This window comes from Vombatus ursinus, unplaced genomic scaffold, assembly GCF_900497805.2.
Source record: "Vombatus ursinus unplaced genomic scaffold, bare-nosed wombat genome assembly UNPS02014812.1, whole genome shotgun sequence".
Classification (NCBI taxonomy): domain Eukaryota; kingdom Metazoa; phylum Chordata; class Mammalia; order Diprotodontia; family Vombatidae; genus Vombatus; species Vombatus ursinus.
In genome coordinates this window covers 92900512-93044690 of record NW_020954590.1, presented here as the reverse complement: position 1 = coordinate 93044690, position 144179 = coordinate 92900512, and the positions used below count along the sequence as shown (strand labels likewise).

Here is a 144179-nt window from a genome sequence, read left to right as displayed (position 1 = left end):
AAGGTGCAGAAGGAGGAATATATTTTTGGACATGGCCAACATGAGAGTTCATTTTGCTTGACCGTGTACTTATTACAAGGGTTTTTTTTTTGTTTTTGTTTTTTCTAATGGGGTTGCCAAAAAGAAAAGAAAGAAAAGAAGGTCATTGAAATCCATTTTTAATGCACAAAAGAGAACAAAAGTAGGTCCCAAAGGAAACACAAGCAAGAAAGATAGCTTTGGAAGTCACATGTTGAATTTATCATATTCTTTAAAGGAAATGGTATTTAGTATAGTTCATGTACAATCTTTATCTCTATTCTACTTTATTACAGAAATGCTCCTTAGAATTAATATTTGTTAAGCTGAGATAAAGAAAAACAAACAACACAATGTTTTCATATCTCATTTGTTTGACATTCATGACACTCTGTGAGGTAGACAGGACAGGTATTGCTCTCTCCATCTGACATATGGTGAAACTGAGGCTCATTGTAGTAAAAATGAATTGCACAGGGACTCACACCTAATTAGGTATCAGACCTAATTCTAGACCCCAGCCTCTTAACTCCTAATAATTGATGTATTCAATCCACCACACCATACTGCATATATGTATAAAATACATTTTATAGAATGAGACACCCTGGCCACAATCTTAGGGCTAGGCTAGTCAGGCTACATTTGTTCTTCAGGTTTTCATGGAGTAATTTTAAAGAGTTATGTACTCTCTCCTCCCTGCCATCATCAACTTGAGCATCTTTCTCATGGGGTAGCCCTGAAGAGTGGTAATGTCTCTCTTTTCTGCCACCATCCATTTGAGCCTGCACCAGCTCTGTTTTCTCAGTTATTGGGGACTAGTAACTAGCTCCTTGTATCCATTTAAAAACTTAACATCGGGATAGCTAGGTGGCACAGTGGATAGAGAACTGGCCCTGGATTCAGGAGGACCTGAGTTCAAATCTGGCCTCAAACACATAATACTTACTAGCTGTGTGACCCTGGGCAAGTCGCTTAACCCCATTGCCTAAAAAAAAAAAAAAAAAAAAACTTAACATCAATTAGTTTTACAAATGGACATACCAAAAACAAACATAAACATTTTCCCTCCCCAACACCTCAAGAGGTGTACTCTCCTCTACAATTTGTTCTATGGCAGAGTAGGCTCAAAACTTGGTTAAATTCCTACATAGCATTAGTCCCACCAAGTTCGTGTCCAGAGGCAACACGATATCTCAGCTTGTCTCAACTTCAACTGACTTGGGTCCAGAGGTCCTTCTTTGCTCTCAGAGGCGTGGGTGCTAGGCTGATTGTAACACCCGGCCTGGAACCCAGGTTCCGGAGTGCCAGGATGCTGTAGCACCCTCATGACTACATTTCAAACTCACTATGTTTTGAGACTCTACTCCTGTCACTTTAAAAAGAAAAGGAGAAACAGAGACCAAAGACCAAGTCTTGTTTCTTGAGGCCTTTTCCCTTTACAACATAGTCTCTCACTGAACAGTACAAGGTAAAGGAGTAATGGAAATCCCCCAAGATGGGAGGTAAAAGAGGACATAGCTGATACTGAATTCAACTGAAGAGTCTCCCTTTTGCCACGTGGTTACCTGAGTAGATCCAATTACAGAATGTCTACTATACTTCACAGTCTCTCAAAAGCCCTTTCCTGACTGGTTATCAAGATTTTCAGGGGCAGCTAGGTGGCACAGTGGATAAAGCACCAGCCCTGGAGTCAGGAGGACCTGAGTTCAAATCCTACCTCAGACACATAACACTTACTAGCTGTGTGGCCCCAGGCAACTAGTTTAACATTAATTGCCTCGCAAAAATAATAATAAATATCAAGATTTTCCTGGAAGCAAACTCCCTAACATCATCCACCTGGAGAGGTTACATCAGTTGAGCACACTGATGAGTTCTGTCTACACATACACCAGACACTCATTGCTTCTAGAAAAGAATTATCGCTTCCTTGAGCTGTAATTTTAAAGTAATGTAATCCAAGTTCCAAAGCCCTTTGGCGTGGGACTCTCTCCTCATCGGTAGAGATCAAGGCCCCAGGAACTGCATGAGGGACAGAATGGAGTTAGTGAGAGCAGGAGAGAGGAGAACTCTAGCAATATGCAGTCTCTTGATCTTAATAACATCTAATAATGATAGCTAGCATTTATAATAATAGCCAACATTTACATAGCACTTACTATGCAGCAAGCACTGTGCTAAGCACTTTACAATTATTGTCTCATCTGATCCTCACAAGAACCCTGCAAAGTAAATGCTATTATTATCCTCATTTTACAGAAGAAGAAATTGAGGCAAACAACGGTTAAGTTTCCTGCCTGGGGTCCCTCCACTATGAAGTACCTAAGGCTAGGTTTGAACTCAGATCTTCTGGACTCCAAGCCCAGTCCACTATCCACTAGGCCACCTGGTTGTGAATTTCTTCACTCTCTCAAAGACTTTTCAAGCTCTTTGGCCTCAGCAGTTGCTTCTGGCATGTCTGTCTTCCAGCTTTGAGGGAAAAGTAAATAATTCCAACCCCATTTCAGGTTGCTGAAGGGAGAATAACACCCTGGGATGAAGAAGGCATGGGAGGAGCTAGCAGTTTCCATCGTGTCTGTATGCCCAGCTTGCTGTACTAGAGACTTTTTCCACTTGTGAGATCTAAGACACTCTATTGTGCTGAGCTATCTTACTCTCAATGGGAAAGCTTTTTCACTCTATATTGTCTGCTGTTTGGCTATCGACTTGGAAAAATGGGTTTCTTTGCTACTTACTATGTGTGTTCATTGCAGAACCAGTATTTGGTGGGAAGTCAAGCCTTGAATACAGAGCTTGGGGTCCTCCTTTCCCCATTAAAGAAGGGCAATCAGAAGTTTACCTTGAACCTGAAAACTACATCCCCTGGACTAATAATATATGCACATGTCTATATAGCGATATGTATCTCTCTAGATCTATATTTATATGTGAAAGACAGAGAGAGAGGAATGGGGCAGAGGGAGAAGGAGAGGGAGAGAGATTCTAGCCCAGTATTCCTCTCTTTGAAGACAGCAGAGTGGCCAAACTTCTGGCCCCAACCAACTGCTTCACCTCCTGGCGGGCATTAAAGTCCTCCTTGGAGAAGGGTAGAGGAGAGGAGGCTAGAGATGTCTATTCTGCCTCCCTTCAAGCCACAGAAAGACATCCCTGCACTACACGTGAGGGACAGCTTCACTATAGTATTCTTATTCTTGTTTCTACTATTTTATCCCTAAAGAGGCAACTTGTTAGAGTGTGTGCCTTTATGACCTTGAACAAGTAATTAACCTGTCTGGACTTCAGTCTCCTCATCTCTAAAATGATGAGGTTGGACTAGATGACCTCCAAGTTCCTTTCCAGCTCTAAATCTATGAAACCAAACTAGAAATATGCTTGATAGTACTGGGGAAATGGCAAATCTGATGAAATTCCACATAATGCTAATAGTAATTAGATCAATAAGTTCTATCTTCCCTTGGAAATTATCTATAAATACTAATAAAACACTATAAGAGACAGAAAGGTACAAATAATTCCACAAATATAATCCATAAGAAAGAAATCACTCAACAATGCAACACTTAGCTTTAAAGATGTTTCAAATTCAAGGCCCCATAGAGTATAAAGACCTGGCTAGATATGACAACATGCCTACAGCTCCATCTTTTGGGGGGAGGGGTTGTTACTTCTCAGAGTGCCAGAGTGATAAACCTAATTGAACAGAATTACAGATTTCCTTTATTTTGTGCACTTGGAAAACAATTTGAACACTAAAAATAGTGTGGCACTTAGCATGCTCTAAGGACCATTTGAACATTACTTCCACAAAATACATCGTTTCTGACAGTGGTAAATATTGGGAGGAAATGTCAATGTTCTGAAATATTGGGTGCCACTTAATAAGTCTCAGGGCTCTTATAAAAAATTATGTATATATATGTATGTATATGTGTGTATATATATGTATGTGGTTTGTATATAGGATATGCATGTGTGCGTATATATGTGTGTGTACATATATATATATTTCTCTTCCATTGTCCTCACCCTGTCCCATTTAATAAAACCTAAAAATATAGGTTAATCTCATTGATTATTGAGTAAATACCCCAATTTCCTATGTAGCAGGCCAATCCTGCAATTAAAGAAGTGAGGGGCAGATGTGGTTAGAGCTAAATCTCCTGTGCCCCTTTGTCCATCCACCAGTCACAGTAGGGAAACTTCAGTTCAATGCCTAATGTGATGGTATAATGAGATGTTGGTTCAAATGCCCCTGTTACTACCTGTGTGACCTGTGGCAAGTTACCTAATCTCCCTTTGCCTCAGTTTCCTCATCTGTAAGTTGCAAAGGTTGAACCAGATGGCTTCTGAGCTCCCTTCCACCTCTAGCTTTGTGATCCTGCACTGAGTTGGGTCCAATCACACTAACTGAGAAATAGCATGTTTGCATACTACTGGCCCCATCACCCCATTTGGCAGTTCTGCTTAACTGTTTTCAGGGAATGTATTCTTGTGCAGGATTTGGATATTTGTTGGGAAATGTCTGTTGCATCGAAATTAAATTTATCATTTAAAAAAAGGAAATGCTCTATTTGTTTTTAGTATTCTGAATCTTTAAAAATAATGGTACTGGCAGCTAATAACATTAACCTGGGATAATGCAAAACAGCATCTCCTGGGTCCAGTCTTTGTGGTTCTATTGCCCCCATGTGGCTGTTCTGAAACTAGATCACTGTGACTAACCCCTCAGTAAGCCCAGGAAATTGAATTTTATTTCAGCTTCTTATGAATGTGTGTTCTGGTTGTTGGTTACAATTATCCCTCTGCTTTTCCAAGGAGCCAAAAGTATACTCAACTGTATAGAATAATACTGAAAAGAAATCATAATAAGACAAACAAAATTTTATTTTAAAAAATTAAAGAGATGTGTAGCTCATTTTAACATTGTACATTGTACTTTTTAACTGTAATCAAGGCACCAAATCAACCAATCTATGTGTCTTTTTGCTTAATCCAGAATATAAAGTCACTGGTAAGGAATGTGTTCATTGAGGTTTTAGTACAGGACTTTCAGTATTCAGACTCCTCCGTTCTTGCTAATTATACTGAGACAAATTTCCCCAATGCATTAATTGCAACAAGGGAGTGAATGGGTGAGTGAGGCCAATCATGCAAAGTAGCACTAACCCACAGGCCCCAGGCCAAAATAAACAGGTCAAACATCAAAGAATTATGGTATGAGCAGGGTGTTGTTGTTTTTTTTTTTAATTAGTAAAAATGGAAACTATCCTAGAAAAATTAGTACTATATTTCTGTAGGCTTCATTTCTGACACTAGTAAATATTAGAAAAGAGTATTGGAAATGTTAGATTGAAAGCGGAAAGATTTTTTTCCCCTGCTTGTTTGGCTATCAACATCCATAGATATATCTGTTTATCCCAGCCAAAGGCTTGGGGTTAAAATGCACAAATTCCTGCCATGCTCACTGCTGATCTAACTTTGTTCCCTAGTTCCAAATTCCCAGGCATGGGAGACTCTGAGAACATATAGGATTAAGCATATTGAACCATTACAGTGGATTCATTTACACCTATCACCAAATTATTTAGCAGATTGGTTATTAGATAAGAAGTACCTGAAGAAATGGTAGGAAGGTGATTGGGAAGTTTAGAGAACAGGACACTGTCAGTGAAAGCAAGCTCATTAACGTACCTTAGTCAGAAGCCTTGGAACAGCACAGGTCTGCCCAGGGCATTGTTGTTGTCCAGTCATTCCCAACTCTTCATGACCCCATTTGGGTCAGTATCTTGGCAAAGATACTGGAGTGGTTTGCCATTTCCTTCTCCAGCTCATTTTACAGATGAGGAAACTGAGGCAACAGAGTTAAGTGACTTGCCCAGGGTTACACAGCTAGTAAGTGTCTGAGTCCACTGCCATGCCTAGTTGACCAGGTTACTCCCCTGCCTGCTAAAGAAGCTTCCACATTCAGAGAAAGAACCGATGGAGTGTGAATGCATATTAAAGCATACTGTTTTTCACTTACTGTATTTTTTTCGTGTTTTTTTTTCTTTAGATCTACATCTTCTTTCACATGACTAATATGGAAAAATGTTTTTCATGCTTGCACATACATAACCAGTATCAAATTGCTTATCATCTTAGGGAAGGGGGAGGGAAGGGAGGAAGGGAGAAAATTTAGAACTCAAAAAAAAATTTAATGAATGTTAAAAATTGTCTTCACATGTAATTGGAAAAAATAAAATACTGTAAAAAAAAAGACTTGAGGTAAGAAGGCCAATTAGTAGGCCATTATAACAGTTTAGGCAAGAAAGCAAGAGGACCTGAGCTAAAATGGAGGATGTGTGAGAAGAGAGAAAACGTCCAATTTGAGAGATGTTGTAGAGGCAGAGACAACCGGGTTTGGCAATGAATGAAATACGCAGCGAAAGAAAGTGAGGGGTCAAGGTGAGCAGTGAGAATATGAAGCTGGGTACCTGGAAGAATTGTGGTCTTTTTGAAGAAAATAGTGAATTTTGGAAGATAGATTGGGAGGAAGTTATGGGGAGTAGAAAGATAATGCATTTTGCTTTGGATAATAATAATAACTAGCATTAATATAAAGCTTTCAGATTTGTAAAATGCTTACAATACAAATATTATATCACTTTATCCTCACAACAACCCTGGGAGGTCAACGTTATTATCATCCCCACTTTACAGATGAGGAAACTGGAGCAGATAGAGGTTAAGTGATTTGCCCAGAGTCACAAAACTAGCAAGGAGGTGAGAGAAAATTTGAACTCGGGTCCTCCAGATTCCAAGTCCAGCACTTTATCCACTATACCACTTAGCTGCCTGTGTCTCCTGGCAGCCAGGTGGTACAGTGGATAGAGTGCCAGACTTGGAGTCAGGAAGACTCATCCTTCTGAGTTAAAATCTGGTCTCAGACACTTAGTAGCTGTGTGACCCTGAGCAAGTCATTTAACCTTGTTTGCTTCAGTTTCCTCATATGCAAAATGAGCTGGAGAAAGAATGATAAACCACTCCAGTATCTCTGCCATGTGTCATGAAGAGTCAGACACGACTGAATAGCAACAACAAAGTCTCCTAGACATCCCCTTTGAAATGTCCACTAAGCAGCTGGTGATGCAGAACTTCTGAGAAGCTCAGGGGATAGACTGGGGCATACTCTAAATATCACTTGTATTTTATTTATCTGTGTTCATACTGTGTATCCCCAGTAGAAGAGATCCCTGTGGGATGAGACTATCTTCTTTCTGTCTTTGCATCCCCAATAAATGCTTGTTGAATTTTGAGTTAAATTGAATGGAGACAATATGACAGCATTAGATCAGGACATGACATGAAACAGAGGAAAGAAGACTGGACCTAGGCTCAGGAGAAACCCCTATTTGAATCTCACATCTGATATTTACTAGCTATGAGAGTGAGGCTGATGACTTGGTGTATCTCTGCCTCACTTAAATCCAATTCACGCACAAGTCATCACTCTATGATGTCATTGGTCCTCTTCAAAAATGAAGGACAAAGGGCAGCTAGGTGGTGCAGTGGATAAAGCACTGGTCCTGAAGTCAGGAGGACCTGAGTTCAAATCCGGCCTCAGACCAAACATTTGACACTTACTAGCTGTGTGACCCTGGGCAAGTCACTTAACCCCAATTGTCTTTAAAAAAAAAAAAAGGACAAACAACAATGGACCTACAAATCATTTAAACTCTCTGAGCCGTCCTCATTTATAAAATGTACCTAACAATTCTGGTGTGCCTACTTCACAAAATTGTCACGAGGCTCAAATGTAAAGTACTTTACAAATCTTCAAATTTACATAAATGCTACATCTTATTATTATTGAGGCAGGGCATAAAGTGCCGAAATGTGGGAGGTCACTGAAAGGAAAGGGATCTAACTCAACTACCACTAACTATCACATCAGCTGTTCAGTTCACAGTTCAGCCCAGAGATGACCCGACATGAGTTAATGTCACTGGTGGACTTGCCACAGTTGATCCTTCCTGGGAATTTTAAGATTAGTAAAAGATTGACCCTGACAAAAGCTCAAGCTGGACAAATCTGAAAAGCTGTTTCAGGGCTTCTTAATTCTTCTCAATAACGCTTACTGACCCCCCCCAAAAAACACACACAACATGCCTACCCAGGACAAATACACAAATAGGGATACAGTTATTTGTATATTTGTTTATTGCCTAATAAGCCAATAGGTACACTTATTATTATTGGCACCATTTCCTGAAAATTGATCTTTTCTCTGCCTCACCCTTTTTGACCTTTCTGCAGCACAAAGGGTTGACATTATAGCCCTAGTCCCAGTTAGATTGTACTGGAGGGTGGTTCAAAGCCAGAGGCTTGTTGCCAAGCATATAAATATAGTAAAGGGAGAAATTTAATACAAAGGCTTAAGGTAGAGAAGCAAAGCCTCCAGGAGCTAGGTGTTTTGGGGGGGTTTTGTGCTGTCTTCCTCCCAACCTACTCCTTTTCATTTGCATAGGAGACCAAAGGATTTTGAAGGTATTGAAAAAACTGGAGACCTGGGACCCAATTTTCCCTTGGAGGTTTGTTGGAAGGGTAGCACCTAAAAATGGTTTGAAATGGATACCTATCAGTAATTAGGAAATGATAAAAGTTACAAGGCCTTTCTTACCCTAAATCAGGTAGCTACTTGGGAAAATGGACTAAGAATTAGCCCCAGACATCATGAGGTTCAATACTAAATTAAATGCCTACTGGCTACACTTAGCTGGTTAGCTGGTCATTCTTTGTTCTAAAAAAAAAACACACACACAACATGCCCACCCAGGACAAATATACAAATAGGGACACAGTTATTTGTACATTTGTTTATTGCCTAATAAGCAAATAGGTACACTTATCGTTATTGGCATCATTTCCTGAAAATCGATCTTTTTTTGACCTTTCTGCAGCACAAAGGGGTTGACATCCTCCCAATTCTCCCACTTGTCTTGGTTACTCCTTCTTGGTCTCCTTCCATCCTTCTTCATCTTCAGGTCATCAGCCTAAGTGTGAGTATTCTGCAAAATTCTCTCCTTGGCCCTCTCATTTCTACACTCTCTCCCCTCTCAATTTCACTCCCATAATTTATCACTCTGAGGAAAATGACTCCTAAATCTATATATACTGCTCTTAAGTTCCAGTCTTGGATTCCATAGATTTATAAATTATTAGGTCTGATTGGACTCTTAGAGATTGTCTAGTCATAGATTCATAGGGTCATACGATTAGTAGGCAATCTAATCCAACATCCCCATTTCACAGAAGATGAAAGTGAGGCCCAAAGAACTTTAGTGATTTGTCTAATGTTACACAGATGCTAAATGGAGGAAAGTCTGATTGTCCCATGGGCACCTCAAATTTAACATGTGCAAAACTGAATTCAGACTCCATCAGTTCTTTCCCGGGAGGTGAATAGTATCTTTCAGCATAAGTCCTTTGGAACTGTCTTGGATCATTGTATTGCTGAGAATAGCTAATCATCACATAATATAGCTGTTACTATGTATAATGTTCTCCTCATTCTGCTTGTTTCACTTTTCATCAATTCATATAAGTCTTTCCAGGATTTTCTGAAACCCTACTGCTCATCATTCCTTATAACACAACAGCATTCCTTGACAATCATATACCACAACTTATTTGGCCATTCCTCAATTGATGAACATCCCATCAATTTCCAATTCTTTGCCACCACAAAAAGTGCTTCTACAAAGAACTGGTTTTGTACATATAGGTCCTTTTCCTTTTTTTTTTTTAATCTCTTTGGGCTACAGACCCAGTAGTTCTATTGCTGGGTCAAAGGGTATGCATGGTTTTATAGCCCTTTGTGCTTAGTTCCAAATTGCTGTCCAAAATAGTTGAATCAGTTTACAACTCCGCCAATAGTGCTTTAGTATCTCAATTTTCCCATGTCTCCTCCAACATTTGTTGTTTTCCCTTTCTGTTATATTAACCAATCTGATAGATGTGAGGTGGTACTTCAGAGTTGTTTTAATTTGCATTTCTCTGATCAACAATGATTTCGACTTTTTTTTCACATGACTATAGGTAGCTTTGATTTCTTCATCTGAAAATTAGTTGTTCATATCCTTTGACCATTTATCAACTGGGGAATGACTTGCATTCTTAGAAATGACTTAGTTCTCTGAGAAATGAGGCCTCATTTCTCAGAGAAACTTCAGATAAAAAATTTTCTAGTTATGATTACTATGTATTTCCTTCCATCCTATTTTCCCTGTTTTTCCTTCCTTCTCCTTTTACCCAGTCCCTCCTCAAAAATGTTTTGCTTCCCACCACCACCTCCCCCGATCTGCCCTCCCTTCTATCAGTCCCCAGCCCCTTCTCTTATCTGCTTTCCCTCCTACCTCCTGGGTGAGGAAAGCAGGGTAAGATAGATTTCTCTACCAAATTGAGTGTGTATGTTATTCCCTCTTTGAGTTGATTCCAATGAAAGTTGTTGTTTGTTTGTCCTCCATTCTCAATTCCAATGAAAGTTGTTGTTGTTGTTGTTTGTCCCTCATTCTCGAAGAACACCATGACATCAGGGAGGTGATGCCACAACTTACAAGTGAATTGGATTTTAAGTGAAGAAGGGCAGTGCATAGTCACCAGACTCACTCTCTCTTCCTGAGCCATCTGGATGCAGTGGCTAGATGTCATCAGGATGGCTGGAGATGGCCCCGATGCAGTGGGAGATCTCAGCCTTTTTAAGCTAAAGTCTTTCCCACATCTCAGTCTGACCCAGGCAATGCCCATTCAGTGAGTAAGGCTAGGTAAGAAATGAGGCAAAGAGTGACCTCTTTTACCTAGTCAAAAAAAAAATCAATCTGGGAGAGGAAGACTCTCAGGGTTTCTGGACAAAACAGAATTGCTATTTACACTCACTCTGAACCATCAGAGCCCAAACAATGACCAAATGAGGCTTGGGCTGGGACCTACTGTTGGCCAATCAATAAGAGCCAGAGTGCTTTGGGTTTAAAGCTTGATCCTTAAAAAAGAAATCTAGCCCATAAACCCCAAGATATCTTTTGAGGTTTCAGTGATCAAAATTTACATTCCTTTGGCCAGACCATCCACAAGTAAGGGTATGATTTCCTACATGGATGGTGGGGAGAGAAGGAGAAAAAGAGGGAAAGGGGAAAGGAGGAAACTAAGGAAACAAGTAAAGGAAGAAGGAAGAAAGGAGGGAAGGAAGGAAGAAAGGAGGGAAGGAGTAAAGGAAGGAAGGAAGCAAGGGAGGGAGGAACAGAGGGAGGGAAGGAGGGAGGAGCAAGCTGTGTTGCCCAACAGGAACCGGCCAGTTGGGTCCCCAGTTGGGCACTTACTAATACAGATTGTTGACTGTGGTTTGTCCTTCATTCTTGAAGAGGATCATTGTCCACCACACCCCACCCCCATCTTCCCCTCCACTGTAAAAGCTCTTTCTGGCCTGTTTTATATGAGATAATTTACCCCATTCTACTTCTTCCTTCCCCCTTCTCCCAATGCATACCTCTTTCTCACCCTTTATTTTTTTAGATATCATCCCATCATAGTCAACTCACAACTGTACCCCCTGTCTGTGTATACCATTTCTAACAACCCAAATAATATTGTAAATCAATCTTTACCTCCCAGGCCACACTCAGGTGCCACCTCCCCCAAGAAGCTGTTCCCATTCTCCCAAACAGAATGTGACCTTTAAGTCTTACTTTGCGTGGACCTCTCCTTTGCACTTGTCACATTCTATGCTGTCACACTGATTTATGACCATCTCTTATATCCCCCTTCCTTCAATAGCCCTAGTCCCAGTTAGATTGTATTGGAGGGTGGTTCAAAGCCAGAGGCTTGTTGCCAAGCATATAAATATAGTAAAGGGAGAAATTTAATACAAAGGCTTAAGGTAGAGAAGCAAAGCCTCCAGGAGTTTTGGGGGGGTTTTATGCTGTCTTCCTCCCAACCTGCTCCTTTTCATTGGCATAGGAGACCAAAGGATTTTGAAGGTATTGAAAAAACTGGAGACCTGGGACCCAATTTTCCCTTGGAGGTTTGTTGGAAGGGTAGCACCTAAAAATGGTTTGAAATGGATACCTATCAGTAATTAGGAAATGATAAAAGTTACAAGGACTTTCTTACCCTAAATCAGGTAGCTACTTGGGAAAATGGACTGAGAATCAACCCCAGACATCATGATGTTCAATACTAAATTTAATGCCTACAGGCTACACTTAGCTGGTTAGCTGGTCATTCTTTGTTCCAAAAGAACTTGGCTACTGGAGGTAAAGACTCTCCTTCTAGACATGAAAAGCCTCCCACAAGCAACTCCAGGAAAGGACAGATTTCTCTCTTAATGAATAAAAGAATCAGCAAAAGGTTTCATTTAGTCTGATTCCAGGTTCAGGTATGTGAAGGCCTTGCCTCTAAGAGACAAAGCTAAAGCCTCCGGGCTTTAAGCTAAAAGAGAGATGACTGATAGTACTCTTCCCATTTAGGGAATTCTTCAGGTGAGAAATTCAGCTAAAGCAAAAAAGACAGAAGTCGAGATAATACACTTCAATTTCTGTACATCTCTTAGATACTACATACTTAGTGGAATCATGCCAACCTAGCACATGTGAGATCAGAAAGGAGCAATACCGAGCAGAAACTATACACTTATTAGAGACTACAGACCAGTGGGAAGCAAGACCAATTGGAACAAGTATGATGACCCCATGAGGCAGCAGGGAAACAGCAGGGATCCCAGTTACATAAATTCCCTACTCACAGGTAGGGAGTACCCCCATGTACTACAATTATAAGTTATTAGAGGAGAGCACGCTGGGTCATGTATATACCTCAAACTCATATAACATAGGGAATGGGGCATGTAATGGGCATTCAATAAGCATTTGTTGAACTGATTCAATTTTCAGGGTAAATGGGACCTCAGTAATCTGCAAAAGTTAATACTCCATTAAAATGCTCAGGTAGGTGGCTCAGTGGATAGAAAGCTGGGCTTAGAGTCAGGAAGACCTGAGCTCAAATATGACCTCAGTCACTTACTAGCTGTGTGACCCTGGGCAAGTCACTTAATCCTGTTTGCCTCAGTCTCCTCAACTATAAAATGAGCTGCAGAAGGAAATGGCAAACCACTCCAGTATCTTTGCCAAGAAATGGGGTCACAAAGAGTTGGACACAACTGAAACGACTGTCCACAAAAATAAAAGTGCTCAAAATTCCCAGGAAGTAGTTTGTGTGCTGGGAAAATGTAGTGGAATTTTATTTGTTGTATAAAATTATAAAGATACAAATATTTTCATTGCTTCACATTTATTAGCTTCATTTACTATGAAATGCAAATTCTTATAGTAAACAATTCTAAAGATAATGTGCCAGTTTCTGTAAACACTTCTGTTGGAAAGTCCTTCCAGGATAAGACCAACAGGGTTGACCAAGCAGTAGGTACCTGATGATGACTAGGCCTTGGATAGACAATTAAGTTGTTTCATACTTCCTGGTGATAAGCCCCTCCTAAGTACTGTTTATACTAGGACATTACTATTACTTCCTCATAACTTTCAAAGTGAAACAAAGCATGGTTAATTCCTCTCCCTGGGAACTCCTGAAAACCCTGAAATACAAACTATTCAAACACATCCCAGAAATGGATAACTGAATATAATCACTGCATTAGGAAATGTCTTATTCTACAGGCTCTTGGAGGTGTCCTTCCATCTAATTCATCAAATATTTTCTTTTCTTCACTTCTGTTGGGGTGAAATGAAGTGTAATAAACAATAAGAAAAAGAATTCCAAGTAGAAGAGCCCCAACTATGATGAGGGTGACAGCTCTGAAGAAGTCTTGATGTTCATCAGGTGGCGTGCAGAACCAAAACACAGCCAAGATCCCCAATGTGACCAGCAGCCTCATGATATAATAAGCAGACATAGGGAATTTTGTATTTTCTCCTTTAACGTTAAAAAAAGTAAAAATCAGAATGAATCCAACAACTACTCTATATAAAATTTCCATACCTTTGGAGGTACAAAATGTAGTTTGCTGTTTACAAGCCCATGTTATGCCTGACAACCAAAAGATAAATAGCAGAATTAAGCCCAAATTAACATTTAGCACAGTTAAAAGAGAGACACTGAGTACCCAAGATACAAATGTTAATAGCTTATAGAGGAGGTACATTAATCTGGGGCGTGCTCCACTGAGGAGTTTTTTATCAGGTAAAGATTTTCTTAGGGTGATGTGATAATCAACGGTTGACCAGGAAATAGAACAGCAAGAGATCACAATAGCAGCAACTAAAAGATAAAAACAAAACAAAATAAATTCTCACCATGGAAATGTCATAATGTTCATTCATTCAACTAATATCATATTGAGTCCCTCCTATGTGCAAGACACTATGCTAGGCACTGCAAAGGATACAAGAATAAATATGGCAGACAGTTCCTGTTCCTTGTGGCAGTTAGAAGAGCATTGGGCCTGGAGTCAGAAAGATCTGAGCTCAAAACTGGCCTCAGTCACTTACTACCTGTACAACCCTGGACAAGACACGTCTGCCTCAGTTTCTTCAACTGTAAAATGGAAAGAATAATAATATCATCTACCTCCCATGGTAGTTGTGAGGATCAAATGAGATAATATTTGTAAAGAACTTAGCACAGTGCATGGCATAGTAAACACTTAATAAAATGCATGTTCCTTCCCTTGTAAACTACATGGAGATACCTGAATTATATGGCTTTTTCTTGAAGCATTTAGTATTACTAAGTTGTTCCCATTTCATTACAAAAAAAATTTTTGGCAGCATAATACTTGTAATTACTTATCCAGATTCCAGTAATTTCCATTGGATATGATTTTCCTGAATACACAGTCATACAAATGAAGGCTTTTTTTGAGTGTCATGGACCCCCTCTGGCAGTAAGTCAAACCTACAGACTCCCTTCTCAGAGTCATGTTTTAATCCCATAAAACAAAATACATAGGATTATTAAGGAAACTAATTATATCAAAATACAGTTATCAAAATATTTTTAAAACAAGGTGATGGACCTCAGGTTAAGAACCACTGATTTAGAATTACTATCTTTAATTTCAGTATCACCTTTGATCGTTTCCTCCCCCCACACTTCAAATCAGTTGCTAGACCCTGGGTTCTTCCTCAGTGCTCTCTCACACACATTCATCTCCTCATTTAGACCCTTATTTTCTCACCTAGACTATTAAAAAGTATCCTTTGACACCCGATAGATCCATAATTTCATCAGTGGGGGGATTCCCACCCCTCTGTTAATCCATGTTGAAATCGCTCCATTCTTTCTCATTGTATACAATTCTTATTCATGTCTTTCCATCCAACTGTGCCGAGGCACTGCTTTGGTTCTTTTAATAATATGGGTGTGTATCAATGTACTACTTATGCTATTCATCTGCTCTGTCTAAATCTCACTACATGAACTGAACAGCCCACTTCCTCTAATGATTATATATATTTTATATATATATATATATATATATATATCCTTTGTTTTTCCTCACTTGTGAAATGAGACTGTTGTATTGGCCAACCTCTACAAGGCTCTACATCTATAATTAATAATTTTTCATGTCACTCATATTCAAGTCATCATTAGGAAGATACTGCAACCTATTTAATACAACCATGTAGCTTCCCACTGTCCTTCAGTTACATGTAATTTTGATTCCTTTAAGATCTGGGTGGTTCCAGGACTCACAGCCATGTGGCACCACTGGAAGAATACTAGTATGAACTTTTGCAAGACCAAGGAATTTGGAATCACTGGAAGCATGGTATAATTCACAAATGTAATGTCCCTTCCCATTCATCTGCGTGTCTTCTCGAGGGCAGTATTAGTTCTTAAGCTGCTTTCTTTTTCCACTGCAGGTGGTTAGACTAATCTAATGTGGTTTTCACTAAGAGGTTTTGTAATATTCCAGTACATTGTTATCTCTCCATCACAAGAAATGGAAACTCTTGCTGCCTAAACAAAATTCTTCTTTTATTTGGGGAGAATTTCCCATGACAATGGCAAACACTTTTGGTGAGCAATATGCCTCTCCCCTCATTTCACCTCTTCAGTACTCAGCAGATTCCTGAACAGAGTTAATTTCATAGTCCAAACAATAATAACAAGAATAACAACAACAACTCACATTTATCCATACAGCATTTTTAGGTTCACAAAGTGCTTTCCTCTCACCAGTCCTGTGAGATGGGAAGTACAAGCATTAGGATGTCCATTTTATATACAAGGCAAAATCTTATGGGACAAAGAAGGATGAAAGGGGGAACAAAAGGGCTAGAGAAAGCTTGGTATGAAGATAAATTATACCAGATCATCCTCAAAGCATCTATAGATGAAACCGGGAGAAAAACAATGGGCAAACACAAAGGAAAAAAGGAACAGATCCATCAGCATTTTTATAAGAGAATTTACTGTGAGATTCTTAAAGAAGAGGTTTGTTTTTGCCTTTCTTTGTATCCCCAGTTCTTAGCCCAATGCCTACAAGTTGTAAGTGCTAAATAAACACTTGCTGCCAACTTAAATAGGAAGAAGGCAGCACACCATTAGTTCCATGTGACTAAAATTGATGGAACTCTTCATTATCCACAAAATCAAAATTACAAGTGACTCAAAGGGAAAGGAAAGATATGGAATAGATATAAGAAGACCATAGATGGTGCCTTGAACACAAGTGACATTGAAGAAGACACTCAGAAAACATACGATGGAAAAGTAGATGGGCTGAGCACATGCACATAGCAAAAAAAAAAAAAATTACATGCACCCATCGGAGCATTATTGCCCTGGTACTTATAAAAGGCCTCCAGACATCAGAGAGATCACAATACCATAGGTAAGGCCTTCTGTGAATGATACGTAGAGGATAGACAAGAATTTTATAGGGTGAGATGGCATGGGTGGCTTATGATTCGTCCCACCGGAGGGCAGGCCCATTTCAACGATTCACTGAAGCATTTCAATATTAAAGATGAGGAAACAGGTTCAGAAAGTTTCACTGAGTTGCCCAATGTTATATACCAAAGCAAGTGTCTGGGACTCAAGTGGGACTCAAACACAAGCTTCCTGACTCATCACCTAGTGCTATTTTCACTACACTTAAAGTACTATAACACCCTCTTAACTGGTATTCCCCTTTCTGCACTTTAACCCCTTTAATATAACCCTCAAACTATTGCACAATATAGAATACTGCTCTTATCACGTCATTCCCCTGCTCAAAAATCCTGAGTAGCTCCTCTTGGTATGTAAAGCCCTTCATCAACAAACCCTGACCTACCTTTCCAGCTTCATTCCACACTACTCCTTTCCATAGACTCAACGCTCTGCCCAAAATAGATTGTCCTCTGTCTCCCATTCTAGGGCTGCCTCCTCCCCATTTTGCTTCTGCCTTGGTCTACGTCATTCCACATGCATCAAGGACACATAACTATTGGCTGCAGGGTCCTGGGACCCCTCATGCAGGCACACTGGAGAGAATCAGAAAGCATTTGTAAGTTGTCAAGGATGTAGTTGTCACTGACCTGATACTATGTGGTCATCACCACTCTCCCCTCTGACACATGCTGGTGCCTAAGGCCTCAAGAGGCTAAAAGGATATTCCAATGAATAAGGCCTTCACAGAGCAACACAAACAATCGGGGTACCCAGAGAAAGCTGCTAGCTAACTAGAATCCAAAGAGATGCACAGCACTGCCAAAAAAAAAAAAAAGATATTGCCTGGTTCTTTTTCTTCTCCTCTACAACCACAGTTTAAGGGTGGGTTTAGGAATGCTAGTCCAGAAATCACAGCCCCCCCCCCGCTTTTTTTTTTCTCTTTTAATACTGTCTATAAAAAGTGGGAAAGAGGCTGATGCCTCATAAAGGTTATTTCCAAAATCTAATGGCTTCCTAATCCTACAGCTCAATTGTCCCGCCTCTTCCTGTCAATAGGCAATCACAACTTCACAATGACAAGTTTAGGGGACCCCTTAAAACTCCCTCATTAAGGCCTAGAACGCCCCCTCCTCATCTTTACATGCTGAAGTCCCTCCCTTCTTTGAAGGTCCAACTCCAATTAAACTTCTTCCATGAAGCCTTCCCTGACACTCCACTAAGCTAAAATTGATCTTTTCCACTTTAAATTTCTTAGACCACTTTGCCTGGATCTCTCTTTTGTACTTAACACATTCTCTCCTAAAGTAAAGTTATTTAGGCGCATTATATTGCAAATTTCTTGAGAGTAAAATGGGTATTATAACCTAACTGTGTATCTCTAACACTTAGCATACTGCTTAAACATCAGCACTAAATAAATGTTTGTTGAATTAAAGTGGATTGAACTGAAATGAAATGAATTAGGTTTTTTTTTTTAATTGAAAGAACAGTAGATATTAGGGCTTCAGAGTTATTTTCCCAGCTCTATTTTAATTTGTTCTTTCACGAAGTCTTACTCTAATGCTTCATCACTGAGTGGAGGAAACCCTAGGTTCTGGAAGATTATGTTAATGGAGCACAAGCTTTGCCAGGTTTGACCATACTGGAATGGCTTCAAGTACAGTCTCAACAACAAACTGAATCTGTTTTCTGAGGTTAAGTACAGAAGAGATAATCACTATATTTCATCTACTATTTCTGTGTTTCTCTAATATAGCCTTCAAACCACCACCTGCATGACCTAGAGGACTGTTTTGAGCTAAAAAATAACCTTCAGTATTGTCCCATTTCTACTTCTTTACCAAGCAGAAACATGGTACCCAAGACCAACACTGGCTTAGTCTGTAAAGTCATTTGTAAAATCTTAAAGAATTCTCTAACAGATTAATGTTCAAAGAATATAGGTAGTCTTCAAAAGATTTGCAAAGTATAAATAATCATGGGGAAGAATGCTATAAATCACTAATAGTAAAAAATATGCAAATTAGAACATCCTTTAAAACTTTCACCTCACACGATGCAAACTGTCAAAGAAGAAATAAGAAAAGCACCCGTGCCTTGGTGCAATGGGAAGATGCACACCTAGCTAGTAGAGCTATGGAGTGGTCTGACTATTTGGATTTCAATTTATAATTTTACAAGGGTCTATCTATACCCTTTAACCCATTAATATCACTACTGAAAACACACCCCAAAAAAGACAAAGACAGAGAAAAGGTTCAATACATAACCAAATATTCACAGCAACATTCCTTGTGATAGCAGATAACTGGAAACAAAATGGGTACCCATCAATTGGGGAATAGCTAGTATTTAAATGTATTTTAGTACATATGAATGTAATTGAATATTATTGGGAAATCTGAAAATACAACTCCTAGTAATTCTAAGAAATATGGAAATGTTTATATGAACTAATTTTATTAAATAAGCAGCACCAAGAAAATAATATATAAAAATGTAAATTAAAAGATCATCAGAATATAATGGAACTCGGAGTACTGGGGAGGAGGGATAGCTCGAGGAATGAAGATCTTGGAAAAAAATAATAAAACAAACTTCCTTCCTCATGGCAGAGAGGGTGTAGAACACTAAGACAGAATATTGTATATACTATCAGACAAGGTACCTATGTAAAATGTTTTTGATTGTTTTTCATTATCACAAAGTAGGGTTCAATTTTAGGGTGGGGTAGGAAATGACTTCAATATAAATAAACAGCGAAAAGCAACAATGAAAAAGGAGACATAAAATGAAAACTTTTTACAGAGAATAGTGAAAGATTATGCACAGTTAGTTATCACCTCATAAAATAGAAAAACAGTGAAGAGTAAAACTAGTTTAAAGAACAATTAAAGTATACAAATCCATTTTACAGACACTTAAGGATGAAATTAGAAGGACAACAAATAGAGGGGAAAAGATGGAAAAGATCTGCAAATGAACCCTTTTCCAACAAACTCTTTTGACCATCAAAGCAGTGGAGGCATCATACTTAGACTCTAACATCACATTACCAAAATGTGCTTATAAAGGAGATAGAAATGACATTAAAGGGAACAAAGATGGAAAAAGAAGCTAGATTAAGACCCATGTGGGAAGCATCTAACAAAGTAGAATACGCCAAAAGACTAGGAAAATTCTCAGATCTTACAACTATCAAAAAAAATGACCTGGGCAGCTAGATAGCACAGTGGATAGAGCACCAGCACTGGAGTCAGGAGGACCTGAGTTCAAATCCGGCCTCAAACACTTGACACTTACTAGCTGTGTGACCCTGGGCAAGTCACTTAACCCCATTGCCTAGCCAAAAAAAAAAAATGACCAAAAGAACATCAATAACTATTAACCTCAAGTCTACTTTCCCATACATACAAAATCTTTGTGAGAATATACACACATGGGGGACATCCTTTACAAGAAAATTAGAAAGGAACAGACAACTTTTATATTCTGCAATATTCTGTAACAAACCACATCTTTATCATTATATAACTAAAAGATATCTATATATTTATTCTCTAGAATAAAGATCTCACTGTACATGTTATTTATTTGTTCAATCTAAAAAAAAAAAAAACCCCTTTTGACTCAGTAGACCAAAACACAACCTTAAAGGTTCTCTTCCAATAAAGTGTCTCCTGAGCATAAATTCCTTGAAAGGACAACAACAAAGGAAACATGTTTGACAACAGATCTGATCATTGATACCAGGTGGGGTACAAAACTGAAGAATATTTGCTTGCCAAAAGTGTTTGCCACTGCCATGGAGAAAATCCAGCACAGAATACAGGTTGAAGAGGCATTTCTGATATATGGTAAGGTCCTCTAGATGCTTTTGGGTGTATATGATCTTGTACTGGTTGTATCAAACATGCAAAATCACAAAGGCTCCTGGAATAGATGTATAACAACTCAAAAAATTTGATCTAACTACCCACATAGGAAAAAAAGGAGATTAAGAATGCCTATTGCCCGGCCTCAGACACTTGACACTTACTAGCTGTGTGACCCTGGGCAAGTCACTTAACCCCAATTGCCTCTCCAAAAAAAAAAAAAAAAAAAGATGCCTACGGCCAAGTCCAAGGGAATGACTTTTACTATATGGTCAACCTATACAGCTTATCTATCAATGAAGATATCTTAGCCGGTCACTAGAAGTGAACAGGTTGGGCCAGGAGTTAAGTAGGAGGTAGAGAGCAAGTTGGAATGCCTTGGGCAAATTACAAGACTTCTTTAATGATCCCAAATTTCTTCCTGAAACTAAGATTCATGTTTTCATATAGTCTCTCAGTGTTGTTGTGTGGTTCTGAGTCATGGAACATTACAAGTCAGTTAAGAATTAAAAGCCAATCCACTCAGAGATCAATGGAGAGGTTCATGGTGGGTGTGAGTTGAATACACAAAACAAAAAAGAAATCACGAAGAACGGGAGTCATCAAAAATGTATGATAAAAAAGAGTAATATATAGCAACAGCAAGGAATCACAAATGTACTGCTCAAATGCTCCATCAGTATTCACAGAAGGCAAAGTGGGAGGACCCCTTGTCCAGACTTAAAGGAGGACACAGACAAGTACTGAATATAATGAACAGGTTTGAGAAGTTGTGATCACCATCACTGAAGAAAATGTCCATATTGATGAGATCACAGATCCATCTAAGCTCCGAGTTCATACAATCACTAGGTGATAAATACCTATATTATCTAGCTCATAGTAATTCTGAAAAGCTTTAAGAGAAATATCTGTAAAAGAGTGAATACCTCACAGAAGATGAGTATGACGTAGTGAGTTCAATTGTGCTATTTTTTTAAAGTTTGGGGCAGATCACATGAATCTAAGACATTATAAACATATTTTAAACTGCATTTTAAGTTATGACCACATTTACTCCAAGTACCTGAACATTTTTGCCCTTTATGTTATGGGAAAATCCATTCATTAATTAATTCCTTTGTCTCAGACATAACACCCTACTAGCTCCCTCAGTCAAGCTGATTTACTGTTCTAGATTAGAAGCTTCAATTACCTTCTTTCAAGGCTCAATTCAGATGCCACCTCCTACATGAAGCCTTTCCTGATCTCCCTAACTGTTAACACTCTCTCCTCAATTACCCTTGCACTATTAGGCCCAAATGAGATAACATATGTAAGGCACTTTGCAAACGTTAAAGTGCTATATAAATGCTAGCTACAGCTAATTAAGTAATTAATATCTGCATATACATTATATCCTCCCAGGAGAAAGTAAACTTATTGGGGGTCTATAGAGGAAATGTTTCATTTCTGTTTTTTGAGCCCCAAGAATAAGCAAAATGCCCCAGACCTAGTAAGCACTTAATAAATGTTTGCTGAATTAATGAGGACACAACCCAGAAGAAAGCCACAGATATCACTAGATTCCTAGCAATTAAATAAAAGTTGATCCAGATACTTTTGGAACATTTGGAAACTTCCTTAGGTTTTCATCTATTCCAAGAGTTCTTGACTCTTTTGGTGTTACGGACCCCTTTGGAAGTATGCTGAAGTCTATGGACCCCTTCTCAGCATAATGATTTTAAATGTGCAAAATAAAATACATGGTTCTGCAAAGGAAACTAATTATATTGAAATGTAATTATAAAAATATTTTTAAAACAAGCACACAGACTCCAAGTTAAGAACCCCTGATAAAGCCCGTAAGCCCTAGATTTTCGATCCCTGATTTACAAAACTGGCAATTGGAGCAAAACAGTCCAGTCTTAGGTCATGGGTACAAAGCACCATGGGGAAGGAATAGTTGTAGATACCAGGTAGGTCCGCTTCATTTCCTACAACAGTCCCAGCTGGGACTTAAGGAACCCACTACTAAAACAGATTTGGAAACCAAGCCTCTTGCTCCCATAGATGATGGTCCACATCAAAGACGTTGGTAGAATACAACTGAATTCAATTTAACAAACATCAGCGAATGAGAACAGCTAGCACTTACACAGTGCTGTAAGGTTTGCCAAGAGCTTTATGCATGTTGTCTTCTATGAGACTGGTTACTACTGACTTGCCTGTGTCTCAGGCAGGATTCAAACCAGGCCTTCCTCATTCCCAGTCCAGCACTTTGTCCACTGCGCCATCCAGCTGCCTTCACTTACGCTGTTTCATATTCAGTGCCCCTACCACTGTTGCACTAACTACATTTCTTTAAAATCACACATTTTGGAAATTTGTACAAATATGACAAAGAAAATACTGTAGGCAGTCGGGGAATTTTGTAATGGGCACACATCCTCTAGAGTGTCCCGAAAGGCTTACCCTGAGTGAAGCCAGCTGGACCAAATTCCATCAGGACATAGAGCTGAATCATGAGCTGTGGGGAGGCCTCCAGGTATGTTTCAAATAGCCTGAGCATACTCAAGTCAGCCGCTTCATTTATTACTTTTTGGTGTAAGTCAGTTGGTTCTTCTCTACTGGGAGTGGAGAAGTTTGTGGGGTCTTGTCTCAAGGTAGGCACACTAGAGGGGTCATCTGAGCTGCCGCATTGGAAAGCCGAACAGTATCCCTTTCTCAAAGCAAACCAATACCTGGAAATATACAAATATTATTATTATATCATCAGTAATTAACATATGAAGTATTTGGACTATAGACTAAGAGAAGCCCTAAAGGTAAAAAGCCAAAATAAGAGATTAATCCAACTACTCCAAGAAGAGCCCTAGAGAAAATGTGGTTTCTCCACACATACTGTAAGAGTGGGTAGAAGAAATAAAGCAAGAGATTTAAAAAATGGAACTATAGAATCTGGGAGGAAAAAAAAAACAAATGAAAATAAACATCTTAAAAGAGATGGTAGAAAAATCTCCCCAAGTGGTGGATTCCCTGAAAAAACAAAATGGCACACTATTTGGCTTGAGAAGTATGTCTACAATCAATGTTTCCACTTCCTTTCCTCTCACTCTCTTCTTAACTCTCTACAGTCTGGTTTCCACCCTCACCATTAAACCAAAACTGCTCTCTCCAAAGTTACCAGGAATTTCTTAAGTGCCAAATCTAATGGCTTTTTCTCAATCCTTATCCTTCTTGACTTCTCTGAAGCCTTTGATATTGGTGATCACTCTCTTCTTGACACTCTTCTCTCTAGGTTTTTAGGACATCATTCTCTCCTGGTTCTCCTCCCACCTATTAAATCACTTCTTCCTTCTCAGTCTCCTTTGCTGGATCATTATATATGTCACTCCCACTAACCAGAAGTATCCCACAAAGTCTTTCCAGGTCTGTCTTCTCTTCTCCCTCTATATTCTTTCACTTGATGATCTCATCAGTTCTCATTAATTCAATTATCACCTCTATGCTAATGATTCTCAGATCTATTTATCCAGTCCTAACCTCTCTGCTGACCTCCAGTCTATTAGACATCTCAAACCAGATGACATCTTAAATTCAACATATCCAAAATTTAACCCATTATTTTTTCCCTAAAATTCTCCCCTCTTCCAAACCGGGGCACCACCATCCTCCTAGTCAATCAGACTCACAACTTAAATGTCATGTTTAAAACATCTCTTCTATATGCTCCCTTCTCTCCTCTGACACTGCTACCATCCTGGTGTTGCCCTCCATCACCTCACACTTAGACTACTGTAATAGCCCACTGGTTGGTCTCCCTGCCACAAGTCTCTCCCACTCCAGTCCATCTTCCTCTCAGCTATCAAAGTTTTAAAGCACAAGTCTGACCAGATCACCCCCTACTTGGTAAATTCCAGTGGCTCCAGGATCAAATATAAAATCCTCTGTTATTCAAAGCCCTTCATAATCTGCCCCCTCCCCACCTTTCAAGTCCTCTTATACCTCATACCCTAACGCAATACTTTGCAATCCAGCAATGCTGGCTTCCTTGAAGCCAGCATTGTTCCATGAACGAGACATTCCACCTTATGACTATAAGCATTTTCACCCCATGCCTAGAAGGCTCTCTCCCCTCATCTCTGCCTCCTAGCTTCCTTCAAAATCCAGCTAAAACCCCATGTGCTACGGAAGCCTTTCCCAATCCCTCTTAATTCTAGTTCCTTCTCTCTGTTAATTATATTTCCGATTTATCCTGTATATAACTTGTCTGTAAATAGTTTTTGAATGTTGTCTCCCTCATTAGAGTCTAAACTCCTTGAGAGCAGTGACTGTCTTTTACTTCTCTTTGTATCACTAGTGCTCAGCACAGTGCCTGATACATAGCAGGTATTTAATAAATATTTAATGACTGGCTGTGAATCAGTGCTAATGCCTAAGCTGCTGCTAGACTGTGAATCAATCCAGCAATTATGTAAGCAGTTTGAAACTATACCCAAAGTCACTTAAACGGTGTGTATTTTTTGACATAGAAATACCACTACTAGACTTATACCCCAAAAAGATCAAGGAAAGAAGGAAAAGATATACAATACATGTACAAAAAAGTATTTATAGCAGCACTTTTTGTTCTAACAAAGAACTGGAAATTGGCGCCAATTGGGGAATGGCTGAACAAATTATGGCATTTAATGGAATATTACTGTGCCATAAAAAAATGATGAAAGGGACAGATTCCAGGAAACCTGGGAAGTCTTGTATAAACTGATACAGAGTGAAATGAGCAGAACCAGGAGAAATATTTATATATTAGTTACACAACAGACTACAAGATTATAGAGGAAAACAACTTTGAAAGATTTAAGAACTCTGATCCAAGAAATAATCAATCATAACTTCAGAAGACTGATGATGCAGTATGTCTTCTACCTCTGGTAAATTGGTGATGGTTAATAGGTACAGGAGAAGACATATATTCTCACACTTTACCTACAAAACATACATTTGCTTTGCTCAACTTATCTGTTTGACTTGTTTTTTCCACATTCAATTGTTACAAGGATGGGCTTTTATTTGAGAGGGAGGGAAAGTTATGGGATTAGGTAGTAATGATGATACAAAAACAAAGAAAAACAGAATTGACAAAACATCTAAAATACACAGAAAAGAAAGCAGTTCATAAGGAGACAGACAAGTAGGGTAATAATATTCGTACTACCACATTAAAAAACAAGCTTATAGTAAATGCACAGTTTCATATGTGGCCTTCTTTGTATTTGTGAATGTTTCAATTTGTTGGTGATTTTCTAGTTCACAGTAATTTTTTCTTCTTAAGAGGCAGTAAGATTTCATGGAGAATAGGCTATGCCAAGCTGTCAGGACCCTTGTAGTAAACTAGCAAATCACTGCAATGCTCTAGCAGCAGCTTACACATTAGCAAAATATTTGATAAGGCATTTCAGGAGCTGGAGAGATGAGAGGTAGGCAAGAGTAGGATTAGATGGATTCAGGACTGGTTAAATAGCTAGAGACTTACAGAGTGCTTATTAATGACTCAATGTCAATTTGTTTGGTTCAGTGGAGTGAATACTTCAGCAGTCTGTGCTAGGCTCTGGACTGTTTGACATTCATGACTGAGAGAAAGGAAAACATGGCATGCTTGTCTTATGTGCAGATGATGTGTGTTAGGGGTAGATCTGATTCAGGCTGGTACTCTGTTGGGACAGTCTGAACATTAGTCCAGGTTTATTGTTTGAATGAAAGGAGGTACTTGTAATCCATTCAATGGTTAATAAAAGGAAGCTTTCTTAGTAATAACTTTCAAAGGCTATTTGTTTAACAAGGCCAGTCTTAACACTTAGCTTGAATAGATATCTCCACTCACCTCCCTGTGGTTAGCAGAGCAGGGTATAATAACTCTTATGGTCTTGGAATATCTGCCAAGTATAAAAGGTTCCAACTACACGTTGAGGGAAACCCAACTTGAGCCTTAGCCCCCTGGGCTGATCAGAGACGGCTTTGTGGGCTTTCAGAGAAAAACTAGCTTAATATTCTTAGGAGAAGGGGTTAGAATATTGTTCTCACTACAACATGAAAGTAGGAAGGACAATCAATCAACCAATCAATAAACATTTATTAAGTCCCTACTATGTGCCAGATACTATGCTAAGTGCTAGAGATATCCAAAAAAATAAAAAAAGGGCAAGTCCCTGCCTTCAAGGAGCCTACAATCTAATGGGGTAGACAACATGCAAAAAAATATACACAAAGCAAGCTATATACAGAATAAATAGAAAATAATTAACAAACAGAAGGAAATGCTAAAATTAATAGGGGTACCAAGACACTGGATTAAAGGGTAAGGATCTAAAAAGATTTTGACGTGTTAGAGTCTAATAAGGTGAAATTCACTAGGGAACAATGCAAAGTGTTATACTTGGGTACAAGAAATCAGTCTCACAAGTACAAGATAAGAGAAACGTGGGCTGGTAGCAGATTGCATGAAAAAGACCTGGGAACTTTAGTGAGTTGTTCTACATGAACTAAGGGTGTGATACGGCAATTAGAAACTGCTAATATAATCTTGTACTCCAATAAGAAATGCACAGAATGCAAGAATAAAAGGATTACAGTCCCTAAATACTCTGCCCTAGTCAGACCATATTTAAGTATTATATTCAGTTCTGCATGTCATAGTTTAAGAAAGCTATTGATAACCAGTTGATTATACAGGGGAGAGTAATCATGGTGGTGATGGGCCTTGAATCCAAGCCAAATGAGCATCAGTAGAAGGAAGTGGGAATACTAGAGAAGAAAAGGTTCAGGGGGGCATGAAAGCTATGACAAAAGTATTAGACTTATCTTGTTTGACCCTGGAGGATAGGAAAGAAGGAAACAAGCATTTATTAGGCACCACTATATGCCAAGCACTATGCTAAGAGCTTTACAAATAATGGATGCAAACTGGAAAGAGAGAAATTTGGTTATGATATCAGGAAAAACTTGTGAACAATTAGAGCTGCTAATAGAACCATGAGATTGTGACAAGCAAGAAAGAAAGGTCAGGATCACATCCCCTTCTATTTTAAACAGCAGAGAGACAAGATTGGATTTGTGGAAAAGTGGCCTCCACAAGAGGGAGGAAATAAACATTTATTAAGTTCTGGGCACTGTGCTAAGGTCTTTACAAATATTATGTCATTTCATCCTCACAACAACCATGGGAGGCAGGTGCTATTATTATCCTCATTTTACAGTTAAGGAAACTGAAGCAGGTAGAGGTTAAGTGACCTGCCCAGAGTCACACAGCTAAGAGTGCGAGGTCATATTTGAACTCAGGTCTTTCTGACTCCAGGCCCAGCAGTCTATCCACTGCACCACCTAGCTGCCTTTCATACTGCAAGTATGGAGTGTTCTTGTACTGCCAGCAACACTGGAAATTTATATACCTTTTATGTAATCTATATAAAATTATATATATAATTATATATTATATTATTTATTATATTATATTATTTATATTTTATATAAATATATTTATAATTGTATTATATATAATTATGTATAATTAAACATAAATATAACTTTATATTAAATTAAATATATAATATAAATTAATATTTAATAATGAATATAAATAAAGTAAATCTGATGTTAAAATTAAAAATAAAATTATATAAAATTTATATATATTTTACATTTATATGTCTTATACCTTTGGAACTAATGGCTGCTTATTCATGATTTGTATCTCATTTTCCTTCTTTTAATAAAACTTTCCTTTGAAATATTGTGAATTTCATGGTTTTAAAAAGAAAGTTAATCTCAGTATAGTAATGGGCATGCACATATGTTTATAAGTGTCTTGTGTAGCATTTATAAGTCAAGAGAATGAGAAAATCTTCCAAAATATATTTGGGACATTGTAGCATGGGGAGAGTCTCTGAGACAGGGGTTACATGAATATTTCCTTTGTCCAGCTGTGTTTGAACTCCAGGCTGTGGACTTTTCTCTTTAATCTATTCCTTTGTGACCTCCAGTTAACTGAATAAGCTGTAATATACTTGGGCTATATTTGGAGATCATCTGGAATCATCAGAGCACAAAGCGGCATTGAGAACAGAACATTACACCTCTTTTCCCCAGTCTGCATTGGCTCCAATTAATTTGTAATTTCAACTAAAAGTGGTGTTTCTAAACAAAGCACTACTTAATGTAGGCTAAGATGCCCTAGAAGAAATCATCTATTCCATTAGCCATATGGAATTGGCTCCAATTATCTTGGAAATTTTTCCCATAAGCAAGACATAGAAAGGATATTTTGGATTGAGATAGCATTTTTAAATGATATTTTTTAGCTCAGTGCTCTCTCCATTGCACTTTCCTATTGTGGTATAAATATGTAAAGGAAAACAACACTGAAAGACTTCAGATTTCTGATCAATACAGTGATCACAATCATAATTTTAGAGGATTGTCAGTGAAGCATGCCTCCTGCCACTCTGATGAGAGGTGCTGGAATATAGGTGGAGAATCTTCCTAAAATGCAGGTCTGTTCATACACCCTATGCCACCTCACATTCAACAGACTTCAGTGGTTTCCTATTATCTCCAATATCACAAAAGGGCTTTTCAAGCCCTTCATAGCCAGGTCCCTTCCTACCATTCAGTCTTCTTATACCTTACTCCCTTCCACAAACTCTATAGTCCAGTGACACTGGCCTCCTTGCTTCTCCTCAAACACAACACTCCATCACCCAACTCCATGAATTTTCACCCGGCTATCTTCATCTCCACCTCATGGCTTCCCAGGGTTCCTTCAAATCTCTGCTAAAATTCTACCTTCTACAAGAAGTCTTCCTTCATCCTCCTTAAACTTAGTGCCTTCTATAGATGTTTTTGATCCAAGAAAAAAAATTTTTGGTAAGCCCCTTAGAAGATTGATGCTTTTGGATAGAGTAAAAATTCTGTGGTTTCGTTTCCCTTGCTTATTAGATTTAACCTGAAAAAGCCACAAAGGTGCAGACAGCTTCAGTCTTTGTCATAGTACACTGAAAATTCTGACTTCAGAGGGAGGCTGAAATTGAAGTTGCTTTTTAAGGAAAAAAAAAAAAGAAGAAAAATCTCCTGATTATTCCCCTGAAATTTCTGCCCTTTGGTCCCTGGCACCTGGAACCACAATCAAATCAACTCTGCCATCGATCCTGAAAGGAGTATGTCGGTCTACGCCCCTGTGCCCCAATCACCATCTTTCCTAAGCAAAGTGCTCCTCCTTGACCATCACTCTCCTACGTGTGTTGTCTCCCCCTGTTAAAATGTAAGCTCCATGAGGGCAGAATGTCTTTGCTTTTATTTCTCTCCACAATGCTTAGCACAGTGCTTGGCAAATAGCATGCACTGTTTTTTTTTTTCTTCCAAGTCATTCAATATAAAAATAAAATATTCAGGGGGCAGCTTGGTGGTGCAGTGGATACAGCACCAGCCCTGGATTCAGGAGGACCTGAGTTCAAATCCAGCCTCAGACACATAACACTTACTAGCTATGTACCCTGGGCAAGTCACTTAACCCCATTGCCTACCAAAAAAAAAATAGTCTAAAATAGTAAAATATTCTCAAAGACACATCTATACTTATTGGTGCAAATGAAACACTTCTATGCTACAGATGATCCCATTTTCTATTAAATGTTTACTGTCTCCTTTTTAACACTGGTGTTATATTAGATGCTCCTTTCTCCCTTATCTCTTATATTAAAGTTGTCACTTATTTATGTTGGTTCTGCCTTTGAAACACGTCTCACATCTGTCCCCTCTTCTATTTCCATCACCCTAAAACAGACTATTATTACTGCTTGCATGGACTATTGCAATAGGACATCCATCCCTTCCTCACCCCAAACATTCCTCCCTACCTCTGCCAGAATAAACCCAAATCATGCCCTTACTCCAAATTCTTTAGCTGCTCTGTTATTGCCTATTGAGGATATTTCAGACTTCTTGACTGGCATCCAAGGACCACTAGAGCCTGGGACTACCCTACCATTCTAGCTTTATTTCTTACTCTTCTCCTAAATTTTATGCTGCAGACAAACTGGCTCAATACGTACCCTCAACATGCCCTGCACCTTCCCACCTCTATACCTTGGTTCACATGATTGACTACACCAGAGATGATCTCCCTTCTCTGCCTCTTACCAACCCTTTAAAAATCAATTTAAGTATCATCTGCAACATAACGCCTTCCCTAATTTCCAATCCTTCTCCAATAAATACCAGAACAAAAACACAAAGAAACAAGGCCTACTCACAAAAAGTTCTCCTTATTAGAGGCAGCTAGGTGGCTATGTAAATAGGGCACAGGACCTAGAGTCAGGAAGGCCCAAGTTCAAAGTCTCAGACACTTACTGCTGTGTTACCCTGGGCCAGTCACTGACCTCTGCTTCTGTTTCTTCATCTGTAAAACAGGGATAACAATAGCACTTATGTCCCAGGAGTATTGTGAGGATCTTAATTGATAATACTTGTAAAATACTTTACAATCCTCAAAGCAGCTATTATTATTCTATTGAGGGAAACAGCATGTATATATACAAATAAATAAAGGATAAATATATGCAGTTAGTCAACAAGCAGTTATTAAGTGCTTCCTATATGCATAGGGCAGCTAGGTGGTACAGTGGATAGAAAGCCAGGCCTGGAGTCAGGAAGACTCATCTTCCTGAGTTCAAATCTGGCCTCAAGACACTTACTAGCTATGTGACCCTGGGCAAGTCACTTAACCCTGTTTGCCTCCCTTTCCTCATCTGTAAAATGAGCTAGAGAAAGAAATGGCAAAGTGCTCTAGTATCTTTGCCAAGAAAAACCCAAATGGGGTCACAGAGAGTCAGACATTATTGAAAAATGACTGAACAACAACAATATGCCATGCAATGTGCCAAGCACTGAGGATACAAAAAAAAAAAAAGGTAAAACAGTTCCTTCCCTCAAGGAATTCACATTCTAATAGAGGAGACAATATGCAAACTATGTGCATACCAGATATATGCAGGATAAATTGGAGGTAATCTCAGAGGGAAAGCACTAACAGCACAGCAGACTGGGAAAAACCTTTTCAAGGTGAGATTTCAGCTGTATCTTAAATGAAAATGGAACCCAAAATGCAATCAATCAATCAATGCTAAAAAGTTAAATGCAAGGTAGTTAGGAAGGGAGGGCACCAGGGACTGGGGAGACTGGTAGAAGCTTCAAGAAGATGGTGTTTGAGTTACATCTTGAAGGAAGAAAGGAATTCTATTAGGCAGAGATGAGAAGGGAGTGTATTTCAACCATGGAGGGTGACCAGCACAAAGGTTCAGGTATGGGAAGGTGGAATTCCACATCTGAGGAAGAGAGAAGACAGTCTGGCTAGATTGTAGTGTGTAGGAAGATGAAATGGGAATGACAAGGCCGGAAGGCTAGGTTGAGGCCAGGTGGTAAAAGGCTTTAAAAGCCAAACTGAAGAATTAAAATTTTATCCTTAAGAAAATAGGGAGTCACTGCAATTAAATAGGGGAGTGACCTGATCAGATCTGCTCTTAAAGAAAACCATTTTGGCAGTTATGGCCACTCTTTTGTTCTTCCTCAAACTCCACTACTGATTGTCAGAACTTCCTTCTTTACAAAAAAAGTTCATTCCATCCCAGAATTCCCTCCCTCTGATTAGTCAGTTTCTCCCTCCATTTTAAGGAAAGTGCCCAGCCCGGTCATGTTCATTCCTTAATTCCTCTCTAGGCACTGCTCCAGACTCAGGATTTCTCTTTCCACCATGCCTCCTTGAGGACGCCTCTTCCCAACCTTCTTTCATCTTCTTTTTATGTGGTTTTTTTTCCCCTTGTTAGAAAGTGTAAGCTCCTTGAGGTCATGGACATTTCTTTTTGCTTGTTTTTGTATTCTCAGCACTTAGTACAAGGCCTGGCACATAGCAGAAACTTCAAAATTGCTCACTGACTTAACTAACTTGACAATTCGTGGAGGGTGGGTTGGAGTAGTAAGAGACTTGAAAAAGAGAAACCAGTCAGGAAACTACTACAATAGTTCAAGTGAGTTATGAAGAGGGCCTGACATAAGATGGTTACTAAGAGGGGAAAACAGAAGAGATGTTGTAGAGGTCTGGCAATTAATTAATATGTGGGACAAGAGAGTGAGGAGTCGAGAATAACAGTAAGGTTACAAATCTGAGAGACTGAAAGAACAGGGGTACCTTGACAGAAATGGGCAGGTTTGGTGGGGAAATATAACAAGTTCTATTTTAGACATGTTGAGTTTGAAATGTCTTCAGGACAAGCAGACTGAAATGTCCAATAGGCAGCAAGAGGCACAGGAGTGAAGTTCAGGGGAGAGCCTGGAACCAGACATCTAGATGTGAGTCATCTGCACAGCAATGATTATTAAAGCCAAGGGAGCTGAGCAAGTAACCAAGAGACAGAATGTAGAGAGAGAAGAAGGCCCAGGACAGAACCTTGAGCATGATACAGGTGATGAGTCAGAAGGAGCCTGAGACAGGCTGGAGAACCAGGAGAGTGGTGACAGGAGAACCCAGAGAGGAAACAATCTACGAGGAGAGGATGGTCAAACACTAACTACTATAGTCTACTCATCTTCTCAGATTTTGAATTTATTTTAACAGAATAAAATCCTTAGTAAACAATGTCATAGTCATGCCTGGAACAAACCTTAAAAATCATCTAGTTAAACTTCCTTGTTTTATAGGTGAGAAAACTGTCCTCAAAATGGTGGCCTATTTAGTAGATTAATACTAAAAGCAGACAATATTTACAGCTCAGGTGAAAGATGTTATAATTTCATGCCAGTAAGAAGCTCCAGAACAGGAATGACATTTTAACTTATCACACTATGAAATTACCTATATCCAAATATAAACTGAAATGTTTTATAAATACACCTTGAAAATTCTGTAGATACCCCACTGTGTTAAGTCAGCATTGGTTGCACAGAATGAATGACCTTTGCACATCATGCAAATAGTGAACACATTTGAATGTTTGTCAACATTAGTTAAAATATAAGTCAAAAACTCCAATAAGGATGAACAAAAGGGGGAAAAAGGTTTTATTAATGATCAAAAGTTTAAACTTACCTTGTAAAAATTCCTCCCTGAAAGCAATGAATTAGAAGACTACAACTCAGCCTTTTCTGACCTGTTTTCTGAAAATCTTCCTTGTACCACATAAAACTAAAACACTGGACCACCCCTGCTGCAATGAGCACAAAGCTCACTGCTAAAATACCAAAAATATGCTGTCCTTCATAGAAAAAATTTACAGACACCCAGATATCCACTATTAAATCAGCCATATAGATTAGATTACCAAGAACTAACATCACAAAATTCCATTTTGTAAATCGCATTATGAGACACTATAGTTCTTGGCTGCCTGCTTCCTATTATTTCATATATTTAAAAAAATGTGGGCAATTAATATTAATGCATTCTTCACCGTAGTACTGAATTTTAACATCTATTGACTCAAGTCATAAGAAAATTAATGAGACTATAATCTTTTCTAGAGAACCAGTTAGGACACTAGATGCTGAGACGGAGCATTCAATTGTCTGTTTCAAAATAAAGATGATATCTGCCCTTGTCCCAAATGACTGCACCTAAAGAAAAAAAAGAAGGGAAAGCTCATGAGAATCTTGAACATGATATTCAAAATACTAAAAACTAAGAAAGCAAACATCCATGGAAACATAGCTCCAGAGCTAGAAAAGATCTCAGAAGTCAGAGGCATCAATGCTCACTTCACTCCCTGGTATGGCCTGAACCTGATTAAAATGTGGAAATACTTAATAAAATAAATAAAATAAAATAAAATAGAATATACAGAACAGTAATATGTGGTTTTCTAAGTTAATATGCAGCCACAAGGATCCTTATATAAGGTTTGTCATGTTGTTTCAGTCGTGTCTATCTATGATCCCATTTGGGGTTTTCTTGACAAAGATAGTGGAGTGGTTTGCTATTTCCTTCTCCAGCTCATTTTTACAGATGAGGAAACTGAGGCAAACAGGATTAAGTGACTTGCCCAAGGTCACACAGCTCGTGTCTGAGGCCAGATTTGAACTCAGGAAGGTGAGTCTTCCTGAATCCAGGCCTGACACTCTATTTACCTCCACCGAGATGCCCTATGTAAGGTTTATTGGCCTCCATCTCTATTTGAGTTTGACATCACTGATCTAGACCAATGACCTCATTTCACAGATGAGGAATCACAGAGGTTGAGCGACTGATGTGAACCTCTTACTCTTGCCCAACTAATATATTGAGTTAATCAATTAATTAACAAACACACAGTAAACGCCTACTATGTGCCAGAGATTGTACTATTTCATAAACTTTTTCTGCCTGTATTTACCTTTTAATAACACAAATTAATATACCCATTTTTTAAATGATTTTTTTCTTGTTGCTCACAGTACTTCACTTCTGGGTCCTTTTGCAGAATTTTACAAGGAGGTCTCACTGCTCCTAGAGAGATACTGTTAAACCTGAACTTTCAAAAGTACGAATCTTCCTGACAGCAGGTTACAGTGGTTAGAATGATGAAATTCCACATGTACAAAAATATTTATAGCAGCTCTTTTTGTGGTAGCAAAGAATTGGAAATTGAGGGGATGCCCATCAATTGGGGAATGGCTGAACAAGTTGTGGTATATGAATGTGATGGAATACTATTGTGCTAATAATGAGCAGTAGGGTTTCAGAAAAACCTGAAAAGACTTATATAGACTGATGCTGAGTGAAGTGAGCAGAACCAAGAGAACGTTGTACACAATAACAGCCACCATTGTGAGATGACTAACTTTGCTAGACTTAACAATGCAAGGATCTAAGACATCTCCAAATGTCTCATGATGGAAAATGCTATCCACATCCAGAGAAAGAACTACGGAGTTTGAATGTAGATCGAAGCATACTATTTGCTCTTTTTTTTCTTCTGGTTTGTTTTGTTTCCTGTTTCTGGTGGTTCCTCCTATTGGTTCTAATTCTTCCTTACAACATGACTGTGAAACTACGTTTAATAGAGGAATATATATATATATATATGTAAAGCCTATATCAGATTGCGGGCCATCTTGGGGAGGGGGGAGGGAGGGGGAGAAAAATTTAAAACTCAAAAGCTTATGGAAATGATTGTTGATAAATCAAAATAAATTAATAAAAGTTTTTAAAAAATGATGAGGCTCTGAAATCTTAAAACTCAAAGCTTCTCCAGGGTTGCCTTTGCCAAGACTACTGGTTCGGTGACCTTTTTGTGTAGCAGCTTCCTCATCTACAAAGCAGGAAGAGTCATACTCAATATAATACAACTCACCAGGAGGTTAGAAAGATTGAACAGAATGAGAGAGTTCACAAATTATTATATATATTGAAACTGTGTCCCATAAAAAACTAGGTTCCACAAGATACGACCAGAAGCTCCTTGAAAAACCAAAGTATAGTCTCATAATCTCAGGGTTATCTTGGACTTCTCACTCTCACTCCAGCTGGCTCTGGAGGAGAAGGTGAGGCTGGTGACTTTGTGTAGCTCTGCCTCACTTAAATCCAATCCACCTACACGTCACGGCATTACCTCCCTGAAGTCATGGTCCTCTTCGAGAATGAAGGACAAACAACCACCAGTATCTACTCAGGCACCAACTCATGTTGTTTCTACGTCCACAATGCTTCTTGGACCCAACCCCTCTGGACCACTAACATGCCACCACCCCAGTTGAGGTCCTCACTGTTTTTAGTCTAGACTATTAAAATGGTCTCCCTGTCTCAAGTCTCTCCCCTCTCTGATCCACACTCCATACAGCTACCTAAGTGATTTTCCTTACCAACTCCACTAGCTCCTTATAACCTCTAGAACAAAATGTAAAAAACTCTTTTGTTTGGCTTTTAAAGCCCTTAATAAATTGACCCTGGCTTATATTTTTTTTCTTTTTTTTTGGTTAGGCAATGGGGTCAAGTGACTTGCCCAGGGTCACACAGCTAGTAAGTGTTATGTGTCTGAGGTCACATTTGAACTCAGGTCCTCCTGAATCCAGGGCTGGTGCTCTGTCCACTGAGATACCTAACTGCCCCTGACTTATATTTTTGGCCTCCTTTGCTCCCCTTCCTGGAATCTATGGACAAGTCAAATTGTCCTCTCTGTTCCTAAAGCTTGACATCCATCTCCCATCTCTGTAAGCTTTACACCAGCTATCCCCTATGCCTAGAATGCATTTGCTCCTCTGAGAACTGCTAACTTCCTTTAAGAGATAGCTCTAACAATAATTATTTTTTTAAAGAGGTAGCTCAAGTCTCTTACTCTACCTGATGCCTTTCCTGATTCCAGCAAGGTTGCTGGGGCCCTCCCTTACCAACTATCTTATATTTAACTACCTTTTAATTTATATTTATTCTTCATATCCCTTATGTATATACTTATATACATATCCTAGGCCATCTCCAGTTATCTTGACTTTGCCACTGGACTCTGATGGCTCTGGAGACGACAGTGAGTCTGATGACTTTGCACAGGCCTGCCTCACTTAAATCCAATTCACTCGCAATTCAAGGCATCACCCTTATGATATCATTGGTCCTCTTCGAGAACAAAGGACGAACAACAGCAAAGTCATATATGTACATGTTGTTTCCCTAGATAGGCTGTAAGGCTCTTGAGAGCAGGAACTGTTTCAATTATGTCTCTGTATCCCGGTGCTGAACACATAGAAGGTACTGAATAAAAGCCTGTTGATTAAATGTTTGGGGTGTAGCATGGAAGCCGTCTCTACCATTATATCCAGGATGTGCCCTAATGTTAGAGCTAGAATGTGACTCCTTTTGTGCACTAGAAAGATAAAATTGCCTATCTAATGGGAAAGGAGCACATCTTCTAAAAATTTTAAGGTAGAAACAAGTAATTATAATAGCAGTTTCCAGAGTTTAAGAAATGAGCAGAATATATCAGTTTATAGATCCCAAAATGAGGAAGAGAGTATGGGTTGTTTTTTCTACCTTTAGGGAAGGAAAATATAGGGGAAATATCTTTTCAGAGGGAAATAGCTACTCAAACCATTCAATATGACAACAGCCAAAAAAATTCATTTACCTCCAGTTTATTCTCTCATCTAAATGTTATAATCTGAATCAAATCTGGAAGAGCCACAGTTTAAAGAAACTGCAAGAAATGTAAAGCTAATCTTTCCATATATACTTGAATTCAAGTATATTACATATATATTGTATATTACATAACTATAATTTTTTTTTTATCCAGTGGGAGACTGAAGCCTGCCAAGTATATTTCTTTTAACTTCTGTATCCATAAAAAGACTTTCCATTGTCTGACCCTGACAGGGAAGCCAGCAGCCACTCTGGATAAGAATAGCTTTTAAGAAAGTGAAAAGTAATTTCTTAGAAACTATAGGGGAAATTGCAGCATTGGCAGAATACCAGACGAAGTAGACTGATCTAATATGATGACTCCTAGGTTTCTAATTCAGTTTCGAAGAAAGCAATTACCTGATTAGAAATAAACTAATACACAAAGTGAATATGGCTGCTCTTGCTGGAAATGCCACCGGAACATGGGATGATCACACAGTTATATAACTTGTGTGAGGGGCACTACCAATGAGCTCTAATCATTACACTAACGTACAATTCCAATATGTAGTCAGGAAAACTACAATCAATAATAAAGTTCTGTAGCGTAAAGTCCTTCTGAGATTCTTACAACGTGTCACTTCTACTATGAACCAATATTGAGAGATGATGGAATCAGTCAGGCTATGTGAATCCCCAGCCAAAGTAAATAACCTTTGCACTCCGAACACAGTCCCTCTGAGATAACACAACTCCTGCTTTGAAAAAAAAAAAATCTAAACAGGATCTTCACTAGTTCAACAAATTTTTTAAATCATACAAAAAGTAGACTTACCTATCACAAATGTAAATGTTCTTTATCATTATAAATCTTCCTTTAACTCAGATTCTTCAGAAAAAAATTATCCTTGGCCACATTTGATTTCCTTCAAATTTAAACCAATTGTAATTAAAGAGGATATAAGTCTTTAAGATGAAATACCAAAATGAAACTCAAATCACCTGTTAGTCACATGTTCTACTATCCAATCTGCTGATGACATAATATCTATGATAAGCCACATTAAGAATACACCCCCTTTGTAACAACAGCTGGGGGCAGCACTAACATACACATAAGTTTATACCAAGTTTTTCCTTTACGTTCCAGTCCTCTTCCAGAGAACATTATTTTGTGTACATTTTAACCTATCTGATGAAATCATAATAAAGGACATTTATTTAGCATTTTGAAGTTTTCAGAGCACTTTATACCAATTATCTCAGTTCAACTTCTCAACAACCCTGTCAGAGAAGTACTGAAGACATTATTATTGAGGCTCAGAAGGTTTCAGTGACTTGCCCAAAGTATAAGAGGTGGTATTTGAACTCAGGTCTTCCTGACTCCCTGATCCAGCATTCTAGGCATACCATGCCGTCAAATTCTAATAAATCTTATTCTAACAGAATTCTACTGCATTTGAAAAATAGTAAGAAAATTTAGAAAGTTCGGAGTATGACTTCTTGGGAGGGGATTTTATTTAAACTTTTAATTTGTCATAGGATCATGGCATCATATAATTTAGAGCTAGAAAGGAATTTAGAGATCATCTAGTCCAACGCAAAGAAGTTAAGTGACTTGCCCAGGGCAATGAATAAATCCTAGGCATGAATAAGTTTTACCATATTAACAATGAACACTTATTCACAAGAAGCTGTATTAAAAATACCATCAAAGATATTTGTGAACAGAAGAAGAGGTAGGCTGATCTATTAGCAAAGATGAGAGTTCACTAATTGTTATATCCTATCAAAAGAACCAGAGGGAAGGTATGTAAATATTTTATGGGGGGATGGGGCAGCTAGGTGATGCAGTGGATAGAGCACTGGCCCTGAAGTGAGGAGGACCTGAGTTCAAATCCAGCCTCTGACCAAACACTTGACACTCACTAGCTGTGTGACCCTGGGCAAGTCACTTAACCCCAATTGCCTAAAAAGAAAAAAAAAATTTCATGGGGGGGCTGGTGACCTCCTTAAGGATTGGAATTGTTTTTGTCCTCTGTATACCCAGTGCTTAGTACAGGGCTTGGCACATAGAAATCTATTAATAAATGCTTGTTAACTGGTTGACTAACATGAATAGGTGTTGAATGAAATGAACAGGTGTGGATGGGTTGTGATCTGTACCACTAAGGGGGCACTCACACCAATGAAATCAACAGTCTGATGAGACCATATATGCATTGAAGAATTTTAAAATTCTCTCTCTGAAGAATTTAAAAGAAGGCATGCAGAAAAAAAACTCTTACCATACCTCCCCGCTCCCTTGCTAAATGGGAGCACTGAAAGGCACTCCTTATCAGGACATAAGAGAGGTAGAATCAGAGGTCATATACAAGTGATAATTTTGCTCTTTGCATGGTAAGTCATAGATCATGGAATTTTTGAGTTGTAAAGAGCCTTATACTATGACCACCACCACCCCATCCCTCCCAGGACCTTGCAAATTCTTCAAAATCTTCCAAACAGCTCAGTAATCATATGTTGGTTGTGTCGAACTAATTTTTTTAATTAAAATACAAACTGCTAGTCTTCCCATATGCAAAGAGGAAACTTGATCCCATCAGTTCAACAAAAGTCCTTAAAATATTTTTCCAAGAAAGGAATATATTTAAAAGGGGAGGTGTGGTATAATGGATAGAAAGCTGACCTTGAAGTTAGGAAGATGTGAACTCCACTCTTGCTTCTGAAACACTCTAGCTATGTGACCCTGGAGCAAATAACTGAAACTCTCACTGGTTGAGATAATTCTCTATATAGACTGCAGAGAAGATGCCAACCTTCATGTATAGAGGGAGTTTCCACAACAGCAGTCCCTTATGCTAATGAAATCGTAGGTCTGCTCCCCCCTCAAAGGTACATATTTTAGACAAGAGTCAAGAAATTACATATCCCACCAATAACTGTCATTCTATTTAAACAAACTCAGTATAGGAATACTAGATTTATAAAGAAGATAAATTAGGATCAGATTATATACTTTACATGCTTTTTTAATCAAGAGATTTCTTCTAAATAGCAAGCTACAAGTAATAACAAAATAATTCAGTTAATAAAAATTTCATAATCCTGGGAGATCATATAAACTAATCTTCTCCTTTGTATATACTTAAATCAGGTCTCAAAGGGATTAAGTGATTTGCTCAGAATCACAACGACAAAGCTGAAATTGGAACCCAGTTCTTCCAGTCCTGTGGGGCATTCACTATGGTCACCACAAGTAAACACATCCCTTGCTTAAAACAAATATACTAAATAAATATACATATATATAAATATATATATAATATACACACATTCCTAAAATGATACCCTCTCTGTACTTTTCCTGCATCAAGAAATGATAGGATGGTTATCCAACTGGAAACCTTATTTTAAACCTGAACAGATGCCTTTTCCTCATCTACATATGGAGGGGGGCAGTGCTAAATTCACATGATTCTGCAAAGTTCTTCGGACTAAAGTCTGAGGTTTCACCCACAGTAAAAAGAACAGAACTGGGTGAGTCATTAACAGCAAGGGCAGAACCTTCTTGGCACGTAGGAAAAGGCCTGCTTAACATTCCACATCTATAACACACATACACTCTCTGGAGATGAGAGTTCCTCAGCACCAGACCATCTCTACAATGCCGGCTACCAGGACACCAGAGGAGTAACCAGTTAGTCAATCAACATGTAACATGTGCCTGTCAAAGTGCAGAGGAGTAGGAAGGTGTAAGGGAGAGGCGCATTTAAATTCTAGGACTCTATGCAATTCTGTTCCCCGAGTGGTTGGAGGTGGGTTTGAAACATGCACCAAGTTATAATTCCCAAACGGGAAATTAAGTTGACTATTGTAAAATTATTACGTCTATCTTTTGTCCTTGCTGCAGATTTTCCATCTCAAAAAACCCCAAATAACCAGAGAGGTAGAGCAAACCCCCTTCCCCAAGATCACTTGCAGCTGTGATTTTATTATTCCGTGATAATCAGTAAAATGAAATACCCACCACCAAAACCCAAAGTGAAAACGATGAAAATCAGGAGAGCTAGCCTCGAGCTCCCTTTAAGTGCACGTGGCCACACCCAGCCCGGCCCCCTCCACTCCCTCCTCCCGGGCGAGGGCGGGGAAGGAGGAGCTTGCCAGACGGGGATCACGTGGTAGTCCTAGCCCAACCAATCGCTGCCCGCTCTGTGCGGCGGCGCGGGAGGAGTCCGGCCTACTCACCGCTCTGGGCCGGGCCTTCCCGCCCCCGCCGCAGGGCGGCGCCCCACTCCGAGGCGTCTTCTGCTGGGCTCGGTCACCGGAGCTGGATCAGGGGACAAGATGACGGCGGTCCTGCCGCGCATCGAGCAGCTGTCCTCCCGGGTGGTGCGGGTCCTGGGCTGTAACCCCGGACCCATGACGCTCCAGGGCACCAACACTTATTTGGTGGGGACCGGCCCCAGGTAACGGCCTCCCGGGCCAGGCTGCTGCGTGAGCTGCGGGGCCGGGGCCTGCTCCCTGCTCCTGCCCCCACGGGGGAAGGGGTCAGGCCGGGCCGGGGAGCGGGCACCCCCCCAGGTCGCAGTTACTGCTCAGATGAGACGCAGGGAGCCCCCCCCAACCCTCAAGTACTTTTAAAGAGCGTTGTGTTTTAGTTGGGGGGGGCAGAGGACCCCTCCCCGCTTCCGGCTACTGAGAGGGGGCAAAGGACACCCCTTTCCAGCTGCTGAGGGAGGCAGAGGACACCCCTTTCCAGCTGCTGAGGGGGGGCAGAAGACACCCCTTTCCAGCTGCTGAGAAGGGGCACACTTTCCCCCCCTCCTCCAACCGCTGAGCGGGGTGCCCGGGACACTAATGCCGCCGGAGCCGTGCCCCACTTTCTGTTTCTATGCGCACTTGGCTTGACCTCCAACTTCTCGGGGTGCGATCGTGGTGGATCCTTCCTAGGGGGTCCTTCTCTACACCTCCCACCGGAGGGCACTATCCTCCGCCTTCCCTAAGATCGGCTCGGTTGTAAACCCCGAAGGTCCCGCGTCAGCCCCGAGGGAGGAGTTGCAGAATCTCCTATTGTTTTCCTTTGCAAATATCCCTTGTTTCTGAGGATGTTCTCCTTTGTTATTTGTAGGCAATGCCATAGGTTCATATTTTGGTTGTGTTGCATTTTTAACTGTGCTTCAAATAAAAGGAGTAAATGAAGGTTGAAATTACGGGTCATATGGGGCTTACTTTCGTCAGCATAAAGCCTGATGTTAGAGCAGGTGGTGAGCTCTATCCGTGTTAGTTAGAATACAAGAAAAATTAGGCTTTAGACGAAAAGGTAAGCCGTTGTTCTCACCACCTTAACAAAGGATCAAAATAACATGAGAAAAGTTCACCAAATTTCCTTGAACTGTTCTGTCTTGTTACTGTGGAATCCTGGTGTCCTGGTGACAAGTAAATTTCTGGCATTTTAATGGATCATTTATTGAAATGACTTACTGTGTACTTTAGTACTGAGCTAAGCACCCTGAGGGAATGCAATGAAATAATTAAATAGAGGCCCTATTCTTAAAAAAGTTTAAAATCTTAATAGTGTGGGAGCAGTGCCCATACAATCTAAATTATGTGCTTTTCACACAGTAAACCCTTACGGTAGGGTGTGATTAAAGTTAGTGAACAGTAAAAATCAGCGGATGATTCTGAGCACCTATAAGTCCTCAATGTCTCTTTGATTTTCCCCTTCTTGTCACAATTAGAGTTGTGTGACAAATGGAAGGAACTAAAAGAAGGCTAGCTAGGGGGCAGGTAGGTTGCGCAGAGGATGGAGCACCGGCCCTGGAGTCAGGAGGACCTGAGTCCAAATTTGGTTTTAGACACATAATACTCACTAGCTGTGTGACCCTAGGGAAGTCACCTAACCCTAACCCTGATTACATCCCCCCCCCCCAAAAAAAAAAGTCTAGCTAGAGGAGAGGAGTCCAAAAGGTATAGTGTGATCAAGCAAGCCTTTACTTGATTCAAGGATACCAAGCAGGTACTAGATCTGAGGGTAGTAGTGTGTGTAATCTGGAAGATGTGTTTTTATGCTCATTGCTGTAGGTCAGCATTCTTACTGCTTCATTCCTAGTGTAGCCTCATCATTTCACACCTGCACTGTCTCTTAGCTGGTCTCATTATACCATCTTTCAGCACAGCAGTTATTCCATCCTGTATACTACTGTCAGATATTAATTTTCCTAGAGCACAGCTTTTACATGTAAAAGGAACTTTTATCTGTTTAAAAAAAAAAAGGTTGCTCAGGAATCTCTGATGGTTTGCTGCAATCTTATGCTCTTCTGAAGCACTGATTATATAACAGACACTCAATAAATACTTACTGATTATGGTAAGAGTTGAATTTTGAAGAGTGAGAATTTGGAATTTGCAGAAAGGAGTAAGTTCAATAAATCTTAATGTGCCTCTGAGTGGAAAGCTGTTACTGCTGCCTCACCCTGACCAGAGTGGGTTGAGGTTTTTTTGGTTTTCTTTTGTTTTTAAGCAATGATGAATTTTATTCATTTACAAAACAGGTGTTCATAAAACTTTTGCCATGTGCAATGAACATTGCATTTGGGGAGCTTTTCTTTATTTGTCTAAACCTTCAATTTCATCCTGTAGAGATTTCCCTGTGAGGCAATTCCCTTTACAATGCAGATCAGGAATGAGTGCCACAATTTTGAATTAGAGTCTTATTGTTCACTGAGAGTTTAAGTGTTTGCTATTATGTGAGGGAAGAGACTCAGTGCAAGGAGATACAGAAAGGACTATTAAGATGTCCACCTCCCACAGAACCAATCACAACATTTGCAAGAAGGCTACTTAGGTTAGGAGTATAGTTTAACCAGTGGAATAAAGCAAATCGAACAACTATGGCACAGAACCTTGTTCTTTTTATTTTTAGCTTCTTATCATTAATACTAACCAATCAGACTTTGTAGAATAGTTATTTCTTTTTCCTACGGAAATGACATACTTCCTCTAGATTTTTAAAAAATCCATTGATATAAGTTAACCCCTTATAAAGGATAATTCTAGTTGATATTATGATCTCTTTCCTCCTGTAAGTGTGGGGAAATTAGAAAAAAAAATTTTTTAAGCAAAGGAGGTTTAATTTTTTTTTCCCTAAAAGCCATCCTTTGTAACTAGATAATTATTCTTGGAATCCTGACAACAGTGTTTCCTTAGGCATTTTGGCCATATGCAGTTTTATAAGTTTGAAGTTTCAGGTGATTCCCATTACCAAAAGGCCTCAAAAGCAACCAAGGGTGTTGACACTGTTAAAAGAGCAACAAGAACCTCTATTGTTTATACAAATAAAATTACTATCCTCCCCTTCAGGTTTCCTTTTTCAGAAGCTACTCAGTCCTAAATACAGAGAGACAGCAAAAATCTGGAATGCTGAATTTAGGGATCCCAAAATATAGGAATGTCCATAGGAGGAATAGATCTTAAAATTACCTATCATACTTGATGCTATGTGCAGAGAAGTAACTGTACAAAGTAAATTAAAAACATAAACACCTAGATGTTTACTCTATGTCCTAGCACTGGAGCAAATGTGATAGGAAGAAAAAAGCAATTGGAAGAGTATGTCCAATATACATACTGTACACCAGAGGGTTCACACATGCAGCTGACAAAAGTCTCACATGAAACCAGAAAAAGATTAAATGTAACAGGAAAATATTTAACTAAATAAATAAAACAGTTAACATACATTTTAAAACCAAGTCAATATGTGGCTCACAGGGATTCTTCTGTACCAATTAGTAGACCCCATTTCTATTGATACCACTGATGTAGATGACAGTATAGCATGATGATACAACAGCATGAGCAAGTCCTGTTTATATTAAAGCTTCACTAATTTGAATTTCACTATTTGACGTTTGAGATTATTCCAACAAACTGTTGGAATTTATTTGCTTAGAAAACCTTTTCAAAATTCAGGTAATATAAACAGGATTGTAGAGAATTATTTAAAATTCGAATGTAAAGGAGAGAAGCTGGTAAGGATACAAACCTCCTTTAGGAGCTTTCATTTATATGTAAAAAGCTTATATTCTAATAAAGGATTTTTAATATCTTCATTAAATTGATTTTTTAAGAACTCTACTAGTCAGCACTGTTAGACTTTATATTTATAAAGTTATATTCCTGTAATTGACATTTTACTAATTTTAATTTCCTTCAAATTAATATGAATTTAGTTTTATTATGTAATCAAGAAAGAATCAAACAGAATGTGAAATGATAATTGAGAAGGGAACTATAAACCTAAAATTACATAATGTTAGAACTAGAGGTTTGAGAAATTAACATAATTCTACCATTTTAGAAATGGGTGAACTGAGGCCTAAAAAGAGATGTTTCCCTTAATTTGTGGTAGAAAAGGAGATTTTAAAGTAGGACTTACTCTTAAGAATGTTCAGAAACATAAGTGGAAATATCAGAGAGAAAAATTAACTTTAGTTTAAGTGGGGAAATTTTACCTATCCTATTTCCCATTTCATGCCTGAAAATGAAGTTATGGTTCATAACAAGCCTATGTAACTTAGTCACTATACCTAGTGTAGAAGAACAAACTTGTTTAGAGAAGCTATTCAGTCAAATCCTTTGGCTTCTGTTGGACACAAGACTATTGTAAGAGGTCTCTGAGTTCTTTGGTGTTTGCTTTGAGGATTGTAAGGCACTTTTCTTGTTATCTCACTTGATACAACAACATTATGAGGTGTGTGCTGTTGTCCTCATTTTACAGCTAAGGGAAGCTGAACAGAGGTTAAGTGACTTGCCCAGGGACACACAGGTAGATGTTTTGAGGCAGAATTTAAGGTTTCCAGAAGCTTAATAATAGTAGCTAGCTTTTATGTAGCATTTTAAAGCTTGCAAAGCACTTTACAAATACCATCTAATAGCTACCATTTATATAATGCTTACTATGTGCCAGACACTGTGAATGAGGAAATGGGTTAAGAGAGGTGAAGTCACTTGCCAGGGTCACACAGCAGCCAAGTGTCTGAGGCTGTATTTGAGCTCAGATCTTCCTGACTCTAGGCCATGTGCTCTATCTACTGGGCCACCTAGCTACCTCACTACTTATTTACCTCTCTTATAGCCTTCAAGAACTCAGGGTTACCTGTATGCCATGATAAGTTACTAGAATAGGATTTTAGTAGAATTTTCCTAAAATTTAGCTTAATTATCTGAAGGGCCAACATGCTACTATTATCTCATACTTCATAATTTTATGTCTATTTCTATCGTTTGATTCCATTGTTTAATTTGTTTTTTTAGGAGAATTCTTATTGATACTGGTGAACCATCAATTCCAGATTATATCAGCTGTTTAAAACAAGCACTGACTGAATTTAACACATCAATCCAAGAAATTGTAGTGACTCACTGGCACAGAGATCATACTGGAGGAATATTAGACATATGTAATAGTATCAATACAGGTAAGCAGAAATGTTCATTAATCCTATTAAGAAAACTGGTTTTAAAAGTCTTGTTTTAGTAAGCTGTTAAAGTGTTTACTGAGCTTTTCCTGTGTACATACTACTTCTGGGTATTATTTAATATTTATATGCCTGTTAAGTATTATTCTTGTTTTAATATAAAAGGAAGAGAAAAAATACAGTTTACTACTTTAGATGCCCTGCCCCTGTCCCCTTGCAGAAGAGGAAAAGATACCTTTCCACTTGGCGTAGGCTAAAGATTTATCACTCTGCTAAGCCTCTCCAAACTTGTTAGGCTGCTCCTTGGACTACAGGAATACAGGCCTCTTGCACCAGGCCTCTGCTCTTAAGTCTTTCCTTCAAGGTAGAACCTTCCAGAGCTTATATTCCACTAACATAGACTTCAACTCAATGTCACCTTCATGGCATAATGAGACATCAGAATAGCACATATGTGAAAAAGGTATACTATTCCAAGAATAATCTTGGAGTTTGAACTGAGCTTTAAAGGGAACTAGAGATATTAAGAAGCCAGTAATTAACACTCTTTGGGTGGTCATTCAATCAGCTACAAATTCATCTGGCTTTATTACCGTTTGAACCCATTTGTCCATCTTATCCACAAAGATATCATGAAAAATCTTGTCATATGTTTTACTGACATCAAAACTTATTACATCTGGAGCATTTCCCTGATCTACTAATTTATCAAACTGTGACATGAATATAGTTTGGCATGTCTTCATAATGAGCCTATGCAGATTCTTCATGATCATCACTTTATTTTGTATTTACTTACAAGCTATCCGTTAAATAATATATTCTGGAATGTATCCAGGAATAAATGTTAAATTCCATGTCTATAGTTTTTGGCTTTCCTATTCCCTATTTTAAAAAAGCAGAATGCTGGACTGTCTCTAGCCTTCTAGAACTACTCCAGTTCTCTAGAGTTCCTCAAAGATTATAGGCAGGAGGCAGCTAGATGGCCCAGTGGATAGAACACCGGCCCTGGAGTAAGGAGGACCTGAGTTCAAATGCGGTCTCAGACCAGACACTTGACACTTGCTAGATGTGTGACCCTTAACTGTCACTTAATCCCAATTGCCTTGCCAAAAAAAGGAAAGAAAGAAAGAAAACAAAACCTATTTTAAAAAAAAAGATTATAGGCAGCAGTTCTATAATCACTTCTTCAGCTTTTTTCATTTCGCTAACATATATTCATCTGGGCTATGACCAGTTCTCATGTAATGTAGCCATGTCAGTCAACAAGCACTTACTAAGTCCTTACTCTCTGCCAGACATTGTGCCAAGCATTGTGGATACAAAGAAAAGCACAAAACAGCCCTGGCCTAAAGGAGCATGCATTCTAAAAGGGGAAATCACATACATATGTCAATATACATGCAAAATATATACAGTTAGATGGAAAGTGATCTGAAAGGAATTGCATAGTAGTTGGAGGAACTGGGAAAGGCCTCCTTCAGAAGGCAGGCTTTGAACTCAGTCTTGAAGGAAGCCAGAGAAAACAAGAGGGAAGGAGAAGGGGCAGAGCATTCCAGGCATGGATGATATTCAGTAAAAAGGCACAGAGACAAGAGATAAGAGCGTCATGTTCAGCTGCAAGTAGGGCAGTGTGGTTGGATCAGTGGAGAGTAATAAAGTGTTAGAACACTAGAAAGGTAGGAAGGGGTTAGGTAAAGAATATGATTAAATATGATCCTGGAAAAAATAAGGAGCTTGTTACTAGACTACATTGAGCAGGGAGTGACTTGGTCAAACGAACATTTTAGAAAAATCACATTGGCAGCTAAAAAAAGGATGGATTGAGAGACTTGAAGCAGGTAGACCAGTTAAAAGTTTATTGAAGTAGTCCAGGTAAGAAGTAATAAGAGCCCAAACTAGGGCTTTATGACTGAAAGAGATACTGTGAAGGCAGAAACAATGTGTGGCCGCAGATTGGATATGTGTGGTGAGTAAGGAGGACAGTGAAGAGTAAAAGATGACAATGAGATTTCAAGTGGGTGACTGGGAAGATGGTGCCCTCAACAGTAAGGAAAGTTTGGAAAGGGGAAATTTTGGGGAAGGAGGAGAAAAAACAAGTTATGTTTCAGACCTGTTGTCTTAGAGACACCTGTTGTAGGATATCCAAAATGAGACATCTAAGAGGCAATTGGAGATGTAAGCCTGGTTCACAGGAGACTGGGTTTATGTGTATAGATCTGGAATCATCTACATAAAAATGAAAATTGAATGAGATCACCGAGTAATATAGTAATAATATTTTTTGTATCCTCAAGGATGAGTGTTTCTCATCGTGCCTGGACATATTTCTTCTATAGAATTTTCATCTATTGATGTTGTCTATCTTTCCTCTGAACACTTTGAAATCTGCTGTCCTTAAAAATAGTGCATCTCAAACGATGCCTAGCTTTTTCTCCTCTTTGACAAATTGAGGTATTGTAGCCATTTTCCCCAAAAGTTTCTATCATTTCCACCTCAGCAATTAGCTCCTCATTATTATTAAGAATTCAGAGTAAAATTTCCCTTTGTTGGTTTCTACATTTTTTTTTAACAAAGAATGAAATTATCAAGTTATTAGCTGCTCTACTTGTGGCATAGAAAGGAAGTTCCAGTGGATGTCTGGATAATTGAAGAATTCCATCCCTTTGATATCATGCCTGTTGTCAGGCTTATGATTTGTTTTCCAAACTCATCTATTTTCTCTTTCTGTTCAAGTTGTCTGTATGTACTCTAATGACAAAGTTACTAATACTTCTCCCCTTACTAATCCCACCCCAGGATTCGCTATCATGTTTTCCTTTTCTGTTTCCTGATTTTCTCACATGAGTCTACCTTCTTAATATATTACTGTTCCCTCCTTATGCTTTCTTGTTTGTTTTGAATAAGGTTATATCCACTGAGGGCCATATTCTAATCATACTTCAGTGATGCCTATGAAGGCACTTCTGCCTCCTGGCATTAGGATCTCTAGCTCTCTTACTTGTCACCTAAATTTTGTGGGTTTGTGTACAGATTTTGGAGCCTTGTGTTTTACTAATGGCTCATTTCTTAGATTCTTGTCTTCTGTGACCTTTCGGGTATCTGAACTGTTATTCTTCCTGCACTGTCGCTGTTATGTTTGGTATCTACTTTGTTGGAGATGCAAAGGTAGTTTTCTTCCTCTTCCATTTTAATTAAAATCCTTTTGATTGTATTCGAAAAACATCAGAAAAATACATTCTTACCAGCTTTTATTCGGTACATTCTGGCCAGGAGACCCATTATTCCTATGTACTATAAATCCAACTCCCAGTCTCAACACCATCTTCTTAGCCATCTATTTGTTTCCTAATTTAGCTTTTTTTCTGTATCCATTGTCTTCCATGGACAGCAGTGAGGGGGAAAAAACAAACTTGTGTCTCTCTAACCTTTACTTTCTTGCCTAAAACTTAATAATCTTTGTCATTGCTTTCTAGATTCCTTCTGGTACTTTGGTTTATGCCCACGTTAATCACCATAAGTGGTTAGTAGCCATGTGTTTAACAAGTCTGGGGGGAGGGATTCTTTATTTTGCCTGGGGCCGGGGCATACACCCCAGAAAGATTGTAGCCTATTTATTGTTATTAAGTCAGTAAGTGCTCCCTTAGCAAGGAACCACCTATCACTATTACAGTGCTCTTTTTCCTCTAACCCTTACTGGATAACCTATTCCTGAAGCCTTCCGTGACTCTTACTTTATCATTTATTTGGTGGAGCACAAGAAACTATTTCTTCCTCAGCCATCTAGTTCCCTTCTCTTCAGGAAAAAGTTCACATTGTTTTTAGCATCTACTGTGTGACAGTCACTCACTCTCCAACCTCATAGCACAGGTCAGGTTTACTTTTGCCACTTAAATCCCTCCATCTATTGCTTCTCCCTCCACCTTCCCCCACTGAAGTCTTTCAGAGTATCTTCTTGACCTGCACTTTATTCCCATTGCTACTGCTTTAGACCAGAAGAGCATCATCTCATACCTTCATTTCTATATTAGTCACCTTTCTGGTCTCCCTGCCTCCAATTTTTCCCTTCTTTGATCCATTCTGTATTCTGCAGCCAGATTAAGCTTCCTAAAATACAGCTTTCTACATTTTATTCTCTTATTCAGGAATCATGATACGGTGGAAAGAGCACTGAACTTGGAGTCATGGAACCAAGTTTCAAAACCCAGCTTTGCCACCTACTTACTACTGACTGTTGGACCTTAGACAAGTCATTTCACATCTCTAGGCTTCAGCTTCCTCACCCATAAAATTAGGTATGAACTAGATGGCCTCTTAAGATTCTTCTACATTTAGATCTCTGATCCTATGATCACAATTATCTATAAAATCAGTTTTTAAAAAATCAATTTCAAATGCTTCTGCCATTCAGGGATCTCCAATAGCAGCTCAATTTTATATATCTAATCTTATATTCTGCTACTCCCCAACACAAAATTTCTGCTTTGAACAAGCTAATCTCTTTAGTGTTTTCTACATATTCCATGCTTATTCTTCAATTAATCAGATATTTATTGAGCACTTACTATATGCTGTGCATTGTACTAGACACTAGTGTTAAAATGGTGAAACAAGCTAGTCTTGGGGCAGCCAGGTGGCACAATGGATAGAGCTCTGGTCTCGGAGTCAGGAGGATGTGAGTTCGAATCCAGTCTCAGACACATGACACTTACTAGCTGTGTGACCCTGATTGCCTCACCAAAAAAAAAAAAGATAGTCTTTACTTTAAAAGCATTCACAGTAGGATAAGACCAAGTACATATGCAAGAGAGGTTCAAAAAGACTGAAGAGGAAGAGGTCATTTGCTGCTAGGGGGATCAGGGAAGGTTTTTTCTTCTTTTTTAAATTTTATTTTATTTTCAATTTCATATGCTCTTCATTCTATCCCCTCCTCCCCTACCCACTGAGAAGTTAAGAAAAATAAAACTCATTACAAATATGTATAGTTATGCAAAATAAATTCTTGTGTTATCCATGTCCAAAAAAGGAGGGGAGGGGATTATGCTTCACTTTGTATTCTTGAGTCCATCAGCTCTCCATCTGGAAGCAGATAAGCATGTTTCATCATGGGTCCTTTGGAATTGTGATTGATCATCGTGATGATTAATTCCTAAGTCTTTCAAAACTTATTATCTTTACAATATTACTGTTATTGTATAAATTGTTCTCCTGTTTGTGTTTACTTCACAATATTTCATACAAGACTTTTCTGAAATCATCCCCTTCATCATTCATACAGCATAATTCCATCACATTCATATTCATATGCCATAACTTGTTCAGCCATTTCCCAGTTGATGGACCTTCCCTCAGTTTCCAACTCTTTGCCACTACAAAAGAACTAATAGAAATATTTTTGTATTTATGGATTCTTTCCCTCTTTCTTTGGTCTCTTCTTTGGGATACAGACGTAGTAGCAGAATCACTGGGTCAAAGGGTATACACAATTTTTAATTTTGGGGGCATAATTCTAAATTGCTTTCCAGAATGATAGGACTAGTTCACAGCTCTACCAACAGTGCATTAGTATATGTTTTCCTACAACCCCTCCTTCATATCATTTTTCTTTTTTTGTCATCATAGCCACTCTGATGGATGTAAGGTAGAACCTGAGAGTTGTTGTAATTTGATATCTCTGTTAGTGATTTAAAGCATTTTCTCACATGACTATTGATAGCTTGGCTTTCTTCCTCTGAAAATTGCTTGTTCATATCCTTTGGCCATTTATCATTTGGGAAATGGCTTTTTTTCTTGTAAACTTGATTCACTTCCCTATATATCTCAGAAATAAGAGCTTTATCTGAGAGTCTTGCTGCAAAGATTTTCCCCCCGGTTTTCTGTTTTTCTTATAATTTTGGCTGCATTGGTTTTGATTGTGCAAGATCTTTTCAATTTTTATCTAATCAAAATTATATTTTATCTCCTGTGAACCTCTCTATTTTTTGTTTAGTTAAGAACTCTTTGCCTCTCCATAGTTTTAACAGGTAATTTATTCTGTGTTCCACTGATTTTCTTATAATACCACCATTTATGTCTAAATCATGTACCCATTTTGAGCTTATCATGGTAGATGATGTGAGATGTTGACCTTTACCTAGTTTCTGTCAGACTTCTTTCCAGTTTTCCCTTCAGTTTTTGTTGAATAGTGGGCTCTTGCCCCAGTAGTTGGTGATCTTTGGGTTTATCAAAAACTAGGTTACTATGCTCATTTTCTTCTATATATTATGTACTATTTGTTCTACTGATCAACCTTTCTATTTCTTACCAGTATCAAATTGTTTTGATTATTATAGATTTGTAGTATAATTCAAGATCTGATGCTGATAACCCTACCTGTTCTTTTTTTCCCATTGTTTCCCTTGCTATTCTTGATCTTTTGTTCCTCCACATGAATTTTGTTATTTTTTTCTATAAAGTAATTCTTTTGTAGTTTGGAATGGCACTGAATACATAAGTTAATTAGGTATTATTATCATTTTTATTACATTGGTTTAGCCTACCCATGATCAATTAATATTTCTCTAGTTTTTTTTTAGATCTGTCTTTATTTGTGTGAAGAGTGTTCTTTAGTTCCTATGTATGTCTTTACCAGTAGACTACCAAATATTTCATACTGTACTATATATTGTTATTTTCAATGAAATTTCTCATTCATTTTCTCCCAGGTAGGTTTTGTTGGTAATATACAGAAATACAGGGGCAGTTAGGTGGCGCAGTGGATAGAGCACCAGTCCTGGATTCAGGAAAACCTGAGTTCAAATCCGGCCTCAGACACATAACACTTACTAGCTGTGTGACGCTGGGCAAATCACTTAACCCCATTGCCTAGCCAAAAAAAAAGAAAAGAAATGCAGATGATTTGTATGGGTTTATTTTATATCCTTCAACTTTGCTGAAGTTGAAGTTTTTTGGTTAACTCTCTAGGGTTCTCTAAGTAAACCATCATATTATCTGCAAAAAGACATAGTTTTATTTCCTAAGCTTATTCCTTCCATCTTTTCTTTCTTGTATTATTTCTATAGGCAACTTTTTTATTACAATATTGAATAGTAATGATGATAATAGATCCTCGCTTCACAAACCCTGATTTTACTGGTAAAGCTTCTAACTTATCTTCATTACATATAATGCTAGCTCTTGGTTTTAAATAAATACAATTTATCATTTTAAGCAAAACTCCATCTATTCCTATGCTTTCTAGTGTTTTTAACAGGAATGGGTGTTATATTTTGTCAAAAAGTTTTTTCTGTATCCAGTGAAATGATCATATGATTTTTTGTTGGTTTAATTATTAATATGGTCAGTTATGCATATAATTTTCCTAATATCAAACCAGCCCTGCACTCCTGTTTTAAATCCAGCCTAGTCATAGTTTATGTTCTTCATGATACATTGCTGTAGTCTCCTTGCTTATATTTTCCCCATGTGGTGTATATATTTTTAGTATTGGTATTAATTCACTGGCTATAGTATGTTTTAGCAAAATGTAGTTTTCCTGCTTATCTCTTTTAATTAGATCTATTTTTGCTTTTTCTTTGTCTGAGATCATGATTGCTACTCCTGCCTTTATTACTTCAGATAAGGCATAATAGGCTCTACTCCAGTGCCTTATTTTAACTCTATGTGTCTCTTTTATTTGTTTATTTTTTATCTTTCTTTTATTATTTATTTTGAACATTCTTTTATTTCAAAATTTTGAGTTCCAAACTATCTCTTTCTTTCCCTCACTCACTGAGAAGGCAAGCAAAATGATATCAATTATACATGTGAAATTATGCAGAACATATTTCCATATTATCCATACTGCAAAAAAAAGCAAGAAAATTATACTTCAGTTTCATTCAGTTCATTAGTTTTCTCTCTGGAGGTGGATAGCATTTTTCATCGTAAGTCCTTTGGAATCATCTTGGATTATTGTATTGATCAGAGTAGCTGAGTCTTTAACAATTGATCATCATTACAACATTGCTGTTAACTGTCACAATATCTTGGTTCTTCTCATTTCACTTTGCATCAGTTCATATAATTCTTGCCAAGTTTTTTTTTCCCTGACATTACCTCCCCTCTTCATTTCTTAAGGCACAATAGTACTCCCATCACAATCATATACCACAACTTATTCAACTATTCCCCAATTGATGAGCATCCCCTTAATTTCTAAATCTTTGCCACCAGAAAAAGAGCTGCTATAAATATTTGTGTACATATAGGTCATTTTCCTTTTTCTTTGATCTCTTTGGTGTACAGACCTACTAGTGGTATTGCTGGGTCAAAGGGTATGCACAGCTTTATAGCCCTTTGGGCCTAGTTCCAAATTGTTCTCCAGAATGATTAGACTAGTTATGTATGTCTCCTTCAGTTCCAAATGTGTTTCTTGTAAATAACATTGTTGGATTTTGGTTTTAATCCATTCTACTATTCTCATCTGATTTATGGGTAAGTTCATCCCATTTATATTCACTGTTATGTGATTGTTAACTGTGTTTCTCTACATACTGTTCTTTTTTTACTTATCTATCTTTTTTTCCCCAGTCCCCCTCTTTAAGAGTCTGTTTTTATTCTGACTCATTTCTCCTTTAATCTGGTCTCCCTCTTATTCTCTTCTTTCCCCTTAGCCCTATTTTTCCTGTTTGCCTGTTGGGTAAGATGTGTTTCTATATCCATGTGTATATGTTTTCTTCCTTCTTTTAACTAGTTTTTATGCAAGTGAGGTTCAAGTATCATCTGTTCCCCCTGTCATTACCCCTCTCCTTGTTGCATAAACTCCTTTTTGCGCACACTATTTATGTGAGATAATTTTTCTATTCTTACTCTCTCCTCCTTCCTCTCCCAGTGCATTTCTCTTCCCCACTCATTCCATTTCTTTCTTTCTTTCTTTTTTTTGTCAGATCATCCAAATACAACATCCAGGTCTTCTGTCTAATTACATACCCTCAGTGACCTCTGGTGTTGATAAAGTTCTGAGAGGCTGTATATATCATCTCCCCACATAAGAATGTAAACAGTTTAACCTTATTTAGTCCCTTTTGATTTCTCTTGTGTTTCTTTTGACTCCTTTGTGTGTCATGTTTTCTACTCAGCTCTGGCCTTTTCATCAGAAATGTTGGAAGAGCTCTGTTTTGTTAATGTTCCATTTTTTTCCCCTGTAGGATCATACCGTTTGGAGGGTAGGTTATTCTTGGTTGTAAGTCTAGATCCTTTGCCTTCTAGAATCTCATTCCAAGCTCTCCACTTACTTATTGCAGTGAATGCTAAATCTTGTGTGATTCTGACTGTTTCTATGGAACTTGAATACTTTCTAGCTACTTTCAGTAATTTCTTCTTGAACTCTGGATTTTGGCTATAACATTCCTGGGAATTTTCTTTTGGGGATCTCTTTTAGGAGGTGACTGGTGGATTCTTTCAATTTCTGTTTTTCCCTCTAGTGCTGAGATATCTGGACAGTTTTATGGTTTCTTGAAATATTATTTCTAGACTCTTTTTTTGTTTATGACTTTTAAGTAGTCCAGTGATTATAAAATTATCTCTCCTCAATCTATCTTCCATGTCAGTTGTTTTTCTTATGAGATATTTCACATTTTCTTCTATTTTTTTTTTCAGTCTTTTGACTTTGCTTCGTTATTTCTCAGTGCTTCATGGAATCATTAGCTTCCATTTGGCCACTTCTAGTTTTCAAAGAGTTTTCCTTGGTAAGGTTTTGTACTTCTATTTCCAAGCTATTAGCTCTCTTTTCATATCTTTCCTCCTTAGCCCTTATGTCTTTTCTCCATTATTTTCTCCACTGCTCTCACTTGATTTTTAAAATCATCATTTAGTTCCTTCTTTAACTCTTCTAGGAATTCATGTTGGACTTATGTCCAAGCTGCATTTGTAGATTTTTTTAATTGTTTTTATTCCCTTCTTTGTTTATGTCTTGAGCTTCTCTTTGCCATAATAGCTCTTTATGGTCTTATTCTTTTTTTGATTGCTCATTTATCAAGCCTACATCTTGACTTTGGACTTTATGTTACTGCTGGGCTTTGTACAGTTCTGGGTGTAGGAGGGTGTCTGTCCTGAGCTTCTGTCTTCTTATAAACTTTTTCTGCTTTCAAAGCTCTGTCTGGAGACCTACAAGCTTTTGATACTTCCAAAGTGGTATTTTCTGGGGAAAGGTCTGTTTACTGCCCTCTTGGTCTGAGTTCTGCCGGTACCTGACCCAGGTTTGAATCTATCAGCTTGTTTCTGGTTGGGAATTTCAGCTGATTGCTTTTTGACTCAGCCACTATTGTCCTGGGGTAGTCTTTGCCGATCCAGAGTGACTGAACTACCATCCCCTCTTTGCTCTGGGATGCTGTGTCCCACTCTTGGGTTCAGAGACACACAGCTACCATGTGCCTCTAGGTACTTGTTCTGTGGTCAATCACAGACAGGGCCAGCACTCACAGTTATTCCTTTCTGCCCTGGATCTGTGACCTAGCACTGTGTGGTAGACAACAGAGCTTGCTCAAGGATTCCGTAACATCCCTTTTGGGTACCTTCTCTCAGTCCCTGGACACTGGAATGCTCTCTACCCTCACTGTTGACACCTTCCCCAGTACCTAAAGACCTTTCTATCTCCCCAACCCACTCAGGGCTGGAAAAATGATTCACTGTGGTTTCTTATTGGCTTTCCTGATGAGAATTCAGTCTGGCACCTTCCCTAATTCTTTGTCAAAGAAGTATGGGGAGAGAACTAGACTCTTATGCTTCCTCTCTCTTTCTCTACCAACTTGACTCTGCCCCTCAGTCAAAGTTTCATGGAGGTTTTTTGCTTATGCTTTCTTTGAATGATAATAGTGATAGCTTATATTTATATTGCAGTTTAAAGTTTTTACAAAGTATTTTATATACACTACTGTAATCTCATTTGATACTAACAAGTAGGGAAACTAAGATTGTCAGCTGACTAAGACTTTCTAAGTGACTTGCCAATGGTCACACAGCTAGTGCATCCAAGTATATCACTCTTTCTGCTGTGTTATATACATCCTCTGAAAGAAAGAGAATTTGAATAGGCTGTTATGTCAGGAAAAACTTTTCTATGTATAAGATATAAGGCAAGGAGACGGGAGTGGGCAGGAAGAGATTCATGGAATGACAAGTAGTCCAGTTGGGCTGGAACATAGTCTGTGTGAAGGAACATAATACACAGTAAAGGCTGGAAATGTAGATTGGATTCAAACTGTGGACGATTTTGAGTACTAGGCTAATTATATTTTATGTGATTAGCACTGAAGAGCCACTGAAGGTTTTTACCAGGAGAATAAAGCGATCACACCGTTTAAAAGAAAGGTAATTTTGGTGTGGTATGAAAAGATAGATCAGAAGAGCAAGATACTGGAGGCAAGCATACCAATCATGAGGTTATATTGGAAAGGCAAAAAGAGTCTCAATTAGTGTGATGGTAGTAGAAGTGGGAATTAATTTGAGGGAAAGAGGCTGCAGAGATAGTAACTCTGTGTGTGTGGAGTGTGTGTGTGTGTGTGTGTGTGTGTGTGTACTACTTAAACAGACTATACACTTTTGAAAGCACAGTATTTTTATTTCTCTATCGTCCCAAACAATTCACTCAAATGCTTATGGATTAATTGATTTCTTTTATTTTTAACCATTGGAGAGAGAAGAGTTAACATAGTCCTACTTGTTATAAGAACTGACATTTAAATAGAACTTTTTAAGGTTTGCAGAGTGCTTTAAAGGCACTATCACATTTGATCTGATTGGAGTTGATCTTCATAACAATTCTGTGGGGTAGACATTAAATATTATGAGGCTTACAAAGGTTGTGACTTTTTCAAGATCATGCAGCTAATAAATTTCTAATGTAGAATTCGAACCCAACTCTCCTTAACTCCAAGTCCAGCATTATATCTGTTAAACCACATTACAGCTCAATTGTCCAGTGTTAGCACTACATTGGTATCTTTCCTTCAAAATTCAGAATAGGGAAAACCTTTGTTTCTTCAACCTTTTAATATGGTAACCCACTTGAGATTAGATCTCTTTCACCTATGTATAGGTGTCAGCATTTTATTAGAGATTTACAAACATGATTCCTAAGATTCTATATTACTGTCTCATCATCAATACCTAGAAATTTGTTTTGGTTTGGTTTTTTTTTGGAGGCAATCAGGGCTAAGTAACTTGCACAGGGTCACACAACTAGTAAGTGTATGAGACTAGATTTGAACTGAGGTCCTCCTGACTCCAGGGCTGGTGCTCTATCCACTGTGCCACCTATCTGTCCCCATACCTAAAGTTTTCAAAGCTGGCTAAGACTTGAGAAGACTATTTCTTGAATTTTATGTTAACAAAAGGGAATGTATTTATATATGTGTATATATAGAGTGGCTTAGACAATATAGAGTTCCTCTGGGCAAAGTATCTGTAAGATGTAAGAAGCAGCTAGCATACCAGATGCTTGCTGCTGTATGCAAAGTGAATCTAAGAATTTCTGCATCTAAGGCACCTAAATACCATAAACCACACTTAGGGCAAGCTCACCTTCAGATGGCAGGGATGATGCAAAGTTATTACTGAGGGAGAATAGGGTGGAGCAGAAGATGAACTTTGCTTTATCTCAAAATCTAATAACCTATTTTGAAAATTATTTTTGCCAGGGGCAACTAGGTGGTGCAGTGAATAGAGCTCTGGCCTTGGAGTCAGGAGGACCTCAGTTCAAATCCAGCCTCAGCCACTTAACATTTACTAGCTGTGTGACCCTAAGCAAGTCACTTCACCCCAAATGCCTCACCAAAAAGCAAAAAAAAAAATTTATTTTTGCCAACTGGATACTAAGCTCTGTTATTTTTTTGCTGAAAAACTATGAGTATTATTGATGCCCTCTAAATTCAGTGCTCCATGAGACAATTCTGGTTGCCTCATTCTAGGTTTTGTCTCTGGCATAGTATCTCCTGTTTTCCTGGGTCTCCATCACTTCCTTGGAATGTAAGGAAGTAACCTTTTCCTTCTGATAACTGCAAGTATCCCACCCTGAGTGCCCCCTAAAGTACATAACTTTGAATTTTTTTTTAATATGACTTATGTATTTTGTGACCAGGCACCGCATATTGCATTAAAAAGCTTCCACGCAATCCCTTCAAGGAAGAAGTTATAGGAAAGGAAGAGCAAAAATATGTTTATCTGAAAGATGGAGATGTGATTAATGCAGAAGGAGCCACTCTCAGGTAAATACTTGACTGTTTGTGAGTTGTTGTTTAAAAATCACATTCTACCCAAGGACAACAAAAACCTTATCAAAGCCAAGTTCTATCCACCTACTTTATACAGATCTACAATTCTATAATCTGTTGTGCAGAAAAGTAAAGTTGAATTAATGGGTACCTGTGCATTTGCCTAGGGCTTCTCTCTCTTCTAGTCCAGTGTTCTTTCAACTATGTGAATCACAAAATGTGGTTTAGTAGGATCTTCCAAGGGATTATGGATGGGTTTCTTATAATTATTTTCTTAACATAATAATGTTGATGCTTTCGTTTCTCATATGAAATAGTCATGTACTGATTCTGAATAAAAAATAGACATTACTTTGATGATAAGGCAGTATATTGGGCTGTTCAGGCTGAGCCTAATACTATACCTGCATCTTGACAGGATTCATGTATTCGGGTCCTGGTCTTCAATTTTGCAGGTTCAGAAACTCAGTTTATTTTAACCATTCTAAGTCACAGCATGACTTAGCTTAGGTTAACCAAACTCAAAATCAGTCAGGCTATATAACCTACACTTTTTATTAATTTTCATTTAAAAATAAAGCTACTAAGTAGACTGGAATATTGGAGTAGGATGGTCAAGGCATTTATTTCCCAGTAGGAAGGTCCTCCTAGGAAAACCAAATCAGTATCAGAAAGTTGCTTCCTAAACATAGAATCAGGGCAGAAACAGACATAAGAATTCAAGAAACATGGCAGTTGAGGACCATCTCATGAAGGAGTAAGAAGTCTTACACAGATCAGTAGCTCCCAAGAGCGTTTATTATACAACTCTATAGGAACTTACTTTCCTAAAGATGACACTGAATAATCAAGGAAAGATTAAATCATGTTTGGTGTACTCTGTTTAATAGTTAGGGGGGTATCTAATAAGTTAGCAAAAAGCTGAAAACAAAACATGCTCAAGAATTGAGAGATGGCTGAAAAAACTTTAGTACATTAAATATTATTGTGGCATAAGGAATGACAATTATAATAAATTCAGAGAAACATGAGAAAAAGTGAACTTGCTGTTCTTTTTTTCTAACTTTTAATAGTATTTTTTCCAATTACATGTAAAGCTAATTTTCAACATTCATTTTTGTAAAATTTTGAGTTCCAAATTTTTCTCCCTCCACTCCCCAAAACAGCAAGCAGTCTGATGTGTTATACATGTACAGTCATGTTAAACATATTTCCACATTAGTCGTGCTGTGAAAGAAGAATCAGAATAAAAGGGAAAAAAAAAAACAAAAAAAAGTGAAAATAGCATGCTTCGAGTTGCATTCAGACTCCATAGTTCTTTCTCTGGATGTGGACAGCATTTTCCATCATGAGTCTTTTGGAATTGTCTTAAATCCTTGTATTGCCGAGAAGAGCTAAGTCTGTCCTAGTTAATCATCACGGAGTGTTGCTGTTGCTGTGCACAGTGATCTCCTGGTTCTGCTCACTTCACTCAGCATCAATTCATATAAGTCTTTCCAAGTTTTTTCTGAAATCTACCTGCTCATCATTTCTCATACTACAACAGTATTCCATTATATTCACATACCACAGGTTGTTGAGCTGTTCCCCAATTGATGGACATCACCTCAATTTCCAATTCTTTACCACTACAAAAAGAGCTGCTATAAATATTTTTGTACATCTGGGTCCTTCTTCCTTTTTTATGGTCTCTTTGGGATACAGACCTAGTAGTGGCATTGATGGATCAGAGGGTATGCACAGTTTGGTTGCCCTTTGGGCGTATGAACTTGCTGTTCTAATATATAGCATTCCATGTGGCAGACAGCCTGTCTAAAGGTTAAGAGAAGGAGATAAAATGCCACGTGGGAGGAACAGTAAAGCCAGTTTGGCTGGAAGGTACAGGGTAAGGGGGAGTAATGTGAAATAAGTTTCATTTAGAGCTTACCTTACTTTAATTACATTTTAGGCTTTTTGGTAATAATACTTTATATTCATTTGACATTTTTTAAAATATGTTTTATTGGTGCTTTTTTTTAAAACACCTCAGGCACTTCCCAGTACTTCCCATAGAAAACTCCCTTATAAAAAGACAACTAAACAAAGCAGATTGTCACATCTACAGCACCTAACAAGGGATGCAAAATTACACAAATGTAACCTGCCACTTCTAAGGGCAGATGTATATTTCAGTAGCTCCTCTGGAACTAAAATTGGTCATTGCATTTAATATAAATTTAAATACAATTTTATTCATATCTTTTGTTTCTACAAAGCCTAAAACTCTCCCTGTCACCTCTGCTACTGCCTCTCGGTAAGCCTGCTCATGTACTAAGTACAGTACACTTACAGTTCAAGTATTACTACAGTGTAAGAAGGAATTTTTTTAAAAAACAAGAAGAGGGAAAAAATCCATAAAAATTATCAATACCTCAAAAAAATCTGAAACTATGTGCAGTGTTCCACACCAGTAGACATTCCACTCCACCCCATTTTACAGAATAGGGGGAGTTGTCTTCTTATATCTCTTCTTTGCAGCCATGCTTGTTCTTTGTAATTTTACAACATTCAATTTCAATTGATTTGTGATTGCTGTTTCATTTACATTGTCATAGTTGTTATATTTATATATTGTTTTCTTGACTCTTTACTTTGCATTATAGTGTATATATTTTCATATAAAGCTTATATCTTTTCATGCTGTTCTTATATTCATCATATTCATTATTTCATACAGCATCCAATAATCCAACAAATCCAATACAATAAACATGTATTAAATGAGTACTATGTGCCAGGTACTGTGCTAAGCACTGGGGTACAATTAATAAAAAGAAAGACAGTCCTTGCCCTCAAGGAGCTTCCAGTCTAAAGGGAGTGGACAGTACACAAAATGAGGCAGGAAGTGGGGGCAGGGACATTACACCAAGGGGTTCCTGGGTGGGAAGGAGGGGGCAGGTGTGAATTTTGTTCTATGGAGTTGAAAACAGGGCAGCAGAGGCAAAGTAGAGTGATACTTCATTGTATTAATTTACCATAATTTGTTTGGGTGGCTAGGTGGCATATTGGGTAGAGTACCCAGCCTGGACTCAAGAAGATTCCTTTTCCTGAGCTCATATCTGGCCTCAGACACTAACTGTGTGACCCTTGGCAAGTCATTTAACCCTCTTTGCCTCAGTTTCCTCATCTGTCAAATGAACTAGAGAAGGAAATGGCACACCACTCCAGTGTCTTTGCCAAGAAAACCCCAAATGTGGTCACAAAGAGTTGGACATGACTGAAATGACTGAACAATAAACCACAATTTATTTAGCTATTTCCCAATTGATGAACATCTTTGTTTCCACTTCTTTACTACCACTTATATAATATTTTAAAGCTTTCAGAGCACTTTCACATACTTTATCATATATGATCTTCACAATAGCTAGTCCAGTCAAGTAAGCGGAGATTTTTTTTTATGCTTTTAAAGATGAAAAAATTGAAGTCCAAAGGTTATGACTTACCCAAAGTCATATATATCTAATATGTACCAGAAGTTGGGACTCAAACCTAGGCCTTCTGACTTCAAATCCAGTAAATATGCTTTCCTCTGATGGTCATGACTGCTCAGGAGATGCCTTAGTCTCTTAAACAATTCATTTACAAATCCTCTCTTAAGGCAGGATAATTGTGCAAAAAAAAAAATCTCCTTTATTTTTATTTCTTTTTAGCTGCAATTTCAAAGGGTAATATTTTTGGCTCACGTCCTTACATTTTAGTGGTATGCTACCTCTAGGCCTGCAGCCTCTTCTTATACAAGGACTTTAGGTCTTTCATCGTGTACCATTGGTATTCCAATGATGGGGTAGGGGTTGCCTTGGCAAGCAGGTAGGGATAGAAGTAACTGCTTCACTAAGTCCTTTGTCTCTAATTAAAGAGACTATATAAAAGAAATCACTGCACTTAGCCTACCTCTGAATAATAATAATGACTAGAAATGATCTTATTTCCACAGTAAGCATTTAAACGATCTCAAAGAGGTCTTAATTCATCCATCTGCCTTAGACAAAACTAATATTTTAACCTGTCCTAGAGAAAGAGACTTTCTAGGTTCCAGCATTGTGGGAAATATCCTCTGCCCTTCATTTACTACTTGAATAGTAGCAATCTTTAAATTATACTACATACTATTAAAATTTAATATGACATGCAGTCATCCCATTTTTAATAATTGTATTATAAAGAGATCCCATCATATTAAGAGAAATTTAATATAGATTACAATGGTAGGTGACTATGTGTCTTGCTAATTTTTTTAACTGTAAATTCCTCCCCACCCCCGTTGATTAAAGGTTTCATAAATGAGAAAGAAAAACTTTTTTTAAGTTCTGACATTGGCTCTCTTACTGGAAAAAATACTGTATTTTAATTCAGGAGACCTGAGTTTAGATCTAAACTTTGATGCTTATTACCTTTTAACCATAAGCAAGTCATCAAAATTCTCAGCTTGAGTTTCCCTGTGTTTAAAATGAAGATAATTCTACTTGGACTACCTACTTTACAGGGTTGTTGTAGAGGAGTACTTTGTAAACCTTGAAGCCTGCCCAAGTGTTAAGAAGTAGTAGTGGTGGTGGTAGTGATGGTGATAGTAGTAGTTACATGGCTGCTGCTTATACTACAGATTCTTGGAACCACAGTTTAGAATTGAGAGGTGGACACCAAAGGTAGGTGAGCAGCCCTGAAAAGGGTATGACAGAGGAGCTAGTCCACCATGAGCACCCCATTCACCTTCTCAGTAGGTGGGCTGAACCAGGTTAAGGTTTACCAACAGGTTTCAAACCCATCCAGTGAGTTAGAGCAATATCTATTCCAAACAGGTAAAGACTCCCCAGCAGAATGGGCAGATGAGAACAGTTTGTTCCAGCAGCCATGAAGGTGGCTAAAGCAGGCGCTGTGAAGCACTTAGAGCTTAGTCAGATATCAAAGACGCCAAGGTCATCCACGGCATCTCAGATGTCCTGACTTTTGTCTTGCTACTGGATTTTGATGACTGTAGAAAAGAAAGAGAAGCTGACAATTTTGTGCAACCCTGTTTCATTTAAATCCAGTTAACTCACAAGTCAAGACATCATCCCCTGATGTCACTGATCCCCTTCAAAATGAAGGAAGAACAAGAGTAGTATTACATGTGACTCTGGAAAGGTATAATGGGCAGCCAGCCTGAAGAACTCGGAGCCCTCAGAGTGGAGAGCAGGGAAGTGTGTAATATAGCCTTTTTTTTTTTTTTTTTTTTTTGCAAACTCAGGGGAAAAAAAACCTCTCAACAAGTCTCCATGCCTCTGAATATCACCTTGCATTTTATTGGTAGTAATAGCAACAATAATAGCTGACATTTATAGAATGCTTTAAGGTTTGCAAAGTACTTAATGTGTGTTACCTCATTTGTCTTCACAATTACCCTGAGATAAGTACTACCAGTATTTTTTCATAAATATATAACCATAGACTTAAACCTGCCTTTTCAGAACTTTTTAAAATCTTTTCTCCTACAGTCTAGCATAAGTGTCTGATTATGCTCAGAGAACTTATAAAAAATACATATCTGAAATATTCTCACATAACCTCACGTATTTTTAAGGAAACCTAGCAGTTGACTAAATAAGACTAAGGAAATATTTGCTATTGCACATTTTTATGAATCGCTCTTCAGTTTCCACTGGATTCAACTGATGTGTACCCTAGGGTTATCCTATGCCACATTTGTCTTGTAAAGCAGAAAATTTGATTCATGTATTTGCCAGACATCAGTTCTGAAAAAAAATATTATGTTTCACATTACATTGGCATCTATGTGTTATTTTTTATCTTCATATCACACTTAAGTACAAAATTTTGGTAAACCATCTTACGAGGGGCTTGTTAAATACTTAATAGAATGATTTTTAGCATTTAAGCAAAAAGGAAACTCCAAATCATTTCAGTTTCTTAAAAGCCTTGAGGTTTTGGCAACAGCCTTTAAGATCTTTATAATGTAGTTTTGTTTGCCTACCAGTAATAGAGTTCCCAGAAAAGCTGTCTAGCCAAATAACCTTTGTCACTGGGAGGTGTTGCCTCAGGCCCACCTAACCATCATCACCTCACATGAAGTCTTTGTCCCAAGTCAGGCATCCCAGCATTAAGGTGACCTGGGATCTCAAGACTATGGAAAAAGCATAAGCTCTGACTTGTGCTATCAAGTTGAAAAGGCTTTAAACATGGACCCAGTAATGAATAATGTTTTTCCTGGCCAGGAACCAGCCAAGCTAAGTTGACCACTAGGTAATGATTTATTTATTCAGCCACAGCAATTATGAAGACATTCTACTAAGAAGTGGCAAGATTGTGTAATATAATTATCTCTTTCCCCATTGTATGAAAGAGAAGATGTAACAATATGATATAGTAGATAGGGCACTGGACTTAGAGTCAGAAAGACCCAAGTTTGAATCCAGTCTCAGACATTCACAAGCTCTGTGACCCTGGACAAGTCACTTAACCTCTAAGGACCTCACTTTCCTTGTCTGAAAAATAAGGAAGCTGAACTCAATCCCTAAGGTCCCTTCCAGCTCTAAATTTATGCCTATGTACAACAATGTAAAATGTAGTAAGAATTCAGAAAAGGAAAAGAATACTCCTGGCAAGGGGGTAGGGAGCAGGGAAGGCAGTGTAGCTTAGAAGAAATAACATTTGACTTGGACCTTGAAGAGTGAATGATATTTCAATGAAGATAGAAGGCATCCAAGTTCTAGTAGGCAGGGTATAGTTTGAGCAGATGAAGGAAATTGCAAGCTATGTTTAGGAATCATCAAGCAATGTAGTTTGATTAGAGTGTAGAATAAATGAAGAAAGTATTGGACAATAAGGTTGGAAAGGTGCATTGGAGGCAGATTATATAAGGCTTTCCTTGCTTGAAATAGTTAGGGAGTTTGGTATTTATTTGGTAAGTAATAAGAAGTTAATGAAGGTTTTTTGTTTTTTTTTTAAAGCAGGGCAGAAAGTTGTTTAATAGGAAGAGTAATTTGGTTGCAATGTACAGGATAGATTGTAGTGTAGTAAACAAACCGGAGAGAGGTTAAGAGGCCATTATAATAGTGCAAGTGAGAGAGAATAAGGCACTACACTCATGCTGGTGGTTGTAGAAATGGAGTCAGTTCAGATGAACAAGGGTTTAAGTATTTACTAAGTACAAGGCACAAGTTCTAAGCCCTGGAGATACAAAGACCAAACCAAAGAGTATCTATGGGAGGATATGACATATATACAAATCAGTATGGTACAGAGTAGGAAATGAAAGGACAAAGCAGAGAACACTTTTCTAGGAGTATTCAAGGAGAGAGAGAATACTTTTATGTGGGAAGGATTAGGAAAAGGTGTCATCTATGCTTTGAAAGAATATGAAGACTGGCAAGGACAGACACAAGAAGAGAATACATTCCAGGGATGAAGGATGGTCTGCATGGTAGTAGTTTGTCAGGAGAGTAAAATACATACAGGAGAATGGTATGAAGCAGGTTGGAATTACATTCTAGATGGCCTTAAATGCCAGGCAAAAACAAACAAAACTTCTGTTTTATCCTGGAAGTCATAGAAGATTCTGATCAGAACAGAGATCAGATCAGAGCTGTGTCCTAGGAAGCTTATTTTGGCAGCTGTTTGAATGAGAGAGAGAAAAGAGACTGGAATCAGGAAGATTATAAAACTTTAACATTAGTCCAGGAGATTGACAATAAGGATCTGAAATAGCATGACAGGAATGTGAGTAGAGGAGATTCAAAAGATATAGTAAAGGTATAGTAAAAGATAGAGCAAAAGATACAGTAAAAGAAACAACAGGCCATGGCAACTGATTGGACAGAGGGTAATGGAAATAGGAGTAAAATTCATCGAGTGACTAAGAGAATGATGGTGCCATCACCAGAAATAGGAAAATGTAGAGGAGATAATTATTTAGGGTGGGAAGATAATTTGTTTGGTTTTAGACATGGTTAATTTGAGGAGCAGGAGAGAAATACGTGTAAAGATGACCATCTGATAGTTGGAGTTCAAGTAAGAACCTTAAACTTTGATGAATTTAGAATTCATCTGCATAAATGCAATCATTGACACCATTGGAATGAGTAAGATTGCGAAGAGAGTATTGAAAGAGAAGAGGTCCCAGAGCCAGACCTGGGGGGACATTCACACTTAGGGTGCAGAAAGTAAATGATAAGCCAGAAAAACCAACAAAAGAAAGCAGTGTCACAGAAAGTCAGGGTTATTGCAAGAAATGGGGATGATCAGAAGCTGAAGAAAGTTAAAAGAGGGTGAAAACAAAGAGCCCATTAATCACCTTAAAAGAGGAAGGACAATGCACAGGGTTGTATAAAAGTAGACTTAACAGGACTTGAAAACTAATTTAATCCCAGAAGGAGAGGAATAAGTCACAGGCAGCTTCAGATCGTTGTGTCTTAATGATTAGGACAATAATAATGCTATTAACAGAAATAGATGATACAGAAAGTCAGGAGTAGGGAGAGGTGTGGGGGAAAATATGTTGAATTTGGTTTTGAATATTTGGGGTGTGAAATGAAAATATCTGTGTAAACAGTTAGAAATGGGGGTCTGACAGACAAGACGCTAGTGTTGTACTAAAAAGCCAAGAATAAAAATACGTTTTTGTTCATACTTTGGTTGGAAAGGTTAAGAGAATTATAGACAAATGGTAGATGTTTTTTATCTGAACCTTTATTTTTTTTTAATTGAGCAAACTAAATGTTGAATTTTTTTGTATTATGTGAATGTTGTCAAACACAGAAAATAAATGACCGAAGAGCCACAGAGGTTATACAACTGCTGCTAACTCTGGGAAAAGAAAAAAAAGGAGCTCACAGTAGTTATAAGCAAAATTTTTTCTTGATTCCATTGGTGGAGAGAAACTAGACACGTGCTGAGATCTGCTCTGATACTGAGGAGATTCCCCCCACAGCGAGGCCAGAACTTGATACATATAGCAGCAGCTATGCAGTGAGCTATAGATGTGGCAGTGAGGGTGTAACAGCAAAAACGAGCAAAAAGCTTGATTCATAGCAGGGTTTCATGACCAGAACATGGTTCCTGCAGGTACTTGTCCAAGCTCAGGGACCACTTGGGGCTGATGTGAAACAATTCTGGGATTTTGCTACAACAGAGTTCATCCAACGGGTGAGCGCAAAGGATTGTTGTTATGCCAAGCCTGGGGCACAGCCTGCTTGCTGGGCCTTAGCTGTGCAAAACAGGGTGTCTCCTAATAATTTAAAAAAAAAAAGAGGAGTGAAAAGAGAAGGGTGGTCTTGGCATAGGAATCCTAACAACCTGTAATTATATGCTCAAAAAAATTCAGTCATTAAGAAGCTAACTTCAGTACTTAAAAGATGTGTTATTTCATCTGTTCAGGTGCCTGTAAAATCTTAGAAAATGGTCTTTGAGGGGCAGCTAGGTGGCATAGAGCACTGGCCCTGGAGTCAGGAGGACCTGAGTTCAAATCTGGCCTCAGACCAAACACTTGACACTTACTAGCTGTGTGACCGTGGGCAAGTCACTTAACCCCAATGGCCTAAAAAGAAAAATAAAATGGTCTTTGAGGTGTTGTGACCAAAGAAAATTCATCACCTGGTGGCCAACCATCCGGTAATGAGCCTCTCCAACCCAGGCTGGGTTTTGAGAGAGGAACAGTGTTTTCATCTGGCCCACATTTAAAACCTTTCCAGTTTGGCAGAATCTACTAGATCACAGACTCTACTGCCATACCTTCAACAAATCAGGGACAATTCCACAATAAGATGAGGCCCTGGAGGGGTATTAAATATATATAGAGATATAGATAGATATAGTTGGATAGATAAAGATATGTATATATATATAGATATGTATATATGTGTATATATGCACACTTACACACATGTATATATACCTGTCTAGTTATAGTAAAATTAAATGTTTTCAAAGATGACTAAAGGTATTTTGATTTTAAACTAAGTAACTTTGCTAAATAAAATATACTTTAAACTAAGTAACTTAGCTGAATAAAATATACTTTAATATTTTCATAAAGTATATATATATAGTGTGTGTATATGTAGCCCTGAGGTGAAGAGGATATCTTAACTAAACCCACTTAACAGTTTAACCAAGCAGAAAGATCAAAGGACAATCTGATTTTTAGCCACACACACAAGAGCCTTCTAATGCTGTCCTTAGTGTCCTTTGTGTGGGACTGTTATATAGCACAGTGGTACTTTACATACTTCAGTACTTTGCTACTTTGGATGAGGTCCAAGACAGTTGTGAATAGATGTGTAGTGAGGCTTATAAACATATGTGTATTGCTCTTACATAGAATAAGGACTAGGTAGTCAGAATTTATACTGAGGATTTATCAAAATGAAATTAATGGTACAACAATAAGATACAGATTATGTTAGACACAATCTTATATTAGTCAACAAGGTGTTGCAGTGGACAGAGTACTGAATTTGAAGTCAGAAAGACCTGAGGTAGTCCAGACGGGCAGCAAGCATTTATTAAGTGCTACTGTGTGCAGGCACTGGGCTGTCCCTGTTCTCCAAGAGTTCCATTTCTAATGGAAGATACATATAAAGGAAAGAAAGTACTCATGGGACTGGTGTCAAAAGTCCTGAGTGAGAAGCACCACACAGTCAGGAAGGGAACAAAGCAGAACCTTCCCATGGAGGCTCCACAAAGAACTTGCCAGGGGTAGAAGGGGACTGGCATGCTGTACTACTCCAGTGAGAAGGTAGCTTTGTTGTGGTATCAAAGTCCTAAGAGTCAGCACAACCAGGAGGGGAAAGATAGAATCCTGCCTTAGATACTTACTAACAGTGTGATCCTGGTCAAGTCACTTAGACTTTCAACCTGTTTCCTCATCTGTGAAGTATGCATAATAGTACTCACCTCACAGGGTTGTGAAGATCAAAAGGAGATAAAAGTAATTTGCAAACTTTAAAATGCTATTTAAACGCTATTATCATTTTAAGCCTTTTGAGGGCAAAGATAGTATGTTTCACTCTTAGCACTAACCATTGAGTAAAAGAAGAGATCTTAGGCTCATAGATGTCCAACCTGCTTATTTTATAGATGAGGAAGCTGAGGTCCAGAGAGGTTAAGTAACTTATCCAAGTCACAAGGCTACTAAATGTCTAAGGTGAAAGTCCAATGCCCTGTTTACTATACCACATTCCCCATACCACATTCCCCATACCACATGCAATTGATTCTTTTGGATGGTGACAGTTGCTCATCCCCAAAGGGGTTTTCCAGGTAATGGTATAACTGCCACCTTTAGAAGAAGGTAGTTTTTTTGGCCTTTCCTGATGACAAGGGTGTGTATTAGTTGATTTCTTATTATTGCTGCTAACTCTAAGGTGCCATGATTGCTTATGACTATTTGTTTCTTTTCTTAACCAGAATTCTATACACACCTGGACACACTGATGATCATATGGCTCTACTTTTAGAAGAGGAAAATGCTATCTTTTCTGGAGACTGCATTCTAGGAGAAGGAACAACAATATTTGAAGATCTTTATGATTACATGAATTCCTTAGAAAAGCTATTAAAGGTTAAACCTAATCTGATATACCCAGGTAGGCAACTAGTTTCAACTTGGGTACCCATTTGTCAGGTAATGGGGTGAAGTTTTTTAAAGATATACAATAATAAATGTACTTTATTCAATTCCATCCATAAGAATGTCCCATTTTGTTAAAAGTATCTAAAAAGAAGTCTGAGGGGTAAGTAAATATCTTTCTACAAGCATAAGAGGGTTATAATATATTGATAAAAATACTGAACAGCTCTTGTCATTTTCCAAAAAGTACAAGGGAAAAAGTCTAACATTGCTAAGAAGTCTGGCTTAAATAAATATTTTTCTGGTATTTTGATTCCATAAATCCTCTAGGGCTTTATAAAATGAAGCAGAAAGAGAGCTAAATCAGGAGTCAGGAGACTTATTCAGATCTGCAACTTTGAGCAAGTTACTTAATTTCTTTGAGCATCTGTTTTCTCATCTGTAATATGGAATAATAACATGTCTTGCCACCACACATAGTGACTGTGAGGGCTATGACCTGTAAAAAAAAATCTATAAGTTACTCTCAACCCCTACAAAAAGAAGCCCATTGTTTGTCTCATAGGTATGTCAACCACCAAACAAGTCTAAAACTCTATTTTCCCTTTATCTTAAAGACTGGGAGAAAGGGAATTCTTACAGAAATGATCTAGAAGATAAAGAAGATAGGATCTTATTCTTAAACAGGGCTTTCATGAAACAGTTACTAAGAAGCATAGTTTCTGCCACCCCCTGAAATGCCCTGTGATTCTCCTGCTACTGACAATGGACAAGAAACAAGCAAGGAAAGGAGCAGTTAAAAGGTTAACGGAAAGGAGAAAGACCAACTTGTTGCAAGTTCCCAAAGTATCAGACTGTGGAGCAGCATCCTCCCAGGGAGTAGCTACGCAGATACTTATGTTGCAAGAAAGGATGAAATGGGCAATTACAGCAAAGCTAGGAAGACTTGTGAACTGGTGCAGAGCAAAGGGAGCAGAATATTTTATACACTGACAACATTATAGAGGAAAACCTGGAAACCTTTAGAATGCTCATCAATGCAGTAATCCAAAAGATGTAGAAGGAATAACCATAGTTATAGGAGAAACAAGTCAATTAAAAATACTTAGGAGGAAGAAGATAAGCTCTAACAAGTGTTTTTATACTCTATCAATATATAGTAAGCATGAACTGTGTGCCAGGCACTGTACTAATACTGGGGATACAAAAAGAGACAGTTCCTGCTCTCAATAAAAATCTGCAAATAATGTTAAGATAAAAGACTCTTGGACAGATACCAAAGGAAATTCATAAGATTGAGAGTTAGAAAATATCTTAAAGGTCATCTAGACCACCCTCTCATTTTACATATCACTCAAAGCTCCAGGGGTCATTCTGCCTTGCTGACAGGCCTTCGTCTAGTCCTGAGGACCCTACGGGCTCAGATTCTCTCTCTGGTTTATTGATTCTTTCCTGAAACAAAACTTGCAAGAAAATATGAGTAAAGCTTAGATATAATTCAAGTCTAGGTTTCCCTAAATGTGGGTAGTGCTCCTCTCCCACAAAATTACGTAGTGTATGAGTATCCAATATGTCATCCACCACAGAAAATGCCTAAGATATAAACTCAAGAACAAATATGAAGAACATTAGACGTTCGGATATCCCATGAGCCTCTACCTCATCCAACTCCACCCATTCTTCAGAAGGTAAAGCCACTTTGTGTGAGTGTTGAACAAATACCCCCCCATTACTTCAAAACAACATTTTACATTCATAACAATAAAATGAAAAATTACCAAGATTTCCTAGCCTCTCATGGCTTAACTTAGTCCTTCAGCTTAAGGCCAGTTCTCCTTTGAAATCCCCTTCTCAGAGAAATATACTGTGAAGGAACTGTTTTCACTCCAGAAGACTAATGCCTGACTCAAATTCAGGGACTCTTGCTTTCTTAGGAACTCAAGCAAGAACTTTCATTTTTAGGAACTCGGGATACAAGAATTCCCCTCTCAGTCTTACCTGAACCAGCTTAGATTTGTCACCATATGCTTTTCCTACAAGTTACTTTTAAGGAGGATAAATCAGAGGAGACCTTAATCAAATTGAGGAATTTCCTAAATAACCTGATAAGTTTATAGGATGTGGGATCCTGATCAAATTGAGGAGTTCCCCCGTCAACTAGATGAGATTATAGAGCTTGGGCCATTGTTTGCTGGCAATTGATGGAACACAAGGAACTCATTGATTGGCTGACAATATCAGGCATACTTCATTGTCTATTAAAACAAGTTGTCCTCAACCCCAGGAACTTTTTTGTTTTATTGTGAACTTATCAACAAACTAATTATTAACTTAATTATCAACAAATACATATTTCAACATATGAAGAACAAGAAAGAATTGTTAGAGAAATTGAACTGTTTTGTACAGTTTGTTTTTTTAGAAAGTATGTATATACGCATATATAAAATTCAGCAAGGTAGTAACAGAGCTACTCTGTGTCCCATTCTGTGCCTTTTTATTTCCATCTCTGATTGTCTTACTAACTTACCATCCTATTACCTCTTAACAAGATGAAGCTTCTCTCCTCTACCCACCTTTAACAAATATGTATCATCCAGCAAAGCATTGGCCATGCCTGAGAATGCATATCTCATTCTGCATCCTTGGTTCATTACCTCTCTGCTCAGAGCTCGCAGGTAGATTTCACCAGGAATCTCTTGGAAGTCACTATTGATTCAGTGTTACTGAGTCCAGGAGTACGGAGAGGGGAGTAAGACTACAAAGACTGGATTTCATCAGCATAGGGAACTGCTAGACAAGAAACTCCCTCTGCTAATAAAGATTGATAGCCTCTCCAACTTAGGATCTTAAAAGAATAAATATGTTGCCTGGGGTCACTGAGTCAATACATTGCCATTTCTCATGGCACAGTAATAGTACATTCATGTGTGAGAATTTGTTCAGCTTTTCACCCAAAAGATGGGTACTATTTTGTTTCCAGTTCTTCACACTACAAAAATATGCTGCAGTAGTTCCTATACATATAGATTAAGATTTCAAAATAGTAATTGTGGGAGGGGTTGTGAGGGAATGGGCTCATAATGCTCTGTTGGAGGAGCTATTCAACAATTTTGGATAGTCTTTTGGAACCATACCCCTCCCTTACTTTTCTTTCAAAGATCCTAACTGTCACCATCTATTTCCAAATGGGATTTCTCTTCCCCCTAATCCTTTATAGAATACAATGCAACTTATAATTTTTCCCCTATTTTCCCAATCCTGAAGGAAACATATAGTCAATTTGAGGCTTCCTACAAGTATTTAGGTTTTTCTTTTGTTTGTTTTTGATAGAAATTACAAGGAAACATGGGATAATGGAGTTCCTCTTTTGATGGGGGAAAGAGAATCTCTCTCATTGTATACAGATGTTAAAATGAGGTCTTTGGATACAAAAAAAAAGACTAAAGCATTAGTCATCAGTATTTCACTTTAAAAAATTTACCTCACTCAACCTCTCCTGAACAGTCAACCTTAGGTCAAGGGCTCTGGACAGAAGAGCAAGATGAGGCCAGGCATGGAACGTAGTTGATAGAGTTGGAATGGGGAAGGGCAGACCAGGACATTGAGTCTGTGATGATGTGTGCTGGGGCTGGAGAAATAGCAGTGGTGTTGGAAAAAAATGGAGACTCCATTCCTCTTTCCCCTATCCTGCGGTTACTGCTTATTCAGCTACTTCAGACCCTGTCATGGATCTGCACAAAACTGGGATATAGAAGCCTCAGGCTTCTAGAAGCGAGCTGAAAGAAAAGGGAAAACGAAGCAGGGGTTCCCAAATTAGGGAAGGAAGGAGTTCTAATAGTCACCATTCCAACAAGGTAAATTAATGGTTCCTTAGTAACTATACATGATGGAGTTACCTACATGCATTTTGTTAAAAAAAAAAAAAAATAGAAACCAGAAGCTTAGCTACTATGCTTTTTAAATTTTTCATTGCTTATTTCTAGTAAGTATTTTATACAAACTCATTTACATGAAAGATTTTTCTGTGGAACTCTGGTAAGTCCCTTTTACACAATAATCTTCAAGCTGGAAGGGATCTCAAAAGTCCATCTAGCATAGCTCACATCTAAACAAGACTTTCCTCTACCTATTCAACAATTCGTCCTATAGCCTTTACTGGGAGACAGTGACATCATCATGTCTCTAGATAGTCATTCTGCATTTGACAACTTTGATTGTTGAAATTTTTCCGTCTATCAAGCAAAAACTGGCCTATTTACAACTTCCTCCTATTCTGTCCTGTGGAGCGGGACAGAAAGGTGGATTTCCTCTTTCAAATAATTGAAGATAGCTGACATAGCCCCCTAAGATTTCTGTTCTTTAGGGGGCAGCTAGGTGGCCCAGTAGATAGAACACCGGCCCTGAAGTCAGGAGGACCTGAGTTCAAATCCAACCTCAGACCAAACACTTGACACTTACTAGCTGTGTGACCCCGGGCAAGTCACTTAACCCCAATTGCCTATTCATCTATAATTCCTTTATCTGAACTTCATGTCTTAAATGACTTCACTATTCAAGTCACCCTCCTCTGGACACTCTCCAAGTTAACATTATTCCTAGGATTTGGCACCCAAAAATGAACACAGTATTTTAAATGTGGTGTGACTAGGTCAGAATACAATAGCACTGTCACCACCCTCCCTAATCATGAATACTATACCTCTCTTAAACAATCTAAAATTGCATGTTTGGGGGGCTATCATATTATAATGTCAACTCATGTTGAACTTTTACTCTCATAAACCACTGCTTGCTGATGCTTCTTCCATATTGTACTTGTGAAGTTGATTTCTTGAACCCAAGATTAAGATTTTATATTGATCCTTATTAAATTTGATCTTATTACATTCCATCCTGTGTTTAGCTTTTCAAGACCTTTTTGGGCCCTGACTCTTTTATTCAGCGTGTTAGCTGTCCCTTCTAGCTTTGTGTCATCTGCCAGTTTGATAAGCATGCCATCATAGCTTTTGTCCAAGTCGTTGATAAAGATGACGTGTCTTGGACATTTATCACAAGCCCAAGATTATAATAAAAATAGTTAACATTTGCATAAGGCTTTAAGGTTTGCGGAGAGCTTGACATATATCATCTCATTCCATCTTCACAACAACACTTGGAATTAGGAGCAATTATTATCCTTGTTTTACCAATGAGGAAACAGAGACAGACAGACTTTAAGCAACTTGCCCAGAATCACACAGCTAATAAATATTCAAAGTCTTCCTGACTCCAAATCCTGCACTCTGCCACCCACCTTACTACAGATTCCTGGGACACGCCACTAGAGACCTTCCAAGCAGACTTTGAATCATTAATAATAACTTCTAGCCCACATTTCTCTGTCTTTTCCATAGGAATAGCACAAGAGACTGTTAAATGCTTTTCTAAAATCTAAGTAAACTGTATCTTCTAACCCTTACCAAAAAAAAGTAAAAAAAAAAAAAAGTAAATTATGATAATTTGGTATGACCCATTCCTGATGAAGTCATACTGGATTGTTTTGATCCTAATACATGACAGAATTTTGCCAGGAATTGAAGTCAAGTTAGTGGTTTGTCATTTGCAGACTCCATTCTCTTGTTCGTTCTCTCTCTCTCTCTCTTTCTCTCTCTCTCTCTCTCTCACTCACTCACTCTCACTCTCATGCTTTCTCTCTCATTTGGTGCAGAATTTGACCTTCAGGCTTGTAGTATTGATTGCCACCATCTTCAGAGATCCCTGGGAGTGACTCAGCAATAACACCTGCCAGTTAGTGCCTGGTGATGTAATTCATCTGAGCCTAGAGATTTATAATTATTGAAAGCAATTATTTATTCTCTTCCTACCTACATCCCTATTTGGGGGACAATTTCTTGCTATTCGGAATGGAGGGATGGTATTTTCTCCGAAAATAGGTTGTTTTTCATTACCTTTTAAAATGTCACTTTTTTAAACCAATCATGCATTTTAACCTGCATACTACATTATATTCACTTGTTAGTTTTTATCTTGGATGTATTCTTTTACATCTTAATGCTATAGGAAAACTACACTCATTGAAACAAATAGAGAGGAAAGTTAATGTGAATTAGAGAATATTATAAAGAAGTGTCTTATTGCCTCCTAAAGAACTCAAACTAGGTTAATGAGTTGGTGCTTAGACTATGCCTATTTTAATAAATAGAACAACTTGTTCTATTAATATAGAAATGGTACATCTGTGATTTAGGCCTTTTGAAAATATTTTGTTCTCAAATATTTTAAACATCTTTCCTATAGTCTATTGTGTAACCAATTAATTTGTTTCCTTTATTTAGAAATGGTTTATGAAACACAACAAATACCAAATTGCTTAGAACTATCCAAATTTCTAAATTAGTAAAGTTCGAATATGAGGTATTGCCTTATGAGTTATTTTAACAAATCTCAGTCACTGATAGGAAACATGATCTTACATTCTCATTATTCATTCTATATTTATTGCTTTTAATGTGCTTAAGTACATTTTTACATATTTTACTTTACCATAATTCTATTCTTTTAGATTATCCTTTAAAATGTATTACAATTTTATAGCAGTCAGAAAGATTCATATCTCTTAGAATTATGATAGGTTGCTTCAGGACATCTAAAATTCTTTTAAAATTGGTTGAATAAATAAGTTCTTTTTATCTAAATGGTTTGTGTTTTGTAAATATATTTTAATTTAGGACATGGCCCAGTCATCAATGATCCTGAAGCTAAAATTCGAGAATACATTGCTCACAGAAATGCACGGGAACGTCAGATCCTTAATTTTTTTCACGAGAATGCTGGAAAGTTATTTACTGAAATGGACCTTTTAAAGATTATTTATAAGGTAATTCAAATTTATTATATGGTTTGTATAGCTCCAAAATTGTAGACAAAATTTCATTACTGTTATGCATCATTGGCAAAGTATATAGTGGTACTAAGCTGACTATACACAGTCACAACTCTCTCACTAAAAGTCACAACTTCTAATAACTCCAGTCATCCAGAACACAGCCTTTATGTGGGGAGTAAGAGAAAAAAGGCCTCTGCACACAAAAACAGCTGTCACGAAGCCAGGCACAATAAAACCTACATATTTTACTTCCTGAAAAAGTCAACTTGACTTAAGTCAGTGATATCACATATAATTCTAACAAACAGTCATCAAGTACCCAACCTACAACAGATTAGAGGCTGCAAATTATAAAAGAATCTAGTAAAAGCAGAGTCTCTAACAGCATCCAAAAGTGACTGTTGGCAGCTTGCTAGTGGAAGGAAGAGTATAAAAGACCAGCATCCTATATACCTTAGAAGTCCTGAAAGTATTACTATGTTATAGCACTGTAATAATGATTGAAGATGATGATGATAAAGATTATAATGCTGATCATGAAAACATTTGTGTTCATTATATTCTGAGAGGTAAGGGAATAGGTAATATATTTTAGACAGATTTTCATAAAGAATAGTTTTAATTGTTAATATTTTGATACTTCAAAGTAAACTTCAGTCAGATGGAAGATCTGTTTGTGTGGGACATCTCATTTTCCCCATGATATCAGGTAAATAAGATACTACAGTATCTCACAGTGTTTTTTCCTGAGGAAATCAGTCACAGTCACTCCTTCTTACATAATATAGCTAAACAACCTGTCAAACTTAACTAAAAGGTACTAGCAAGTAATTGAGAAAAAAAACTCTTATCACAAGGAAAATAACTTAGGATTAAGAGGTAGAAGTATTAAAGACCAAATTAAGTCAGCAAAAAATTGGGAGCTTACCCCATTACCACCAGTAATAATATTTATCAATCAAATTTTAAAGAATGATAATACATTCAAACTAAGCAAAAGATAAAGGATGAAGGGAACGTGAATATATTTACAAAAATAAGATTATTTTTAAATGGAATACTTTGGTATGGTTGTTTACAAAAACCAATAACTAAAACTTCATAGAATAAAAAAGTTGGAAAGGGCTTTCCGAGTCCATTTAGTGAGTCCAGTCTTTAGCTTAAAAACAATTGCTTCTCCAGTATCAGCTGTACTTGAAAATCTTCAGTAAGAGGAACCCCACTACTACTCAGAGCTTCCCATTATAATTTTAAAGTTTTTCCTCAAGTAGTGCTAAAAATCTGTTCCACTGTAACTTATACCAATCATTTCCTGATTTTATCGGCTGGGGTTGAGAAATCTATTCCTTCTTCCAACATAAAATACCTGAAGACAGCTATTGTCTACCCCTTCATTTTATTTCTTCTCCAAACTAAATAACTTCAGATCCCTTAGTTAACATCCCTCCATGACCTCTAGTCCCCTCATCACCCTGTCCACCTTCCTCTGGATGTACTCTGACTTGTCAATGTCCTTCCTAAAATATGGAGCCTAGAAGTGAACACAGTATTCTCACCAGTGCAGAGTAGGATAAGACTATCACTTTGTTCAGGGAAACTGCTTTTCAATGCAGCATTAATTTGGGGGCAGTCTCACAGTGCGGCTTCATATTGATTTGGTAGTACACCAAAAGAAGAAGAAAAAAAAACCTCAGACTTTTTTCACAAGAAATATTGCCTAGTCAAGTATATATATACCCAATCTTATATTTGAGTTTAAGAGAATTAATTTGTAATATTTCAAATGTATCCCTATTTCATATGAGAGTCAGTTCAATGTTGCCTGTCAAGATCTTTATCTGGATCTTCACTCAGCTGGGAGCCCAGACTCTCATCAACTACAAATTAGATAAATATACCATCTGTACATTCATCCAAGGCATTGATAAAAATGTTGGGAAAGCTCAGATCCTTGGCAAACTGCAGTAGAGACCTCCCACCAAATTAACAATTTGCCCATTGACCACTCTTTGAGTCCAATCATTAAACCATCTTCCTAACTGTACTGTCATTGAACATAGCTTTTTTTCCATTTTTTTTTCACGATAGTATAGGAGCCTATGCTAAATACTTTGCTGAAATCTAGGTAAAGTATACAGCATTCTCCTGATCTAATGCTTACTACAGAGCCTGGTACCTGGTAGGCATTTAATAATTGCTTATTGGTTGACTGGTCTACCAGCTTGGTAACCTCATTAAAAAAGGAAATGAGTCATTCTGGCATGACTTGTTCTTGATGAAGCCATGCTGGCTTTTGGATGATCTGTTCTCTCAAGTGCTTAATTTAGTCATTGGTACTAAATGAAATGCTTAGGGAGATTATTAGTTCCTACACCAATACCACTTTCAATACAATGCACACTTTTTTTTATTAAGGTGCTTCAAAAGCTAGGCAGCAGTGTACTATCATTTAGCCCACTTAATACATTGCAACTCACTAAAAGCAGCCTCTTGAATCATTTAACATACATCTTATTGATATATTTGGGAATGCTTTAGGAATGAAGGAAAAAGATTGTCATTTGATCATAAATAGTAATATACTGGCTAAGTGGTATACTGGTAACAAAGAAATAGTGAGGCATACTCTCAGTTACTAAACAGGGACACTGGGAAATTAATCTTAGTATTCAGTTTTTAATATGTGCATATATTTGAAAGCTTTAGCACATGCATAAAATGTACACCTGAAAAACTTAATATTTAATGTCTTTACTGCTGTTTGTCAATTTGATTAAAAAAAGGTAATATACATTTATTATTTAATGGATATAAATAATTTGACCATCCCCAAACTGCTAACAAATACAGATTCCTCCTATGAGTTACACCTTCATAGTTTTTTCACAACCATTTTTAATTTTTTCAACACAATAATTTCATTGCGATAAAAATCCAAGGAAAAATCAGTTTTCAAACTACTGAAATTGTACCATATTAACAAGTATTGAATATTGGTATGTTCTTCTTGTAAAGAGTGGAATTTTTTTATTATAACAGTATTTATTATAAGGAGACATGCATTTAACTTAATAAATTTTGCTAATAACTTTCACACATCAAAATTCTGAATACTTATTTTTATTATTAGCTCATCTGTTTCATGGGAAAATAATTTTTCCCATTAAAATCATTTAAAATATAGATTAAGCTTCAGAATAGTTGATCTAAAAAGAAATTTACAAACTGTAACAAATATTTCCTTCTACTGTGTACTGAGCACTGTGCTAAGAGCTAGAACCCTGCCCACAAGTAGCTTATAATACATGTTGGGGATAAGATACTCATCAACACAGAGAGTTGTCATCAATAATTTTGCATTAAATACATTAGAGAGTTACAAAGCAAAGTTCTATTTGAGATTTGAGTGAGAAAATCATTACCAACAACATGTGATGGCATTTAAGTTGGACTTAAAGGAAGGGGAAGGAATTCAGCAGATGAATGATGAAAGGAAACATTCTAAGCATTGAAAAAAGCTGGGAAAGTGTAATGCATGTCTATTGGGCAGCATATTTTCATTTGCCTGGATTATACATTTAAAAATAATTACTTTTAGAAATCTTTCTTTTTCTATTATTCATGTGAAACCCCTTTTGTGACAACTACCAAAATGACACACATTTTAAAATAATAAAGTTGAAAAATATTTATGCAAAAATATCAAAATACTTACATGTCAAAATACTTGCTGAAATGAGATGACAAATGTGACAAATGAAATTATTGCACATTTCTATTTTCCTCTGGTTGTACCTATTTGACCACTTCTTTTTCCATGTTGTCTTTCCCATTAACTGTGAGTTCCTTTAGAGCAGAGAATTTTTTTGTTTATTTGTTTTGCTGTGTTGTGGAGTTTTGGGGTTTTTTTCCCCCTTTCTTGGGATCCCCTTAGCACAGAGCCTGGGACATAGTAAGTGCCTAATAAATGTTGGTTGATTGACTGCAAAACTAGATGTTTCAAAGGTAGATTCTCAGTCATAAACATGTAGTTGAAAGGAGCCATAGAAACACATGTGCCCACCACTGCCAAACACACCCTCATTCATCTTAGAGATAAAAGAAACTAGGCCCAAGAAGGTTAAATGATTTAGCCCCGGTCACACAATTAGACTTTCAGAGGAGGTATGTCCAATCTAACGCTTTCTTTTGGAGAAAAATGGTCAATTTATAATATGCAATGTACTTTAATATTCTGACAGTCAAGGCCACTTTATCCATTCAGGTCACCCAAAAGGCATTTTTGGTATACACTGAATGGCCAATAATAGCCCCCAAACCAAGCCCTTGTGGCTCTTTGTTTAGGTTCTGATGGCTTAGAATGAGTGTAAATAGCATTTGTTTTCTTTTCTGGACAGAAACTCTGAGTCTTTCCCTCCAAGACTGGTAGTTTTATGACAGTAAATTGTCTCAATTCTTACTTAGCCCTTAGTCATTGAATGGGCATTGCCTCAGACAAACCAAAACCTGGGAAAGACTTTAATTTAGAAAGACCAAGGTCACCCACTGAATCCTGGGCCATTGCCAGTGTTTTTGTCTTGCCACTGGACTTCAGTTACTCTGACAACTTTGTGCAGCTCTACCTCACTTAAATCCAGTTCACATGCAAGTCAAGACATAATCTTCATCATGTTATTGATCCTCTTAAAGAACAAAGGACGAACAATGACAATAGGATACATAGTGTTTATATGACAGTACTAGCCTAGGTTGCTGCAAACAGTCATTTATGTCAAGATCATAGGTGATTACCTAATAGATGCAACAACAAAAATAACTTTGTTCAATCAGGCCTTGGAGTCAGGAGGACCTGAGTTCAAATCCAGCCTCAGACACTTGACACTTACTAGCTGTGTGACCCTAGGCACTTAACCCTGATTGTCTCACCAAAAAATAAAAAATAAAAAAATAAAAATTTTAAAATATCAAGTAAAACACAAAAGAAGGAGAAGTATACTAGTCATAGATGTATGCCACTGAAAATTAAAGGATGTGTTGAAGAGTCCAAAGAAAGTGGCCTTTCCTTATAAATTAGTATCTCCAGATTTTCTTATTTTACTGATGCCATTGTAGTGATTAGATCAAGACCTAGAATACTGCAGAGCCATAAGCCCCACTCAAGGGGGCATCCTAATAACATACATGAAAAACCAAGTAGATAAAGAATGCCTATTGTGCAGACTATACTGTGCCTTTGGGTGAACCATAGAGGTGATCCTTTGGTACATATATCTTGGACAGACATCGCAGATGGACAGTGATCTGGGCCAAGAATTCTATAAACAAACTAAATTGCACTGAGAAAACTATGCAGAACTTTGAATGGCCCCAAATTTCTACAGGAAACAAAAGCTCATCTTTTAAACAATATTCTTCCAGTGATACCATGTGTCTGTATGAATCATCTCTGAAAAATCTAATTGCACATCACCCAAAAGGCAGTGGAGAGATAACTGGGCATAAAAAGTGTCATAAAAGATACATAATCAGAAAAGGAGGGTGCCAGTCATGTATGAAAATCAAAAGTTAAACCATGGATAATCTGAATGCTGTTCTGAGTATTTGTCCTTGATAAAAGACCAGTGACATCACAGGGTGATGTCTTGACTTGTGAATGAATTGGATTTAAGAGAGACAGAGCTTCACAGAGTCATCAGCCTCACTCTGTCTTCCAGAGTCACTGAAATCCAGTGGCAACAAAAGTCAAGACGACTGGAGATGGCCTGGGGATGCAGTGAACGACCTTGGTGTTTGATGTCTTCCATGTCTGACCGAGCTCTAAGGGCTCCACAACCATTGGAACAAGTTGTTCTCATCTGCCCCTTCTACTGGGGGGAAGTCTTCGCATTGCTTGGGTTAGATATTCCCTCTCAACCTGGTTTAGCCCATCTGCCAAGATGGTTTTACTAGGGTGTGACTGCTTCACATGCTACAGCTTATGGGAGTCACAGGTGAGAGTTGGATGACAGGTGGACACTAAAGTAGTGGATGAGCAGCCCTGACAAGGGCTTGGCAAACCCTGCCAACAAAGGTGCTCATCCTCCCAAAACATTCCGTACATCCCTGTTCTGGTACTCAGTCTGGAGAAAATGGAGACCTCTAAGACAAGAGTTGTACAGGATGAGAGACAGTGATTGGGTTGCAATCTGCATGCCTAGAGGAAGTGTTTATACTTAAGAAGATTAATGAAATCACTGATCCACACAAATCCTACTTTTAGGCTTCTCAGTTCCTTCTGCGTTCACCTAGGTGGATAAATTAATTTTTCTCTGTTATTAATTTATTATCTTGCCATTTCTGTAAAATACCAGCATGTTCTCTTCTGTTCCTCCAATCTCTCTTTGTGGGTATGTCTGCATTTGTGAATGTGTTTCTGTGACCCTATGCCTTCTCCCTTTTATCCTACCACCCCTTTCTCTGATTATATTCGAGTCACTTTTTTTCTGTAGCTTTCCTACTTACGGGGAGCACAAGCCCCCCACCCCATAATAGAGAAAACATTAATACTTTCATTTATTCACCTGTGTGCCAGGAATTGTGATAGATGCTAAGCAGATATATAACTCATTCTTTGTTAATGCTCACCAATCACAGTTAGGTGGTTATTAAATATTAGATCCTATCAAAAAATTTAAGTGTAAAATTTGAGTCTCAGGTACTTATTAAATATAAAAGTGTGCAAAGATATTTTCATGTATAGATGGATGTCCTTCTCTATGATCAAGACTACTCAAAAACAATACTTTAGGGGTTGAATATGTCAGCCTAAAACAGAAAGCTTAACAATGTGAAATACATTCATGTCACTGTAGTAGCATCTCCAGATAAAACTTTTCTCTATATCACATTGTTCCTAAGAGGTTTTATAAAATATACCTAATGGGTTTGCAAAAGTAATATTTTTCTACCACTTTTGTTTCCTATTAGAAAACTCCTGAGCATTTATATAAAGCAGCTAGTATTAACCTCTCCCTTCATTTGAACAAATTAGAAAAAGATGGAAAACTGTGTAAGTATTCTCTAAAAGTGTAATTCTACTCTATTTTTTAATATTCTGTCAGTATTTCCACAGTTTTTTTATCACTTGCTGGTGTAGAAAAAGTAAAGTGAGTTCACTCAACCCAGTTCTTTCCGAAATCCAACTTCTAACCCTCTGGCCAACCTATTATATGTCAGAGGCACAGATGGTAGAACTGGCCAGTTGCACAGACCCAGAAAAATACAGGGGAGGGAGGGAACACAGAGGGAGACTGAGAGTGTGTGTGTATATTTGTCTGGGGGAAACAAAGTCTTACAAAGAATCAAAGTCATTCTTACTGGTTTTTTGAGGCAGCTAGGCCGTGCCATATATAGAGCACTGGGCCAGAAGTTGGGAACACAAGTTCAAATCCAGACTCAGACACTTACTAGCTGTGTAACCTTTGGCAAGTCACTCTGCCTCGGTTTCCTCAACTGTAAAATAGAAATAATAATAGCACCCAACTCTCAGGGTTGTTATGAGGATCGGATGAGATATTTGCTTAGCACAGTGACTGGCACAAAGTCAGCACTATATAATATTAAGTTGTTATTATTGGTCCTATTACATTAGAGAACCAGGTCAGCCACAGAAGGATATCTTCAGTTACTAATCTATCCTAGGTCACAGAAGGTATGTTTTCTGAAAATAATTGGGAACAAGCCTTAGTTACCCAGGAAATAGTGAAATGGTTACTCTGGTATTTATTTGCTAAAAATGAAATTAATCTATTAAAACAATTCCGTGATATTTATGGAAGTCTCAGTAATCTATGAAAGACTGCTTTCTAAGTACTAATCTATGAAACATTACTTTGTGATTCTTCATGAATTGAAAAGTCTTAAAACACTTTCTAGAGAAGTTTCAATATTATCTATATCTACAAAATGATGCAGGTTTTCACATGAGGCATAAAACATTATTTTGTAAATAACATATCTTTAAGTTAGTTTAATAAATTTCTATTCTCTGTCTTTTCACAGCAAGCACAATGACTCCTGAAAAGAAATGGAAAGCTAATCTCTAGTTTCATGCTAGTGAATAAAGAATAAATAATCTGAAGCTTTGACTGAGGAAGAATATTGAAAAAGAAACTAGCTACAAATAATTAACATCATATCTGCTCCATTATCAAAAACATAAGAATTCCACAATCTATATTTAGAGTATTCACTGTAATTATAATTCATCTAACTTTTTATTTTCAAGACTTTATGAAAATAGATTATAATGATTTGTGAGTTCTTAACAGACTAATTAAAACTTCTGTACTTTAAAATTAATAAAATCAGCTTATTTTAAACAATCTGCTTTGAAAGTTGTCCACATGATCCAGTTGTCAGTAGCCAAAAGTAGCAATATATTTTTCCTCAGTTACTCTAAAATAGGTCTACATCTTTAATCCTTCCTACTTCTTAAACTCTAATTGTTAACACTTATGTCTGATAGATCTATGTTATCATACATTTATCATTTTTATTATCTTTTAATAAAAGATTCAAAATAACAGGCCCTTGTCTTCAAAGAACTTATTCAAGATACATTTCCTATCTTTGAGGCAGCTAGGTGGTGTAGTGGATAGAGCACTGGGCCTGGAGTCAGAGTCAAATCCAGCCTCAGACACTTACCAGCTGTATGAGCTTTGGCAAGTCATTTAACCTCTGCCTCAGATTCCCCAACTGTGAAATGGGGATAGTAACAGCACCTACCTTGCAGGGTTGTTGTTGGGATAAAATGAGATAGTATTTGTAAAGCTCCTAGCACAGTGCCTGGCACTAGGAGGCATTATATAAATGCCAGCTATTATAATTATTTACTCCAGGAAAGAGATAGAATATTCACAAATAAACATGGTATGAGGTAGAATATGATAATTACATAATGCATGTGTTATTGGAATCCTAAGCCCTGACAAGAGATCTGGGTACAATTTGGGAGGCATCTCTCATATAATACCACTAGTTCATGTATAAGAATGTCACTATCTGACTTGCATGTACACACAAAGCACACACAAATTAGCTCATATACCTACCCCAAGCTTTCCTAGGAATATCATTATATCTCTCACTGTTTTCTCCTCAAAATGACACTGGTCCCCTTTTATTTATTTTTCTGAGGAGCTGGGGTTAAGTGACTTGCCCAGGGTCACACAGCTAGTAAGTGTCTGAGGTCATATCTGAACTCGAGTCCTTCTGACTCCAGGGCCAGTGCTCTTTCCACTCTGCCACCTAGCTGTCCCTTCTGGTCCCCTTTAAGCATTCAAGCTAAGAAGACATCACACGTGGAATAAATTTTAATTAACCTAACAATAACACAAAGTGGGCTCCTAACCAAGTTCCCTGACTGTTAGGAAGTCTCTCCTCCCTTTTCCAAAAGGAATCCTCTTGTCTGACGGATTCCAGTTTCCCTCTGAACCTATACAGTTCACATGACTCGCAGTATGAATGAAATAGGGCTGAATTGCTCCTGAGTGCACTTGGCTCCCTGTCAGCGTAAGCTGTAGTACCTCGCAAAAGCAAGGTCCGTGGGTTTCTAATCCTCCCTGATATTTGTGGCTCTGCCTTTTTGCTCTTTGGTACATCTTTCCCAGCTGGGCCTCTCTTCCTAGTACTAGCAAGGGCAAGGTCTAAATGTTTGTTTCTTCCCTTGTGATTAGGTTAACCATTTTCTCATCTTTCTAGCACTACCACCATGGTAGAAGTGATTCCCCATAGAAACCACAAGAATTTTCAGGCCTCTCCAGGTACAGTATGCCCAGCATCTATCTATATGTCTTATCATGGACCACATGTTCCCGCATATCTATAACAGATGCTTTCTTGGCATGAATCCAGAGTATGGCTATGAATAATACAGGAAGAGCTAACCTGCATATCTACTACAAATGGTATAAAAGAAATTGGGAAGCAGAAGAACCACAAAAAACTTTCGTGAAGGAAGCAGCATTTGAGAGAGCTTAAAGGATAATCAGGACTCTGACTGGCAGATTGGGTGGTGGAGCAAATGATCACTCCACAGGGAGGAAGGGTTGTGAACAAAAACAAAGAGATAGGAAAATATCAGGTATGTCTACAGAAAATCTACTTTAAAGCACAAGGTGAATGAAGGGAATAATGATGACCTCAATTTTTTTTTCTAGATTTTTTTCCTAACTAAAATGCCAGTACTCTGCTGTAATTACCTTTTTTCAAATTACTAATAATGGAATTTTTGGTTTTCCCTCTACCAGTGTACTTTAAGGTTACTTACTTTTAATTACTATTACATAGTTGCTTTTCCATAGAGAAGTTTTGAAATATAACTATCTTGGTTATGTTAAGGTTATCTCTACCAATGACTTTTAAAACCAGATTTTTTTTTTCAGTTATATAGACACAAATAGGTTTTAACAACTAAGAACAAGTCACTCAGTAGGCACAATTGATTTTTAAAAATCTACCAGTGGTCAAATGGAATCCATGACCAAATCTGGCCCAGAACTGGAAGGTCCCTACTCCATAGCTAGCACAGAAAAAAGAAGAAAAGAATCGTCCTTTTCTTCTTGTATTCTGGGCTCATCACCCTTGAACATATCAAGACTAAAAAAGGGACAAACCAATAGCTTATAACTATGATAATTCAGAATCACAGGATTTGAGTTGCAAACAATCTCAGAAGCCAGCCAGTCCAAGGCTCCCAAACCTTCCCTCCAGTAGTACAGCAGAGATTGGCCCTAAACCTCCAAAATCAGAAAAGAGGCTAGAAGCACAACAAACAACAACAACAAAAAAAAAAAAATCCCACCATCAAAAGCTAACAGGATGACAGGGACATTGAAGACGCAAACAGAAGAGAATAACTCTAAAGCATCTACATGTAAAACCTCAAAGAAAAACATAGCTTGGGTATTTCTACTCCTACCACTACCACAATTACTACTACTACTTTCCAGAATGGCTGAACCAATCTACCATTTCATCAATAGTGGATCTATGTGCTGGTTTTTCCACAAAATCTTCAACATTTGTAATTTTCTCCCCTTTTTTTTTTGACCAATTTTGCCAATCTGATGGGTAGGATGTGGAACTTTAGAACTGCTTTAATTTGCATTTCTCTATTATTGCTTTGGAACATTTGTTTGTCATGTGGCTATTCACAGCTTGGATTCCTTTCTAGGAAAACTATGTATGTATATCCTTAGACTATTTATCAATAGGCTACAACAACAACAACTACTACTGTTACTAGTACAAATACTACTACTGCTACTATACTCTGAAATTTTTTTTTTAAAAAAAGAGGAAAAGGAGGTACAAAAACGTGCAAAAATAGCCCTTTTTGTTGTAGCAAAGAACTGGAAACTAAAGGGTTACCCATCAATTGAGGAATGGCTGAACAAATTAGGGTATATGAATCAATACTACAATGCATTAAGAAATAATAATAGCAATAATAATCGCTAACGTTTATATAGCATTTTTGTGTTTTCAAAGAACTTTGCATATGTTAACTCATTTTTTCCTCACAACAACACCACACCTGCAATAGGTGCCACTATTTTCTTACAAATGAGGAAACTGAGGCACATAGAGGTTAGGTGACTTGCCCAGGACCACACAACTAATAAGTATCTGAAGCTGGATCTAAATTCAGGTCTTCCAGTCTTCATAAGGAATACTCTACCCAATACAACCTAGCTGCCTATGGCAAGAATTTTCATGGTTCGTGCTAACCACTGCACAAATAAGACAGCAGAGGTTACAGACAGGTACACTATAGTTTATCCATTCATGAGTGTGATAAACACCAATAAAAGGTGATGGACATTTGTGTTTCACAATTCCAGAGATCACACACACAGACAGAAACACACATACACACACAGACATACACACACAATTATATGTTGTCTGAGGAGAGATCAGGTAGGTCAAAGCAGTTTTGAGTAAGATTAGGTAGGATGTGTAAACAGTATGTTTTTAGTAAAAGAAAAAGGATGCTTAAACTGTTAAAAAAAAAAGGCCTTTAGCATAGCTCTTCACAACAGAGCAAAGAAAATTGTATCTTCCTTATTAGTTAGTTAATTAACTTGTGTTAAGCTTCTACAATGTGTCTTATTAGATAGAATAAAGAGAAGTGGGTGAATTCCTGGAATTATTCAAAGTCCTATGAGTCCTTCTTTTGTTACTTTACAGTTAACTGAGGGAAGAGAGGTACTGAAGGAGACAGTACATTTAGTGTCACACAGAAAAAGAAATATAATAACAGCAAATATAGCACAAAATGGAGTCAGTTGCATTCTCCCCAAAACCCCTAAATGATGATGGGATAATCTGATGATCAAAGGGATCAAATGATGAAGGTTTCAGAGAAACCTGGGAAAACTTGTATGAACTAATACAAAGTGAAGTGAGTAGAACCAGGAGAACAACTTATATAACACCATTGTAAAAACAAAAAACTTTGAAAGCCATAAGAAATCTGATCAATACAGTGTTCAACCCTGATTCTAGAGGACCAATGATAATCAATTGGTGCTACTCACCTATTGACAGAGAGGTGGACTCAGGGTGCAGAATGAGATACACATACACACACATGTACATATGAGAAATGGTGGCGGGGCAGGCAGAGAGCCCAGTTGCACAGCAGATCACTCAATGACTTCTTCGTTTTTCCATCTAATGTATGAGCAGGTTCTTCTGACAAAAGCAATGCCAACTGGGCCTAATCTTGATAATACATTTCTTTTTGTTTTGTTTTTTTTAGTTTTCAACATTCACTTCCGTAAGATTTTAAGTTCCAAATTTTCTCCCCCTCCCTCCACTCCCCCCTCCCCAAGATGGCATGCAATCTGATATAGGCTATACATGTACAATCATATTAAATATATTTCTACATTAGTCATGTTGTAAAGTATTAGAACCAATAGGGAAAACCACAAGAAAGAAGAAACAAAAAAGAAAAACGGTATGCTTCAATCTGTGTTCAAACTCCATAGTTCTTTCTCCGGATGTTGATAGCATTTTTCATCAATACATTTCTTAATGTCAGGAGTAAAATACTCTCTTACTACATCTAACGCTAGCCTCAATGCCTCTGCACAGGCGATCCCCCACATGTAGGACGTACCCCTTGCTGAACTCTACATCTTAGACTCCTAGCTTTCTTCAAGACACAACTTGGATACCATCTCAGCTTGGATGTGACATGTCAGTTCAGGCGCACTTTCAACAGGCCTTTCCCTCCCCCCAAAAAACTCCTTTGCCTTCTTTTCTAGATTTGTTGTATTTACTCCATCTGTCCCAGAGCCTGCAGCTCTACCACTCTAAGCCAGCAGAACTTCCAAGATGGCTGATAGTGTCTGAGCCCAGCTGCAGTCTGTTGTTGCTTAGACTCAAACAAGATTCAGGAACTTGCAGAACTCATGCCAAGGAACAGCAATCAGACTTTATCCTAAATCAGACCACTTTAGGAGCATCTCAAGCTTGCAGGTCACCAGCCTAAGCTGTACTGGAATAACACAATGCTTAATACACAAAAAAATGAGTCACAGAAGCCCAGACCTTCCCTCTAGAAGTTCAGCAGAGGCTAGCCCTAATCAAATTCAAAGTCAGAAAGTAGGGGGCAGCTAGGTGGTACAGTGGATACAGCACCAACCTGGAAGTCAGGAGGACCTGCAGATCCGACCTCAAACCAAACACTTGACACTTGCTAGCTGTGTGACCCTGGGAAAGTCACTTAACCCCAACTGCCTAAAAATAAAAATAAATAAATAAATAAAGTCTGCAAGTAGGCTGGAAGAATGACAAACAGAAAAAGAATACCCCCATTAAAAAAGATATTATGGTGACAGGTGCTGAGGTTTAGGGGTGCTGGGATCCCGAAACAGCAACACGTAGGTCCTGCCCAAATGAATTCAACCCAAGCCTTCTTTCAGCCAAAAACAAGGTTTATTAAAGATTCACCATATTGGCCAGACTCTTAAGGAATCTGAATATTTGTGATGCTCATATTGACAAGCCGACTAGAGTGAAACTCAGCCACTGATTACATGTTAAGAATCTGAGCACCTTAATGGACAGGAATCTAGGAGTGGCTAAGTAGTTTGAGGTGACTGGAGAAGGGGTCTAGAGAGGATCTTGATGGGAGTGGCCAGTAGGCTGAGGTGACTGGAGTTCTCTAGATAGGATCAAGGGTGGGAAGTAAGCCTGAACCATCCCAAGGTAACAAACAATGGAGGGTTGGGCTAGGTTAAGGGCAACTGAGAATTGGGAGTTTGGGCATAGTACCTTACAGACTCCCTTGATGAAGTGGAAGAGTTCAAGGAGAGTCCAAGGTGGAGTTTTCTAGGGCCTGTAGACAAATGGGACCCAAATTCTTTTTGGGGTAAGGGGCAAAGGTCTCAGCTTGGGCCCATACCCCATCAACAGGGACACTCAAGACACAGAAGCAGAAAAGAATGATTCCAAAATATCTACAAGCAAAGCTTCAAAGGAAAACATAGCTTGGGCATAAATTCAACTAGAATTATTGAAAGAGATGAAGCAAGAGTTTAAAATGTTTTTGTCAATTAAATCAGAATGCTAAAGGAGAAAATCAGAAAATAAAAAATGCTACGGAAGAAAGATTTGGAAAGAGAATTAATGGTTTTGCACAAGAGGTGCAAAACCTTGCACAAGCAACAAACTCCGAAAATTAGAATGGAACAAACAAAAGCAAGTGATAATATGAGGCAACAAGAAATATTATAACAAAGTCAAAAGACTGAAAATAAAAGAAGAAGAAAATGTAAGGCTGCAAAAACAACAGACCTGGAAAACAGAACAAGGAGATAAAATTTAAAATCATTGGGCTACCTAAACATCATGACCAAAACAAGAGCCTAGACTTCATAATTCAAGAAATTTTTCAAAGAAAACTGCCTAGCCTCTTAGAACCAGATGGCAAAGTAAAAATCCACCAGTTACCTCCTAAAAGAAACCCCCAAATGAAAACTTCCAGAAACATCCTAATCAAAATCCAAAGCTTCCAGATCAAAGAAAAAACAAATATTGGAAGTAACTAGAAAGAATTTAAGTCCTGGTGAGTCAGTCAGGATCAGACACAATTTAGCAGTCACCACTACAAAGCAGAAGAGAACTTGGAATATCATATTCAAGAAAGCAAAGGATATAGACTTACAGCCGAGAATAATTTACACAGCAAAACTGACTATAATCCTAAAGGGGGGAGAAGGGAATGGACCTTTCATGAAATAGAGAACTTTCAAACGTTCCTGAAGAAAAAAGAAGAGCTTTGCAAAAACTTGAAGTTAAAACACAGGTGTTAAAACAAACATAAAAAGGTAAACACCAACAAAAGGTGACAAAGGTCTAAACAAGGATAAAGTGTTTATATCCAGCTGTACTGATTTTAGATTTCTTTGAATTTTCTAAGCTTCTTTAGGTCAAGAACTATCTTTCTTTTTTGTACTTCTGTCCCCAGCACTTAACACAGTATCTGGCACAAGTAGGTGCTTAATAAATGTTTATTGACTATTGATAAAGGAGAGATGTGCCCTCATCATCAGAGGTCATGGAGGAAGTCTAATTATTGACAGAAAGCCTGGGAATAGTTTTGTCATGTTTTAATGACCTTAAAAGATGAATGGAAAGAGAAAGAAAGAGGAATCCACTAGGGGGAGGAAGTTTAGGGAAAATTATCTCACATAAGGTACAAAATGTAGACATGTATACCAAAAGGACAGGGGAAGCAACTGACACTTGAACCTCACCCTCGTCTAGACTGGTCAAGGAAGGGAAGAATACACACACCCATACACAAAGTGGGGTTAAAAAATTAATTTTATTCAACAGGGAAATGAGAGAAGATGGAATTAGTAGGAGAGTAAGTTAATGGAGGATCTTAACTAGGATCTCAAGCAAAACAAACTCTAAGATATACTCTTTTTACAGTAGCAAAGAATGTGAAATTGAAGGGTTACCCATATGAACAAATTATGATATATAGATGTGATGAAATATATTGTGCTATAAGAAATGATGGAGGAAATGGTTTAGAGAAATCTGGGAAATCTTGTATGAATTTTTGCAAAATGAAGTGAACAGAACCAAGAAAACAATTTATACAGTGACAGGAATATAGTAAAGATAAACTTTGAAAAAATTAAGAACCAATTAGTGTAATCACCAACCACAAATCCAGAGAACTGATGATGAAAAATGTCACACACCTTCACATAGAGAGGTTAAAAATTCAGAGTGCAAATGAGATAAGACATACTTTTTGGACATGGCCAATGTGAAAATTTGTTTTGTTTCACTAAAAATGTTTGTATTAACAGTTTTGTTTTTCTTTCTCCTTAATCAGGAATGGGGTGGAGGGTTGAGGTAAGGAGAGAAGGCAGATTTTTTTCCCATTAAAAAAAAACAAAACATATATACATATATGTGCATGTACATATGTACATACATACACATCTACTACAAGCAAGGCACTATGCTAGAATCTGGGGAATACAAAGACAAAACCCCAGCATCTCCTGAACTCCAATCATATGTCTCCAACTGCTTTTTAGATGTTTTTAATTGGATGCTCCTTCCACAGAGATCTCAAATTTAACATTCCAAAACGGGACTCATTATCTTTTCCCTTAAACCAACGCCTCTTCTGAATTTCCCATTTCTGTCAAAGCCTCTATTAGCTTTCTAGTAAACCAGGTTTACAACCTGAGAGTCATCCCTCACTCCTCACTCTTCCTCAGCCTACATAGCCAATCAGTTGCTGAATCTCGTGGATTCTACGCCTTTTATCCTCTTTTTGCCACTCACACCATCACCACCCCAGTTCCAGCCCTAGATTGTTCTCATAGTTCCTGATTTCCTTGCCTCATCTCTTTTCTCTCCAATCTGTCCTCTACACTACTGCCAAACTAGTCAAAGGAACTGACACAAAGTAAAGAAAGAAGAACCAGGAAATATATGCAAATATCTCCTGGTTTTTCTTTCATTACTGTGGTCACTCCCTCTACCACCCCCTCTATGCTTCCATAAATAGTCATACAGAGTTTTTATAACCAAAATATTAACAAGTGTTTGACTAAAATAGTGATGAGGTTCTCTAAACTCAGCTAGATAATGGTTCTTAGATGACAAAAAATTAGTCTATCAGTGGACCCATACACCAAACTTTTATCAAAACAAAGAGCTGGAAGAGACCCCAGATGCCAACCCATACATGAACAATGATTTCTCTACATAATAAATGGCCATTGAGCTTTTAAGATCTCTGCTAATGGGGAGCCAGCTAACTCCTACGCAGCCCATTTCATTTTTAGATAGCTCTAATTGTCAGGAAATTTTTCTGCACCATGAACTGATATTGGTCTCCCTAAATCTTCTATTATTACTCCTAGTTTTGGGGCAGAGCAAATACAAGAATAATCCCTCTTCAACAAATATTTAAAAATAGCTATTATGTCCCTACCTAAGTATTCTCTTCTCCAGGCTATCCCCAGAACCTTCAACTGATGTTTGTATGATATTGAGAGAAATTATTATTTCTCCCTCATATTAATAATCAATTATTAAATTAGGATCAGGATTTTTTCAAAAGCCTCTAGGTTGTCCAGTCTCTGAAGGACATTGTTTATAAAGACATTGCATTAACTTTCTCCTCAATCTTGTTTGGACCTCACCTAACCTAACCAGGAATTTAATCTAAGGTGGAGAAGCCCATTGTGCTCTACACTGGTATGGGTGGGGATAAATTCTTTGATCAGATTGCCCAAGGCTGGGCAGTTTAGAAATAAATGACATAATCAAAGTTACAGACTCACCCACCCCAACCCCGTATTAGAATAGGTCCACCTCTCATTATAATATTCTATCTCACTGTTAACCAGAGTGGACCACCAACTCAGGAACACCCCCTCTTCCAAGGGCATATAAACTGTGAGTCTAACACCATGAGAGGTCTTTGGCATTCGAGAGTATCACTGACCCATTTTATTGGTAATATGTTAGCATTATTAATAAAATTATTAATTACCTAGAAATTATGTCTCTCAAACTTTTTAACTGTATGATCTTGAGACCTTTTACTATCCTAGTTGCCCTCAACTAAAGTTGAGAGTCAGACACATATAATCAAAGGTTTAGATCTGGAAGGGATCTTAGATGTCACATAATCAAAAGATCATAGATTTAGAATTGTAAGGGACCTTAGAAGTCATCTAATTCAATCCTCTAAATTTACAAGATGAAAAATCGAGTCCCAGAGAGTGATCCAGTCTGATACGTGATAAACAGCCGAGCCAGGAATTGAATACGGATTCTTTGACACCAAATATAGAATTCTTTCCACTGTACACTATGGATGCTCTTGACACTTTTGAACTTATCAAATTATCTACTTCAATTCATAAATCAGCTTCTAAAATGTGGTATCCTGGAACTCTGCTCTGAAGTGAGCAGAATACAGTAGAACTGTCATCTCACTGGCGCTAGACATTATGCCTCTCTTTATGCAGCCCAAGACTGTTAGATTTGAGAAACAGTAACACTTAGGGAGTACAGGGCCTGCCTTGGAGTCAGAAAGACCTAGGTTCAAGTCCTACCTCTGATACATAATATCTGTGATCATGGCAAGATATTTAATCTCTCAGAGTCCCCAAACAGCCTTCTAAAATTACAAGTTACAGATGAATAGCTGATCTGCATTAGTGTCAGGAATTTCCATATCAGGCATCTCCTACATGGAGTAGAGGGGACAGTACTGATGAGGTGCCATGGTCATATAGTGTTATAGGGAATTCTCTGTGTTATAGGCACAACCACAGCTCTGTCACTGTGGAGAAGTATGTTTCTCCTTTCTTTGAGGTAGCTAAGTGGTACATTGCTGGATTTGGAGTCAGGAAGAATTGAGTTCGAAACCAGCCTCAGATATTTATTAGCTATGTGGACCTAGGCATACCACTTAACATCTCTGGGCCTTAGCTTCCTCATCCTTATAATGAGGGAATTGTATTTGATAGTCTCTACAATCCCTTCCAGCTCTAAATGTTTGATTCTATGAAATCCCAAGGATGGACCCCAAAATAAAAATAAAAATCATTATTGATTCATAATATAGTCTGCTAAAACCCTCAGATCTTTTTTCAGATGCACTGCTGCCATGGCACTTCTCCATGTAATGATCTTGCTCTTATACCTGTTCAGCTAACTTTCTGTAGCCAAGTGAAAGATTTTACATTTCCTTATTAAATTTTATCTTATTAGATTCAGCCAACATCTTGGCCTCTAGAGATGTTTTTGGATTCAGACTGCCATCCAGCCTATTAGCTATTTCTCCTAGTGTCATCTGCAAATCTTGACAAATATGCTATATAGAACCTCTTTGCAAATCATTAATAATTCAAGTTATTTTTGGCTTAGTAGGACATTCTAGAGCTTTTGCTTTGTAGCAGAGCTTTCAAGAACCCATTGTTACTTCTTTGCTGCTATAAGGCACCAAAGAGGGACTTTAATGGAATAAATAAAGCTGTAAAGCAAGATTAATGGATCAGGACCTAGTTTGTTCCTGTTTCTCCTATAAGAGTCAAGGGACCAAGGCCATAACTTAAGCATACAGTCCTCACACATATAGTAACACTCCATTGATCCAAAGGTCATACAATCAACTTTACCCTCCATAACACAAGCCCTGATTATGAAGAAAGTCTCTGAACATTTACAATAACTATCATGAAGCCCATTCACTAAAAATTTTCATTCCCATAGGAGACATCATTAGAGAATTTCACATGGATGTATGCAATAATCTGCCTAGTTTCCTGTAACTGCATTCTTATGACTTTCAAGTCTAGGGCCAAGTTTATAAAGCTCTCAGGCACAACCTTTCCCTATACTCTTTAAACAATCCCATTCCTAGCTAGAGGGAATTTAAGAACTCCTAGGCTATTAATGCATTGGGTGACCTCTGTTGCTCATCTCAATCTGACCATGTACTCTATTTCCAATTTACTGGGTTCTTACCTTGTTCTCTATAACCTCCACTGCCTCATAGCCATTCCAGTAATTAAGAGCCTGATTTATGTCCTTGTGACTGACTCCCTGGCTTTGATTGCCTGACTAGTACCCAGTTCTTCCAGGGCTAGGGTCCTGATTCCTAGAGAAATCTAGTTCTTCCAAAGGCTGAAATCTTGTCCCTAAACCTCTACTACCATGCTTCTGTAACAATGACTACCAGCCTGGCTGCATTCAGCCAGGCCTGATAAAAACTGGGAATGGAGCCTCCAGTTCTGCCTGACCCCTCCCCATGTATCCAATTTTTATATGTATTTATATATATAAACACATATATACATATCACAAATGTGTACGTATATATAACACACACACACACACACACACCCCTTTTTTCCCCTTTCAAAGACATCTCCTTTCATAGTTGTAGAATATATTCATAGGCAGTCTAATTTGTGTCAACATAAGTAAAAAATATAGAAAACATGGAGTTGGGACAAATGAGGGGTTTTCTAGAGGGAGGTAAAACGGAGAACAGTGAGAAATAACAGCTGTCTGTAGCCAGTCTAACAAGAAAAATAGATGTCAGACCTTGAGTTACCATGAGATGTTTAAATTTTGCTGATCTTAATTTCCTCTGTTCAAGAAGGATGGCTTACAGTTTATATTTTCTGCCAATAAAGGTTAAAATAGACAAAAGAAAGGTAAGTTCTAATTCTTAATACTGTTTAATGATCACATAAAGGAGTCCTTATTGCACTGCCTTTGCTTGGCTGTAATTCACCATGCTTTCACATCCGTGTTTCTTTTGGGACACCCTTTTGTGGTTGTTGCTTTTCCAGTCCCCCATTAGGTCTTAAGCTTTTTATTTCCTTTCTAAATCTCCCCACAGCAGTTAGCACAGTCCTCCAGGATTTATAAGTGCTGTGCTGACTGGGCGCTAAACAAATGCTGACTTCACTCATGAGTTTCTCCGAGGCTCCAGTTTCTGGAGTGGGAACCATCCATCTCCCAAGCCTTCTTGCTTAAGCTAACCTCGCCCCGTGAAAAATGGAAGAATGCCCTTTATAGTAATAATAGCACTTATACCATTTCGTGGTGCCAAGCATCAAGGCGAGGGCTGAAGGTGGTGTTGCCCAGGCCCAGTGGCAGCTTAAAGAATTTGGGAAATTATTTTAATAGCCATAATGCCTCCCTCCACCCGGGTCCCCCCGCAGTGCCTCGAAGATGCCAGGCCGGCTCCGCCAGCGGCACGTGCCCGACAGCTGGTGGTCCACGGCCCGCCCCAACCCACGGAAGTAGCCATGGCAACTCAACGCTCTAGGTGGGCTCTGAGTCGGTGGGGTTGGAGGCCAACATACGTAGAATCCCTGGAGGAGGAGGAGGAGGGGGAGGAGGAGGAGGGGGAGTAGGAAGAGGAGGAGGAGGAGGACAGCGGCTGCCAAGGGAAAACCAACACAGAGGAAGGTGTTGGTTAGTGCCAGAGCCCAAAGCGTGGGCCCATCGGGGAGCCAGAAGGAGCCTAAGGCAGGTTTGGGGCTAGGTGCGCCTGCGCAGAGCAAGCTACAACCAGCAGCAACTTCACCATCAAAGGGGCGGAGGTGCTCGCCGGCGGTAAAAGAGCACCTACTCTCGCTTTCCCTCCCTCCCCTTCCAGACGGGTGCCCTAGGGGCGTTTCCTCACCCAGAGGACTACCGCCCTCCAGACTGCAGGTGGCGCTGCAGGCGAGACTGAAGGGTTGGGGGAAGGGGGAATGAGGGAAAGTGCTGCGAGCGTCTTAAACCCAAAGTTTGCGCGTGCGCGATCTCAATTGCTTTCCCTCCCTCTTTCTCCCTTTTTTTTCTCTCCCCCCCCCACCCCGGGCCGCCCCGGCGGCTGCGTAGTAGCTGTGGGATGGGAAGTGAAGTCCCTGCGAGCGGCTGTGGCGGGGCTGAGAGCAGCAGCCAGGGGGAGGGGACAGAGGCGGTAGCAGCAGCCCCAGCAGCAGCAGCAGAGGCTTGCCGTTGAGGAAGAGCACAGCAGGAGCATCAGCAGGAGCGGCGGCGCAGGAGGAGGAGAGGAGGGGGAAGGAGAGGACAGGGACCGGCCCTCACTATGGCTATCCGAAAGAAAAGCACCAAGAACCCTCCCGTCCTGAGCCACGAATTCATCCTGCAGAATCACGCCGACATCGTCTCCTGTGTGGCCATGGTCTTCCTGGTGGGGCTCATGTTCGAGGTGAGACGGGCAGATACACACCCCCTCGGCCCCCACCCCCTGCGCGCCTCCCGCCCAGCGGGGAGCTCCCCCGCCCCATCCTCCTCCTTTCTTCCCTGCTGGGGTTGACAGTTTCCCCCCTGCCCCGTCCTGAGGGAGCTGCGGACAGAACCCCCCTCCCCTGACCCCGAGGTGTATGGGCCGCATCTCTCTGTCTTCCCCCCTCCCAGGAAAAAAAAGGGGGGGATGCAGCTTCCTGCTCCCCCACCATCCTGCTGGGGAGCCCCGGAGCGGGGCAGCGGCGCGGGAGGCAAAAGGAGGGGAAGAGAAAGCCGCTTCTTCGGCCTCGGGTTTTTCGTCACTTTGCCGGGCGGGAAGGGGAGCTGGCGTTCTGGGGCCGGCGCCCCCTCTTCCCCTCCCCCCCTTCTCCTTCTCCTTCTCCTCCTCCTCCTCCCGCCCGCGTCGACGCCGCCGCTCAGTTCCTGGTTCCCGCGAAGGGTTACGTGGCAGTGAGCGAGGCGCTGGGGTCGGGGGCGGCCCCTCGTCGGAGGGGAGGGGGCGGGCGGAGGGGATGAGCCCCCCCCCCGGGCCCGGCGGCTGCCTGGAGGCGGGGTGGGGGGTGTGCTGGAGAGGGAGCCGGGAAAGCCGAGCGAGCGGAGCAAGGCCTCTCGGGAAATGTGTCCCCCCCTCCTCGGGGCTGGGCGGAGGGGCGGCCTCGCAGAACTACAAGCCCCATGCGGAGCTGCCCCTTCCAGCCCCTGCTGCGCGGCCGGCTGGAGACGTGTCCATCTGCGAGCGGAGCCCGAGCGGCGGGCGCTGTGCGGGGCTGGTGCGGGGCTCAGCGGGGGCCGCGGCGGGCGGGACTCCGGCTCGGGCTGTACGCACATCACTCCCTTCGTTGTCTGCGGGCGTTTGGCTTTAGTTTCGTTTAGTAAATGCTTGTCCACCTCAATGCGGATTTCGTCCACTAGGAGACCACTGACGTGCCCTGTCACAACATAATCAAATTAATTAGAATGGCCCGAATAGGCCAAAGAGTGAAATAGTTTTGGTCCCTGGGGAATTAGACGACAGGAAATTCTGCGACTAAAGGATGGAGAGGTGCAAGCGACCTTACAAAGGCGCTCCCCACCGATGGGGTATTCCGATGGATTATTTGACTTGGCATTGAGTGGCTATTATGAAACACAATGGACGTTTAAAACTTGGCAAGTGAAGATACAGTATCTTCAGTACTTTTAACATTTTTTGTTTAGGTTTGAGGAATCGGTCTGATTTGTATGGGACCCAGCAGAAATTGAACTCACCATTTTCTTTTAGTGTTCTTGTGTAACGTCTGCAACATTGGAAAATAGTAGAGAACTCAAATACAAAAGCTTGGGCAGCAGATGGAATAAGGTCTTGGCAATAAAGAAACATCTATTTAAAATTTAAAAGTCAAGAATCTCAATTCTTAACTACTTTCCTTTAACTACCTGTTGAAATCTTCCATGGTATCCTTACCCCTTAAATGTTGCGTTTTCTAAGACACCCTCCCTGTTCCACCCTCTCCCAAAGCTCACTGCTGGGTTTCAAACTTCATATTAAAATTACTTACATGTGAATTATATTTCCCTTCTAGATTATGAACTCCATGAGCTCAGGAGCCTTACAAATCATCCTTGAATCTCTCTTAGCACCTACCACATAGATACTTAATAAATAGAATATAATAGTTTAAAGTTTTAAAGTTCTTGTTTTCTTATATTACTATTGTATAGGTACTTCCTAAAAATTTTTTGCCTCCAAAATTTTCTAGAACTTAGATTGTTTATTCTTAACTTTATTGCTGTATTACTTAATTCCACAGTATTAATGCAAAATTAAATGATTATCTAATATGTTTAATGTTAGTAATTATGCTTAGGTTTCATGTTTTTGTGCAGTTTCTGGTTTCCTACTGATAAAGCTTAACTTGCAAATAGCATATTTGAATAAAATCAAGGGAGATTATCATAGTTTTGAATGAGATATAGGCAAATTTAGAAACCAAAGAGTGTACGGAGATTGGTAAGATTATACTTTTATGTGAAACATTGTTTCACATTCTTTTCTACATAGCTTTCTGTTGATAAGAATTCACGTAAGAATTTGCATAGTGTACGTTGAGTAATTTTTAAAATAAGGGTAAAATATTTTTATTTATAAATTTGAAGGGTTTTTAAAATATTAGTATGGAACAATAAAAGTGCTAAACATGTTTTTAGGATAAATTCAGGACACCAGACTTATGTATCATACAGACAAGGTATAGTTTTTTTACCGTATGTTAATAGTTCAGGATTTTGAATTGTACTATAAAAGCAAATGTCACAGGATTCATGTTGATACTATTAAGATAATAGCAAATATTTTACTGGTTTGTGCGCAACTCATCCGAATAGATGAGAAAAAGATTAGCATATTGGAGAGAAGGGAACCTGTTGGTAGTTACTAGAAAGGAAGGAGAAAGATTGGCCCTTATTTCCTGTGCTTTTGATCTGATCCTAGCCCCTTTTGTGTTTTGCTGCATTAATATTCCCACCCCATCCTCCCCACCCTCATCTACCCAAGCATCTTCCATCGCTCCCTTCCTTCCCCGTCTCTATTAGCTCTTTTTCTGTCTTCAGACATCCATGTTTGGTCCAACTCTCCTGTCCTAAGAATTACTTCCACTAATCCTCCCACAAGCCCTTCGAGTTACCTTCTCTGTCCTCTGGGGTACTTTAAAAAGTGCAATCAGTGACAGTTTATACAGAATGAACATGGAGAGCTAACAAAAACCTTTCAAATACAGTGGTCAGTGTTAATAACTATACTATCAAAAATAAAACTCATAAACATATCAACTCATAAACTCAAACTTATCAACTCATAAACATGGAAAGGGGCATGCTCTTAATCCACTAGGGATCTGTTTGGTTCTTTGTTGGGAAGTGTCAGTATCCAAACAATGTGTCATGGTTTGGTTTGGTTTTGTTGCTTTAAAGAAAGCAAATGTGGGCAGTGTGATATAGGAAAAACTATTCAGAAAAGTAAATGTTGAAGGTGGTTTGGTGTTTACAGGATTAATGTGCTAACAGACATTTTTTTTCCTACATTCTTAATAGAGGATTGAGGGTGCATTCTTTCTTTTGCTATAAAAGAGCCATCTACATTCAAAACCTCTTATTTCCTCACCTATTACTTAGTCCTCCTATAAAATCCTCCCACCATCCAACTGAAACCACCTTCTCCACAAAGATGATCATAGTAACATCCTAAATGCCTGATGCAATGACATTTTCCTAGTCTGCATCCTCTCTGAATTCTCTGCCTATTTGACACTATTGACCATTCACACAAATATCTTAATTTCATCATGCGCAAAATCTTTCATGGAAAGACAGGGACTGGACAAACCCTACAAGCTAGGTGGTTTTGGAACTAGTTGAATGGCTAGAACCTACAAGTAGTCATTAATGATTTAATGTCGTCTTGGAAGGAGGCCTCCTCTCTGAGTTCCCCAGGGACCTGTACTGTTCTAACATTTTTAACAGTGACTTCGATAAAGGCATTGTTGTAATACCAGATTTTCAGATGGCACCAAGCTGGGAGGAGGAAGAAGCAACCCAGGTGTTAGATTGTATCAATGGTGTAGAGACAGCAGGATGAATTTAATAAAAATGCAACGTCTTACAACTAGACTTTTTTAAAAAATTGGTGTCACAAGTACAAGATGGGAGGCATGGTTGGATAATTAGTTGGTTTGAAAAAGATCCAGGAGTTGTAGACTGCGAGTTCAATATGTGTCAGCAGTCTGTAGGATCTTAGCTTACTTTAACAGAGGCATAGCCTCTAGGTCTAAGTAGACAGCAGTGCTGCTCGCTTCTGCTTTGGTCAGATCATACCTGAAATAACAGGTGCCACATATATGATAGGTGTCAAGGTAGGTGGTACAATGAATAGTGTTGGGCTTGGAGTCAGGAAGATCATTGGAATCCTGACTCAGAAACTTACCAGCTGTGTGACCATGGGCAAGACATGTAGCCTCTCAGTCTCAGTTTCCTCATCTGTAAAATGGGTATAATAATAGTATGTACTTTACAGTATTGTGAAGGTCAAATGAGATAACATTTTGCAAACCTAAAAGTGTCAAATACTAGCTATTATTATAAGCCAAAAAGTATTCAGAGATGGATGATCAGGATAAGCCGTGACCCCGAGCTCATGGCAAATTAAGATAAGATCAAGGAATTGGGAGTGTTTAGAGCAGGACTTCTTAAACTTTTTCCACTCTTCTTGACTCCTTTAGCACTTCTTAAACTGTGGGTCGTGACTCTATGTGGGGTTGTGACCCACAGTTTAAGAGCATTGGTTTAGAAAAGATAGCTGTTTTCAAATATTATGAAGGCTGTCATATGGAAGAGGGATTCAATTTTGTTTGACTCCTAGAGTGCAGAACTGGAGGGCAAATTGCAGAGACTGAAATCAGCTCTATGTAAGGAAAAACTTCCTGACAGAGCTATCCCAAAGTAGAAGAGTCTGCTTTGAAAGGTAAAACAGGTTCACAGAATTGTAGGTTTAGCAATAGTAAGGACCTTAGAGGTTGTGTAATCCAACCCTCTCATTTTACAGAGATCAAACTTGTAGGCCTACAGAGGTTAAGTGATGCCCACGATCAGTAAGTGGCAGAGCCAGGATTTGAATCTGGGCCTTCTGGCAACCAATCATCTATTTACCTAAGGTTAAACCAGTAATGAGGGACAGGAATTTGAACCTGAGTCCTCTAATTCCACCACTACAACACTCTAGAGATCTTAAAGCAAAGACTGTGGATGACCACTTGAAAAAGTATGTTGTAGAAGGTATTCTTGTTCATGTATGCTTTGAGCTCATTGGTCACCATGGTTCCTACCACCTCTGAGTACATCTGACTCTATATTTACAGTTATCCCTTCCGCATTGAGATTTTCCCCATAGCAGTTTCTGTATATCTTGGGTCGGCAAAAGAAATGGGAATTTTGGGGAAGTTTTGCGGAAGCAGCAGACAACACATGAAGGCCAGCAGATACAGAAAAAGTTTAGAAACTCAGAAATGTATAAAAATATATGTATGGTATTATATAATATCAACCCAAATTTTACAATAAGGTACTGCAAGTACCCCATAAAAGAAAGAGAAAAAATTCAGATTTCTTCTCTGGTACAAAGGGAAAGCCAGAAATTTTTATGCAGATTTTCCAGATCACAGCCCCCACAATGTGGAAGAGATAACTGTATTAGCTGTTCTTCACTGTTTCTGCTGATTTTTTTCCATCATCATATCTTTGTTTGCACAGTCTTTATGGAACATCTTATTCTATTGACTTTATCCTTTCTCCCCTTCCAGCTCCATGTGAACTCTTCCTTTTCACTCAAGGCTTAATTAAGGTATGGAGCCTTTCCTAGAAATTTTCTCTACCTCCTCAGATTTCTCAGAGCGCTTTGTTTGGACCTCTCCTTTGCACGTAACACATTCTGCCTAAGATTACAGTTATTTGTGTACCTGTTCAACCTTATTTCACACTACTTCCCTTTTTGTAATTGTCTACTCCTGATTTCTTAAAATGTGAGCACCCTTTGAGTACAAGGAATGTTCAATTTCATCCTTTTTTTACCCCTCAGTATCTAGCACAATATTATTTTTAAAGTATGTTTATGGAATTGAACATGTCCTTAACAACAGAAAAAGGAGAATTATAGATTGAGAGCCAGAAGGAACTTCACGGTCATCCTCTAGTCTAACCTTTTCACTTTGAAGTTGAGAAACTCAGATCTTGAGATGTTTAAGGTCACAAAAGCTAGTATGGAGGCAGAACCAGGATATGAACCCAGGTCCACTGACCCCAAATCTAGCACTCCTTCTACTATACCAGTTACCCAAGGGCATCATTTCTCAAAACTTTAGGGTTTTAGGACCCCTTTATACTCTTAAAAAATTAAGGATTCCAAAGAGCTTTTGTTTACGTGGATTATATCTATTGATATTTTCCATATCAGAAATAAAAACTGATAAATTGTTAAGTATTTATTAAGTCATTTTAAAATAATAACAAATAAACCCATTCCATTTTAACATGAATAATGTTTTTATGGAACAATAACTTTTTTAAAACAAAAAAGTTTTAGTGAAAAGAGTAGCATTGTTTTATGTATTTTTTGCAGATCTCTTAATGTCTGGCATAAGAAAAGATTATTATATCTGCTTCTGTATTTAGTCTCAGTATGTTTTAGTTGAATCATATGAAGAAAATCCAACTTTACATAGGTGAGTAGTTGGAAAAGGGTAGCAAACTGTAACAGATAAATAACATCTTAATATTGTTATGAAAATAGTTTTGACCTCACAGACCAGTGGGGTCAGTGAACCATCACTTTGAAAACCACTGCCCTGGAGGGAAGATTTGGAGAACATTATTGTAGAAGAGAAAGAAATGTCCTTTGCGAAAGGAAACAGTTCTGAGGGATGGTGTATACCCCAAAATGAAGATTAAAGGAGCAAGTATCAAGGGATAAGGGGGTAAAATTGTCTCCTGGCTACATCTTTCTGAGAAGAATGTTCAGTAATTTGAAGCTTGTTTCCCAAAGGTCATGGCCATATGCTAAGGGTTAGTGCTTCAATAATAGTTGTTTAATTTTCTTTGACCTCAGGTCACACTAACTAGCTTGGAACAGTTTAAAAGGTTTAGTTAGTTCAACAAACATTATTAAGTAGGGGATATTCAGTGCTAGGCACTGAAAGATAGGAAGATAAATAAGATAATAATCTTTTTCCTCAAGTGAAATGTAGTAACTAACTTACATAAAAATTTAACTTACAACTTTTAAGGCCAGCAAAATAATAATAAATAAGCCCTTGATTTTATAATGGAAATTAGTAAGAAAATAAGATTTGACATTTGGAAATTTACTTTATAAGCAGCTTCTTCAGAATGCATGTTTTACTATAAACAGGTCAAATCCTGTGTTAAGAAAAAACAAATTTTTGGGGGGCAGCTAGGTGGCACAGTGGATAGAGCATCAGCCCTGGAGTCAGGAGGACCTGAGTTCAAATCCTGCCTCAGACACATAACACTAGCTGTGTGACCCTGGGTAAGTGACTTAACCCCATTGCCTAACCAAAATAAATAAATAAATAACTTTCTACATGTAAATGAGAAAAAATAAAATTTAAATTTTTTAAAAAGTAAAAAAAAAAAACCACCGTAAATGTTTCTGTAACTTAAGAGTCCCAGTACAATGAATTTGTGTGATCATTTTGACGTCGTTAACAACCCTGTTTTAAGATTTCATGGATACAATTTTCAGTTACTAAGAGGGACTTTGGCAAAGTGAAGCATAATCCAGGAACCAGAAGAGTAAGGGAAATGGAATGAAGGAAGCAGGAAAGAAAAGAATGAGGATTTGTGAGCTGTTCTTCCAAAGCGGGAAGGAAGGGGAAGTGGGATGGGATAAAACTGACTTGGACTACTTCAGAAGCCAAAGCTGGGACTAACAGTAGCTAGAATGACCCAGAACTGCCAATCGGAAAGCAGCTCCAAATAAGGAAGGCCAGGTCACCTGGTGGGGCAGGGAGCTTCTCCATTGATGGAAATCTCCAAGCTGTGATGACAACCAGTGGAGCATCATAAAAGGGATTTCTGCAATCAGAAGGAGATGGAGCCTACGTGACTAATAATGTTGTTTTCAACTCTAAGATTCTATGATTTTAGGACACAATATATTTCTTAATCAGACTTAACCTTCTCAACTAGTTTACTTAAACTGATCTTAAATTAGTTTGCCTTCCTTGGCAGATACAGATGAAGGACAAGGTAGCATGGGAAAGGCTCAGGAACATGCTGGATAGAATTTCGTTTTCTACAGATTTCTGGTTTGTTATGCTTAATGACACATGTAAAAGCCACCTATGTGAATGTAACCCATTGGGATCAATGTGGGTTAGTGGATAGGAGTGCTGAACTTGAAATCACAAAACCTGGGTAGAAATTCTGGTTCTGCTATTTACTTACCAGTAGGTTCAAAGACTTGGTAGTTCAGTAACTTGGGTAGTTTTCTTATCTCTGCAGTGGTGGTAATGATTCTTGTAACCCAATTGCAACTTTGTTGTGCAGATCAAGTAAAAAGATAAATAGAAGTCACTATCAATTTAAGCTGCTCTCTTAGTCTTTTGTTTTCCTCTTTTTGAAGGAAACAGTACATTCTAAACTAAAATTCATTTTTGAAACCTAGGACAAAATAATGTGCCTATTCCTGTTATTTATAGGATTTGGTGTTATGTTTTGGTTTGGTTTTTTTTTTTTAACATATCCCAAAAGTTGGAAGGAACCTCATAAACCATTTAGTTCAGCTTCCTCATTTTCTAGATGAAGAAACATGGAGATCAAGTGAATTAGGGTCATAAGGTAGGAATTATTAGAGGAGGATTTTGAACTCAGGTCCTCTGCAGAGCTCCCGAAATATTTTTTCCCCTATTGTTGTTGATCAGTTGTGTACAACTCTTCATGACCGCATTTGGGGTTTTCTTGGCAAGATGCTGGAATGATTTGCCATTTCCTTCTCCAGCTCATTTTACAGATGAGAAAACTGAAGCAAACAGGATTAAGTGACTTTCCCAAGGTCACACAGCTAGTGTCTGAGGTCACATTTGAATTCAGGTCTTTGTAACTTCAGGCCCAGTACTCTTTCCACTGCGCCACCTAGCTTCCAGTCTCTTGAAGATTATCTAGCTGCTAGTCTAGCCTAAGGATCTCATCCCCTTTGCTATGAGCAATCAGTGCAGAAGCAAAAATCACACAGTTCCTACCCCGAAAGAGCTTATATTCTTTCTATCTGAACAGCCCTGATTATGTAATCAAATCAACAAGTCTTTGTGATAAGAAATAAAGATTTAATTAAATAATGTATATTTTAGTGAAATTTAAAAACATTTATGCTTAAACTTTGTAGAATAACACTTGGAACTTTTTGGTTTTACCACTCTTTCTTTCCTGGGCAGCCCTGTATTTTTAAGTTTTTCACTTAGTCTGAATCCTAAACAACTTATGTAAGTGGAATGGCTATTGTGTAGTTGTAAACATGGGAATCATTCACTGTTACCTATGATTCTAATGAGTCTCTTCTCAATAAAGTGTCCGTCCTTATGAAACAATGTAATTTAAGTAGTTTAGACAGAGGATACTTTTTTTTTTTTTTTGGCAGTGGGGCTAAGTGACTTGCCTAGGTCACACAGCTAGTAAATGTTATGTGTCTGAGACCGGATTTGAACTCGGGTCCTCCTGAATCCCAGGCCAGTGCTCTATCTACTGCGCCACCAACCGGCCCGAGGATACTTCTTTATAACTTCTTCCTCCAAACTCTTTTATGTAACCCACTTTTTCCTTTAAACTTTCATGTTAAAATTTGTTTTAGCAGGAAATTCAATGGTCATTAATGAAATACCTGATGGTTAGAAGATACTTTGCTAGTCTCCAAGACTGAAAAGACAAAAACAAAATTACATCTATCCTCAAGATTACATTCTTTAAATTTCTGTGCAAGTTTAGGAAACTAGAGAATAATAATAACCAAGTTATGCCTTTTGGACAAGGGCTGCTTACTATAGTAAATTAGGAAATTCTCACTGCTCTATTGAACTGTAAGGAAGTGCTTAACCCTCTTCCTGTAGTGATCAGGAGTCACTAATTATGTCTACTGGTATCGTATGGTCTGAGAGTTGGTGCTTCCTACATTTTTTCTGCAGGTGGAAGGTAGAGACCTATTGTTATTTGGTTTGGAGAAGCCTCATTAAAGAAAATGTCTATGAGAGAGTATTAAGTTTTGTTAAGAGGCAACAAGATGTTAAGTGACTTGTCTGAGGTTACATAGCCAATATGTGTCTAAGTCAAAAGACTTGGACCTAGTATTTTTTTCTTTTTTCCTTTTTTTTAAAATTAATTTATTTTTAATTTTCAACAATCACTTCATAAGCTTTTGAGTTTTTAATTTTCTCCCCCTTCCTCCCCAAGACAGCATGCCATCTGATATAGGCTCCACGTTTTTGTTAAACATATTTTCACATTAGTCATGTTGTAATAGAACCAATAAGAACCACAAGAAAGAAGAAACAAAACAAAACAGAAGAAAAAAAAAGAGCAAATAGTATGCTTCCATCTGCATCCAAATTCCATAGTTTTTTCCTTGGATATGGATAGCATTTTCTATCATGAGACTTTTAGAGGTGTCTTAGATCCTTGCATTGCTAAGAAGAGCCAAATCTATGAAAATTAGTCATCTTATAACATGGCTGTTACTGTGTACAATGTTCTCCTGGTTCTGCTTATTTCACTCAGCATCAGTCTATACAAGTCTTTCCAGGTTTTTCTAAAGTCTGCTTTCTCATCATTTCTTATAACACAATAGTATTCCATCACGTTCATATACCACAACTTGTTCAGCCATTCCCCTATTGATGGGCATCCCCTCAATTTCCAGTTCTTTGCCATCACAGAAGGAACTGCTATAAATATTTTTGTCCGTGTGGATCCTTTTCCCATTTTTATGATCTCTTTGGATACATACCTAAAAAGTGATATTGCCGGGTCAAAGGGTATGTGCATTTTTATAGCCCTTTGGGCATAGTTCCAAATGGCTCTCCAGAATGTTTGGATCAGTTCACAACTCCACCAGCAATGCATTAGTGTTCCGATTTTCCTACATCTTCTCCAACATTTATCATTTTCCTGTTTTGTCATGTTGGCCAATCTGATAGATGTGATGTGGTACCTCAGAGTTGTTCTCATTTACATTTCTCTAATCAATAGTGATTTAGAGCATTTTTTCATATGACTATAGATAGCTTTAATTTCTTCATCTGAAAACTGCCGAACCTAATGTTTTCTGAATCCAAGGCTGGTTTTCTTATCTTCTGTAACATTAGTCTCCAAACTTTTGGTCCCATATCCCTGTGTTAAAACATTTTTTTTAAAGTATTTACTCCTGACATACATGTACTTATTTATAAATTTTATACATGTACTATTCTACTACTATGTTATACATGCCATAAAACATAGCATGTTAGAGAAACCCAAGTTGGACCAAAACATATTTATATTGGAGGTAAAACAATTGTGAGGATATATCTGAAGGCATGGGAAAAAAATCTTAGACCTTGTACCGTTGTTGTTGTTGTTGTTGTTGTTGTTGTTGTTGATCTTTCATTTTCCTTTTGGAAGAAGACATCACAAATGAGTGATATCTTGACTTGCTCGTGAATTGGATTTAAGTGAGGTGGAGTTGAGCAAATCCTTAGCTTCACTCTGTCTTCCAGAGTCATTGAAGTCCAGTGGCAAGACAAAAGTTAGGACTCCTGGTGATAGCCCAGGATGCAGTGGATGATTGTGGCATCTTCAAAGGGCAGCTGAAAGGATGTTAATAACTACCATTCATAATATATCTACTGTAGACTCTTTTACAATAAAGTGTCTCCCATAATCAAAATCATTCAAGATTCCATAGAAGATATAACAGAAATAACCCTGTTCGGTGACCTGCTAATAGTACACATCAGGTAAAGCATGAAGTAGGCATACATGCTCACTAAAGCTATTCATCACTGTAAACAAGATACAGAGTAGAGTTCAGGTCAAAGAGGAATTACTTCGTATGGATAGAGAGGTCTTCCAGATATTCCTATTTGCAGATGACATTGTGTGGATCATGCATCATGTCCCAAAACATTGTAGAGCCTCTTGCAAGGGATCTGTAGGAGTTTGACCTCTCCATCCACACAGGAAAGACCAAGTAGATAAGGAATATCTCTTGCCCAAATTTCAACATGCATTTTGATGAGTGCATTATAGAGCTTATGTGGCAGTATCTGAAACAGACTGTACAGATGTGGACAAGGTGTTGGGCGCGAATGGGGGCAGAAAAAGAGGAGAAGATTGCTTTTGAGGACTTAGCAAAGCTTCACTGATCTCAAGCTTCCTGTGAAAGCAAGGTCCATCTTTTCATTGTCAACTGTCTCCCGGTGTTCTATGACAGCAAGAGATGGAATATATCCACCTGAAGAATTCAAAATGAATATCACCCAGTGGGCAGTGGAGAGGTGCCTGGTGGATGTGAGCAAACTGCAACTTGTTCTTTGAAGCTCTTTATAATAACAGGAGTAAAAGGTGTCATTGAGGAATTGTATGATGAGAAGACTGAGCTGGTCACATGACAAAAGGTGACAATAGGCAGATAGCCAGTGTTCCTCTGGTATCTTTGGGATGTTGGGAGAGAGCAAGGATGGCAAACTTAAAGGAGGACACAGACAAGAGGTGCCCAGAATGGGTGTGCAGGACTGGGAGACAACCTACATTACTGGAAGGAACTCTGGAGTCTATCCACTCCCCATCAATCTTCAGCTCTGCTTGGTTTCAGCTCCTGGGAACAAGATGGCCCTGTGCCAGGTACCCCCTGGTGGTACCCCCCCACCCCCCACCTTTTGAGCTTGTTTTGGGGTGTTGTCTTCCCCCATTGCTTGTGAGTTCCTCGAGAGTGGGGACTGAATTTCTTCTTATTTGTATCCGCAGCACTTAGCATAATGCCTGGTACGTAGTAGGTGCTTAATAAAAAACATTTATTGAATTGAATCCATGTAATCACAGAGCCTTTTAAATAAAAAGCGTATAAAAACAAATTAAAATGAATGAAAGAAAAATAATAATTTACAATAATTTTTAATTTAACAACACAGAATCTTTTGCTCTCACTAAAAATTGTTTCGTGAGAACAGTGATTGAATATTCTTTTTTTCAAAATCTTTATTTCATATTTTGTGATACAGCAATTTAAAGGTCAGGTATTCATTCCAGTATTTAGTTTTAATGACTCATAACTGGAAAAGATACCTCACAAAGATACATGGATCCATATGGAATAAGTGTATCATTAGCTGCACTTTACAAATCATGATGATAATAATTCAGTCCTATCCACCAATTATACTAAGGTTTATGTTGAAATCCAGCTAGTATATTTCCCTCTTCCATGATATTATTCAGTTCTTCTCAGAAACTGATTGGATTTTTAACAAGCCAGTTCACAACCTGCAGAAACTATTTGGAAGATTTGTAAGAAGGTTAAAAAAATTCTGTCTCCAAGCTTATGCGTCGACCTGAGAATTTGTAGGTAATGCACTTACATTTATTTTTTAGCACAAAAGTTTAATTTCTAAGCACCTTGTTAATTAAACATGATGGCGCAATATACATTAAGCAAGAATTTCATTATTAACAATAGCAGATACAAACCCATTTTGATGATTTTGATTTTTTTTTAATTTTTTGTCAATTTCTTGTTAGGTCTGATTAGGTCATCATTATTTTGACCTCATAATGTGGCCGAAAAAGTCTGTACTAGGAGTGGGAGATGTGTCAGCTTACTGTTATCTCAAGTCCACATTGTTGTTGTTTTACAAGTATCTCTTCAAGGCACTTCTCCGTTTTGTGAAGTTTTAGTTAAAACTAGATAATGTGGTCTGTAAATCCACTTAACCAGGTACAGAGAAGCCATAATTTAAGGAACAGGTGAAGGCATCATTGTCACCCCCTCCATGGTGCAGAACTCCCTTTCTTCTCTTAGGATACCCTTGTGGACCATCTGTGACATGTGACGTATAGACTGAGTTAGGTTGCCAGTGCCAGTCTGTATGTTAAATATTAATGAAGTTTAAATTTCTTTTCTTTGTTTTTGGATAAAGAGGAAATAAAAGTTCTAATTTCTCCCTGGTACTGTAGTGGATCATCTCCTGTGGAGTTTGGAAACTGCTGCTCTTCAGTCCTGTGTACATTACACCAAGCCTCCTGCCTTCTTCTTCTTCTTCTTCTTCTTCTTCTTCTTGGCTAGTCAGTGGGATTAAGTGACTTGCCCTGGGTCACACAGCTAGTGAGTGTTATGTGTCTGAGGCCGAATTTGAACTCAGGTCCTCCTGACTCCAGGGCCACTGCTCTATCCACTGTGCCACCTGACTGCCCCCACCTGCTTCTGTATCTAAGGATTAGAGCATCACCATAATCCCTTTCCTCCCTAGTTTGGATTTAGGAGGATGTATTTGATGGGCGTATGTCAGCTTCTTCAAGCTGATTCAGCACTCTGGTTTGTCTCAATTTTTTTTTTTATTTCTTTCAGATTACAACAAAAGCAGCAGTTATTTTTGTTACTCTTCAATACAATGTTACCATTCCAGCCACAGGTAAGTACCTTTTAGAACTTGTTATTGTGGTGAGCAGAGCACAAAGTAGCGTTGAGAATTCTTTACACTCTTGCTTTTGCTTTAATCTTTACAGATACCTTCATTAGTAGGAAGGAACTCTAGTTTATTGATGTTCATGTTGTAGTTCAAAATCCATAATTTTTGACTGGCATCCCCCAGTAGTATATTGTATAGAAATTAGTCTTTGTGTTTTCAGTGCTTGAATTATTTAAATTTTTTTATTGAGCAGCTTAAGAATCCATAATGAGCATTCATTCTTTCAAATTTATTTTGTATATACTTACTAATTTTACACTTACTTGTATAAAGTGCTTGTGTATCTCTGTATAGAAGTGATCTTGCAGTTTTTCTAGTTTGGGGCTTGAAATGTAAACCTCAAATCAACTCACATCCCCCTGCCCCCAAGTATAATAATGTAAGAGTTTGGATCATGTTTGTCATTCAGATTATATAGTTCAGGGCCTGAAGGAATAAAGATTTTGAGCTTAACATTCATTCTCAAGGTGTTCTACATTAAAAAAAAATTAGTTCAGAATAAATAGTAGGCTTAGTGATTGCCTGCATTATCTTGTATTACCACCTAAATTACTTTTTCCATTTCAGAAAGTAGTATTTTTCCTAAAATATTCCATTAAAGTTAAAACTTTTTTTTTTTAGTAAAGCTTTATTAGAAGGAAGTGGAAATTTAAAGTAATAGTAGATGCTGTGGATGGAGAATGAGCATTAATACAATTTTTTGTGAGGCAATGTTCTGAGGCTGGATTTGAATTCAGGTCCTCCTGAGTCCAGGGCTGGTGCTCTATCCACTGCACCACCTAGCTGCCCGTTAGTACAATTTTTCACATCACTCCTTGAATACATACAAAAAAGAACTTAAGGGTCATTTTTGTTTTTTTAGAAATCTTCAGTGTAATAACCATGTGATTAGACCTCATGATCATAAAAAACTAAAAACTGTCTCTAATGAATTTAGCTAAGCAGAATAAAAGGGAAAAATAAGAAGTCTACGGGAAAGATATTAAGGAATATAGTATTTATTGTTTGATTAGAATTGGTTTATTTTTTTTTTAATTATGGTAATTGACAAGTACTATTTAAAGTAATCAAGTCAGCAGGACCTGAGTTCAAATCCGGCTTCAGATATTTGACACTTACTAGCTGTGTGACCCTGGGCAAGTCATTTAACCCCAGTTGCCTCACCAAGAAGCAAAAAACAAAACAAAAACATAATCAGAGATGCTTACGTTAATTTAACTCTTATCTTTTTCTTACATAGTATCATAAAGACCTTTACAGATGAAATTGAGTTTTTCTCTCAGATCAAAGCTGTAATTGCTTCTGAAGCTTTGTTATTCAGACTTCCCCCTCGGAGCAGATTACTCTGGGGAATTACTAAAACTTAATTCTTTTTTTTTTTTTTTATCGTTTCCATAAAACTGTGTTGTACAGAGTTCTAACCTTAATTAACAATCTCAACATGTACTTTTGTTTGGTTTTCTTTTTGATCTTCAGAAGACCGTGCAACTGAAACCCTTTCTTTCTATTACTATGGCATCAAAGATTTGGCTACCGTTTTCTTCTACATGCTGGTAGCAATAATTATTCATGCCATAATTCAGGAATACATCTTAGATGTAAGTACCTTGTGTGGCTTTCTTTGAGGTAGTGTAAAGCATTATGAAATGAACTTGTTAGATACTTGGATTTCTAATAATTATTAATGACTATTTTTATTTTTAGAAAATTAACAGGCGAATGCACTTCTCCAAAACGAAACACAGCAAGTTTAATGAATCTGGTCAACTTAGTGCATTCTACCTTTTTTCATGTATTTGGGGTACAAGCATTCTAGTGTCTGTAAGTATTGCCTATGCTAAAATTGTCATATCCAAAAAGCTCATGATTTAAACACCAAGTAGAAAGTATCCTATTTAAATACTGTCCTCCAGTCTATAAATGAATTTTGTTTTGCTGAAAATCTGAATTTTTACCTTTCCCCCAACTAAACTATTTGGTGGAGATCAGGAGTGCTATAATCTGCTATGAATGTGGAATTCGAGGTGATGCATTTGTTGTAAACTCCATGCTGTGATTAGTTTGTTTTGTGATGTTTTGTTTAGCATGTCATATACTACATTTATGGTCCCTGAATCAGGAAAAATATGTTTATCTCTTGTATTCACTTGCAGGCAGTGTCTGTATTAGCAAAAAAGATTTTTAAGATAGCAATGACTTTAATACTGCTGGTGCCCAAGGGTGAGATGTTTTCAGCCATTTCCCACAAATAAAGCCAGCCAGTCGAAGCACTTTCCAGAGAGCTTTAAAAATATTGCATGCTTTTTCAAAGAGTACAACCAGAACCTTGCTTATATCATTCTAACTAATGGAAAAAGTAAGAACTTTTATTTTAAAGGCATTTGTTTCTATTAATGTTTTTTTCTCAAAATGTATCATCTTCCACAGATATTTGTTAAACTATGATCTAGAAGTTAGGTTTTTCTAAAACCATTACAGTTAGGAAAATGGCACTTTTATTTAAAGTGTGCTTTGGATATATGAGAGTTAGATTTTTGCATTAGATTAAATAAGATTGGTAGGCTGTTGGTGAAAAGTTGTTTTGGTTAAAGAAACAAAGCCATTTTTAACACTTTCAAGGTAAATGTGGAGGTTGCATCAACTAAAAATGCATTTCCTTTCTACTTTTTGTAGTCCATTATCTCCCTCCATTTGTTATCAATTGGTTGCTTTAATAATACTTTCCACAAAATTAATAAAAGTAGACTCTCAAATTAATGAAGACATTTGGAGACTAATTCTGCATACAAGTTCATAGGAACAGTGTTTTGTTGATTTACAATGAATTCTGTTAAATAAAATTTCTTGTGTGCCAGATGTTTTTACCAGTCCATATGGGAGTCAGTCTACAAAGACATTGTTTTGATATTTACATTTTTGGTATGTCAATATTTAATTCAGTGAAAAGGTTTTTTTTAATTCTCTCTCTTTTTTTTGGCCTATTTTAATAGAACGATAGGTGGTAAATATTGCAAAATTTTTCTTTTACAGATTTAAGAAAGGGCTTAAAATAGGATAGGTCCTGAGCCCAGGGTATCTGCAGTGGGAGAGTCTAGGAAGTCCAGGAAGTGAAAATGGAGCTATCCTGAATTTGGAATCTGTTAGCAAGAGCAAACAACTTATAACTGATATGCTTTCCTCTCTACACTGCATAGTTTTCATGTTTTGTCAAGTTTATTAAAATGGAATTCTATCGTCATAAATATTTATCAGAACAAATCATCTTTCTCTTGGACTATCAGGAGATAACTGCTCAGTAAAAATAAGATCAGATATCTTATAATAAAATTTAAACTGTTTTTCTTTTTTCAAATAAATGCTAGCTAGCTTGACCACCAACAAATCAATAATATTGTTTATGTATTTTAGATAACTATTTGATTATATAGGATTTGTTCTGTGAAATTTGGATTCAGTCAAAGGGCCGCACTTGAGGACCTAGAGGGCCAGTAATGGCCTCGAGGCTGCAGGTTTCTCACCCCTGTACTAGAATATTATTTTAACACATCAACAAAAAATTTTGACTGTCTTGAGCACCTACTTAACCTTAAAGTCATAAACTTTAGGAGTAGTTTAGTCCCTTTATTTCATCACTGGATGTGATGGGATTTGGGTATCAAAGAAATGAAAATAAGTTTTCTACTTTATTTTTGAGTTATCTTCTATCGGCTAATTTTTATGTCAATACTGTCTTAGGAGAACTTCATCTCAGATCCAGCTATACTGTGGAAGTCCTACCCCCTTACCATGATGACGTAAGTTTTTTTTAGTTTGCTTTTATTGATTAAAGAAAATAGTTCTGTCAAATGAAAAAGCAGCAAATGTTAATTGGCTCAGTACTCCTTACACTTGTCCCTTTTATTATATTCTTCTTGCCTTTATTCTTATTCTTACTTTTTCACTTCCTCTTCTTTGCTTTCTTCTCTATCCTCTTGCCTTTTTCTCTTTAGCTTTGATCCATTCATTCCTTCTTCATATTTCTTTTTCATCTTTTAAGCTTAAATCAGTCCCTCTTCCACAATCCTTTTCCCATCATGACTTCTTCCTTCTCTGAATTCTCATCACCCTTATATCCTGTGCCATTCATTTTAAAAGTTAGTTACATACGGTCCAGTATGCTTCTCTGATTTTTTTAACTTATGTCAGTTTTGTCACTCAATAGACTCCAAAGTTCCCTGAGAGCAGAGAATGTCTCTTACATTTCTTTTTTATATAATTTACAGTACTTGACAAATAGAAGTATTCCCTAATAATTGCCCTAACAAGTGGGGATGGGTGGGTAGAGAAGGAGAGATGTAAAAATCAAAAAAGGAGCTATAGAAGTATGTCTTTGCATCCATGTTTGCTGAAATGCCCATTGCATTGAGTCCTTTTTTTTTTTTCTTTAAGAGATAGTACTCTTTAAATAAATGTCAACTGCATTTTATCCTTGGGTTCTTATAGGCCTTCAAAAGTGCCTGTTATTTGTATCTTTTCTAAAATTTGCAAATCTACACTCTGTACCCTAATGCTGCTCCACTCTGTTTCCATTGGGTATACATACTCCTTTTGCTTTCCTTCCTCTGGTTGCTGCCTTCCTCTTGTTGCAAGGATCTTCTCCTTCCTTCCCTCCTATCCCAAAACTAAGTCTGTGTCTCATCCCTTCAGCATTAGTTTCTTTGTGCTTTCCAACTAGCTGCCCTGATAAACTAACCAGTGTTTATGTACTAATAAAAAAGGCTGGATTTGTTTTGTGGTAATTTGTATGGTAACTGGTAGACCTACAGAGATAGTGTCCTTTCTTTTGTTCAGTAAGCCTAAAAAAGGACTACAAAGATGGGGATTTCAGGCCTGTTTTGTGAGGAAAGTGGCTTGTCGGGATCTGTTTTGAGGGTCAGTAGGGTATTGAAAGGTATCCTTCTAATCACACCACTCCCTGTTGTATATATGTAATATAAATACAATAAGGAATGGTATGATAGATAACCCTATGACTGACCCTGACTTCCAATATTTGTTCTATTCTGTATTCCTTAAATATATTATGTTTTTAAAGTATTTATTTCACTTTCTTGTGTTGTACAGATTTCAAATGAAGTTTTTCTACATATCACAGCTGGCTTACTGGTTTCATGCTTTTCCTGAGCTCTACTTCCAGAAAACCAAAAAAGTAAGCTGGACAATATATAATTTTAAAAATTATCTTATTATCAATTTTTTTTTAAATTTCTTGGAGGAACTTTTTTTTTTTTTATCCAGTATCTTTTTCACTCACATTATCCTCCCCTTCTGCTTATCCTCCCCAAACCTCCCTTCCCCCCCCAAAAAAAGAGTTTTCTCCATTCTAAAATATAAGTTTGGGTCATTCATTTGATTTCAATTTGACTCAAACACTTCAAGACCTAATAAGTGCAGATTTTGAATGATGCTAATGGTCATAATTTTACTATTGCTTATTTTTTCCAAAATAGCATTTTTACTCTGAGTTTGGGCTTTAACTATACTATAATTGCCATCAGCAGTTCACTTCTTAGCTGTGTCATAAGGACTAAGACATTAGGTGACTGAAGCATAAACAGTTCTATGTAAGTCTTAGAGAGAATTCAATACTAAGAGAAGTAACTCAAAGCTTAAGTGTTTTTGACGAACAAAGTCATCTCATTCTTTCAAAACAAACATTCCTAAAAAGAATGGATCTTCTTTTTAAAGTATAGGAAAGTTGTGGTTTTTTCTTGAACATAGTAAGTAAAATTCTTAAGTAGAGCAGACAACTGACTTTCTAGTCTCCTTACTTCCAATACTTTTATCAAGGCAGAGCCCTGCACTACAAAAATTGTCTTTGCCAGTTTTTTTTCCCTAAAGCTTCTAATGTCATCCTTATCGTCTTCCACTAAAATGAAGCTACTTACCATTACTCTCAAGCTCTTTTTCTGCTTGCACTAGATTTTTAATGTTCTAATCTGCCCTTTTCCTTCCCTATCCTTATGCTTTATTCACACAGACATTCTGTCATCCACTTTTCTATTTCTGCTTCCAGGAGCACTCCTCTCTATGCCCGACTTGTTCTCCTGCACTTAGTAGTTATTCAGACACCCTCTCACTCCTTCCAGAACTCCATAAAATCCCCCTCAATTCACCTATCCCGGTCTAATGACACATAATAATATAGTAGCTAAGATTCAGGGAGTCTTTTAAGCACTTGACTTATATTCTCATTTGATCCTTAACAACCCTGTGAGATAAATGGCATTATCCCTATTTTATATATGAGGAGACTGAACCTTAAAGAGGTTACGTGACTTGGCAGTGGTCACACATCTCATAAACTTTAGATACTGGAGCTGAACCAGCTCTTCTTGACTCCAGCACTCTTTCCGTATGCCTTGTGAGGGATTATAAACATATTTCTTGATATAGAAAAATAGTAATTCGTGGATAGTGGCTGTTGCTTTTTTCTTTTGTGTTTATTTTGCTTGTTTTATAATACCAACCTTCACTGATATTGTCTGCTAAACTTATAACTGCAATGAAGTTCATGGAAAGGTCAGCTTTTAGATATTATTAGAGGATAGTTCATTTTGGGGGGCAAAAAAATATTTTATCGCTTGTGTGTGAAAATAGGTCAAAAGATTATTACTCTTTTTTTTTTATAATATTAAACTGTTTTGAGATCAGGGGAAAAAAGGAGGGGAGGGTTATGGCCATAATTTTCAGCGCACTTCCACCCTCAGTATTGTCATTAAGAATCTTAGAGGGTTTTTTGCTATACTAATAATACCTTAGATATCACAGTGGCCAAATTCCACTAGTCCATACCCATTATATGAAAGGTAATCAATCCTTAAAATAACATTCTCAGCAAATGGTAGTCCAGCCTCAGTTTGAATGATTGGAGGTGAACCCATCACCTCCAAAGATAGCCTTTCCATTTTTGAATAGCTCAGATTGTCAGGAAGTTCTCCTTGTCATCAATCCTCTATTTCTCTTCTTGCCATTTTTACCCACTGTGGTGCCAGACAGAATTAAGAAAAACTTCTCTTCCTCATTACAGCCTTTCACATACTTGCACACCAGTATTGTTTCTCCCCAGTACCCTTTATTCTCCATGCTGAATATCTCCAGCTCTTTTCAATCCATCTTCATGTGACAAAGACTCAAGGCCATTCACCTTCCGTGTTGCTCTCCTCTCAACTCTGTGTAACTTAGGAATTTTTTTCCTGCTAGGTCAGAGTACAAGGGGGTAATAACCTCATTTCTTGAAGCTGTTCCTCTCATTGAAGCCCAGCGTAGCATTACGTTGGCTGCTGCCATGTCATGCTGATGAGGTACATTAGGTTTGCATTCTACTAAAGCCTACAGTTCTTTTTCGGACAAACATCTGTATAACCATGCTTTCCACATCTTGTACTTGTGAAGTTGAATTTTTGAACCCAACTCTAAGACTTTACATTTATTTCTCTTGAATTCTGTCTTACTAGATTCAGACCATTACTTTACTCTGTCAGGATCTTTTTGGATCCTGACTGTATGATCAGTATATTAGCTGAAGTTGACAAAAGTTTATCATCTAAAAATTTGATGGGTATCCTATCCTTGTCATTTGTAAAGATGTTGAACACAAGGCTGCCATGCACATCTAGAGCACCTCACTGGGAACTCCCTTTAAAGTTGATAATTAATCATTTAGTGACTAATCTTAGAGTCCAGCCATTCAACTAGTTATGAATCTATCCAATTATATTTATCATGTGGTCCACATGTCCATTTTTCACAAGAATAGCATGACATTTTTATCAAATGTGTTGCTGAAATCTAGACAAATCATATTGCCAGCAGTCTTCTGATCATCCAGTTTAATTAACCCTATCAAGAAATAAGGTTACTTTGGCATGACCTGTTCTTAATGAGGCCATACCGGCTGTTTGCATTCCCTTCTTGTTTTTCTGGATGTTTGCTATACATTTCTTGTATAATCCAGTCTAGAATTTTGGCAGAAATGGAATTGGGCAGAATATCTGGCATAGGTTACCAATTCGGTTCTTTTTCTTGTTTTGAAAACTTCAGTATTTGCCTCTTGGTCCCATGATAGGAACCTTTTCTGTCCTCAGTGGTTTTCCAGAAATCTATGATAGTGGATTATCCATTACATCCCCCAATTCTCAGGAACTGAGGTTATAATTCACCGGGGCTGGGAGACATGAATTCACCAAGGGCAACTAAGTGCTCTCTCATCATCTCCTTACTTATGTGGCATATCAAAGTAAGAATTGATCAGCTTTGTGTTCTGTCTCTTGTAGTTAACCACACACAGCCCTCCCAAAGCAGCAGTCTTTCTTCACCTGTCACCCAGTACAGCTTTTTCAGAACAAAACAAAAAAAAAGTATTGTTATCCCTATCTCGCCTTACCTGCCTCAACTCATTCTAAGATTTAGCATTGTTTTAATATGACAATGCAATGTTCTTACACATACTCTGTTACCTGCCCAAGCTCCCATCTTCTGCACATTTATTTTAAAAGTTCTTACTCAGCAGAAACTGCTTTCTCCAAAGTAACCACTGCTCTCTGAGACATCCAGACGAGTAGCCTTTTCTCATTCTTTTTCCTTCTTGACTTCTCTGGAGCATGTGATGCTAGTTGATCTTCCTTCATTCCAGGATACTCTTGCTTTTCTAGATTTTTGTGACACTTCTGTCTTTGTTCTTCTCTTTTTTCTCTATTTTCTTTGCGGTATCATCCTTTCCCCTAAATGTAGGCATGCTTGAAGGCACTGTACTGGGCCTTCTCCTCTCTCCACCCTCTCAGTGATCTCATCACCTCTCAGGAGTTTAATTACATCTGTGCTGATAACTCCCAGAACAGTGTATCTAGTCTTAGTATTTCTATCCCTCTCTGTATTGCACTAGCCTGCTGGTTGATCTACTTGCCTCCAGTCTCTGCCCTCTCTATCCCATCTTTCACACAGTTGCCAAAATGTCCTAAAGCACCATACTGAGCCAGATGTCACTGTGCTGCTCAAGTTTCCAAAGGTCCTTATCGCTTCCAGGATGCAGTCTCTTCTGTTTGGCATCCCTTTATATTTTATTTCCAACTTATTTTTCTAGACCTCTTCCTAATTGTTCTCCTTCATGCAGTCTACTACAAGCTAAAATATCCTATTTGCTATTATTTATACACAATATTCCATTTCCCAAATCAATGTCTTTGCATAGACTCTCCCCCATGCCTGCAAAGTACTACAAAATACTCTTTTGTGGTCTCTACTTCTTAGAATACCTGGTTCACTTAAAAATTCAATTTGTGTTACCTCCGATATGGAGCCTTTCCTGTCTTTCCCACTCCCCAACCAAAAAAAAAAATTATTTACTAATATATCTACATGGTTCTCTCCCCCTAACCTATTTGATTGTTTATGCATATATCTGATTCATTATAGGGGGAAGGGAGGGAATATGCTTTTATGTAGCACTTACTATGTACCAGGCATTGTGTTTAATATTATCTTATTTGACCCTCACAAGAACCCTGCAAAGGTAGGTACTGTTATTATCCTTTTTTTTTACATTTGAGGACACTGAGTCAGACAAAGGTGAAATGGCTTGTCCAGTGTCGCACAATAAGTCTCTGAGGCAGATTTGAATTCAGTGTTCCTGACTCAAGGCCCAGTACTTTATCCACTGTGCCACCAGCTACCCCTTTCCTATTCCTCTCAAGCTGACTTTCTGTAGAATTTTAGTCCATGGAATCCTACCTGTTTTTCCTCTCCCTTTGAAATCTGCTCTCTTCAAATCTAGGGCACATCATCCTCTTGGGCAATACTTTCTGGATTTCTTCTGGTAATATGATTTGTAGCCAAGTGGGTCACCAATAGTTCTCCACTTTGACGGGTCTTAAGAGGTTCTTTGTTATGTCTTGCATCCACATGCCAGAAAGAAAGCAGACATCTTCAGTGTTGTTATCAGGTCACTGAATAGCTTCAGCTGCATGATCTCTCACCTGATAGCTTCTGTGGCACTCTTTTATCATTCCTTGGAGGACAAGAAGCTGCTTCCTTACTGAAGCATTGAATTCTTTCCCCTTAGGAAAAATCTCAAATTGTGTATATAGTTGTTCTATTCTTTCCCTTCCTCCTCTTTGTCACATTCTTCTAGTCTTCCACCTCCTAACATAAAGGTCAAGTTTCCTGGGCCAGTGATGATCCTTTTTTTCCTTCTCAAAGCCCACGTCAGGTTCTCGGTTTAGGGAGGCAGGGAGGGCATTGCACACTTCAGTGTCTCTGATAACTTAGAGTATGGAGAGCTGTTCCTTAAGTCCTTTTACCTTTCCTACAAGGAAGATCTACACTTAAAACAGAGATAATAGCCATTTGGCTGTGGCAGAAATACAAGTATTTGGTACATGGCCCTGGGAAGTTTACCGTATTCTGCATAATGTTTGAGATTCTCAATCTTGCTTTTTTAGCTGCTTGTAGGTATTTATACCTAACTTTCTAGGCACATCTATCTATTCTCATGATTTTAGATACATGCATGCCCACAGACTAACATATATCCAGTGTAATCACTGTTTAACTGAGAACGCAAAACTAACATATGTTTGCACTAAATAAACAAAAAGAATTAAATTAATCCTTTGTATCCCCACATTAATATACCCACCAAGTTTCTTCATTTGGTGGGATGGAGGACAATTTAAAGTAGTCGTTGATTTTTGTCCCAGATCCTCATGTTCACCAATTCCAGGTGGAATTCATCCAGAGCTGCCATCTCATTTTTGTAGAATCATTTGCATAACTCAGAAGTAACTAAAACTATTTTTAACACCTATATATGACAGTTGAAAGTAACTGTTTGAAATAATTAGCATAATTTGCAAGTAGCAGCTGCATATGTGTTAAACAGTTACTTAAAATTTACTCTATGAAAGTTATTTTGGGAAGAACACTGTCTGGAAAGAATTGATAAAGAGGGTGACTAGAGCAGTGATTGCTTTGAAATGCTCCCACTGGTATACAGAAGAAAGAAAGCTGCTAGTCACAGTTCAAAAGGTGTGTTGATGACAGATAATGTGTCATTTTCTTCAAAGGGAAAAATACAGAATTTCAGAGACCTACTTTGTGATGAATTTTTCAGAATTCTAATCAAGAAATAGGTTTAGATTTATTGCCACTTACATGAAAATTTTTTTAATTTAAGCATATCAGTAAAAGGTTACATAAACAATAGAAAATAACCAATGTGTTGAAGTTGAATATTTGGAAAAGTTTTTCAGATCTCAAAATTTATTAAGTAAGTCTTAGGAAATTACCTAAGGCACTAAGAGATTAAGGGACTTGCCCAGAGTCATACAGCTAGTATTAAAGGCAGGATTTGAGCCCAGCTCTTCCTGACTCCATGCACTGAATTCTATCCACTATACCACCCTCTTTGTTAATAAAACTACCCTTTTAAAAACTGATCAGTATGCCATGATAATGTAAGAGTTTTTGCAAGCTAGTGAAGAGTAATAGAATGAATATTGCATGTTTTAATTGTATAGGGCTTGGGATAATTGTTTGAGACATTGGAAAGGTAAGCCTAAAAATTCATTTGCATTGCAAATATGCTTCCACTAAAATTATCAGGAAAGGTTAATAACAGTATTCTTGCTAAGGAGCCCAGAATTCACAAAACATGTCATATTCCAAAAATTTTTGAAGATAATTGTTAGGATTTTAAAAAAAATTGGTGGAAAACCAAAAATAGCCAATTCTAAGTCACTTCTGTATTAATCCAGACCTTCTGTATGCTAAGTCTGTAGCTGTAGAGAGGGAGAAACACTAAAAAAAATTATCCACTGGGCAGTTCTGGCCTTAGAAAGTTATGCTGCAGAGGTTTATGATGGTAGGCTGACACTGTCCATTCACTCTCCCCTACAATTGACATTAGTTGATAAGAGCTGAAATACTGAGCTGGAACTTGACTTAGGTAGCTAACCATAGCAAAGAGCAAATTGATTTTCTGTTAGCAAGTTTAGGTTTTTTCTTCTCTGGGTTGGAATTTGAAATCAGAAAACGGGAAATGGATCTGCTTTGAAAACCAACATAATTTTGAATTTCTTAGAATTGAAAATAGATTTCTGTCATTTTTAGAAACAGAATGTGGAGTGACATATGTTTGTGCTAAATAAGCAAAAAGATTCAGGGGGAGGGGGGATTTAAATGTCTCAGGCAATGTTCTCTGCCTACTAAGCACTTTCTTTTGTTTTAAGTTATTAGAATTCCTTCTTTGGAATGGAATCTAAAGGTTATATTTTTTCATCTACCAGAAATTCAATCACGTGATGAAAAAAAATGAAAGTACTCCCATTAGAAATACTGAGAATTCCTTCAGTTTATTTTAACTTGCTTTTGGGATACTGATCTTCAAAGTATCACATTGGATAAAACATCTTCAAAGTATCACATTGGATAAAACATCTAGACATACATGCTATAGTATATGCCTGAGAATTTTATAACTAGTTCCTTTGTGTTCATGGACTCATGAACAACAGTTAATAAAACTAGAACTGTACAATATTGGAGTTTTTCAGTAGAAAAGAAAAGAGAGGCTGTAGGAGGTAAGACTGAATGCTTCAGTATCTCTGGCTGTCTGGAAAAAGTTGAATCGTGTGGGAAAACTTCATTGTAGAGGTCCAACAGATGTATTTTTTTTTTCCTAGTGATTTAGAACATCTTTCTTCCATTCAAAGAACCTCTGCAGGTGTTGCTTTGTTTGTGGACTTTTCTGAGGGAAAAACATAACCATGTAGTACAACTTTGTGCTATCCCCCCAGGGAGCTGGATAAGTGTATACTTGATAAAAGGCAGGAAAAAAGACTTGTTTACAGCATATTATAGTGAAGTTGCAGTATAATGCAGTTCTCATGATTTGTAGAATTGGAAGAGATGTGAGATTATCTAATTAGTATTTGTCAATAAATCAGATGTTTAGTATTCTGGAGTCTTGCCCATGCTATTAATTTTCTGAACCTGAAATAGTTTCCCATGCACCACTTGAAATCCTATTCACCCTTTAAGTTCAAGCCTGCTTAAGATGCCATCTCCTCTATGTATCCTTCCCTGCCCCTCAGACAAAAGTGACTCTTTCTTCTTGTCAGTTATCCTAACGCTTCGTTTTTAACCGTTTGTGTTGTGTGTTTGGCTTATTTCCATTGGGGCAGCATTTCCATCTTTGATATACCACACATACATCCCAATACCTAACACACAGCACTGATAATACAGAATTTTCACAAAGTAGTAAATATTAAGTGAATTAAACTGAATCTAGGCTGACTTCCTTATCTTATAGATGAGACCCAGAAAAACTTTATTGAATTCACACTGTAGTTAAGTAGCAAGGGCAGTACTGAGCACAGGTTTTTTTTAACTCCCCGTCCACTTTAATTGTAGGTTACCATTTAATTATTTCAGATGACCATATGAATGCACACACATATTGTTAGATTTCTAGTACAAACTCAGGAATAAATCATAGAAAAGGATGTAGTCATTTTAATCCAATAATAAACAAAAAATATACGAGCATCTATCATTCTTTACCCAGTGGCTTGCTGAGAACTATGGGAACACAAGGAAAATATGACAAAAATCTTACCCTTTAAGAGCTCATATTGTAGTTGGGGATTATACTTAAGACGATTAGTCATTATAAAACAGGGTTTTATTTAATTCCTCACCTTCAGCAGATCTGTAATTTCATCAAAACATACTAAATAACTAATTACAAAGACTATTGTATTCATTGATGAATTTGAGAACTTTTTATGGTGGTCCTCTATCCCAGAGAATGGCACTTTAAGTATCACAGAAATATCATCAAATGTGTCAGGATTTGTTGAACAACAGAGCCAGAATACTAGAATTTCAGCGTTGGAAGGGACCTCAGGCAACATGTGGTCTGACCCAGTCCAGAAAAGAATTCCTTCTACAAACATACCTGACAAGGGTCATGCAGCGTTTGCTTGAAAACCCATATTCAGGAGGAGCTCTTAGCTACCAAGGCAACCAATGCATTCTATTTTAGATAGCTCTCATAATTAGAAAACTTTTCTTTGAGTCTAAATTTGTCTCTTTTCAGCTTCCATCTATTATTCCTAGTGTTACCTTTTGGGACCAAAAAAAAAATCCAATTCTTCTACATTATGTCCTTTTAAATACCTGAAGACAACAACTGTAACATCTTCCTAATCTTTCCTCCCTTTTTTTGTCCTAAACTGTGATTTCATTGGCATAGGGAATTCCCAGTGAGAAAATCACCCCTACTGTTCTACAGAACTCTAGATAAGTTAACATCAAACCATTAATGAAGATTCTTTGGTTCTGGCTATTCTATTTAAGCAGTTCCTAATCCATCAAACACCATTCATCTCTCCAAACTCCATCCATCCATCCATCCATTCATAACATCATTTCTCCATCTTTGCTTAAAGAGGAACACAAAGAGATTTTTATCAAATGCTTTGCTAAAATCTATTTGAACTAGATTTGCAGCATTCTATTGATCTATAAATTTAAGAACCTCATCATAAAAGGAAGTTAATTTAGCCTGGCATGAGCTATTCTTTTTTTTTTTTTTTTTAACATAGAACAAACTTAATTTACAGAGTAAAATTCAGGGAAATGAATTGCATGTGAGCCCATAGATAATCCAGAGAAGCAAATTCCCCCTTCTCTTTTTTGGAGGGTACTCTTTTCATGGCTTGTTCTTAATGAAGCCATTCTGGTTCCTTGTTATTATCACTTTCTTTTAGATGATCAATAATGGTCTCTTTGATAATATATTCTAGAATTTTTTCCAGGAACTAAAGTCAAACTTATTGACTAGTTTGTATTCTCTTTCCTATTTTTGAAAAGTGAGATGCCATTTTTCCTTGTCCAGTTCTGGGCATCTCTCACTTTTTTTCCATGAGCTTTCAGATATCATTTACATTGTCTTACCAGTGACATCTACCGCTTTTTTCAGGACATAAGGATGCTAATCATCTTTGATAGGTAATTTGGATTCATCAAGGCAACTAGATGCTCACTCATTCATTTTGTTCTTTTCATCCAGTACAAATATCCTTCTCTTTGGCCGAGGAATTAGAATCAAAGTAAAAATTTAGTAGCTCTGCCTTCTGCCTGTTAACAGATTGAATTTGGATGGATTAGCCCATCCAGTGGGAAAAGCAGTCCTATCCCCTCTTTCATCTCTTTTCCATAGCTTAAAAAAGAGAAGGCAAATAAAACCTTTTTAAAAATTCCTTAGATTTAATCACTAGCATCAACTCGTTCTGAGCTTTGACATTTCCTGGTGTAGTACTGTGACATGTGTGTTCATCCTTTTACCTACTTGTGTTTGCTCCAGTTGTCTTTTTGTGCCTTTTTCAAATTCAGGTTGATTGGTGAATTACTTGCACATCAGTCTCTTCAAACAACTGCCATTTTTCCCCCTCAGTAGAATTTTTTTCTGTTTGTGTCTTTAGAATTTCATTCTTAAGAGGTTCCAATTCCTCTTCGGCTGACTTCTGCAGAATCTGGGCCCATGACATCTTACCTCTCTTTCTGAAATTAAACCAAAGGCTTGTGATTCTTAGAGATGGAATAAACTTCAAGAGAATATATGATGCCGTTAACCCTTTTGCCATCAAGCAAGCAAGATATTACTTTTCCTATGGATAGGGCAGCTGAGGCCTAAAAGTACTAGCCCTCGCTAATAGTGTGGGTAGCCTAGACTTCGGTGGCTTCTTGCTCTTTCCTCTGTGCCTTTGTAGACCACGTGTCCCAGATGCTCCAGAACAGTCCTGACTTCAACAAGAAGAAAGTTTTATGTTTTTAACGTGGCTTTTCAAATGGCACGTTTCACCTATGCTAGTAGTGCTCTCCTGGTAATAAGCAAACAGTCCTGCTGAAGAGCACATTTCTAGTTTAGAACATGTTTCTTGTCACCATGTCACGCTGCCCCTCTACATGTCAGTGTGCTTTAGCTAATCTCTGATTCCTGTTTCTGTTTCACCAGGAAGATATTCCACGACAACTTGTCTACATTGGTCTTTACCTCTTTCACATTGGTGGAGCTTATCTTTTGAAGTAAGTGGTAGGGGCTTTTTTACATCTTTTATCCCCCGTATTCATAGCAGTTACTAAACTAATACTTGTTCTATGTGTTTGTTTCTGTTTTAACAGCTTGAACCATCTGGGACTTGTTCTTTTGGTGCTGCATTACTTTGTTGAGTTTCTGTTCCATATTTCCAGACTGTTTTATTTTAGTGATGAAAAATATCAGAAAGGGTAAGTTATTTGTCATATCTCTGAAATAGCACAAATATTTTAAATCCATACCCAAGTTACTCTGCTTTGTACAGTTGTCTTTGAAAGCTTAAAATAAAGTGAAAATACTTGATGTTACAAAGTAGGTAGTAATGCGTTTCTTTAATCCCAGGAGATAATTTGAAAATATTTTATATCCTGTCATTGAGATTACACTTATAAATTATATACAGACATGCTTACCTTTATCAAAGAAGTGTAAATGTTCAACAGTAAGTGGAAAGATAGTAGGACATCCTTGTAAAATGATTAAACTAAAATGCTTTTGGTAGGGCAGGAGCTAAAACAGTAAATAGGCCTGAAAACAGAATTAGAAAGTAAATTATAATGGTACAAAGTCTTTTAAAAAAACTCTAACCCAGCATATATGTTTCTGAACTAAGGTAGAAAATTAAATATTTTATCTTTGAGATTTTTTTTTTAAGTTCATTTCATGACTTCTCATCTAGTTTTTACTGTGATCTTTTTCTTGTCTCGTTTATTGTTGTTAATGAATTTGTCTTACAGATTTTCTTTGTGGGCAGTTCTATTTGTTTTGGGAAGACTTCTGACTTTGATTCTCTCTGTATTAACTGTTGGCTTTGGCCTAGCAAGAGCAGAAAATCAGAAGCTGGATTTCAGTACTGGAAACTTCAATGTGTTGCCTGTCAGGTGCAGTAGATTTATTCTTAGCTATGTCACTTTTGTTCGGGGGTAGGTTTTACATGGTTTTGATGGAAAGATTCATTCCAGAGAGAAACAAGTAAATTTGGGGGCTTGATCGTCAACAGGGGAGAGGAATATTAATTTATATTAAATTCATTTCTCTGGCAGGTTCATAAATCCTATGTCAGAGTGGAATGGACCATATATTTAACCCCAGGGAATAAATCATCAATTGAAATTTTTTTTGGTAGTATTTTACATCACCATAGTTTTGTTTTGTTTTGTTTTGTTTTTAATATAATAGCAATGTTTGGCATTCAAAGCCTTACATAACCTAAACCCCACCCCCCTTTCTTATCTTTTTATACCTTATTCCCTGCCCCATACTCAGAGATTGAGTGACACTGGCCGCCTGGCTGTTCCACAAACAAGACCCTCCATCTCTCAGCTCCAGGCACTTTCTCTGGCTGCCCCTTTGCCTTGAATGCTTTTCTTTTTCCACTCTACCTCCTGACTTCTTTCAAATCCCAAATAAAATTCCATCTTTTACAGGAAGTCTTTGCCAACCCATCTTAATGCTAGTACCTTCCCTCCTTTAATTATCTGCTATTTATCTTGTCATTGATAGCTTGTTTGTACATGTTTGTTTGCTTTTTGTCCCCCTCCATTTGACCAAACTCCTTAAGGACAGGGACTATCTTTTGCCTTTCTTTGTGTCCCCAGCACTTAGCACTGAGCCTGGCACTTAATGAATGCTTATTTACTGACTGAATTTAAACATTGAAAGGATATTGCCAAAGAAGTCCTTGTTTACACTTCATTCATTCGTTCATTCATTTATTTGCTTTCTTGCTTGCTGGTATGGATTAGCCAATACATATAGTAATTAAGAGGATTTAAATTGGCTGAAATTTTTTTTTTCTTTGCTTTACCTATAATACTAGTGACCTCTTGGTGATAAGCAAACAGTCAGGCTAGCTGAAGAACACATTTTAGTAAGTGTGATTTTTCTATAACCACACCAGAAAAATCGATAATCTTTTCATTTGAAAAAGAAGCAAATGAGGAAGAACCCATTTAATAAGGAAGTAAAATAGCTCACAAGAAGTATAGAAAATTTTGGCAAGAAATAAAGACATTTTTCCGAGGCAAATGATAGCATATGTAATTCAGCCTCTTTTTGAAACAGAAAGGCAACTTTCCCCTTAATTTTTTTTTGTCCTAACATACTCTAATATTTTCTGTTTCTTTTTAAATCTGTTCACAGAATTGCTGTTCTTGCATCAATCTGCATTACTCAGGCATTCATGATGTGGAAGTTCATTAATTTTCAGCTTCGAAGGTGGAGGGAACATTCTTCTTCTCAGCCTCAGATTGTGAAAAAGAAATCTGCAGTAACTAAAGGCAGGTCTTCTAGAAAAGAAAAAGGTTAGTATTGCCCACTATGAGTCAAAGACTCCTTGAAGTAAAAGAGAATGTGAAACAGTAGTTATGTTTCTCTTTTTGAAAGAACTTCATAAAACCTAGGGTGCATTAAGTATGATGTGGCACCATACCTCAAAGCAGCCCCTCTACTCAGACTAAATTTTGTTTTTAATTTTGCTGCCACCATGAGGGAAGACAGGAAAAGAATTTCTCTCATCAAAAGTTTCCTCTGAGCCTTAACCTTCACTCTTTATTCTCAATGGCTTTGTTTTGGTACATTGGTCCCAAACCTTCATACGTTGCTGTCAACACAATGCACATGTTCTTGGTGTCCAATTAATCTTTTACCAGGGTGTACAAAATCTTATTAGCTTCAGTCAGATTAGGTTTAAATGTATTTAATCTTTCTGCCGTTGAGGCTACTGATAGTTTAAATATGAAAATACTACAAGAATTTGCTGTAAGGCCTATTTGATCCATTTTCCATTCTAGTCTTTGGAAGAGTAAGATTCTTTTCTCTTTTGTTTCTTCTCTTGTTCTTTTCATACAAGTGATCATGGCCAAATGGGGATAATATCATTTGTACTACTTACTTGTTCCTAGGAAGGGACTTTAGTGACCTTGAAATGCTGTATAAATATGAGTTTTTACTATTTTCTTTGTTCTTCTCGTCTGTGCCTCTGGCTTCTTTTCACAACTATTCTGACATTGCAGTCATGTCCTGTACTTCGTGACAGACAGATGTAACCCCAGCATTGGTCGTAGGAAGTCCTCTCCTCCCTCTATCCTCTCAGCCCTCTTCTCCTTTAACGCATTCTGGAGTCCTCTCCTTTGCCTCTCCTGGAATAGTCTAATGGGCTCTAACTCCCAACCCCAGCACTCTGCCATCTGGATATTTGCACTCTTTGCCCTTCGCAGCCATCTCTACTTCTTAGCATTTTTACCACCCCCTCACTTGCCCAGTTCACCTTGTTGGCTCATCTCTGGCCACTCCAATTTCCAGCCCTCACCATCATTGATATAGTTCACATTTGCATTTTCTGAACAGCTCCTATAGATTTTTGAAATGTTTTTAGGACCCCACATTTATTAACAAACATAATTCGGGCTTGTATCCAATGTATTGGATTGTTTTACTTGACTATTCTTATGTCTCACAAGGGAAGGCTTCTACCAAGGAGGTGGAGTTGGTGAGTAGTGATGAAAAAAAAAAGAAAAGGAAAAAAGAACATCAACAAACATTAAAAACATAGATGAAGAGCACCAGCCCTGGAGTCAGGAGGACCTGAGTTCAAATGTGGCCTCAGACACCTGACACTTACTGGCTGTGTGACCCTGGGCAAGTCACTTAACCCCATTGCCTAGCCCCACCTCCACCCCCACCCCCCTCAATCAAAGACATAGATGACACCACAGGAAATTTCAGAAAGGGACAGATAAGGGCAATTTTGTTACTAACATATTCACCTTTTAGGAAAAAAACTGCATAGCAGAAGTTCATCCTTCATGTACTGTCCTTTTTCTGTTCTTGTTTGTAAATTAAGTGTTGGTGTTTCTTAAGTTCATGAAAAAGAAAGAGTCTGGTTGGTAAACAAAGTCAGGGTCCAACATTTTCAATATTAGAGCTGTCAAAGTTTTCATGACACTGAATTTTTCTTTCAGTTTACAGCTATTTGAAAGAGTGAAACTTAATGAAAATAGAAGTTCAATTTTATAGGAAGAGGCCAAGCAACAACAGGATAGGCTCTTTTTTTTTTTTTGGAGGCAATCAGGGCTAAGTGACTTGCCCAGGGTCACACAGCTAGTGTCTGAGGCCAGATTTGAACTCATCCTCCTCACTCCAGTGCTCTATCCACTGCCACCTAGCTGCACCTCCAGATAGGCTCTCAAAGGAAAAATTAGAAATAAAACAACCTACCAGTCTTATGTGTTAGTGAAACAATAATTTTTCCAAGAGTCCCTGACTTGTAGTTGAGAGATCTGAAGTCAAATCCAGACCTTGTCATTTAAATCTTTCTAAACTTCAGTGGGTTATTTAACCTCTGAATCTCAATTTCCTCATTTATAAAGTGGATAGGATAATATATATGTGCCATTGACCTTATTGTTGTGAAGATAGTCATCAATATGAATTGTTCTTGAGAATCCAGAGGGAAAAGCAAGTTTTGTTGGACTGGTCCTTGAACTAGCTGTTAGAGGGAAATTCTGGCTTCAGTACTGAAGTAGCTGACTGAATCTTTCAGCCTTCTTTTTTGCTTATTGAATGGGCTTAACATTGAGAGTCTAGGTGTTGTGGGAGAGATTTAGGACCTGGGTTTGAGTCCTGGCTCTGCTACTCATTAGCTCTGTGACCTTCAGTAAGTCACACATTTCCCTGCACCCCAGCTTCCTACCCTGTCAAACTGGAACTATCAGACCTAGCCTGCCTCATGGGATTTTTGTGACTATTCGATTGAAATGATAATGTGAAGATGCTTTGTAAATTGTAAAGCAAAATCTAAATTTAAAGTTGAAGTCTTATAACTCTTTCCAGGAAAGATGTTACATGATCTTGAGGTCTTAGATATGTAAGGTAGTAAGATGAAAAGGCATTGTACTAGTTTGGAGGCCTGGCTTTTATTTCATGCATTACCACTAATTATGTTACTCAATCATTCTTTGTCTCTGTTTTCTCATTTATAAAATGTATTGACTCCAGAGCAGCAATTTTCAATGCAGTACCTCTTTAAAGACAAAAAAAAATTAATATAGACAACAATTCTTTTTGCAGATCCTTTTTTTTAAAGTGCTACTGTGTTTTAGATTTTTTTTAAGTGTATAAAATACAGCTCTGATTAGCTTCATTTCCTTCACTTTTAAGTGGAATTGTAAATATTATCTGTAACATTTGGTGTATAGCAGGTGCTTCAAATTAATTAAATTAGAATTTTTAGCCTACTAGTAAGATAGCATTGGTTCCAAGTCACAGATATTTCAAAGGGGATAAACAGGCGAAGCTCTTATTTAGGGAGCTGAACATTCCAAGAACTATAGGAGCATTATGAGGTGTTTTTTCAAGGAGAATAAAAGGATTTATTTCTTTAACCATATAGTTATAGAACCTTAGAACTAGGGTCTTAAAATCTTCTAGCCCAAGGTCTTTATCTTGTGGTGGCTCAATGTCAGCTGCTTTTCGCAGGGAATTGCCTGGTTTTATTTCGTTTTGCTTTGTTTAGTATGTTGAATAAGAGAGAAATCTTAACAGCCTCCCTCACCTATCCTAGTCTTTTATCCCCTTAACAATTAAGAAATCATTCCTGATTTTGTATGACTTTTCCCAGATATACATTAAGGTGAGATGACCTAAATGACTCTAATTAGTGTCTTTCAAATAGAATATGAAATACATGTGTGTGTATTTATGTGTGTATATATACATACATTATATTCATATATACATAAATGGATTACTTCTTTTCCATCATTCTTTTTTTAATGTATGTATCCCTGAAGCAGGTCAGTATTGTTAAGAACATAAAAGTGTTTTCAGAACTATGTCCACTGAATCCTAGTGCTGTCTGACCTTTGTGAATAAGAATTTGGGGGGATATACTCAAGGCTAGTGAAGGAGCAGAAGTCTCCACACTCTGTAAGTCCTACTTAGCTATTTGGCTGGGTTGAAGGGATGAACTGAATGATGAATCAGGATATTTGGCCGTCCTCATCCTGACCTGGGCACCAAAGAGACACTGGGAGTACACTGCAACATTTTGGTTATTGTTTCATTGATTCTGCGTTTCTTTTTTATCATCACTCTCATTCCCACCCCTCCCACCCCCATAGAAGCCCTTTGTCGTAACCAATAAGTATAGGCAAGTAAACCAAACCACACATTGGCTCTTTGTAAATGTCTATTTCTCTCAGCACATCTAGTTGATCCAAGAGGTGGGAAACATAATTTGTCATCTGTCTTCTGGAGTCCTAATTGGCCTTTGTGTCGGTTGATGTCTTTCAAAGTACAACTTTGTACTTTGTACACAGCCTTGTTACATATACATACAAGTTCTCCCCACCCCTCAAAAGTCTCTCTTTCAGTGCCCCTTACAAATCCTTTATCTGACACACCTCATACACGCACTACCATTACTTCCTTCTCCCCAGTTGTATGGCACAATGTGTCTTCCATTCCTGTTACACATGCCACTTTCAGCAAATCATAGCCCTTCTTCAAGATTGCCTTCTTAGTCGGAAAGGCACATTATACTTAGCCAGTAAAATTTATAACGTGTAACCTGTGAATCCCTTGATCACTGATTGAAAATGAATGTGGAAAGGATGCTTATGCTGGAAAAGGGGCAAGGATGTGGGCTTTTGAAAGCAGTGTATAATTCACCATGATAGAGGTTCTCATGTATGTTGAACCCAACCAGCAACAATGATGAATCAGCTACTGCAGAAGTCCATTTTAGGGTGTGTGTTAAGATGAATTACTTTCTGAGAAAGACAGATCTGTTGGGGATACACGGGATAGATTATCCCTGGGTGACACTGTCTTTAGAGAGAAACCAAAACTGTGGGGAAATCTCATCTTGCTACAACACAAGACAGATAATAGTTAACTATGTTGCTATGTCCCAATGGGCTGGTTGGGAAGCACTAATACATAATATGTGGTAGGTGTTGCTATTCAACCATTAACTTATGTCTAAATTTATTGATGCCAAATAGATTTTTTAAAAAGACTTAACAGAAGCGGTGCAAAACTGCACTAAAACTTCCCCCTAGAAGTTTTAAGAAATTAGTAATTCTGGGTAAATTAGTATTTAGGAAAACTAAGAGTTTATCCTTCAAGTGTCATTTTTTTTCCTAAAATTTGACAGTTTCTGTTGGAAAACTTTCTAAAAGTGATGATGTTATCCCCTGACTTCTTAGACTATATTAATTAACCTTATCTTCAGTAGACAGGTCTTAGACTGGCGCCATGGATGGTGAGCTAAGTTCACAATTGTGTTGGAAGAAGAAGAGATCATAGATCTCGAACTGAAAGGATCTGAGAGGCCTTCAGCCCAACCCCTTCATTTTGGCAGCTGAAGAGAGTGGTACCAAGAGAGGATAGGAGGCTTGCCCAAGGTGACACAAGTGGCAAAGACAGGCCTTGAATCCCCAAACTCCCACTCTTTCCACTGTACCAGTCTGCAGTGATGACCAAGTTATCATTAGGCGCAGCTATTGTTATTATAGTAAGTTGTGGCGACAGGGATGCCTTCAGTGCCTCTTGGTGAGGCAACTTGACATAGTGGATGGAGTATTGGATCTGAAAGGTCTGGGTTGAGATTCCACCTTTAACATTTAGTAGCTGTGTCCTCTTTGGCAGTCACATAACCGTGTCGGTTTCCTCAGCTGTAAAATGGGGATAATATAAGTAGTGAAGTGCTTTGTAAATTTTAAAGCCCTATGTAAACATAGACTATTTGTATTTTTCTTAATCCTTGCACCAAGTGGCACTAAGTGCAATTTATTTTTAAGTTCCTTGTTGCTTTTTATAGTTTTTCTCTTTCTTGTACTCATTTCTTACTGTTCAGTATGCCTGTCCTCAAACACCCAAAACCTTCTCTACCTTCAGACTTGCCGGAAAGGCAGGGGAGTGAGCTCTTTAGAATTCTGTAAAATTGAAAGAAGTTCTCCTGTAAAGTCTCTTGAGTGCAAAAGTGTGGACTGGCTTACCTCTTTTTTGGATAAAGAGCAGCCTTTTTTTCTTAGCAGTTTTTTGGTTGTTATTCAGATGAGTCATTGTTGAACTACCAAATGAAGTAAGAGATATTGATTGAACTTAACACTGTTCATTATAGTTGTATTAATTACATTTTTACAAATGAATAATAATTATTTTCCATTTTCAGAAAATGGCGTAAATGGAACAGTAACTTCGAATAGCGCTGACTCCCCCCGTAACAGGAAAGAGAAATCCTCATAACTGAATTTTATCAAATTAAATGACTAATGTCCCCAAAGAAATCTGCTTTTTACAATAAGGAGTTCTTCAGCACTAGACATCATTCTGATCCTAAAAATACAGTTCCTGCTCTTTGATTCTTGCTATTCTTGTATGATTTCACGCATCTTTTTTTATGGGCAGTCGTGGGGGGAGGGTGATTTCTGTGAGGGAGAGAAACATTTTGGCTTAGACTAAGCTACCTATCTTTGGAATAATCAAGGGACCATCACACCTTTTTTGTTTTTTTGTTTGTTTTTGTCTTTTTTTAAACTTTTTTTGTAATAATTGGGAATAGTTAGTTATTTAAATTTCACATCTTAAAGATCAGTGATTCGATTTAATGTTCCCACCTATATTTTTATGATCTTGGCAAATATCCAGTTCCAACAAAATCTTTTTTTTTTTTTTTTTCAGTTCTCTTTCAAGATCAATATGAAAGTAGCATAAAGTTGGAAGTCAAACTTTAAATATGTTTTAAATAGTCTCTGAATTTTAGAAGTATTATTTTTAGTAGAATTACAACTGGAAACCTGATTTTTCAAACCACCAAAATAATTGTGTGCTTTATTTTGTAGTTAGTTGTTGTCAGTGTTGCATACTGATAGATGGAAAAAAGAAAAACACACCTCTTCAAGGTTGAAGTATTTCAAAGGCATATTGCCTATATTGAATTGCAATTTCTTGTATAAATATGAAAATACTCATAATAAAAGTCTTTAAAAGTGTGTCAAAAACACTTACAGACTGGAAAATAGAATATTAAGTGTACACTGTAGAAAGCAAAATCAGATTTATGCAGCCCTTTTAATAAATAAGTTTATCAAAAATTACTCAGTAGGGCTTGTCTTAAGTTCAATGTGTACAGTGACCTAGAACAATGCTTCTTTGGTGTGCAAACCCTCTTGGAAAATAACACTGTCTACTTGATCAATATATTTGAACAGAATGTCATATTTACATCTAGAATATGTATTATGTGCACTAATTCAAAAAGGAATTGAAAGTTCAGGTGGATGAGCAGTCTTAGGAAAGACAATGCTTTATGTTATAACTATAGCTTTGGTTCCATCATTAATTGAGAAACATTTATCTGTATAAAACATATTTTTGGATAAAAAATATATATATATATATATTTGTATCTTTACAGAAAGGCTATAAAAGCATTTGAGTAAAATATTTGGTTCCCTTTTCTATAATCATCCTTTGAAATCCTTATAGTTGTATTTGAGTTGTCTTTGTCTTTCCCATGCATATATTGTTCCTTCATTGTTCATATCTTGTCCCTGTTTCTTATTTTTATCAGAAAAAAGTTAAATGTTTGTGCCTTTTTGTGTAAAATTTGCAGACAAAAATGCTTTCATTCCTTGACCACCCTGTTAAAAGAGGTCTGCAGTTAAAGTGGCCATGCTGCTAATAATGTCATGCTTTCAATTTTTCACAACTATTGACCCACTTCTAAGGAAAGGGGTCGCCCTTTGTAGCATTATGGAGTTTAGGGGAACTAGATTGTTCCAGTTACAAACTGTCATCAGGTTGAACTATATGTTGAGAAACCCAGTTAAAATAAAGACATTTTTACTTTCACAGTTTGTGTTCTGCATCTTTCTTTAGCCAATATGAAGGTTTTATTCAGCTATTAAGTTTAAAGCCATCATAATGTTATTTCCATAGGGTGAGTTTTTAAGTTTTTTGTCATGCAGCTTGAAACTACTAAGCAACATTTATATTCCATGATGAGTTTCTATCCATGGAAGTGCCAGAGAAATTTGTTTTTTTTAAGTCTTAGTGATGCCGTTTGTTTTTTACATCGGTCATGCCTAGATACACAGTATATGCACATGCACGTGTCACGACTTTCCCTTAGAACAATGAAAAAAATTTAAAACCAACTGATATCCAGGTGTCTGACAGCACAACAGATGTTTTCAGGGGTAAATTAATAATTTTATTGGTAGACCTGTCTCTGTTTCAAAATGATTAATTTACTCTTCACAGCTGGGGCCACTGAGCAATCTGCGGTAGCTTTGGAAACGGCCCAGAAGGGTAGCTCTGGAAAAACTTAAGCAATGATGATTGAGAAGAGAACTTTTGCAAAGATACCCCTTAACGGTGTGTTTGTTGGTCTGGTGACATTTAAAGAGGAAAAAAGAGCACAACCAGAGCTATAAGTAAGGAAAATTAGTCTAGGAACATTGTCTGCAGAATGAATTAAAAGCAGGTGGAGGGATATTTGACACAGGAAGACCTGTTTTGAATTTTGTCATAATAGTCTAGCACAGCTGAGAGAATCAGTGAGCATGCAAAACTCAAGAGAAGCGTGGGAAGACTTAACACGAACAAAAGTGAGATGAGACAGATCAGGAAGACAACATGCACAATGACTGAACTGAATCTATGTAACAATGATGACCAAGTGTGTGGCCTTAAAGAAAAGGTAACAGTCCACCTCCTTTCCTTACAGAGATGGAAGACCATGAGTATAGCCCAGGCATCAAACTCAGAAACAGAACTTTGCATAAGGATCTCTTAAGAGCCTCAGTGACTTAGAAAACCACACTCACAGTATATCTGTATCTGTATCTATATGTTCAAATCTATATATCTATATCTCTAGTGTGACAGATATATAAATGCATCAACACATTTAGGGTTATAATGGAGAGACATTTAAGACATGGAGGTCAACCAACTGTTGCAATAATAGAGGCATGACCTGATGAGACCCTACAACAGGTTACGGCAGTGTCAAAAGAGAAGAGGGAGCCTTTAGGAGATGATGTGAGGATCAAATCAACTGGACTTAGAGACAGAGTGCATATGGGGAGAGAGAATAAGTGAGAAGTAGCGGGTGACACTCATCGTAAGCCTGGGTAATTGGTAGGATGATGGTACAGTTAATAGGGAAGTTAGGAAGAGGGGTAAGTGTGGGAGGAAAGATAGGACAGGGAAAATCCACCCGGGTTTTCCATGCCCCTCACCTATTCCCTCTACAACATGGGTTAGATCTATGCCTGCTCTCTCCCTGACCTCGACACACAAATTAGTTTTCCCTAAAAAGCTCCCCAACCTGGTCTCCTTAATATATGGTTGTCATCCTTTGCTTCTTGGTCACCTAAGGACTTTTATGCCCTACCTACATGGAACCCATGACCCTCTGACCAGGTGGATGTCTGAAGACCAGGCATGTCACCACAACCTCCCCTGCTGGAGAAGCTAAGTGCCATTGCATCTTTTTTAGATATCTTTACTTTATTAGGACTAATTAAACCCTTTGTTAACTGTTCAACGACTTAGGAGTGCCTCATTTCTTCACAACTTCAGAAATGAATTAATAATAGGGTACTGGTGTCAAGTCTACCCCTAAAAACAGCTTTAATGACAAAAACCCCAAAACAATTTTATGAGGTCTAAAATAAACATCTTAGGTGTATTTAAATTTATAAATCACAGATTCTACTATTTTAGTCAGTATGTTTGAGGACAGTGTGTAAACAGTCCAATTTACCCAACCAAGAATTTCAGTTTTATTCTCTTTAGTTACACCCAAAGAAAAGTAAAAGTATGTTCATCACTAGGCAATGAGTTAAAATTTTAACACTGATATAAATGCCTTGCTTGATTAAATTGTTGTGACTGAGGGCTATTTAAAAGATCTCTAATTTCATTTATATATAGGTACATCTTCCTGCAGAGAATGTAACCTCCCTGTGTGTTAGGTGCTTGGGGGGCTTCTCATTAATTCACCTTGTGGCCAACATGGTGATGAGCATCTTGGCACTTTGTTAAACTGATCCTCAGAAGACATAAAACATCCACTACTGGGCCTTTTCCAAGTTGGTAGGACTTTACCTCCTGGTTTAATCTTCAGGAGACCAATGTTGCCTGAATGCCAAACTAGGCATCAAAGTAAGATATTATTAATACACACTGTTGCTTTTCTTATAGGAATCAAAATTTCACTCAAAGCTAATTTGAATGTGTGTTCATACCATCTAATGATAATATAGTAT

At 37.9% G+C, this 144179-nt stretch overlaps 3 protein-coding genes across 5 annotated transcripts; 2 read left to right on the top strand and 1 right to left on the bottom strand.

Annotated features, from left to right (window-relative positions):
* Positions 1-13338: 13338 nt before the first annotated feature.
* LOC114054311 (XK-related protein 9-like) lies at positions 13339-34214 on the bottom strand. Of its 2 annotated transcripts, XM_027877528.1 has the most exons (4): positions 33943-34214; positions 23505-23548; positions 23280-23459; positions 13339-14325 (listed from the first exon to the last, which is right to left on the bottom strand). In XM_027877528.1, exons 1-4 carry the CDS (start codon positions 34212-34214, stop codon positions 13694-13696), a joined length of 1128 nt encoding a protein of 375 aa, XP_027733329.1. In that variant the 3' UTR covers positions 13339-13693. The 2 variants fall into 2 exon arrangements, with proteins under 2 accessions (XP_027733329.1, XP_027733328.1); XM_027877527.1 differs by having other exon boundaries at positions 23280-23548.
* An 8017-nt stretch (positions 34215-42231) lies between these two features.
* Positions 42232-87533, top strand: LOC114054084 (endoribonuclease LACTB2-like). Its single transcript, XM_027877187.1, has 7 exons — positions 42232-42413; positions 47263-47426; positions 60544-60670; positions 72119-72297; positions 79013-79161; positions 86137-86218; positions 87211-87533. Exons 1-7 carry the CDS (start codon positions 42292-42294, stop codon positions 87252-87254), a joined length of 867 nt encoding a protein of 288 aa, XP_027732988.1. The 5' UTR covers positions 42232-42291; the 3' UTR covers positions 87255-87533.
* A 13616-nt stretch (positions 87534-101149) lies between these two features.
* Positions 101150-141753, top strand: LOC114054178 (translocating chain-associated membrane protein 1). 2 transcript variants are annotated; one of them, XM_027877339.1, is made up of 11 exons: positions 101150-101455; positions 115631-115694; positions 117231-117349; positions 117456-117572; positions 119487-119545; positions 120855-120939; positions 131812-131882; positions 131979-132083; positions 132630-132773; positions 134035-134195; positions 140072-141753. In XM_027877339.1, the coding sequence occupies exons 1-11, from the start codon at positions 101333-101335 to the stop codon at positions 140143-140145; spliced, it is 1122 nt and encodes a 373-aa protein (XP_027733140.1). In that variant the 5' UTR covers positions 101150-101332; the 3' UTR covers positions 140146-141753. The 2 variants fall into 2 exon arrangements, with proteins under 2 accessions (XP_027733140.1, XP_027733139.1); XM_027877338.1 differs by having other exon boundaries at positions 101152-101455; positions 117228-117349.
* The last annotated feature ends 2426 nt before the right edge of the window (positions 141754-144179 follow it).

Bases quoted from the DNA above. Each gene is read 5' to 3' on its own strand.
- LOC114054178 (XM_027877338.1), top strand. From the start codon at position 101,333: ATGGCTATCCGAAAGAAAAGCACCAAGAACCCTCCCGTCCTGAGCCAC. The intron at 115,695-117,227 runs GTAAGTACCTTT...TTTGATCTTCAG, and splicing joins TGTTACCATTCCAGCCACAG to AAGACCGTGCAACTGAAACC. The intron at 117,573-119,486 runs GTAAGTATTGCC...ATACTGTCTTAG, and splicing joins GTACAAGCATTCTAGTGTCT to GAGAACTTCATCTCAGATCC.
- LOC114054084 (XM_027877187.1), top strand. From the start codon at position 42,292: ATGACGGCGGTCCTGCCGCGCATCGAGCAGCTGTCCTCCCGGGTGGTG. The intron at 47,427-60,543 runs GTAAGCAGAAAT...TTTTGTGACCAG, and splicing joins ATGTAATAGTATCAATACAG to GCACCGCATATTGCATTAAA. The intron at 60,671-72,118 runs GTAAATACTTGA...TTTCTTAACCAG, and splicing joins GCAGAAGGAGCCACTCTCAG to AATTCTATACACACCTGGAC.
- LOC114054311 (XM_027877527.1), bottom strand. From the start codon at position 34,214: ATGCGATTTACAAAATGGAATTTTGTGATGTTAGTTCTTGGTAATCTA. The intron at 23,549-33,942 runs GTAAGTTTAAAC...GTATATTTCCAG, and splicing joins CAGGGAGGAATTTTTACAAG to GTATTGGTTTGCTTTGAGAA. The intron at 14,326-23,279 runs GTAAGCCTTTCG...TTTATCTTTTAG, and splicing joins TCCAGCTGGCTTCACTCAGG to TTGCTGCTATTGTGATCTCT.